Below are 126,061 nucleotides of genomic sequence, written 5' to 3'. Positions count from 1 at the left end.
TTGAAGATTTAACATTTTTACAAGTTTACAAAATAAAAAAAACCAAGTATAAACATTGATATACAATTAAATCTTAAATAAATAATAACCAAAATTTAACAAAAGAAAAATACTGAGAGAAAAAAAAAACACAACTAACCACTAATCTAACCTACAACTAACCAGAGTGTATAATTAAGTCTCTTACATTATTCAAATAAGAGAAAAAAAGCCCAACGGATAACACAGAAACTGGGTAGTGAGATACATGCTCGGAATGTATTAACATCAAATTGTAACAAAACTCGTATTCGTGCGGGATTCCTCTCCCAAGGGCCCCCAGACCAGCCAGGTTCGCCATCTCAATTAAATAAAAGCCCTTGTTAGGATAGCTGAAATATTTGTATTTATATACTTCAAGAAGGGCTGCCATATTTTATGAATAATTCGGCCTTTTGGTGCACCATATTTGTAAGGAAGTCAAGGGGAATACATTCCATGATTAATCTGTGCCAATGTGAAAGTTCAGGGGGGCCCTCAGCCATCCAGTTTACCAAAATATTTTTCCTTGCACAGAAAGAGAGAATAGAAAATAATCTCTTCCCGTGCATATTCAGGGAGGGTAAGTACGAAAAGCCCAAAAGGAGAGATACAGGGTCCACTCTAATTTCCGTTCCTAAGATTTCTGTCAGAGCACTTGCTACTTTAATCCGGTATCTACGGATCTTATGACAGGTCCATAGGCAATGTACAAGAGTGCCCACCTCTATTTTACATTTGGAACACATTGGAGATGCTCCTGCCTTAAATTTTGCCAAGCTATCCGGTGCTATATGGGCCCTATGAAGTACCTGCAGCTGGATTGCCTGAGTTCTGTTGCAGATGGTGATTCTTCTGGCATTTTCCCAAAAGTCATTCCACGTTTCTATAGAGATTTCTAGTCCCAAATCCTGGTCCCATGTTTTAAGCAGATTGTCCATAACTCCCGATACTTTATCATGTAGTAAATGATAAATAGTACTGACGGAAGATACCTCCATTGGCCATAGCACTCTACACTCTATCTGATTTATAAAGACTATCTAATAACGTAGTCTTCTTCTGTATGTAATCTCAAATTTGGAAGTATCGAAAGAGGTCTCCATTAGGTAATCCGAATTTCTGACGCAGCTGTTCAAAAGACATCAGGACCCCTTCTTTAAATAGATCCCCGAAACAAGAGATACCCCTGGATCTCCAGAGTTTGAAAGTGGCATATGTAAACCCCGGTTGAAATCCCCAAGCTCCCACTATCGGAGCACAGGGGGATGTTTTATGTGAGTTGCCCTCATTTTGCCGCATTATATTCCAAGCTTTAATTGTGTTTAGTATTATAGGGTTTTTACAGTGATCCGTAATGATTTTCCTCTTATCTGAAAATAAAAGGTTAATAAGTGGGCATTTTACTTGAGAAGCCTTGATGTCCAGCCAGATTGATTGCGGGTCAGATAAGACCCAATCAGCTATGTCACCTAATAGGAAACTTAACTGATATTTCCTAAAATCTGGGAAGTCCAATCCTCCCCTTGCCTGTGGAAGCTGTAGCTTCTTCAGCTTAATGAGGGGCCGTCTATGATTCCAGGTAAAGGAACCCAACCAGTCATATAATATACGTAGTGCCAGCCTCGGCAGCATCACCGGAAGCATTCTCAGAGGGTATAGGAGACAGGGCAGGACATTCATCTTAATTAGTGCTATTCTACCCAGCCAGGAAATTGGAAGGTCTCCCCATCGCTGGAGGTCCTGCCTTATCCTTTCTAGTAAATGCACAAAATTAGCCTTGTATAACTGACCAAATACTGGGGTAATAAAAATGCCTAAATATAAAAAACCCTCCAGGGACCACCGAAAGGGAAAGTGGGATCCATCCAATAAGTGGGGTATCATAGCAAGGCCACCCATTGGCATAGCCTCCGATTTTGAGAAATTAGTTTTGTAATCCGAAAATACACTAAATGTATTAATAACTTGGATTAAACAAGGCACAGACATCAGAGGATTACTGAGGAATAGAAGAACATCACCTGCATAAAGGGTAATTTTATGTTTACTTGTACCAATCCTCGGGGCTGTTATATTAGGGTCAGCCCGTATAGCTTCTGCTAGTGGCTCAATTATTAGTGTAAATAGCAATGGCGAGAGAGGATATCCCTGACGGCAGCTCCTATCCACACTGAAGTTATCCGAGCCTAATCCATTGGTAATCACAACTGCTTTGGGATCACTATACAATGTTGAGACCCATTTGGTAAACACCTTTCCATCGCCAAACCTTTCGAATGTGTAAAACAAATATGACCATTCAACCCTGTTGAATGCCTTTTCCGCATCTAATGAGACTACTACTCTTGGTATCTTTCCCTGATGGCAGGCTTGAATCACTTTCAAAACCCTTCTAACATTATTGGATGATCAACGGCCCTTAATAAACCCCGTCTGATCCTCCTTTATAATATGTGGCAGTATCCTTTCTAATCTCAGTGCTAATGTTTTAGAAAGGATTTTAAAATCTACAATTAGCAAGGATATTGGTCTGTATGATGCGCAATCTTCTGGGTCCTTTCCTTTTTTAAGGATAAGAGAGATATTTGCCTCTTTCAGCGAAGGCGGGAGACAGCCCTGACTGTATGAATAGTTATACATGTCCATAAGTGGAACAGCCAATATTCCTGTAAATTCTTTAAGAATTCAGCTTGAAAGCCATCTGGGCCAGGTGCCTTACCGCTCTGAAGTTGCCTGATTGCATCCAGTATTTCTTGGATTGTTAGGGGAGCATTCAAGACCGCTACCTGTTCCAGGGTTAGGTCCAGAAAGGTCAAGTTTTTAAAAAATGATTGCATCCTCCTAGTCCTGTCTTCACAATCCTGTGATTTATATAAATCAGAATAAAATTTTCTAAAGATTGCGTTAATCCGTTTACGATCATGTGTCAGAATACCCGTACTTTCCTTGATAGACGTGATAGTTTGAGGGGCCTTCTTTTTCTTTGCAAGAAATGCTAAGTATCGACCAGGTTTATCGCCAAATTCATATAACCTTAGTTTTGCAAATAATATTTCCCTCTTAGCCGTTTGGGTAAGCGTGGTGTTTAGAGCTGTCCTAAGGGCCGTAATCCTTTGCAATTTAATAATAGGTCTATCAGCGTATGCTGTTTCAGCTGCTTTTAAGCGAGCTTTGAGCAGACGCTGTTGTTCTCCCTTTAATTTTTTCTGGGTCGCTGAGTATGAGATGATCAAACCTCGCACGTAAGCTTTGATGGTCTCCCACATCATTGATGGGTTGCTAGCCGTACCTAAATTAATTTCTAAAAAAGTTTTAAATTCTTGAGAGAAGTACTTTGCAAATTTACTATCTTTCATTAGGAAGGGGTCCATACGTCAATGCTGGGGGAATGTCTCATTGTTCCTCGCCTTAATTTCCATATATACAGCAGCGTGATCGGAAATTGCTATACTGCCTATTTTACAGGATGATAGGGAATTTAAAAAAATCGAGGGGGCAAAAAACATATCGATTCTGGTATGGCATTTGTGTGGACTGGAGTAAAAAGAAAAATCTCTGCCCTGTGGATGAAGGCATCTCCATACATTTACTAACCCTAATTCTTTGTTCAAATCCACCAATTGTCTAGATCTGGGAGACACTCCTGCAGTACTCTTGGGAATCTTATCTATTTACGGATCCATAATACAATTAAAGTCTCTCCCTATAATTGTATGACGAGCACCGAGAGCCATCAATTTTGATAAGGCTTCCATTATAAATTTAAAAGGATGTGCCGGGGTGGGACGGGGGGGGGGGGGGGGCAATACAAATTTAAAATCCCATATTCCTCTCCATTTATAAGGGCTTTAATCAAAATGTATCATCCAGATTCATCTTTTATCTGATTTAAGATTTTGAAAGGGAAATTATTCCGAATAAGAATAACAACTCCCCTGCTTTTTGAGCTGAAAGAAAAAAAAAGGCCTGATCAAATCCACCCTGTCGTAATTTCAAGTGTTCGTTATCCAATAAATGTGTCTCCTGTAAGAGAGCTGTATCAACCTTTTCTTTCTTGAGGTTTGATAATATTTTCTTCCTTTTGACTGGCGAATTACTCCCCTTGACATTCCAGGTGCACCACTTAACCGACTGATCAACTATGATCGCCCGGGCAAATCTGAGGCCCCCCGGGAGGGGAAACCCTATCCAGAACATCCCGAGCATAGAACATATAAAATTCACAAAAATAAAGGCTGTCTAATACACTCACAACAGTACAATAAAAAACTATTTCTAAATAAAAAAAATATAAAACGTATTTAAATGGAGATTTTCCCCCTTGCTCCCAGGGAGTATCAGTTCCTTTCCAAAGGTCCATCGTATTCTCTCCCAACCAGTGTCCCACCCTTGACCCAGGTACTCCTCAATAGGATGAAGAAAATTCAAAAATACTACAGAGCTAGAGTTAGCAGTGAGCACCCTACCCCCACCGTCCCCCCTCCCCACCCACAACAACACCTGGATATATTTGGTAATGTTAATACCATGTATAAACATATATAACTATAAAATTACAACCTCAACAAGTAATAATTAAATATAATAATACAAAATAACAAGGGAAAACAACCCCGCTCCTAGAGACAGAGGTAAAATAGAATAAGGTAACCATCTCCCCCCATCAACATTAACTAGACCCCCCCGGCATATATATATATATTATATATATATAGAATTAAAAAACAAGGGGGGAGAAAATCATTAAGTAGAGAACAAATAAATAAATCCCTCTCCCCCCCCAAGATAATATTAAACAGTAAGGTAAAAACAAAGGGATTAATATATTTTTAAAAAAGGGGATGGGGGGATGTAAACCGGAGTGGGGGGAAAGCAAACCAACGTCAATTATCTCTTACAATTTATCTAAGAGAGTCCAAAAACTCCTTGGCCTTTTCCGGCAATCCGAAGTTATACATGGACCCTTCATGGTTAAAGTGTAGCGTCGCTGGGTAGCGCAAGGAGTACTGAATATTTAGTCCCTTAAACACTTCTTCGCCTCATCAAACGCCTTCCTCTTTTGGACCAGAGCTGGGAAAAAGTCCTGGAATAACATGATCTTGGATCCTTTATAGATCATAGCTTGGGGATCTTTTCCAAGATTTCTGGAGGCTTCTAAAAGTATCTGCCTCTCCTTGTAGCTCTGCAGCCAGAACAGGACCGGGCGGGGGCGCTGGTTTGAGCCGGGCCCACGTATTGCAACCCGGTAGGCTCATTCCACCCTCACCTGGCCTGATCCAGCCTCCAGATTTAAAAGCTGTGGAAGCCACTGTTCAAGGAACACTGCAAGCTGGCCTTCCTCTTCCCGTTCGGGAAGGCCCAGAAAACGAATATTTTTTCGACGACCTCGATCCACGGCCGATTATGCTGTAGTTTCAGATGTCACGGCCTTTAGCTCCGCCCCTCCGTCTCGACGCTCGATTTCCTTGATGTCTCGGTTGTGATTTTGCAGCCCGGCCGAGAGTGAGTCCCATCGGCTTTAGGATTCTTCAATAAAAGCGTCGATCTTCGCATCGAGTTTGGAGATTATTTCCGCGAGGCTCGCCACCGTAAGTAAGTCCCCCAGGGTGGCTGCAGACGCCTCTGCTGCAGCTGAGGAGGGTGGGGGAAGGGTTCCTGCTTGCTGAGAGCTGCGGGCTCCCTTCCCTTTAGTCATTTTTACTGGAGATTAAATTGTTTAAATTCAATGCTAAACAACTAATTACATTAAGTAAAAACTATTTTATATGATTTGGTGAGTGTGGTGGGGGTGGGTGACCCACTTAGCCCAAGTCTTGGGAGGAGCACTGTAGACTCAGACTCGCTGGGTCGCCGCCATCTTGGATCCCCCGGAACACCTTTCTTAATAGCACCAAGGATATAGCTACACAACATGGATTACAGAGGTTCAAGAAGCAACTCTACTTAAGAACGTAAGGAATACAATCAGGAGTAAGCCATCTGGCCCATTGACCCTGCTCTGCCATTCAGTAGGATCATGGCTAATCTTTTTGTGGACTCAGCTTCACTTACCTGCCCACTTACCATAACCTTTAAATCCAACTGTTCAAAAATCTATCCATCTTTGCCTTACAAACTATCTTCTCAAGTATAATTGGGAATGAATTGCAAATGATACTAAATCTTAAAAATGATGAAGAAATTACAAAAGTTAATCAGATGTGATGCAGCTGGAGAAACTACAAGTGTGGAATACAGACCTCTGAGGAAGTCGATTTGAGATAGCTGTGGGAGTTAGGTTAATGGGCTTAAAGTGAATATTTGTTGATAGTTTGTCACCACATTGCTATCCCCAGAAACTATGTCAGCTTTCACAGATATATTGGGCATTTCTTTCCTTGAGCAAAGTGTGAGGAAAATAAGGTAAAAAGTCAGAAATACGGCCCAAATCCATATTACAGTGGAATGTGAATCACCAAACATTTATATTCACATATTCAATTGGGCTAATAAACTGGATGGAGACACCTGGTGTACTGGGACTCTGCCTCCATTCCCTCTCACAGATCTTGGGATATGAACATTTTTCAGGAGAAACTGCACTATGAAATCTCAAAGTAGCAAAAGACCATTGATAAGGGTTTTTATACTCGCCTACTCGCAGAGCGCTTCAGAGAACATCTCTGGAACACCTGCACCAACCAACCCCACCACCCCGTGGCCAAACATTTCAACTCCCGTTCCCACTCTGCTGAGGACTTGCAGGTCTTGGGCCTCCTTCATCACCACTCCCTTACCACCCGATGCCTGGAGACAGAATGCCTCATCTTCTGCCTCGGGACCCTCCAACCCCATGGCATCAATGTGGATTTCACCAGTTTCCTCATTTCCCCTCCCCCCACCTTATCCCAGTTCCAACCTTCCAGCTCAACACCGTCCTCATGACCTGTCCCACCGTCCTCATGACCTGTCAATCTTCCTTCCCACCTATTCATTGCACCCTCCCCTCTGACCTATCACCCTTACTCCCACCTCCATCCACTTTATTGCACTCTCAGCTACCTTCCCCCCCAGCCCCATGTCCCTCCCATTCATCTCTCCACCCCCAAGGCTCCCAGCCTTATTCCTGATGAAGGGTTTTTGGCTGAAACATTGACTCTCCTGCTGCCTGACCTGCTGTGCTTTTCCAGCACCACACTCTAGACTCTAATCTCCAGCATCTGCAGTCCTCACTTTCTCCTAAGGGTTTCTGTACAGTCCAACAAAGCTGGAATGATGTCCTGATGATGGATATGCTGTGGGTTTGGATACTCAACTGCGAGGTTGGTTAAAGCACCAAATTTCTGTGTTACCTGGATTTGAGCAAAGGAAGGAAATTGAGTCTGGGCAATGGTGTGAATGGGATAAATTCAGTTTGCATTTGGACAAAGTTCATTTGATTGATGTCAGTTTGGCTTTCTGAGAAATCTGAGGTAATGTGTATCTGCACATGTAACACTGAAAGATAGCAGACTTGAATTATTAATTTCCTAATAGCTACTGATGACTGAAGTCAAAAATAAATATTTTATTTAAGTTGAGTATTTATGTACAGCAATGAAATCCTGGAATCAATGCGCATGAATAATAAATATTAGAATGTTCCCCCAGTCTTCTGTTGTCTTTTTCCCAGTCGGTCATACAGAGCTCAGTCTGTCACCCATTCTTTCCATGCGAGCACAGACAGTCAATCCACAAAATTTATGATTTTTTTTCCTACAGAATCTGGCTGCAACGATGACCATAGTTTGATGGAACAGTCACAATCAATGGTTGGAATTTCCAGTGGAAATGTTCCAAGGTGGGAGGGAAGCCCAGATCTAGGATGTGGCTTGGACATCCACAGATGAGTTAAAAAAAAACATCAATTTGGCTCTTCTTACAAAGGCAATTGAAAGAGCTGCAAGTGTCCTCTGGGGGAAATAAGACAGCCCTGAGCAACTACTCCTGCCTGATCTATTGGTTGGATGCATCGTCCTCACGTAGCCACTGAATCTCCCTTGTAATGGCTCTGTGAAATCAGTCATCCAATTAGGCTGAGGTTGACCCTTCATTCTGCTCATCTCCTTCACTTTGCCCTCTCGAAGAGAGCTTTATCCCTTTTCAGCTGGGATCATATGACCACATCCAGCTCTTCCAATTTCTGATTTCTTCCACAGATTTTTAATTATTATCCAGGTTTCTGGAGCATCCAGGAAATGGATAGGCAGCATCCGAGGATCAAGAGAGTCGATGTTTTGAGCTCTTCATCAGGAATATGCTCAAAATGTTGACTTTCCTGCTCCTCGGATGCTGCCTGACTGGCTGTGCTTTTCCAGTGCCACACTTTTTGACTCTGATTCTCACTTTCTCCCAGAAAAATGGGTAACCTGCTGGGTATTTGCGGCATTTACTGTTATTGCTGCCCAGTTTTCAGCTGATGCCAGCTGGTATCCAGGTCTGCCTGGCAAAATTGATAGTTTCCGCTGCCAGGGTGAGCATTGGAGGGCACAATCCTGGTGCATCAGCCTCAAGGGCAAGAAGTACCTCCTCATTTCGAGTGTAGTCCAAGACAGTGAGAACATTGAAGGCGTTATAGCTGAGAGCTATCCTAACCAGAGGATGGACATTTTGAAGAGGTCTTGTCACTGGAGTTGAAAGTGGGAAGTGGCTCTGCCTTGGTGGGTGGTAGGATCAGAGGTTGTTTTTCATTAGTGGAAGCCAAATAAATGCCCGGCCACCAACAAGACAGCCAGCGTTCAGTGGTCTGCGCAGTGCCCCTCAGGCTGTAACTGCAGGGAATGGGCATCCTGGAGGACAGATAGGTGGTATACAAAGACTCTGCAGCCTCCTGGTTGAGTGGTGAGGAGGCGGGGTTGGTGTGCAAGGGTGACCTGGGATGGTAAGTGGTGTACAGAGACTCTGCAGCCTCCCAGTTGAGTGGTGAGCAGGAGGGGTTGGTGTGCGAGCGTGACCTGGGATGCACAATTGCCGACCAAAGTAGTGCAGTCACCTCAGGGGTGACTGTTGTTGGCAGAGGGCACCTCTTTGGGCTTTAGTGTACTCATAAAGGAAAGTCACACCCCAGAACCCTGCTGGGAGGTGGCCAGGACTTATCTGGTAGTCTCCTATTGTGGTGGCAGGATCTCCTGGGAATGGGATCTGACCCTTAATTGGCAATTTAATAGGTCAATCTGCTAATACCCTTCACCCAGACAAGGCAACATGGCAGGGGGAAGGCAGGAAACTAGGAATAGGAATAGACCATTCAGCCCATCAATCATCATTCAATACCATTGTGGTTGATCAAAGAACTTCACTGCCTTTTACTCACCCTCTCCCCATAGCCCTATTCACCAATGGGAATCAGAAATCTACCATGAACATACTCAAAGACTGAACTTTCTCAGCCTTCAGTGGTGGAGAAGTCCATAAGTTCACAACCCTCTGAGCATAAATCATTTATCCCTATTACGGACTGAAATGACATTGTCCTTATTTTTAATTTGTGCCCCTGGTAGTGATTCCCAAACCAGGGGAAACATCTTACCAGTATGTAGCTTGCCTCTACCTGTCAGTCTTCTATAAGTTTCAATGATATCATGGGGCAGGTTTACCCAATCTTTCTTCATGGGACAGTCCCATCTGGCTCTGCCTACGATCATGTCATGATGTAGAGGTGCTGATGTTGGACTCGGGTGGATAAAGTTAAAAATCATACAACAAGAGGTTATAGTCCAACAGTTAAAAATCATTCAACATCAAGTTATAGTCTAACAGGTTTATTTGGAAGCACTAGCTTTTGAAGCCCTGCTCCTTCATCAGGTGGTTCTGAAGCAAGACCACAAAAACACAGAATTCACACCAAAAGATTACAGTCTCATGCAGTTGAAGTGATATATTATCAGACTCAAGATTGGGGTATAGACAGACTCTAACCTTGCATCTTTTAGGCATTGTCTGAGCTGAGATGTTACCTTTTGTTATAAATTTTTAATTATTTCGAGAATGTGACTTAAAAGAAGTTCTGGGATTTATATATTACAGAACCGAAACCAACAAATCCATTCTAAAAGATGAAACATTGAACAATCTAGGTATCACTGTAATCTTTTGCTATAAATTCTGTGTCTGATGATCCTGTTTCACAAACTCCTGATGAAGAAGCAGTACTTCAAAAGCTAGTGCTTTCAAATAAACCTGTTGGACTATAACCTGGTGTTATGTGATTTTTAACTTTGTCCACCCCAGTCCCAACATCTGCTCCTCCAGGTCATAGTCCTACAGATTTATTTTGAAGTACAAGCTTTCACAGTACTGCTCCTTCATCAGGTAGCCAGTGGTTCACCACTTCCTCTGGCAGCTCAATCCATTCACGCACAACCCTCTGCATGAAAAAGTTGCCCCTAAGGTCCCTTTTATATCTTTCCCCTCTCACCCTAAACCGATGCTCTCTCGTTCTGGACTCCCCCACCCCAGGGAAAAACTTTGCCTATTTATCCTATCCATGCCCCTCATGATTTTATAAACCTCAATAAGGTCACCCCCCCAGTCTCCAACACTCCAGGGAAAACAGCCTCAGCCTATTGAGCCACTCCCAATAGCTCAAACCCTTAAAACTTGGCAACATCCTTGTAAATCTTTTCTGAGTCCTTTCACATTTCACAACATTCTTCCGATAGGAGGGAGACCAAAATTGAATACAGTGTTCCAAAAATGGCCTAACCAATGTCCTGTGCAGTTGCAACATGACCTCCTAACTTTTATACCCAATGCTCTGACCGATAAAGGAAAGCATACCAAACGCCCTCTTCACTATCCAATCTACCTGTGACTCCATTTTCAAGGAATATGAACCTGGACTCCAAAGTCTCTTTGTTCAGCAACACTCCCTAGTGCCTTACCATTAAGTATATATGTCCTGCTCTGATTTGTCTTTCCAAAATGCAGCACCTCGCATTTATCTAAATTAAACTCCATCTGCTATTCATCAGCCCATTGGCTCATCTGATCAAGATCCTGTTGTACTCAGAGTTAACCTTCTTCACTGTCCACTACACCTCCAATTTTGGTGTCATCTGCAAACTTACTAACTATACTTCCTATGTTCGCATCCATATAATTTATGTAAATAATAAAAAGCAGTGGACCCAGAATCGGTCCTTGTGGCACTCCACTGGTCACAGGCCTCCAGTCTGAAAAACAACCCTCCACCACCACCCTCTGTCTTCTATCTTTGAGCCAGTTCTATATCCAAATGGCTAGTTCTCCCTGTATTCCATGAGATCTAACCTTGCTAATCAGTCTCCCATGGGGAACCTTGTTGAATGCCTTACTGAAGTCTATACTAATCACGTCTACTGTTCTGTCCTCATCAATCATCTTTGTTACTTCTTCAAAAACTCAATCAAGTTTGTGAGACATGATTTCCCACGCGGAGAAAGTGAGGTCTGCAGATGCTGGAGATCAGAGCTGAAAATGTGTTGCTGGAAAAGCTCAGCAGGTCAGGCATGGATGCTGCCTGAGCTGATAATGTGTTGCTGGAAAAGTGCAGCAGGTCAGGCAGCATCCAGGGAACAGGAGAATCGACGTTTCGGGCATAAGCCCTTCTTCAGGAATCAGTGATGGGTAAGTATCCATATGATGGGTAAGCATCCTCATGGATGCTGCCTGACCTGCTGCGATTTTCCAGCAACACATGATTTCCCACGCACAAAGCCATGCTGACTATCCCTAATCAGTCCTTGCCTTTCCAAATACATGTAAACCCTGTCTCCCCCAGGATTCCCTCCAACAACTTACCCATCACCGATATCTGGCTCACTGACCTAGTTCCCTGGCTTTTCCTTACCAGCTTTCTTAAATAGTGGCACCATGTTAGCCAGTCTTCCAGCACCTCACGTATGACTATTGATAATACAAATATCTCAGCAAGGGGCTCTGCAATCACTTCCCTCGTTTCCCACAGAATTCTAGGGTACACCTGATCAGGTCCTGGGGATTTATCTAGCTTTATGCGTTTTAAGGTGCCTAGCACCTCGTCCTCTGTAAAATGGGCATTTTTCAAGTCGTCACCATCTATTTCGCCACATTCTATATCTTCCATGTCCTTCTCCACAGTCCAGCTCGCTGACACCTTGTGTTGCAATGATGCTGCCAGCTCACTTTGTACAGGGTCAGGTACCAGTGGAGTATGCACCAGTGTGGGGTGCACCTCAGAGCTGTTCGATTGCTCCCTTAGTGCTCACTCATTCTGCGCCAATTTGGATGCTCATGGCATCTCTGTCTTGCCTTGCACCTTTTTGCTCCATTCAGCACTTAAAGGCCCACAGTCCTTTTGTCCTGCCTAGCACAAACACAAAGCCAGAGTTTGTCATGGTTGTGAGGAGTGAACAGTCAAGGGGTGGACAGGTTGCTGAATAACACTGTGCTATGTTAATGCCACATTTACTCTATATGTTAGCACCTTACATGACAAACGCATGTAGGTGCTCCAGCCAAATGGTTATGTTTCAAAATGTAAAGAGAGTAGCCCTCAGGCAAGTCAAGGGGCACTGTCTTCAGTCAGGGGGCTCTCGCTCCAGTCAGTCAAGGGCATCGATCAATCTCTGTCCTGGATCTTGGGCACAGTAAGTCTGCTGCTTGGCTGGGGCCCCAGTCAAAGTGAGAAGATCTGGATCATTTCAGTCTGAGGGCTGGGGTTATAATCATTCTTGCAGGTCGTCTGCAACCAGTCCGAGGGGTCATGGCAAGTGAGGGGCATGCTCAGAGATCATTCAAGGGTGCATTCACTCATTAGTTGGGGCTGTCCACCCAAGTCAGTCAGCGGAGTGTGTCACAGTCTGCTCATTGAAAAGCAAGGTGGGTTATCAGTGCCCAATGCTGTGGTTGGGATGTTGGGGAAGTCAGCTGTAGAGATTGGGGGCAGTCTGCTGGGCTGCTGTGTGAACAATAACTATGAAGGATGGGAGACAGTAGCACATTGGAGACTGTGAGTTACTGCCGGAGGAATGGGGTGGGGTGGGGGTGGCAGTCATCAACAGTCACAACCCCCCTATCCTGAAGGATGAGATTGACAGGGAGTGCAAGGAACAAAGGAACAGGAAGGGTTGCGGGGCCAATTTTAAACATCTATTTTAAACATTGATAGCTTATCCAAAACCTCCAGCTCGTCCATTTTAAACCCTGCCAGTGACAGAGCTTCCTCCTCTTTTCTCTCTCCTTTCTAATCCCTACTCCCTCTTTTACCACTCTCCCACATTTATATACCAATTCATAAAGGGATTCTCCTTTATGTTGCCTAACCATATCATATCTCTCCTTCCTCTCTTTTTATTAATGTCTCAAACTTTTGTATTCCTTTTGGTTCTCAATTGTATTTTCGATCTGATGACTATCATAAGCAAACAATTCATTTCTGTTAATTTCTACCTCCTGTTTCATCCGGGGATTCTGGATTTGTTTGCCCTTCCTTTCCCTTTTTCAGGGAATAGACCTTGAATGTACCTGAACCAGCTCCTCTTTAAAAGTAGCTCAATTTTCAGCTACAGCTTCTCCCATCACTCTTTTGTTCCAGTCTATTGGGCCCAGTTCCAGTCATGGCCCACTGAAGTCAACTCTGTCCAGGTTAAGTCTTCTTACTCCGGATGGATTATTATCTTTTACTATCGCCATCTTCAACTTCATCAAGTGATGATCACTGTCTCCTAATGTTCCCTAACTGACTCTTGATCTACTTGGCTCACCTTATTTCTAAGAACTAGTTTCAACAGTGCATCCTTTTTATTTATACTAGGCATATAATGCTGTGTGGACAATAACTATGAAGGATGGGAGACAGTAGCATATTGGAGACAGTGAGTTACTGCCAGAGAAATGGGGTGAGGGAGTGAGTGGGGGGCATCAACAGTCACAACCCCGCTATCCTGAAGGATGAGATTGACAGGGAGTGCAAGGAACAAAGGAACAGGAAGGATTGCGGGGCCAATTTTAAGCATCTATTTTAAGCATTGATAGCTTATCCAAAACTTCCAGCTTGCCCACTTTAAACCTTGCCAGTGACAGAGATTCCTCCTCTTTTCTCTCTCCTTTCTGATCCCTACTCCTCCTTTTACCATTCCCACATTTATATACCTATATTGAACTCTGAGATTCTCCGTTATGTTGCCCATCCACATCATATCTCTTGCGTGTAATACTCGGAGTCGGAAGATTTCCTGAACAAAATCTAGGAACATTTGCCCCTCTTGATCCTTAATGTTACTACTGTCCCAGTCTACATTTGGATAGTTAAAGTGCCCAATTATAACAGTTCTATTATGTTGGCATCTTTCTGTCATTTCCCTGCAGATTTATGACTCTATATCCTTCCCATTAGTTGCTGAACTACAGACTACATTTGTTTTGGTCCTATATTTGAACTTTCTGGCATGGTCTTCTTTCTACAGCACTGCTTTTTTCTCCTTAACTAAAATTGTTCTCCCCACCCTCTTTTTTTTAACATCCTTTCTAATCTTTTATGAACACCTTTTACTCAGGAACACTTAACAACTGGTCCTGCCTTTTCTTGAGTCAGGCGTCTGTTATTGCCATGACTCCATATTTCCACATGACGATTTGTACCTGAACTTGTCATTCTTATTGACTATACAATGTGCATCATACAGAAAGTCTCTCTAATTTAGACTCTGTTACTCTGTCTCTTCATCTATTGACGTTCCAATATCTACACTAATCTGTACTATCCATACTTATATCAGTCTAGACTAACTTATAATATCCACCTCTCTAAGTATTTTGTGCTATATTGTAGTTCTCCCTAATACACTCTCTTGCTTCTCACATCCCTGCTGAGTTAGTTTATAGGCTAGAAAAAACACCCCACAAGAAGCTCAGTTTCAGCTCTGCTCAGGTACAAGATGTACAGGTTCCATTTTCTCTACAGCCAGTCCCAGTATCCAAGAAACTTAAAGCCTTGCCTCCTACACCATTTTACCAGCCATACATTCATCTGCTTTATCGTTCTATTGTATTCATTGTACTCATTGTGATTGTCAATGGGAGACTCCCTCTGACTGCAGTGGGGAGCCATCCTGCTGTTGCAGCCTACTATTTCCCTGGTTCTCTGACCTCTGAACCCATCCAGTCTGCCAAAGAAGAGGCAATGGCATTGTGGTCTTATCATTAATTCCAAAAACCCAGGTAATGATTTTGGGACTTTGGTTCAAACCCTGTCATGGTAGACGATGGTGTTTAAATTCAATAGAAGTTGTGAATTAAGAATATTCATGAAGCTGTTTTGGGGGAAAATCCATGTAATCCCAGACCTACACCACAGGGGCTGACTCTTACCTGCCCTGTGAGCTATAAATGCTGGCCAATCTAGTGATGCCTACATCCCTTGGTTTTGTTTTTCAAAAACTTGCGTATAATACTCAAAGAATCCACTGATTACTATATTTGAGATTCTGCTTGCTAATTTTATACCTCATTCCCTAAATTCTGAGTGGAGGACCACATCTGCTTTCTTATCCAAAACATTGATACCAATTTTGGATGTTCACCCTTTGGCAGAGGAACGTGCTACATTCACTCTGTGACCTCTTTGACCCAAGCATCAGCGAGACAACATATCATCCTTGACTCATGTCTGTGCTCATACAAACGCCTGTCCTATCACTATAGAAGGAATACCCTATGACTATTGCGCCTCCTTTTTCTTCCTTCCCTCCTGTGTGGTCAAGCTGTACATGCTGCCACAAATATGTCTCTGACTGCACTCCTTGAGGAACCAGCTCCCACTCCAAATTTCAAAATGGAAAACTGATTTGTGAGTGGGATCCCAGGGGATTCCAGCATCACCTACATGTTTCTCATGTACTGCCTGGTGGCATCCAATCTGTTGCTGCATCCAGTCCCTTAAGTTTTGATATGACCATCTCTCTGAATGTATGTTATCCACATGACTTAACTTTGTAGATACTCTCAGTGACTCTAGCCACTGCTTGTGCTCTGAAACCCTGAGTTGACATTCCTGCAGTTGAAATCACTGCTTGCACTTGAGGCCATCCACTACACTGGTAGAGACAATGACTTCTTAAATATTACAGGCCACTTGACTGAGCTGGCCTGCCATATCTGAAAATTATTTCCTATATATTAACTTTACTCTGGATTACTTATTTTACTTTATTAAATTGGCCCTTCTTTCCCTTAATTCCTGATGATTCTCACTTAAATCCATGATTTGTTACTTCTTTAAAAATAACATGCTTTTTCTAATTTAAACAGAGTCACTAATCACAGTTTTGTACTAATGAATAACGTTACTGATTTGCTTTGATGTCATCTTTCAATATCAGGGTGGGCCAGTTCCCAGCAGCTGAATGGTTTGGATCTCCCTATTCCAGGTCAGTGGTGTAGGCCCTGGTGTAGCCTCCCACTCCAATCTGCTCCTTCACACTACTGATACATGTCCTTCTTACAGGAGTCATAGTGTCATACAGCATGGAAACAGACCCTTTGATTCAACTCTCCACACTGACCAGGTTTCCCAAACTGAATAAACCCTATGCAATTGGCCCATATCCCTCTAAACCTTTCCTATTCATGTACCTGACCAAATGTCTTTTTTAATGCTATAACTGTACCTACCTCTAACACTTCCTCTGGCAGTTCATTCCATATAGTGTTACAGACATCCAATTGTGCGTGATTTTTCAATAGACACCATGCTCCATGTGAAAAAATTGGCGTCAGGTCCCTTTTAAATCTTTCCACTCTCATCTTAAACCCATGCTCTCTAGTTTTGAAATCCCCTACCCCAGGGAAAAGACCTTGACTATTCAACTTATCTATGCTTTGTGATGTTATAAACCTCTGTAAGATCACCCCTCAGCCTACTACACTCCAGGGAAAAAAGTTCCAGCTCTCTTTATAACTTAAACCCTCCAATCCTGGCAATACCACACACAACAAGAACCCTTGGACTCTGTGCTAGAGGACTGGCATGCGACAGCAGTTGGGACTTGCCAATCCTAACGAATTATGGACTGGATTCTGCTGGCCTTTTGGAGATGGATTTAGAGGTCAGTGAACATGGGCAATAGTGGGCTGCAATGTCAGGATGGCTCTCCACTGCATTCAGGGGGACTCTCCCATTGACAGGATTGTTGTTCAGGTCAATAAAATGGAAAGTCAAGCTTAACCTCTACCTCCATATCCTACCTTCCCCATCTTTAACAGGTCAGTGAACATGGAGGCTGCAATTTAGGAGGCCCCCTCTCCCAGAAGATGGTGCTACTGGTCTCATTTTCAACAAGTGCAGCAGATGTATGTATCTGTTGAAAGGCACTTGATAAAGTGCTGCCCATGATGCTTATATAGAAGGTGGAAGCCCATGGAAGGGAGGGGAAAGTCATGGTATGGATACAAAATAAATGACAGAAAGCAAGTGTCAGGATTCCAAACCCACCTGCAGTCCCAATATACCTCTGGTCATTTTTAATTTGCAAATTTGTGCCTTTTATGATATACTGCCTTTCCACATTAATCAAACCAAACCAATCCACAGTTCTTCATACCCACATGTTTCTGTTTATTTGAACATTCTGTCAATCTCATCCTGAAGTTGTATAACTATCGTCAACATCGTTTACAAAATTCTCCAGTGTTGTATCATTAGTTAGTCAGTTCACCTGAGTCTTGGTCAATTAAAGAAATTTTTAAAAACAATGGACCCAAAATGGATCCTGGATCTGTGAACCCAACTGCGAATGACATTGGACTGAAAAACATTCGTCTTTAACAAATGCTTCCCTTTATAAAATTAATTTTGATTCCATACCAGCACTTTCCTTTAAGTCTGTGGGCTCTAACTTTCTTAATAGCCATCCATGTGGCACTTGATAAAATGACTTATCCAACTGATAATGGTTTCCAATGACTTACACAGCAGTCACATTAGGCCAACTGGCTTATAGTTTCTTGGTTTCTTCCTCTGTCCCTTATTAAACACTGAAATAGGATTAATAACTTATCCCACTCTTCAGTGCAGACTGAAATACTTGCTGTCTGAAAGCACCACTTTTCTGGTGCTGTTTCAGCTAGACCTTTTGATGATGTTGATTGACAATTTGGTTGTTAAGGGTAACAATAGACAACTTGGCCCTGTCAACAGAACATTGTGATTAAATAGTAATTCTATGCCCAAATCTTTTGACTGAGGCCCAAATCCATATTTCTGAGTCAGATCAGAGAAGAAATTGCCCACTTATCTATCAGGACTTTACCGGCTGGTCTTCCATTAGTAGCTCATTAGATCATGTGGACTTCTGGAGTGGATCATTACAAAAGACAGACCTTTTTGTACAGCAATAATTGCAGTATTCCAGAAAGGAAAATGTTTAAAGCTCCCAAAACCACTTTGGTAGCTATTGAGAGAAAGAAGGTAAGTGTATAAGTGAGGGGGTCGAGTGGTAGGTAGTTGGGGTTGATGTGGCTAGTGGGTGAAAGGGTAAGTTACAGACTGGGCAAGGTGTTGGGGTTCCAGAAAGGTTGGGGGAGTGGTAGGGAACCAGGGATAGAATGGCAAGTGGATGAGAAGGTACAGGTTCCCAGATGAGTGAGGAAAAGAGTAGGGTGAGTCAGGTGTTGAGGGAGATTGGGAAGTCCCATGGTTTTCAGGCTGGCCATCCGTGTTAGAACTGGTTGTTTACTTGATTGTATGTGGGGGCAGTCAGGTGTCGATGGTGGTAAGGGTGCTGTAGGAGGAGTCAGGTATCTGTGGGGGATGGTGGCTCAGTCAGGTTTCCATGAGAAGGAGGGAGATGGTTGGAAGTGGTGATGTCATGGGTCTGGAGGGGGTAGGGCCAGATATTTAGTCAGTCAGGAGTCAGCGCAGGTTTGAATCCTCTGATTTTCCCTTGCTAACTTGCACAGTGGTTTGGAACAGTCTGGAGTTCCTAACTGTAATGCAAAGTTAAGGATATGCTTGGATTATTTCAGAAACTGAGTAATTGTCCATCGGAGGTTCCAATTTCCCAGGTAATTCCCATGTGCACCTAGACGGTGGAGAAGTCCTGTCACGCATCTTTCAGCGTGGCGTGTCCATGTTCCCCACTGCCACTCAAACCATGTGGTCTGCTTTCCCAGGGTTTCTTATTTCTACTTTAGATTTCCAGCATTCGTGGTATTGTATTCTATGCTAGGTTTCTCTGTATCAGCAACTCAAATGTTAAAATGATGGTTACACTTCAGGGAAATTGAATAAAGTGAAATAAAGTGGATATTGATAGCAAGGAGGCAGATGTCATAAAGAAACTACATGTCTCATGTGGTATGCAATGTCCCAAAGTGATGCATTGGTTTGGCTGTTTATAAAAGGTGTAAAGACCATCCTGAGAGTGCAGATGGCTAGATATTATTGAAAGCATGCAGGCCAAAGAACCATGTAATTCTTTGTGAAATGGTGACTAATGAATATCAAAATATTATTGTGTACTCTTTACTGATCAATTATCAAGAGTGATGTATATCTTTCAAATCATGAAACATGCATTCTGTCAACATGTCAGCAAGTTGTTGCAATTTTTCTTGTCAAATAAGCACTAAGCTATATTAAGAGGCACAATTTTCAAGTTCAATTAACACAGACGTCTCTACAACACATGTATTGTATTAGATTCTTCAATGAGATAATAGTCTGCTCCCTGTGTGCCAAGATCGCAGGCAACTTTGAAATGCAATATTCTCACATAGGAGTTGAAGAAATGCATGGCCATTATTATTATCAAATAATGCATTCCATATGTGCATTTTGGTTAATAGTCAACCAACTAATATAATTGCTTTGTATGTTAGCATTTGTTGATTAATACGTTTTAAAGTGGAGTTAGACCTAAACATGGAGCAAATAGCTCCACTGCACAATCACAGGGTCTGAAACATAGCCCTGCTGATAAACAGTGTCTGTCCATTCCCATGAAACTTATCCCGGTGGCTTTAAATGAAAACATTTAAACAGATTTTCCTTTTGTCTCTTTTTCCAGGTATTGTGAATCTTCCAGCTCAGGATTTCCCTTCAGCTGAGGCCTGAACTGGACACAGCTCTGTTTCTCTCTTCACAGATGGTGTCAGATAGGTATTCTCTGATTTTGTTTTGGTGGCTCAGTGGTTAGCATTGTTGTCTCATACCATCAGGGTCCCAGGTTCAATTCTAGCCTTGGGTGACTGTCTGTGTGGAGTTTGTACATTCTCCCCATGGCTGTGTGGGTTTTCTCCCACAGGTCAGATAAATTGCCCATTGTGCTAGGTGCATCAGTCAGAGGGGAATGGGTCTGGGTGGGTTACTCTTCGGAGGGTCAGTGTGGACTGTTGGGCTGAAGGGCCTGTTTCCAGACGGTAGGGAATCTAATCTAATCATTTCCTGCAGCTGCAGTGTTTGCTTTTGGACACATCTCCCCTGAGTTGACAAGGCAAAGACTGGCTTGCAGCAGGAGCCAATATCGGAGAGCCATTCTAAATATGAGGGTTCCCACTTTAACCTTCTTTTTGATGGATAGAATCAGTTAGGTGGGGAATGAGTTCAGAGTGTTTTTTTTCTACCAACTCACAGCTAAGCCTTTAGGATCTCTTAATTTCCCACATAGCCTTTCCAACATACAATGTTGCTATGGTTATGACAGGGTGGAGATGTCAAGCTATTTAAATTTTAAAAACCAAAAAGCCTGTGTAATTCATCACAGGTTTCTGCTCTCCATAGGTGCTCTCTGAACTACTTTGTGTGTTTCCAGGAATTTCTGTTTTTAGTCCAGTTACCCAATGGTTTTGATGATGTGTCAATGATTGTACAGGATTAAGTTATTTGAATTTTTAAAAAAACTTTAACAGCAATGTTACTTTTGCAACAATAGCAACTTTAACAACAAACAGCTATTATCCCAGCCAAGAATTTGCTTAAAATGAGAATCTTTTAAAATAATGGGCTAAACCTTACATTTCTTGACTAAGGGTGCGAGTTTTTTTGGAGGGTGTTTTGCGGACTTCTCTTGCCATATCTCTCCAGATTTGCCACAATAATTCCCTGTGGCAACTCTCACATCCAATTTCCACCCCATCCAACTATGTGCCATTCCCAGAAAAACCTGACACTCAGCAAGTATCCACCAAAACCTGTTGCTCCTGTGCCATCTTGCAAAATCCATAAGGTGTTTAACAAGCTAGGGGGAGCTGCCACCCAGGAGGCTCCCATGTGGGCTTGTGCCAAGAAACAATCAATGCAGGGCTTTCATGGAATAAAGTTGAGAATAAACAGAAGTGACAGTGACATCACTGAGCCACAAGATGTTCCACCAAGTTAAATGCCACCTCATGTCTGAGAGATCCAAGTACTGCATAAAGGGAATCTCTCAATCATTGCTCATTGGATCTCAGGATTATTTAGTGCTTGGACTACAAAGTGTGTTCAAGTTATCAGACTGCCACTTAGGGGCTTTTTCCTGGATTGTGAGTGAGTTGACAGAGGCAGCTTTCATTGCCCATCCCTAGAGATCTGCGTTTGCCACTTTAATTAGGTTTCTCTATTCATTATTGGGGAACATTCTTGCGTCTGTCCACACGACGGACGATACCTGTTGTGCATCTTCCAGAGTATTGTGTCCAGTAGGCCATCAAAAACAAAGAGAAACAAGAGGGGCAATCACCTCAGGAACACTTCAGTCCCCACTTGAGCCACTGAGAGTAGGTCAGATATGAAGAAAGCCAATACTCAGCATTTGGGAGAGACAGGACAGCACTCACCCTCCTGGATCCACCAAGCAGCAGAGCAGCTCGAAGCTGCACATTCCTAAGCAGATTGATGCAGACCGCATCTGCAACTTCCTGCAACTGAACCTGCTACCGATGAGTGTAGGAGGGGGCACGCTGACCCACTGGATGTTAAAGCCCTGAGTTTTTTTTTATGTTAGCTGAGCTCTTTCAGACTGCTTCAGGGCACATTAATCAGATTTCCCCAGGCTGACATTCACCATTGCATTAGATGACCAACATATTCATTTCCTGCGGTTGTGCAGGAGTGTTTTGCAATAATTTTCAGGACAATGGTGTAGGGGTAGAGAACTGGAACTAAGTGAATAACTCTTTCCAAGAGTTGCCACAGGCACAGTAGCTCATTCAGTCTCACATAATCCCACATGATATTCTATCCAGGGTGAAATTGCAATAGTTCTGCACTTTGACAATCTCCCTGCTTTTCAATTCTGGGAGGATCATGACAGGATGATTCCTGAAGACCAGAGGCTTGATGGATAAAACTGAACAACCTAAACACACCCAGGCAGCACTGATACAATCAAAGTCACTTCCTGATCCTGCTTTGACAAGCATTCAAACTGTTCAGACCACCACCATATCTATGATATTCTAACAGTGTGAGAAATGCTCCACAGGCCAGAGTGCAAATGCAATGAATGCATTTAATTGATCGAAAAGCACAAAGATTACCTTCCATGCATTTCCCTCATGCCGTCTCTCCTAGGCCATCACTGCCATTGTTTCTGGGCTTTCACCAGTCTACCTTAAATAACATGATAGTTGCGTTCTTCTGCAACCTCGCGCTATGGAAAATTGCATAATAAAAATAACAGGGCTTATGGTTAAAATAAGATTTGGGGTGGACCATTGTTTGATTTTTTATCTGCACACTTAGAAGCTGGTACACCTCCTTATGTTCCTTTAGCTGGGATCTCACAGACTTGCTCGCACTCAGGCTTCTTCCAGCAATGCACCTTACTTTAATTTTTTCTGCATTGTTTCTAGTAGTGCTTAATATAAATGCCTTTATTCCTGTTGCATGAACAATATCACATGTTTTTTCATTACATTTAAAATACTTTATAACATTTAGCTTCCTTCAGGTGTTATGGCTCTCTTTTACATCCACCACCTGCAATTTTATCACCAGGATGCTTCTTGTAAACATTCTTGTCACTTTGTCCTCCCCTACTTATGGCTAACAAAGCAAAATTTACTTAGAAAAAACAAAAATTATGGATTACCTCTCAAAAAGCACTTAGATTAGAAACTGGCCCTTCGGCCCTAACCAGTCCACATCGACCCTCCGAAGAGTAACCCACCCAGACCCATTTCCCACTGACTGATGCACCTAACACTATGGACAATTTAGCATGGCCAGTTCACCTAACCTGCACATCTTTGGACTGTGGGAGGAAACCAGAGCACCCGGAGAAAACCCACACAGACACGGGGAGAAAGTGCAAACTCCACACAGACAGTTGCCCGAGGCTGGAATCAAATCTGGGACTCTGGTGCTGTGAGGCAGCAGTGCTAACCACTGAGCCACTATGCTGCCCCTTCACAACAAAGCACGCAAGTCAACTGAACATGTGATGTTGACACAGAGACTCTGTTGGCATAACCATTGTATTCGTCCACTTAAAGTGTTGGAGTTGGAATTGCGTAATAGCCAACACACGTATGCGAAAGTTTGTGTTTTACAAACACTGCTCACCTATTCATCAAGTGCATCTCGGCCAATTTGTGTTGATGAAAGACATGTAATAGCAGAAAGGACTGTATTATCGAACTCAAATAGAACCGCAAAGTCAGAGTTTGTGGGGGTGCAGTGAGAGACGGTTGCACCCAATCAAACTCTGCATCTTATTCATCCATTGGTGCTTCTTGCTGTTGAGAAGGTCTGAGAAAATGGCCGACACAGGTTGAAAAGTTACAAGGTGAGTGAAGATGCTCACTTAATGACTGAGAAGAATTAACGCAGAATTGGGCAACAGGTTGGAATCATCAGAATCCCTGTGGAACTCCATCAGTGTGGGAACAGGAACGGTGTCGGGAGTGTATTTGCAATGAGTGAGAGGTAGCTTAGTGTGTTCTTACAGTGAAAGATGTAAAAGATGTGACAAAGCAAAGGAGTAGTGAAGAGACAAAGAGCTGTGTCATCGAATGATGATGATGATGATACTAATCAGAAGAGACGGGACAATTTTTCTCCTATTGTAGTACTAAACTACTACACCTCCTTATAGAAGAGAAGATTCATCAGAATGGTACAGGAGTTTGGAGAGTTACGCTGCATAAACTTCTGTTGGATTTCCTTGAGTCTGACGGTGATCTGACCAAATTATGTAATATTTTGTAAGGTTTCAGGACCATAGGAACAGGAGGAGGCCATTCAGCCCCTCGAGTCTGTTCCTCTATGCAATGAGATTATGGCTGATCTATGTCCTAACTCCATAAACCTACCTTTGGCCCAAATCTGGATCTGGAGGAAACTGTTTCCTCTAATGGAGGACTTGAAAATGACAAAATCTTCAAATAAAATGAAACTATTAGAAGGGACATTGGGAAGCATTTTCACTCAAATGTGAGCAGAAATTGGGGATACTTTCCGATAGAAACTGCAGCAGGTGGTGCTTGCCAAACTGATAGATTCTTGTGAAACTGAGAAACAACTGATAGACTTACCCCTGCAGCCAACAATCTTCCAAAGGTGGCACATTCCTCTATAAGAAAAGCTGCAAAGTCAAGTTGGTATTGTGTGGATCATACAAGTGAACTGTGGAATCCAGCTCTGATCTCCAGTCATACGGGACTCAAAACATTAATGCCAATTCTCTCTCCACAAATGCTGCCAGACCTGTGGGTTTCTCCAGCTTTGTCTGTGTTTGTTTCAGATTTATAACATTTACAATATATTGCTTTCATTAAAATTCAATATCCAGTTCACACTTTATATATTGTACAATCCCGTTGGAAGCAGGCCATTCAGCCCACCAAGTACACACCAACCCGCTGAAGATATTTCACCCAGACCATCCGCCTACCCTATCCCTGTAACCCTGCATTTCCCAGGCTAATCCACCTAGTTTGCACATCCATGGATACTTTGGGTCAATTTAGCATGGCCAATCAACCTAACCTGCACACTTCTGACTGAATGAGAAAACCAGAGCAACCAGAGGAAGCCCATACAGACATGGGGGAGGATGTACAAACTCCACACAGTCACCCAGGGTCGAATCAAACCAGCCCCTGGTGCTGTGAGGCAGCAGTGCTAACCAGTCAACCACCAGTGTCACCCTATCATTTGTAGCTGAACAATTTCTGAACTCAGTAATGCCAAGTGACTGCAATTGCTACAGTCTGCTTGAAAAACAATGGCTATGGAAGGATTAGTAAGGAAATCAGTCATTAAGTAGTTTCACTAATCTTTGTAGTGCTATTGCTAATTGGCACTATGGAGGTTCAGTATAAAGTATTGGTGCATTATGCTGAGCTGTAGCACAGGTTGCTTGTGTATGGTATTCCTCCAATTCCTCACACAGAAAGGTACCTTTCACCGGTTATGTAAAATGTGTGATAGCGAGTTAGCAGCCCATTTTACATCTCCCAAAATTATAGCTCCATCAATTTTGTGATCTACCTCAGTAGGTTGTTGATTTGAACTGCACTAACTGGAGAGGCACAAGACCACAGGAGCAACGGAAGTGAGAATCACTCAGAGAAATCTTTACTATAGTAATTGCCCAACAATGGGATGGAGGGCAGCAACAGAAAGTACTGGAGAAGAGCAGTACTGGTTTTGGCCCAAAGGCCTGTAACTGATAGGCATAACCCTCCATTTAGTAAATGGAATTGACAATAATTTGCAAGCATTGAAAAAACTGGCAAAGGAACTGTCAGAAACCAGTTTCAGTGAATGTAACCAGGACAGCATTTACTTGGGTTGCTATTAACACTGTAATGTATAAGCACGAGTCAAACTGTCTGATACAGAAAGCAGTTTGTGATCCATGCAGTGATTGTTCCCTGTTGAGTGTGCTAACCAAGTGGTGCTTTTCTTAGAAATTATTTGGAACAGGTGAATGTCAAAATTAATTGTGAGTGAGTAGAAGTGGAATGGTTTTGTGGTCAGGTAATGTTCCTACAATGTTGATCAGATGATATGAGGAGATGTAGTTTCAGCAGTAGCACATATGCTAGTTATAAACCACAATGTCTAACACATTGCTGGCCAAGCTACGTACCTGGCATCAAGCATAACACAAAACCAGACATCGAGTTAACACATCAATTGCATATTCCTGAGGTATTGAGAAACGTATTAAGCATTAAAGTGTCATGTGGGAATTTTTTTCCGGAATTTTCTCCCCTACTGTATTTTCTGTACTCACTAGATTATACCAAGCCATATTGAAAGCATCAGTAAACAGAAGGTTTTAGTATCTCTTTGTATTGCTGTGTTGACTTTGTTCAAAGTGTTCAATTAAAACCATTTGAGAATGATTATTTAGCTTTTTATCAAGACTTCTAATCAGACTTCATGGAAAAACATGGTGTGGATAATGTGGCAGTGCTCAGTCACCATAGATACACATCATTTTCACCTCTATTACCTTGGACTGAAGCTGTTAGTCATCTGATAGGATAATATGCCGTTTGAGCACAATCAAACAAATGTTTCTGGTGTTTTGAATCATTACTAGCTGACTCCGGTCAGTAAAATAATAAATGAGCTTCTTTTGAAAGCTGATTAAATGATAGAATTCTCTTGCCACAGATGTCAAGAGTTGTATTGAAGTGAGTCCAGGATTCAGATTGGGTTAAGTGCTGACAGAGCTAATGTTACACGGTTCGTGGTAAACAAGCCTCTATTGGTCTCTCTGCCATGGTTTGGTGGTGGAGGGAAATAAGTTAGGGTTCATGTGCCTAATCACTGTCCAATTGTTCTTGTTACAAATGAGTTTGTGCAAAGAAAATAATTTCTCTCCCTGTTCTTGCTAAAGACGTACGTAAACATATACACACACTATGTTATTTGGGTGATATACTAAAATGCTGCCCAACATTAAATATAACTTTCAGTCGAGATAAAGGGGAAAATTTAAAAATAAAAGACAATTGTTAACTTACAAAGTTTGCCATTAATTAATTTGTAATGTTTTCATTTTGGTTTTAATTTTTGATATATTTAGACTCAAACCTCTCACCTTCATGTTGCTCCTCAGTGATATCAATGGTACCCCTTAAAAGTTCAGTCATGACAAACAAAACAAAAGCCAATCTTTACACACTTATAAGGATTGATTTAGAGTGATACATTTTACAAGAGTGCACTCATTAAACTCAAACACCACTTCAAATCTGTTCCCTTTTATCTCTCTTTTAGTCTAACCAAAGATTGCCAACAGCAAGGAGATATATACACCATCAACTCTTTTACTATTCTGGATTATCAGACTATCCACCTAACATTCAGGACTCCATCAACAGAAATTTCCTCCTGCTCACTGTTGGAAGGACCAAAGTCATGGTCTTTTGACTTCCACCAGAGTCTGATCCTTCTAGCCATTAACTCCATCCCTCTCTCTGGCAACTGAACCAGATTATTCATAACCTTAAAATTGTACTTACATAGAACATAGAAGAATACAGCGCAGTACAGGCCCTTCGGCCCTCGATGTTGCGCCGATCCAAGCCCACCTATCCTACACTAGCCCACTATCCTCCATATGCCTATCCAATGCCCGCTTAAATGCCCATAATGAGGGAGAGTCCATCACTGCTACTGGCAGGGCATTCCATGAACTCACGACTCGCTGAGTAAAGAACCTACCCCTAACATCTGTCCTATACCTACCCCCCCCTTAATTTAAAGCTATGCCCCCTTGTAATAGCTGACTCCATACATGGAAAAAGATTCTCACTGTCGACCCTATCTAAACCCCTAATCATCTTATACACCTCTATCAAGTCACCCCTAAACCTTCTTTTCTCCAATGAAAACAACCCCAAGTGCCTCAGCCTTTCCTCATACGATCTTTCTGCCATACCAGGCAACATCCTGGTAAACCTCCTCTGCACCCGTTCCAGTGCCTCCACATCCTTCCTATAGTATGGTGACCAAAACTGCACACAATACTCCAGATGCGGCCGCACCAGAGTCTTATACAACTGCAACATGACCTCAGTACTCCGGAACTCAATTCCTCTACCAATAAAAGCCAGTACGCCATATGCCTTCTTCACCGCACTATTTACCTGGGTGGCAACTTTCAAAGATTTGTGTACATGGACACCAAGATCCCTCTGCTCATCCACACTACCAAGTATCCGACCGTTAGCCCAGTACCCCATCTTTTTATTACTCTTACCAAAGTGAATCACCTCACACTTAGCTACATTGAACTCCATTTGCCACCTTTCTGCCCAGTTCTGCAGCTTATCTATATCCCGCTGTAACCTGCCACATCCTTCCTCACTGTCTACAACTCCTCCGACTTTCGTATCATCCACAAACTTGCTCACCCAACCTTCTAACCCCTCCTCCAGGTCATTTATAAAAATGACAAACAGCAATGGTCCCAAAACAGATCCTTGCGGAACACCGCTAGTGACGGCACTCCAAGATGAACCTTTGCCATCAACTACTACCCTCTGTCTTCTTCCAGCCAGCCACCTCCTAATCCAAACCTCCAACTCACCCTCAATGCCATACCTCCGTATTTTTTGCAGTAGTCTACCATGGGGAACCTTATCAAACGCCTTACTAAAATCCATATACACCACATCTACTGCTTTCCCCTCGTCCACCTCCTTAGTCACCTTCTCAAAGAATTCAACAAGGTTTGTGAGGCACGACCTGCCCTTCACAAAACCATGCTGACTATCCTTGATCACATTATTCCTATCCAGATGTTCATAAATCCTATCCCTTACAATTCTCTCTAAGATTTTGCCCACAAGAGAAGTGAGACTCACCGGCCTATAGTTACCAGGGTTATCCCTACTCCCCTTCTTGAACAAGGGAACCACATTTGCCAGCCTCCAATCTTCTGGCACTACTCCTGTAGACAACGAGGACATAAAAATCAAGGCCAATGGCTCTGCAATCTCCTCCCTTGCTTCCCAGAGAATCCTAGGATAAATGCCATCAGGCCCAGGGGACTTATCTATTTTCACCCTTTCCAGAATTTCCAACACCTCTTCTCTACATACCTCAAAGCCATCCATTCTACTTAATTGTGACTCAGTACTCACATTGACAACAATGTCCTGTTCCTGATTGAATACTGACGAAAAGTATTCATTCAGTGTCTCCCCAATCTCTTCAGCCTCCACACGCAACTTCCCACTACTATCCTTGACTGGACCTATTCCTACCCTAGTCATTCTTTTGTTCCTGACATACCTATAGAAAGCCTTAGGGTTTTCCCTAATCCTACCAACTAAGGACCTTTCATGTCCCCTCCTTGCTGCTCTTAGCTCTCTCTTCAGGTCCTTCCTGGCTACCTTATAACTCTCAATCGCCCCAATTGAACCTTCACGCCTCATCGTTACATAGGCCGCCCTCTTCCATTTAACTTGATGCAGAGTTGAACTTCTTGCCTTACAGATGCCAGCCACTCCATTTTCCACCATTGTAACATGGCCCACTTTGCCCCTGCCTTAGGCCATCTGCTACTGAAATGCTCATCCATGTTATTGTTATCTCTAGACTTGATTATTCCAACACATTTCTGGTAGGTCTTCCACATCTATATTCCATTAATTTTAAGTCATACAAAACTCTGCTGCCTGTGTCTTAACTTACAACATGTTTATCCTGATTATCCATCTTGCATTTCCTCACTGACCATCAACATCTTGGGGGTTACTATTAGCCAGAAACACAGCAGCCTTATGAGTATAATGGCTACAAGAGCAGGTCAGAGGATAGGAATCCTTCAGCAAGTAACTCACCTCCTGACTCTCCAAAGCCTGTCCATCATCAGCAAGGCAGAAATCAGGAATGTTTTGGAATATTGTCCATGGGATAAGTGCAGATCCAAGCACATTCAAAAAGCTTGACACCACCAAGGACATATTGTCCGGCTTGATTGACAAGATCCATCATCTTCAACGCCCATTATCTTCACCACCACTGTGTCTACCATCTATAAAGTGCATTATAGCAACTCATTCAGGCTTCTTTGATATCACTTTATAAGCGTATGGTCTTTACCACCTGGAAGGACATGGGCTGCAGGCGCATGGGAACATTGTTCTTCTTCAAGTCATTCACCATCCTGACTTGGAACTAGACTGCTGTTCCTCACTGCAATTTCCTTTTCATAGCATTGTCGGAGTAATTGATCACCACCATCTCCCAAAGGGAAATTCGGAATTGGCAATAAATGCTGATCCAGTCAGGGATGCCCACATTCATTGATTAGATTTTTAAAAACTACCACTAAAAGTGCGCTTCTGCAAATTTCCTGCACTTGGCCAATATCCTTGAATATTATGACTTTTGAAATACTCATCCAATTTTTTTTAAAAGTTGTGAATTTTCCAACGCCCATGATCTTCCCAGGCAGTACATCCCCCAAATTCCCACCACCCACTGAGTGAAAAAGTGTTTTCCTTACCCTAAAACTATGCTCTCTCATGATAGACCCCTTAACCAAGGGGGACAACTGCTCTCTATTCTTCCTGTTCGTACTCCTTATAATCTTATACACCTAAACTGCCAATATGAACTCTTCAAATAGTGTTGAAGTGAGACCTTTCTTCTGAAGAGCCAGGTTGTATTGGATGAGATCAGTGGGTGTCAAGTGAATACTAGAGCAGTTACAAATGGAAAATAGAAGTTCAGGATCCTAAAGTACATATGTTACTGACAGTTTTGGACAATGTCAACACATACCACTGCCTCCCTCCACTGTCAGTACAGGTCATGGTACATTGTCTGTTTATTGTCTGCTATATTATGGTTTCTGTTGGCCGAGTGGCTTCTGAAAATTAACTGTTTTACAGGCAATGTCCTTAGATGGTAAACTCAGAATGAATGCAACCCAAATGTGATTCAGAAGCACGAGTACAACATGTAAACATTGCTATGTCTTAAACGGCATTTATTAGAATTATTTGAAAGTCATTCATACATTACTTACATATTAATAGTAACACTGTAAAAACAACAAACAGTACACCACTGAACCTTTTCATTCACATCAGGATAAATTCAATGATCCCGTTCTTGCAGTGCAGAGACTCCTGAATGGAATTATGGTTACAGGGAAGGTAGCATGTAGCAATGAATCACCAACAATCCCATTCTGTCCAGAAATATTTTACACTGGGAGCTGTGGATCATTCAGTTTAATCCAGTAAACAATCTCTGACAACAAATGCAAATATCAATTTATCAAACAGCTATGCCAGTGTAGTTGGAAAGCTTGGTAGTCAAGTACAGTTTCACACATGCACACCACACAGGTTTGTAATATACATAATGCCATGAGACAACAAGAAACTATGACTTCGATCAGAATAATTCCTCCAAGATTGCCAAATTTTCAGGGTTTTCATGCGTATTTAACAAGTAGAGGTTTTTGCAGTCTGTTGAGATATCTGACACCTTCTGAAAGGAAACACAATTACAAGGAGGACATTATTCACAAGGTATTGAAATCAATGCTTCCCTTGTTAGGGAGCAGGTATTTGTACTGGAGTTGTTTTGCTGTTGATGAGCTAATTGAATATTTGTTCCAATTTGACTTAACGTACTCTTCAAAATGTTGAATTGCAGATCAGCAGTTCAGTCTGACTAGGAGCAGGGCAACCTTGCTGGCAGCAGATACTTATAGCTTTACTCATCAGAATTTTAAACTATCGAGTCAATTTCAGTCCTTGGGTGAATGAATACAAAGACGCTGCCATTTAAACAGTGAGATTTTACTTATATTCTGCAGAACGGACAGCTGTCTGAATCTGGTATTGGGATAAAGAGCAGATATGGAGAAAATAATGAGGATGACAGTTGGCAGTAGATCCTAAGGGAATGGCAGTGAAGATAAAGTTAGGATTGGCGAGTGGGCAGTCCATAGACAATCAGAGGAGGGAGAGAGACAAGCTCAGGGCAGGCATAAACACAACCGTTCAGACCCACAAAGAAGCTAAATGGTTTTTTTTGAACGACTTTGCTGGTTCCCCTTATTGTGAAATACCAGGGACCACGTCACTCAGAGTGAGAGTTAATAATACAGTGGAATCCATATGGTACCATTGGGACCTGATCTGATTCTTCAAAGGATTTAGTTGGTGCCCTTGGTGCTTGCAATTTAAAATTACCGTTGGCAGAAGCAGAAGGGAGGCTAATAACTAAATGAAAATCTCTATCTCAACTGGCTTCCTGGTAGTGAGGCAGAGTTAACATTCTTCTCCACGGTATAATCACATTGTCCACCCAGCAACTCCCAACAAAACTAAAGGTACAATAGTGGAATAGGTACATCGCACAAACAGTTTGTTTCTTTCATCAATCAAAGATCCGTAGCAACAATGTGCCATGAATCAAACAATTCTTGTATGTGTCACAGGTTTGAAGCGTGTGCGTTTATGACAGTGGAGGAATCCAATATATATTAAGATGATGGATAGATATTTCAATCACATAGCACCACTTCTAATGGGGGGACCTATAGACTTCTGCCAATATATGAACTGTCCGCACAGCATTCTTCATTGAAGAATACCAGAGAGTTCTTGCAAGAAGGACTACCTACCTAAGTAAAATAAGGTTCAGTTGCAAATTATTTTCTTTCCCAATAACTTTCTGCAAAAAGGACAATGCATAGAATCACTACAGCATGGAAGCAGGCCATTCGGTCTATACTAACACTCCAAAAATCATCTCATCCAACTACCTTATCACTGCAACCCCACATTTCCCATGGGTCATCCACTAGCCTGCAGATCCTTGGGCCAACTAGAAATCATACCTGAGGCTTGAAAAACAGCCAGTGTAAGGTCCCTATTCAAAAAGGAAAAGTAGCCAAAAGCAGGTAACTATAGGCCAACAATCCTAACATTTATTGTTGGAAATATGTTGGAACCAATTATAATGGAGGCAATTACAGAACATTTGGAAAATTTACAATCTAATCAACCAGTGTCATGATGGCTTCATGAAAAGGAAATTATGTCTGACTAACGTATTTGTGTTTTTTGAGGAAGTCTCAACCAGAGTTGATACAGGGGAACCAGTAGATGTGTTGTATTTGGATGTCCAGAAGGCATTCAACAAGATACATTGCAAAAGGTTAAGTCATAGGTAAGAGCCGACAGAGTTGGAGGTAGTATATTGCCAAGGATAGAGAATTGGCTAATGGGTAGGAATATAGTGAGTAGGAATAGGGTGTTTTTTTTTCTCTGTTTGGCAATCTGTGACAAGTGGAGTCCCACAAGGATTAGTGCTTGGACTGCAACTGTTTACAATATATATCAATAAATTGGAGAAAGGAAGGAAAGATACTGTAGCCAAATTTGCAGGCAACACAAAATATGCAGAATGGCAAATTGCTAAATAATACAAACAGAGAGTTTATACAGAGATATAGACAGATTAAGTAGGTGGGCGAAATGTTGGCAAATGGAGTAGAATGTGGGAAAATATGAAGTGGTTCATTTTGGAAAGGTGATCAAGAGAACAGAGCATTACTTAAATAGAGAAATATTGCAACACAAAAGGATTTGGGGTTACTTTTGCACAAAATAAAGATAGCTAGCACACAGGCACAGCAGGTAATCAGGAAGGAAATGGAGTGTTGGCCCTTATTTCAGAGTATAAGAGTTGGAAAGTCTTATTGCAACTGCATATGGTGAGACCATATCTGGAGTACTGGGAGCAGTTCCAGTCTTCTTATTGAAGTAAATATATCATTTCACTGGAGTCAGTTCAGAGGAGGTTCATTTAGATGATCCTGGTATGGAGGGGTTATTTTATGAGCAAAGGCTAAACAGATTGGAACTCTAACCACTAGGATTTAGGAGAAGAAGAGGTGATCTCATTGAAACATACAGGATTCCTAAGGGGCTTGACAGGGAAAATGCTGAGAGGATGCTTTCATCATGGGAGTCTGGGACCAGAAGGCTTAGTGTCAAAATAAAGGGAGCCAATTTAAGACTGAGATGAGGTGAAACTTCTCTCAGAGTGTTGTGGATCTTACCACAGAGAACTATGGAGGTAAAATCCTTGTATGATGGATTGATTCTTGATCAGTAGGGGATTCAACGACAATGGGAATGGGCAGAAAATTGATTTAGGGAAGGTAAGGTCAGCCATAATCTTATTGAATCATCAAATCCCTTTGGTGTGGAAGCAGGCCATTCAGCTCATTGGGTCCACACCGACCCTCTGGAAAACACCCCACACAGCCACAATCCCTATCCCCATAATCCTGCATTTCCCATAGACAATCCACCTCACCTGCACATCTTGGACTGTGGGAGGAAACCAAAGCACCCAGAGGACACAGGGAGAATGTGCACACTACACACAGTCACCCAAGGCTGGAATCAAAACCTGGGTCCCTGGCGCTCTGAGGCAGCAGTGCTGAATGCTGAGCTACAGTGCCACCTTTGAATGGCAGAGCAGGCTCAATGGGCCAAACTGTCTAATTCTTTTTCTTTATTTTATTGTCTTATGGTGACAGATGGTTAAATTTGAAATGAATGAGAAACTGGTCTAATGGTGGTAAATGTAAGTGGGAGAGGGGAATAATCCAAGGAGGAGGACCATCCACGTCTGATCCCATTTCAGTATGAATTCTACTGAGAACAGAGATGCATGCAAGTTCACTGTCAGTGAACCCAAACTCCTTAGCTTGGCTTGACTCGCCCAACCCCAAACCCACCCCCTTCCTTGGTCAACTTGGACCTAAGTCCCTCTCTCTTTAGCCCTGTTCATTAACTGAGGTGGAAAAATAAAAGATTGTATTAGTTATTTCTGATGCTTGGCACTTTCTAAAGTGGTCTTTTTTATTAATTGTTCATAAATCATCAACTAATTACTTCGGAACTGCTTTTTTCAAAAATCACGCTTAATGTTATGAAAAACCTCACCTTTCTGTAATGTGCTCAGTGGCAGCCCTCTCATCCTGCAAAATGCACACCCACCCACCCCTCCCCCGCCTCCCCCACCTCCCCCCAACCTACCCTCACCAAGTGAGAGGCTAATTGAAATGTGGCCTCCATGCAAAATTTTGGAAAAGCCTGTTGCAGATCTTTCATCCTTATCTCATTAAAGCCCTCAATCATCAGAAAGCACCTCATAAAAAAAATTGCAAACTGAATCATCAGTCGTTACTTTAAATAAGTATAGCTATGTTGTAATAGTGGCCAACATTCACTAAAGGAACCATTTATGGGAGGGAACGGTCTAATGGGTATTATCATAGGGCTATTCATCCACAGACCTAGCTCATGTACTCGGGACCTGAGTTTGAATGATACTACAGCAGATGGTGGTATGTGAAAACATAACTCTGGAATTAAAAGTCTAATGATGACCATGAATCCATCAGTCATTGTCAGAAAATAAAAATCTGGTTCACTAATGTCCTTTAAGGAAGGAAACTGCCATCTTTACTTCCTCTGGCCTACATGTTACTTTCCCACAGCAATGTGGTTAACTTTTAACTGCCTGCTGGGCAAATAGGGCTGGGTAATAAATGTTGGCCTAGCCAGCGATGCCCTCTTCCCGTGAATGAATTTTTTAAAAATCGATTTACTCAGGGAATGCATCTTTACAGATTTAATGTGCTTCCAGCAGACTAGCCAATATTTATTCCAGAGACAGATCATCTGTCATGGAGAAAAGGTTTTGAATGGCCTGCCTTTTGAATCATAGGAACTCTCAACCTTCTATTTTCCAGTAATAAAATCCTTCCATCCCCTCAATCATTGAGATTCCCCTCTTCTGTATCTTATCAACAGCCAGCCCCATTAGCTGATTACTCTCATGATCAATGAGGTGCTGGATTGCTGTCATAGTCAGGTAACTTTATCAAGTAACTCACCCCATCTCTCAAGTGCCTGTCCACCATCCAAAAGGTATAAGTCAGGAATACAGTGATGAAATACTATCCACTTGGCCTGGATCAGTGCAGCTCCAAAATCTGCAGGAAACTTGACACTATGCAAAACAAACTACCTATTTGATTGTCACCCCAAATGCCACCTTCAACATTTATTTCCCTCAGCACCAACAGACTGTCATTGTTGTGTATCACCTACATGCCACATTGTCGTAATTCACCAAGGCTCCTCCTATGACACCTTTCAAACCTGTGATCCTTACCGTATAGCACGATGAAGGCAGCAGCTACACAGGAACAACACTTGCTGCAAGTTCCCTGCCAAGCCACACAGCACCCTGCTTTGGAATCATGCCACTATCATTCATTTTTACTGGGTTAAAATGCTGGCGTTCCCTCCCAAACAGCACTCAACTGCCTCCTTACCCCAAAGACTGTAGCAGTTCAAGATGGCAGCTCAACACCAACTTGAACAAAGCAATTAGGGAGGGGCCCAGCCAGCAACACCCACATGCCATGAGAAAATAAAGAACAGTGGCAATATCCTTTTACACTACATTTATTGGAACTATACATAGCATTTTAGGTGTAGTAGCATCAAAACCTTTTTTACAGTGACAGAACTATTTCACTGTTTAAGCTCACTATTAACCTTTTAACACACCCAAATAATTTGTTAATCTAAGTGCTACTTTTGGCATTTTCCCAGATGACCACCACCTTGACTAAATCAGTACTTCATATAATGCTCTGTCACTATCCATACCCTCATAATGCTCAATCACTGCTCCTTACCCATCTGTTATATCAAAACAACAATAGAGATCAGGCACTAACTGCTGCTCACTAACTGCTGCTACCTGAGTCACTATCTGGAGTGTGGCCCAAAGTGTAGGGTTGAAGTGAGGGGAGAGGGGACTGTTGTATGGGGTTAAAGGCCCAGAATTCTTCTTGTGGAGGGAGTTAGCCTCATTACAGCAGGCATCCACAGAAGCTCCACTCAAGTTGTTTTCCCAGGGTGCAGTTCTTGTCAGTGCATGGCAAGCAACATGTGAATACTGTTCAGACAAAGCACCAATGTTACTCGATGTTTGGCTCAGTATTGAGCTCACAAATCCTGGATTTGGTATCATCAGAGCATCTCTTCTCATTTCAGCTGGAATTTTAGAAGGAAGAAAGTGGTATTGTGCTGATGACAGTGACATGGCGTTGTTACCTGCAGTAGCCCTCGGTTTCCTAGCTCACTGACTGGGATGTGACATGATGTGATCCTTACTCACGTGCTATTAGTGAGCATCAAACTCAGTGCCTACCAATCCAATGGTATCTCATCTCACATTTGATATAACCAGCACCACCTCCCCCCATAAAAACAAAGATGGCAGCCCACGTCCAAACTATTTTTGAGGTAAAGTGATTCAGTCATGTTTATTTAATTGCAATTCTAACTTGACTCTGATTGATAGAAAAAGCTTCCTAACTGAGGCTGACCTAATCAAAGCTAATAGGAATTGTATTTCCATGGGCGACACATAAATCTGATGCCGAAATACTTTTAAACCAGCATTCCAATGAGAAAGGAGAGTCCATATTGTTTCACCCATACAACGGCCTCATTCCAATTTTCACTTTAGACAGAATAGCCTTTTCAGGCTACAGGCTGGCAATGGATCCTCACCTTGTCTTGCATAAGATGACAATAACGACAACTCCAATGATGACTGTGACTCCACAGACATAAACAATGGCACATATCATTATACCTGAGGAAAAGAGACAGTTTTGTATTCCATTCATGGTAAAATACAAGATATACAGGGATTCGTTTATAGATATCAGATATTTTCATTGATTGTCATTACCTTTTGAGACAGTGCTCTTACTAAAATATTCTACCCTCTGATGCTAACAGAGGCTCTTACATGGATCCAAATAAGCATCATTAGTGAAATAAGGACTCAATTTAAAAACTGAAAGAACTGCGGATGCTGGAAATCAGAAATAAAAACAAAACTGAAATTACTGGAAGGCTCAGCAGGTCTAGCAGCATCTGTGGAGAGAAATCAGAGCCAATATTTCAGAGTTAGTGACCCTTCATCAAAAACATATCGATTTATATTGTGTAGCATTTCACACTGCCGATGAAATACCAACGACTTACCTTTCATTCTTTGAGACTAATTTCAGCAATGACTTTTGGAAATATCATTTAGACTTCAACATGTGAGATACCATTCATTGCATTCATATAAAGAGTTTTTAATTTTCATTATGAGGCCGAGATGATAAAGTTAGCATTAATTCAAGGAAACATATTCTCATCCAGTAATGTGAAGGCTGCCTGTGCTCAATGGCCTCTCAGCCCCTTGGTCTGGCAGTAATGAAGGCTGTGGAACTGTCTGTTACTTCTGCATTCTGAATAGGTATTATATGCTGCCACCTCTTGACCTTTTTCCAGTTACCTTCAGGCAACACAATCCACTTAAAGCAAGCGTGCTTTATAAAGATAATAAATTGTCAGAAAAATAATGATCTAAATGGTAGTAAAACTGAAAGGAAGATGGAACAATATTAGCTTCAAAGTAAAAAGCACTTTGATTTATCTTGGGCATGTTTTAATTCTGTATATTTAAGACTGCTGTCTTTAACAAAGACTCCCTTCTCTTATGTGATAGAGATTGGGCAGCATGCCATTGAGTCAGTTTATTTCATAGTTTGCAGACTTGTGCGAAAATAACAAACACCTGGTTTAACTTTTTCTAACCCCCTCACAAGAGCGTCTGATGGGCTTTCTTTTTCATTATAGCTTTTCATTACACTTCCATATGCAGTTAATAATCAAATGCTAATTAAAGGGATGATGGCTGCAACAAACTGAGGTCAATTCTGTAAAAAAAGTGTACCCTCGGTTTGCAACAAAATAGATCTCAGATGCAAACAGCCAAGTTTTGTGTCGAAAGCATTTTTCTCGTTTAGGGATGAAGGGAAAATGTTTAAACTGATATAATCAACTGAATACAAACTATTATCATAGTATGTCCCTACTTTTATTTTCAACAAGCTTTAAGGAACGTTTCCAGAAATTGGAGCATGTCGTTTTCATTGAAAAGCATACTGTGGTAAGTATTTAATTGTCACTACACTGTGGTAATATTTAAACATTGAAACTTCAAGTCACTTCAAATGACTTCCATTTATTTTAACTTTGTTTGACTAAACTGATAAACACAGCGCTACCCTGTGGAGAAAGCTAATTTAAAAAACATTCTCTCCTGGGATGTGTGTGTCATTGGTAAGGCTGGCATTCATTACCCATCTGTCATTATCCCTGAATCGAGTAACTTGCTGGGACATTTGAGAGAGTACTTTAGAGCAAACTTACATAACTGTGGGCCTGGAGTCAAGTGTAAGGACAGATTTTGTTCCCTAAAGACATTTGTGAACCAGACAAGTTTTGAATGTCAATCGATGATAGTTTCAAGGTCACTATTCAATTACAGATTTCTTTATTAATTTGGTTAATTTAGTAATTAAATTTCATATCAACCAGTTGCCATTGTAGGACACGCATCCAAACAAATGCTCTTGACGTGTGTAATGCTAGTCCACTGATATAACCACATATCACTATCTCCCCTTGACATTTGCTTTGCTTTCATATCAATGTTTGTTTTCAAGGGATATTGATTGATAAATAACATTATTATTTCCTTGTGTGGTTGTAAGGGCTGGGTAAGTTTAAGAAAAAATACTTGATCTTGGCAGTCGCTAGTGCACAGAAATACATTATGTAAGCCTTAAGGCTAAGAGATGTCGTGTACTTGGTTTTAGATTAAACAGCCCAGTCTTGTAACTGAGTGATCTGGGAATGTGTCAGAATGTTGGCTTTAAAATAGAGGTTCACTGTTCTCTGAAATCTCATTCTGAACATTTTCTTTAAAAGTCATTCACAGATTTGATCATGCGTACAACTTTCTTCGGTATTGAAGAGTTGACATTTACAGCACTGACCTTTCAGATTAGAGATGAAAGCAGATTCCTGTCTGCCCACTCTGGTGGATGTGCTAGCTTTTACAGCACATTTTGAAAATGAGCAGCAGAGCTACCCTGGTATCCTGTCCAATATTTATCCCTTCAACTAACATTGCTAAAACACATTGCCCAGTCATAGAAATGCATTTCCTACATTACTGCTTGTAGGACTCTGCCGCCTAAAAATTAAATGTCAAGTTCCCTCTTCATAACTATGTTTACATTGCAACATAAACATTGCAACAATAGTCACTGTTTGTGAACTGCTTTGGTCTGAAACACAATACCTGAAAGCAAACTCTTTTCTTTCTCTCATTCTGTTTCATGCCTTCACTCTCACCATTCCTCTTTGAATGACTCGGAATATTGAACTGCAGCTTCTATTGGTTTGTGTGTTCCACGCAGTGCAGGGGCTTCAAGAAAGTGGAGTTAAGGCCACAATCCAATCAGCTATAATCTTGTGCAATGGCAGAGCTGGCACAAATGGCTTACTCCTGCTTCACATCTGCATGTTTTTACGTAGTCATGAAAGCTTGGTAGCTTTCCTACTGCTACAAGTAGCAGGAGAATTGACGTTTTGGGCATAAGCCCTTCATCCTGACTTGCTGTGCTTTTCCAGCACTACACTCTCAACTCTGATCTCCAGCACCTGCAGACCTCACTTCCTCCCAGTTGATTGAGATTTGAGACACAAGGATACCATGGTGGCTCAGTGGTTAGTACTGCTGCCTAACTACAGCAAGGAGCTGGGTTTGAACCTAGTCTCAGGTGACTGTCTGTGTGGAGTTTTCATGTTTTGCTGGAGTTTCCTTCCACAATTTAAAGATGTGCAGGTTAGGTGGATTAGCCATGAGAAATGTAGGGTGACAGGGATAGGGTAGTGGGTGTAGTGATCTTCAGAGGATTGATGTGGACCCAATGGCCCGGATGGCCTGTTTCCACGCTGGACGAATTCATTGATTTATTGAATGGTAGGGGAATACAACAATGAGCACTTAGGCTTATGTGATACTTTCAAAGTAATAAAACATCTGAGCCACATAAGATGGTATTAGGTCAGGTGACCTCAAGCTTGGTCAATGAGTCAGATTGTAAGAAGTGTCTTCAAGGAGGATAGTGAGGTACAAAGCTACGAGGTTGTCTCAGAACAACGAGTAAACAGCAGCAGAAAAGACAGCAAGATAAAGTCCTTTGCTTTGTATGGATTTGAACTGAAATGAATGCTAAAGCAAGATCGGCCTCTGGCTCCATATTTATCCACCACCCAAGACCTGCCAGGCAGGACTGTACTATCCTAAGAGACTTTTGAAACTGTCTTAATCTGACCAGTTATCTTTCTTGCTGTTTTGTTCCACCAGAAATTGCATGTAATGGTAAGGCTGTAACTAACAGGAATATTGAGAACAGGCTTCATTGTACGGTTAGCACATTGCAACTGGCTGCAAGTGATATGGTTTTCTGCAATAAGCTGTTACAGACAGAGAAGAGAACTTTAAAATGCCTCATTATTGTTCAACAGCTAAGCTGATTTTTCCTTCTACATTTAAACTTGGCTCAAGTTATCCCTTGGGTACATGTGTGCATTCTGTTGTTCAAGGAATACAGGATATAGAAATACTAGGATTTGGTTTCAGGTCTTTGGCTTTGAATTTTGCTTCAGATGTGGTCTGGGTGGTCAGATTCAAATGCTTCATGTTTCTGATTTTAATGATCTGAAATTTTGGCTTTGGAGAGTTGAACCAATTTACAAAACATGGTTAGGATTAGAAATTGGCTTTAGACTGTACAAAATGGCCCGAAGCTGCTCATCTGTAATTAGGGGTGACGAATGAGAGGATGGCCATTCTGTTTAGAAAAGCATTAGCAATAGATTCCATTCACACAGGCCATCTTTAGGATTGAAGGAAAAAAATAACTGTTTTGTAGAAGCCATATGGAAAACAAACAGCAAGAAAAATGAGAGATTATGTGATGTGCTAAGTCAAGGTGAGGGAATTCTTGACTGACTGTGAACTTAAGGATGGTGAAGAGATAGGGAAAAGTGAAAAGAAAGAAGGATTTGAATACAAAGATGAGTATTTTAAAACTGAGAAGTTGAGCAGGAAACAGAGTAATAAAACGTGGGTGGAAGAAGACAATGTTAATATTGTTTCTAAAGAATTATTCCTGAGTTGTGGGTGTCACTGGCTTGGCCAGCATTTATTGCCCAGAGGACAGTTCAGAGTTAATCACATTGCTGTGGATCTAGAGTTACATGTAGGCCAGACCAGATAAGGTCAGCCGATGATTCCCTGAAGGACGTTAGTGGCCCAGATGGGTTTTTCCTAACAATTGACAATAGTCTCATGGTGAGCATTAGACTCTTCATTCCAGGTTTTTATCAAATTCAAATTCTACCTTTTAAAAATTCTTTCATGGAATTCATGGCCAGCATTTATCACCCATCCCTAATTATCCAGAGAGCATTTAAGAGTCAACCACATTGCTGGGAGTCTGGATTCACATATAATTCAGACAGGGGCAGCTTTCTTCCCTATAGGCATTGGTGAACGAGATGGCTTTTTTCCCAAAAATTGACAATGGTTAGATGATCACCATTAGACTCTTGATTCCAGATTTTTACTGAATTTGAATTCCACCATCTGCCATGGTAGGATTCAACCCCAACTCTCTCGAATGTTACCTGGGTCTCTGGATTAATAGTCTACTCACAGTACCACGAAGCCATTGATTGGAAACTAGGTGTTGCAATCAAATCCAGTTTAGCGGTGCAAATAAAATTAGTCCTAATGAAACACAATTTGCCGTCATAACATTCCAACCAACCATGTATCATTATTAAGTTCCATCCACCATTTTGCATTTTAAATGAGTTCACTCACTCGAAGCACCAACCTTCAGCTGCCACTATTAAGCTTAAGGAAGGCACTAAAGGCGACAAAGCAAACCAAACTCTATGACTTAGACAGTCACTCAATTATTCTTCTGATTATTGTTTGTGTAAAAGGAAAGCATTTCTCCATGATTTAATGTGATTCAAATTGGCCAAGAAGATTCAAATGTTGCAATCTCTAAATTGTAACATGTTGATAACATTCTAGCCTTCCAGTAAAGATTTATCTTCAGAAAACAATGTCCATCAGAAAACAATGTCAGTACATATCCAACTGCTGATTACAGGACGGTATGTTGAATTGCCTTTACTCTTCATGCTAACTGTGTTGGTTCTTCGCAGATTCTATGAAATTCAATTCTTCAGTGTTTTCTCCCTGTCCCTTTTCCCTCACGTGAACTGTGTGGGTTTGAGATTTCTGGTCACTTCTTCCATCAATGAAGCATTTGAAACAAAAATAACGTTGCAATTTTTCAGCTCAGTAATGTTCTGTGACATGTAAAAATAACCTGTTCCTCATTTGCCGCATTGGCACAACCTGATCTCGCCGCAGAAATAAACAGTGTTGCCATTGCCAGAATGTTTCCCCAGTCTGAGATTCTCCTCCAGCAAATGTCAGCTTGTTTTCGGGCCCGTAGGGAAGTTTCCTTAGCCTCACTGGTCTCTCTCTAACACATGGCCACCAAATGTTTTCAGGCTAACAATTCAGATTTCTTAGCATCATTGCTTGCTATGAGGTGACATAAATGTGTCAAAATATTTGACAAAAGTATTCAAAATTATGAAAAGATGGGGTAACATGCCTGAGGAGAAGCTATTTCTAGTAGCCCAAAGATCTAGACTGAGCGACTACAGATACAAGCTTAAATGTAAGAGATTCAGTACAAGGGAAATGTCTTTTCACACTTCTGTAAGCTGTAAAATTCACTTCCAAATTTGTTAATGATGTAAGAAACCATGACAAAGTTCACAATGGGACTGATCACTATGTAACTCCGTTTTCATTAAAGGCTGTTACATTTTTTTAAACACCTTTCCTTGATTTGAGTTCCTTTGACAGCCTGAAATTTGATGATTTGCTTCAGCAACTGAAGTAAAGTTTAGAAATAGTGAAGAAGGCATTTGGTATTCTTTCCTTTATTGGTCAGAGTAGTGAGTACAGGAATTGGGGGGTCATGTTGCTGCTGTACAGAACATTGGTTACAGGGGAAAGATATAAAAGAGACCAAAGGGGCAACTTTTTCACGCAGAGGGTGGTGCGTGTGTGAAATGGGCTGCTAGAGGAAGTGGCAGAGGCTAGTACAATTGCAACATTTAAAACACATCTGGATGGGTATATGGATAGGAAGGGATTGGAGGGATATGGGCTGGGTGCTGGCAGGTGGGACTAGATTGGGTTGGGATATCTGGTCGGCATGGACGGGTTGGACCGTAGGGTCTGTTCCCATGCTATACATCTCTATGACTGTATGATTCTAAATAATGTGTGGAAACTTACTGAGATGTTGGGGGTCTACTCAGAGCAGCTGGAGAGACTTGGTGCTGACTCTTTAACCCAAAGCTTGCTGACTGGGGTCAGATGTTCTACTCAGTGAGAGCTGCCACTCAGTCAGACAGAGACCGGCAGCTCTCACAATCAGCCAGAGGAATAGGAGAGGTCATGGCTACTGTCAGAAGGATCTCCAGAATCAGAGAGGACCAAGGTGACATTTATATGGGTGGGGCAGTGGGGGTCATTTCTGGAGTTTGGGATTGCAGGGAGAGGGTCGAGAGTGTAGTACTGGAAAAGCACTGCAGGTCAGGCAACATCTGAGGAGCAGGAGAATCGACGTTTCAATGGCTTTTGCCCGAAATGTCGATTCTCCTGCTCCTCAGATGCTGCCTGACCTGTTGTGCTTTTCCAGCATCACACTTACAACTCTAATTTCCAGCATCTGTAGTCCTCACTTTCTCCATTGCAGGAAGAGGGGTCAGGCGAGGAGAGAGACGAGGTCAAGTGGATGACTATCATGGGCAAGCCCCTGCCATATTTCCAGTCTTTTGACTGGGAATACATCCCAACTCCCCCCACCCACAGGTCTGCTGCATGGCAACAAACTCACCTGCACCTGGGTTAATGCCAGAGGCCGTGAGCTCAGGCCTTCACAATGGTCCTTGAAGCCACTTAAAAGCCTGAATTAGTGGTGAGGCAGGAGACTGACTGTGGACCTTTCTGCACATTTGATTTGAATTCCAGTGGAGGCAGGGTGGTGCTGGAGTTTAGGAACACCACCCCATCCCACCCAATTAATTGGCCACTCCACCTCCAAATCTCAAATTCCTGAAACCACATGTTGATTTCTTCTCTTCACTTCCCCAGGTGAGCACTGAGCGCTTTTTGGGTGGAACCATTTTTCTTTGACTTTTGTTCCTCACATCTTCTCCAAACCCGGGAAGTGTTGCGGAGTTTTTTTAATTTCAGTTTGAATGCATTCACAGCACTGATCCTATGTGCTACATCTCCCTGCAGTTCAAAGTTCAGTTCATTCAGTTTTGATATTATGTCTGTTAGGATTTTGAAATTGAGCGAACTTCAATTGTCTGACAGCTCAGTGCGCACTTCATTCCTCAATTCGTGAAAAGTGACGATTTCAGGCTTCTAGAAATCTTTGCAGGATCTTCCCTCTACTTAACCACCTCACATTATCATGGAGGATTAGTTCAATGAGTTGCCAAGGAAGGATTTAAGGGCTCTTGATCAAATCAAGTTTACAATCTTAACAATAACTTCCATTGCATGAGAAAAGTTCATGGCCTTACTTGCTACTGCTTACTGGTGGATCACACAATGGTCAATGGCAAAATTGAAAAGAGAATCATTTCTGAAAAATGCAGCAAAGTCTTTATTTGCATTAAGCATAGCCAGTGGACCATCAGTGAAATGGAAACAAGTCTCTTGATTGGAATGCTTATCTCAGGCATGTACCTTTTCAAGTTGTTCAGGATATCCTCACCTTTTGCACCATCTTTAAGAGGCATAAGGGTCACAAAGTCCTCTTTAGTTGTTATGTCTTGAAAAACCATAAGCACAATGGCCTGGGCTATGTTGGTCATGTTGAAGGCTTCATCAAATCGTAATGAGAAGCTTTCACAGTCCTCAAGTCCTGCTGTAGTTGCTGAAAGACATCTTTGGGTAAAACTTCCATTTGTCTTGCTACTGTGGAAACACCAAGTGACACGCTCTGGTTGCTGTTATTATTTCTCCTTTGTTACTTCATAGTTTTGACATCTGTAAAAGGCCTACCTCTTCTTTTGAAACTGGTTTTCGTCTCCCCTCTATCACACAGCACTCCTGATGTAATCCAGGGCATGCATTCTTCCTGCTTTTGTCCTGCCGAGCCCTGTAAGAATTCTATGTTTCAATAAGATCACCTCTCATTCTTTTAAACTTTAGTGAACACAGGCCCATTTTCCTCAATGTCTCCTCTCTCGACAAGCTGTCATCCCAAGAGTCTGTTTGATGAACCTTTGTTGCATTCCCTCGATGACAAGCACAACCTCCCTTAGGTACGACACTACTGTGAATGCAGCCTGACTATGATTCGATACAGTTGCATTGACAATTTCATTGTCCTGAAAGATGAATTCTGTTTCTCTCTCCACTGATGCTGTCAGATCCATTGTGACTTTCCATTGGTTTCTGTATATTCACAGTATTTCACTTGCACGCCAATGAATATCATCTGCTTACAGTATTGTTGGTGTTCTTACTCAGTGGGAGAGAGAGATAGCTTCTGATTCTATTTAAACAGCAAAAATGCTGTTTGGGATTTGGAGACAATTTAATTGTGGTTTACACCCTCCCACTTAAACTTCCATGTCCAAGGTACTCACAAGCTTTGACTTGAAGCTTCAATTTCAAGTGGTAAGTGACATCTAAAGTGCATGGCTGTCATCTTGATGAACTCTAATGATAGGTATCAGTAGTTTTCATTTGGCATTGCATGTGCATTATTTCCAAAGCTGAGAATCTGGATAAAATTGTTAAATAATAAAATAGTGCATGCGAGGTACAATGTGATTCTTGACAATTTTGTTTGGCAATTGTATCTTGTCTCTGAGCATTCCTTGGAGCATCAGACCATTTGCAGTTGAAATTGTGTGAAATTGGCCTGGAATTGTGTGTTTATGGTTCTCTGTGAGCTGTAATTTTGTACAATGAACACTGAGCATATTATTTCACAATTGCTGATTAAACTTTCAGTGATTACAGGCCAAATTTTAAATTTAGTGATGGTGGCAAACTTCACCTCAATGGCATTTGAAGTTGTCTGGTGTGTAAGGCAGGTGGTTAATCCACCACCAACCAAAGGAAAAGACCAAAGTCTCAAGGCCGAATCTTACTGTATGGTTAAGTGTCATTTTTGTTGCATTTTGTGGAGGGTTTTTCTCTGTCCAGCCCAGGGGGTCTTCACGAGCAATCATGCCAATCTCACCTCAGTAACTGTGTCCCATTGGCACCCCACTTGTCCTATCTCCCATTCACTGTGGGTGGAAGGTCCTGCCAGAATATCCCAGGATTCCTGGTACTGGCTCTCAAAATGGCAGCAGAGTCGGATGCTTTGGTTGGAGCTCCTCTGCTCGGCAGTCCCATTCTCTTTTCCTTCTGTTTTTCTCCTGTTCATAGCTTTTCTTCAAACTCCCCCCACTCTGCCATACCTGGAGCGTGGAGTCAAGGAGTGGGGTGAGCAGGATGTGTCCCGTGGCAGAGCAGAGTGAGCACAGACTGAGTACAACAGTAGAGTCAGCACGGGCTGAGTTCTGCAGGGGAATAGAGTGAGCACAGACTGAGTCCTGCAGGGGAACAAAGTGAGCAGGGGCTGAGTCCCATGGCAGAGCGAACATGGGCAGAGTTCTGCCGGGAACAGCAATTCTCTGAGTGGTGGCAGAGCGAGTCCTAGATGTAGGCTGGCATGTGGAAGCAACATAGCTTCATGCTCTGGAGCCTGTGGGCACAGACCGGAACTGAAGCGCTTACAGTCACTTATCATCTGGACTTCTTCACTGTTTCATGCTAACCTATATTCTTTCTTATTCTGTAACAACACTTTTTTTTATACTCTGCAAGATTTCTGCCTAAATACCTTACACAAAATGGCACCATTAAAGGCAGCCATTGTAAAAACCTTTCACTGTACTCCTGTATTTCTCTACTGGAGTACATGTGACAATAAAAGAATATTCTATGATTGAATCCCAGCCCCACATTAACCAAAAAAGACAGCATTTCACATAAGAGCAGAGTGCAGAATTCTTACTGGTCAGGGTGAGAGGGAATTAACTCAATGCCCATATGCAGCTTCTGAGGCCCTGGATTAACTTTGTATCTTGTGGGCCATAGTTGCTACTTTTTAGGTCACCTGGATTATTTCTGCTTCACTGAGATGTCCATCTTCAACCTGCAATGAGCAGTGACATGGCCAAGAGTGCTCGTGAGCAGCATTTGCTCCCCACACAGTTGGACCCTGCATACATTTCCCATGCACCATGCTGTGATTACAGATGACTCCGATGTGCTGTGAAAATGTCTGATTGATGCGATTGCTCCTTTTCGGGCCTCCAGTTCCTCACAGATGGAGCCTGTGTGTGTTGGGACAGGAATGAGTCACTGCCTCCCGCCGCTCTGGGTGTGGTCTCTGTTTTCCATTGACAGTTTGCATTTTGGGGTCGAGTGAATCTGGAAGGCAACACTTGGCAGCGTGAGTCCCAGGCTCAGCCTGCTCATCAGGGGCCCCCGAATTGCTATGTCCCTTTCTTCCTGGCACTCCCTGTACCGCCCATCAGTACCGATCCTCCACAAGTTCTCACACTTCATCTGGAATTATAGCTGCAACGTTGATCCCTACCCCTGAGCCCCCTCCCTACAGTTTAGTCCTTCCCAGCATCATGCTGCAAACTCTTCCCCTGCCCCACTCCTCGCCCCCCACCCCTGTCACTGAGGCTGTGGTGGTGCTGTCCACTGATAACACTGCCTCCCACAGTATTCCTCCAATATACTAGTGTCTTTGTCCATTACATTTCCAAAGTCCCCCTTCACCATCCTTATCCCTGTGCATCCCAAGTTGCTGCCTCTAATTGCAGCATTGAATTTCCCCACTTCCCTATCATAGCAGTGTCCCCCGATAAACCCTCTTGACATTCCCTCTGCTAATCACCTGACTGGCTGTGGCCCAGTCCCTGAACTGTAGTGAGATGGAGCCCCTGACCCTAACAGCTCCAAGTGGTGGACTGATCCTGCCAAAGCTCCTGCTCTGAGATTACACAATGCCCTTGACTATCTGTACCAGGACACCCTGCCTGATGACAGGCCCCCCTCAATTTGTCTGAGGACCCCCCCCCCCCCCTTCAACTTTGAGACATGGCCATTTGGCTGATGCACAAGCACTGTGCTTGCGGGGCATATGTAGGTGTCTGGTGAAGGTGTGAGATTGATTCATCACGGCATCATACAGTAACGTCCATCTCTTGACTGATGGTAACTGCTGTGCCTGAGCTAACAGCACACTGAGACATAAGTACTGTGAGCCTTTAAAGAGTCGCTGAGGAGAGGGGGATGGGCCAAAAGACAAGACAAGGCAGGGCAGGGATACTGTGAATATCAAAAGAGATCCATAGTGAGTGAGTACGCAGTCCCGACATGCTACCTTGTCCAATTGATGAGATTGGTGCCCATTCTGCACCCAAAGTACCCTAGCAGCAGCACAGTGATGAAAGGCACTTGTGTGCCTAAAGTGTAGTGTGGCAATGCAGAACCTTAGTGTAGGTGGATCTGAGGTGTGCCATGACATTGCAGTGATCTGGTAGATGTCAGATGTCAAGGTCTGTGGATAATGGTGCACGTAGGTGCTGCCGATGGAGCATGCCTGAAGATGTTAGTGTTGTGTATTCAAGATGGAAGTCTGGATGAGCAACTAGTAAGCTGGAGTCTCCAAATAACTCTCATGTCAGTAATTGTCACCATTTAGTTTCTATCCAGCAGGTGGGGAATGGGAAAGAGTATAGTAATGAGATGACATTAAACGATAAGGAGATGTTAATGCATGCTAATGCCTTCAGATAGGCATCATGCTGGTGACTATCAAGAAAGTTGAAACTTTATTGCTGGAACAGCACAGTAGGTCAGGCAGCATCCAGGGAACAGGAGATTCGACATTTCGGGCACAGGCCCTTCTTCAGGAATGAGCAGAGAGTGTTCAGCAGGAGAAGATAAAAGGTAGGGAGGAGGGACTTGGAGGAGGGGAGTTGGAAATGTGATAGGTGGAAAGAGGTCAAGGTGAGGGTGATAGGTCGGAGTAGGGTGGAGGCGGAGAGGTCAAGAAGAAGACTGCAGGTCAGGAAGGCGGTGCCGGGCTGGAAGGATCCGGCTGAGACAAGGTGGGGGGAGGGGGGATGAAGAAACTGGTGAAGTCCAAGTTCATCCCCTGCGGTTGGAGGGTTCCCAGTCGGAAGATAAGACGCTCCTCCTCCGACCGTCGGGTTGTTGTGGTTTGGCGGTGGATGAGTCCAATGACCTGCATATCCTCGGTGGAGTGGGAGGGGGAGTTGAAATGCTGTGCCACAGGTTGGTTGGGTTGGTTCGTCCGGGTGGCCCAGAGGTGCTCTCTGAATCGCTCCGCAAGTAGGCGGCCTGTCTCCCCAATATATCAAGAAACTCATCTCACTGTTCAACACTTGGTGCCAAATGGTACTTTTTGTTTTTGACACACCTGATTTCTCCAGTTATGGCCCATGTCGTTCAAGAGCTGGGAAGATTCTGCCTTCAGACTAATGACATGATGTTGATCAAGAAGAGATAACTGAAGGTATGGTTAGAGAAATATGTTTTAAGAATATGAATATCAGTAAAGATCGTGGGAGGTAGGTCTTGTCTTGAAATTCAGGACTACTGAGGATTTTGTCCCAGTTACACAAGTGGTGTCACAAAAAAAAAGTGTAAACTGGATTTCAGGTTAGAAGAGGCTGCAAATGAGGTATTGAAAGGGAAACAGGTTGGTCTTGCTCGTGATATGTTACAAGAACCCTCTGTTCTGTCTGTTGATTGATGCTGCACAGCAGTCAAGATCAAAAGTATCGGTGTCATAGTGGCAAAGAAAGTGGGCTGAATATCTCCGGGCCCTGCTGTCGTGGCTTTGTGGGGACCATGATCAGGCCAGTTCCCCAATGCATTCCCATTGCCAGGACATATTCCAGAGAAACAGATCGAATATTCCAGTCCTGCAGGGTTGCAGCTAATGTAAGTAACTTAGGCCCCAACTGGGGATGATTTAACAGCTGCCAGTGTGCCCCCTGGCTGTGTATGGAAGCTGCCAGCTCAGTAAAAAGCTCAGTGGCAGGTTGAGGTCTAATGTTTTTAGCTGGATCCTTTGACCAGGACAATTTCAATACTCTGATTAGAGCAGAAACGAGATGCAAAGTGATAGAGTAAGAGAGCTAGGTTGGAAGCAATCCCACAACTTAGATCATGGCCAGTATGGATTCTGGTCGAGTATATTCTGCTTGTGTCTGACGAGGCAGGATTATGCAGGATTGGTGCACAGTCACACATGTTTACGATCTGTAGGGTTGGGAGATCCGGTCACTTCCCCAGAGGCTGCTTATCAGTGCAGGAAGAATGACGAACAACAAGCTCAGACACAAAGAAAAATCAACACAACACATTGTGGGGGTGGAAGTGGAGTTAATTAAGGTGATGTTTGAGTGGCAAGCAGCAGCAATCTGAGCATCACCAATCTTAGTGATGTCCCTGTATACTACCTGCCCCACTGGGTGATCAGGCATCCTCTTGTATTGCTTTAGATGTGATACTATCACATTTCTAATTCAACATGGTCAATGTCCTCAGAGTGGAAAATACTGGAGATCATGTCATGGTTGGAAATGAAACCAGCATTTAGTGTATGAAATCTCAGCAGATTTGAATGGGAGAGTTGCAAATTATCAAGGGAGCTGTTGGCAATGTCAGTTAACCATCAGCCATGGTAAAACATTTACCAAGTTAGTCATTGGGTTTTGAGTAGACTCAGGACTAAGGTGGGTTTCATGACAAAGATAAACTAAGTGTTGTTGTAGAGGGTGGAAGCTTGAACACATGCATCAACAGGTTGAAGAATAACTTCTTCCCTACCCTTAGTAGACTAATAAATAGACTCTCTGACTTCAAATAATGTTGATCTTGTTAATGTTGATCTTGCTTCATCCACCTCTTTGCAGTGTAACCTGTATGTCTCACTGGCTAAGCATGCATGCTATGATCTGTACGTTCTTGTATGCAAAGATCTGCCTGTCCTGTTTGCAAACAAAGCTTTTCTCTGTACTTAGGTACACGTGGCTACAATAAATCAAATCAAATCAAATCAAATCGTGGATTGAGTAGTCAGGAGGAGACCAGCTTGATTAAAGGAAGCAAAGTTATTGTTAATCTATGCATGTTAGGGGAATAATGGATCCAACAAGATGGGACATACAGAATGCTAGCTGTTGCAATGCTCACTATTTTATCACTGAAACTGACTGATATAAAATGGACTGATTTTCATAATCCAGTACATATCCATCACATTTTAGCTGTTGCGCCATCAACTGCCACAGTTTGTGTCAATCTTTTCATGTGGAATTCTTCTGATCTGTTGCCTGAATCTTTCAAGCAGTTTCAATGACCCCTAAACCACCCCCAGAGTTTGCCAGAGTTTGCTAACGGATCCGATTATCTGGATCTGTTTACTCAGATCATTTCCTCACTAGGAGACTTGAGCAGGACCTTAAGGGGATAAGACAGATTAGCAACTAATATCACAACCTGTATTCCAGACCCCAGGCTATTTGTGAGAGCCACATGGAAACAGCTACATTTTTTAAAAAAGAAATCTGGAGCGATTTCTGAGTTGTAATCTCCCTGAGGAGGTTCAAGTTAACAGATATAAATTTCTCTAGTGGTTTATGACATGATTCGAACCTCACAATGAGATTACAATCATGTAATCATTTCCATATAACCATTATTCTATGTCCACTGCAAATGTAAGATAGCAAATTGCTAACTATCACTCTGCTTATAAATGTATTAAATCAATGAGACAAGACAACTGTTAATGGCATTATAGATTGCTGCAATGGTTCTGCAAATGGCCTTATAACTTAATAAAAATAAAGACTCAAATACATTTATTTATTGCCAATGTATTTTAAATTATTTGTGTGCAATATAATGTTTCCTATTTTAATCTGACTTTCATGTTTTTGTCTAACGGTCAGTCAATACTGGGGAAATCGTACTGTGACACTAGCATTCCCTCTTCTAAAATGGAACATTGGCCCAGAAATTCAGTTGTAAAGTTGTTCTGCAGGAGTGAACAGCATTTTATGTTCCTCAATATGGCAATTAAAAAAAAGTACATCTACACTTGGGGCTGTGTCCCCTGCCACATTGATAGAGGAGGCTGTGCTGCACTCTGACATTTACTTATTTTGTAGATCTTCATGCTCTTGCTTTGCACTTGTTTAGTGTCCACCTGCTGACCTCACACTGTGCCTTAACCAGCACTTTGACCCCTCACCAAACTATGTAATGTAAGTGGGCTGCTTTTTATTTTAATTTGAGGTCACTGTTTGATTTCTAGAATTTTTTTGTGGTATTCCCGCAAAATTCGCTTGGTTGCACAGTGAGAAAGAATTTTGTTTTTAAATGCACCTGCACTGTTGCTCTTTAGCCTGGCTTCAGGAAAAAGTGATCTCATCAGCTTGCCCTTTCAGCCTGGAGAAAGAAGGGGACCATGGAGAAAGACACCACAAACTAAAGAAGCTGTCAGTGGAGCGTGAAGAACACAGAGATCACAGAAATGCAAAGGAAGAGTGAATGTTTAGAAGGCATTTTCCCGCATTCAGTGTCATTGAGGAAGCTGTACATGAGGTGTTTTTACTTCAAACAGAATACTACCACCAAGTTGTTCCACTTGCTGCATGTACCCCCCAAGCTTCACACCATAGCAGGTACAGCATTGTCTGTCCCTGTCAAGGTCACCAATTCTGTATGATTCTACCACCAGCTTCCTGTTGTTCCAGGATATGATTTGGGCATCATGCAAGTTCATCCTTGCTATCCGAGTCCCAGTCATTATTCTGCCATTCGGCACTGATCTCCATCTAATGCTTATCCCAGCTGGACTTGCTATTGGTGACAAAGGCCTTTGCCTTCAAGTACATCTCATGTCACCTAGCAGGAGCCTACATCTAGCAGCCGAGCTGCTCTCCAATGGGATCCTTACTGTCACTATGAACATTGTTGAGCAAGTAGTCGGCATTTTTAACCAAAATTTACACTTGTTACAATGCAGAGTTCGACCCCCTCTACTAATTAAAACTATCATCCATAAAAGCTCACCTCACCTTGTAATCTGCTAAATGTGAGTGAGTGAAAGAAGATCCTTGATTTCTTTGGTTTAAAGGAAAAAAATAATTTATTTTCCTAAGTCTAACAGTGAACACTAACCAAAAACTATTTTAAAAATCCAAGCCCCCTTTTCGTAACTAATCACTATCTGACCCCAACTCTATTAAAGTGCTGCTCCAATAACACCCTTATTAAATATTAAGTCAACTTAATCTCTCAGAGTCCAGACACTCTCTTATGCTGTCTTCTCCCTAGATCTTCTTCCTACTTTTTACTGCAAGTATCTTTGTGTACCTTTGATAGATTATGCCTTCTTGTTTCTGTGGCTAATGTGTAATTTGCGGTAAAATGTCATGGATAAAACCTTACAACTACAATGGTCAGCACAGTTAATTTTAATAATGAAGCAGCTTGTTCAAATTCGTTAGATGGAAATACATTTTGCTGGATCCACACACCACTTAGCATCAATGGTGACCTTGTTACAGTGAGCTCCTCTTCCACTTGTCTCTTTTGACAGCCCCTTGCAGATGACACGTGCTCTCTGGTTCAGTGGGAGGTTAGCTCTGACTAATCTTCAAAATGTTCTTTGTTTTTAAATTCCCAAGACTTGTACACTCTCATTCGTCCGCACAATCAAAATTCAAATTCAATTGGATTTTGGTATTTTGGGCGTAATTTAAATTAATTGGTCAAATTCAAAATATGGTTGCCTTAAAATCAAAACACAACACCAAGCTGATTGTTACATATTATCGATTCTCAGCTCTCCCTGCACTTGTCATCCAGTCACAGACACATGTGCTGTCACAATTTTTCAGAAAAGGTATCTCTCTCTCTTAAAGTGACCTTGTAACAGGCAGTACATTCCATCCTCTAACTACACCCTGTGTGATAAAGTTTATTCTTACATCACATTTGCTTCTTTGAACCTTTCAACCTTGTAACACCCTGCCTCAGGTGTCAGGTCTCTCTTGTATAATGTACAACGTCATCATTTTGAGGTAAGCGACTTCAAACCATCTGAGTAATACCTAGTGCAGGAGGAGAACATCTACCAAACTGATCTCTCAGACAGCAACTCTTGGATCTGAGCTTCAACCAAATCAGCTAACTATTTTCCTTCCCTAACTGCCCTAACTCACCTAACATTTCTAAATGATTCCCTTTCTTCAGTCAATTCTCAGAGACTACTTATGTCACTACAAAGACAAGTACCAACACAAAATTCAGAACATAAACTAAATTTATAAAACAATATTTTGACATTTAGAAATAAATTGCTAAATCACCTTTTCCAAAAACCCTTAATATCTGTCTTGTGTGATCATTTCTCCATCCCAGTATGCTTATGAATCATTTCTCCAGTGCTTATGACTTGGGAGGTTGATGATTGCAGAGTTCCCACATTGGTCTCCTCCATGCTGCATGACATTATGTGCAAACTTACTTGCAGATTCCAACAATTCCCATTGTGTCTAGCAGCCTTCTTCAGCAGCCTGGGATGTCAAGTCCTCTGCATCAGAAGTAGCGCATGATGTATCTTTTTATCTTAACAACTCTAGTTAAACTATTGATACTCTTCTGGAATTGCAGCCATGGTCATCTTACCAGGTTCCTAACTTGAGCTTCTTAGCAGCTACGTGAAGGGTTTTATGCTCATCGGGAGGTAAAAGATATTCTTCCTCAGTTTGATGACCAGTAATGCAGTATTAGAGAACCTCAGTGCCCACACTCACTCTCCTTTCCAGCCACTTACTCAGCACATCTATGTATCACCTTTAAATATACAGATTCTATTTACCTTTCAGTGGAATCAAATGATTTTCTGGTGGGCAGTGTGTGAGAACAGGGGAGGACGAGACAGTTTACAAGAATGGTACTAGCACTGAGAAACATCAGTTATGAAGATCGATTGGAGAAGTTGCAGTTGTTTCCTTTTGAGAGGAGGCCATGAGGACATCTGACAGAGAAATTTTCAAAATCACTAGAACTCTGAACAGAGCTTACAGGGAGAAACTGTTCCTGCTCATGAAAGGGCCAAGAATAAGAGGGCACACATTTAAAGTGATTTGCAAAGAAGCAAATGTGATGTGAGAATAAACATTATCACACAGGGTGTTGTTAGAGGATGGAATGTATTGCCTGAACATATGATGGAGTAATGTTCAATTGAGGCTTTTAAGAAGGCATTGGATGACTGTTTAAATAGAAACAATGAGCGATGGTATGGAGAAAAGGCAGGAGAATGACACTAAGTCATGATAATCCTTGGGTGAGCCTGTGCAGAAACGATGGGCTCAATGGTCTCTTCCAGCACTGTAACAATTCTGTGATTTTGTGAAAGGCAGTGGAGTGGAATTCACAAGCAAGTGATTAGGATTAGTAGGGAGCAAGAAAATTCCCTATTTTCTGCAGTAGCTTCACTTGGTGTACCCTAACTACTCATTTCCAGCCGTGATCTGGTTCCTGCATTATCGATGGGCATTTTGTTTCTGTGGCTAATGTGTAATTTGCGGTAAAATGTCATGGATAAAACGTTACAGCTACAATGGTCAACACAGTTCATTTTAATAATGAAACAGCTTGTTCAAATCCGTTAGATGGAAATACATTTTGTTGGATCCACATACCACTTAGCATCAATGGTGACCTTGTTACAGTGAGCTCCTCTTCCACTCGTCTCTCGTCTGCTTCACTAGCTTGATGTGAAACCTGAGCTGCAGTGAAAAGATAAAGGTGCAAGTTACAGGACAAGTGCTAGCAATCAAATAAACATTTGCTTCTATTATCATTGAAATTTGTTTCTCATAGGCCCATGATGACACATATTTTCCCAGACTAAAATAATAAAAGCTGCAATTATGTTTGAGTCATCAAAGATGCCTTGTTGCACAACATTTTAATAGCACATTTTAAAAGATGATATGTTGACTATTGCATTGTATTATTTTATGATTCAAATACTCCCCCAACCCTTACCCTATTTACAGTTCTGTAAAAATTATTGCTAACTAAGCAGACTGGTTTTGTATGTTTTCACCTCATATAGTGGAAAGAATGGATAGGAATTCTAGATTTTAAAAATCTTTAACAGGACTAGGTTTATTCCTGTACTATTAACAAAATGTGAAAGCACTTGGGTTCTGCTTTTATACCTTGACTTTTACTTTGCTTTCTCAAACAAATAAATGTGTTACTACACATTCAAACATTTACGTGATATTGAGCCTGATTTTGCTTTTACAAAGTAAAGACACCTAAATGGCCCATGATGTTGTCTTTGATGTGAACTTCAGGCTGATAAAGTGTAGTCTAGAGCAGATAATCTAGGAATTGCAAATTGCCATAAATTGGCAATTTGCGCCATTCCCCCATTAGCTTCATAGAGAAAAAAACGGCTTCTTGTGGCTAACCTTCCAAGGTTAAAGTGTGGCGCTGGAAAAGCACAGCAGGTCAGGCAGCCTCTATTAACATTGTTCACAAAAACAATTTAAAGCCTAACAATGAAGGAACAGGTTTAACCACACAGCATGCTGCAAGATGACCATACCAGAAAGAGCCTGTGGGCTGAATCTTAACAGAAATTGGCTGAGTGACAGTTTCATTGAGTTTCCTGGAGGGTTCCTCTCTGCAAGGCCTCTCAAATTTCCTTGCGCTGTTGTCCCCATTTCATCTCATTAACTCAGTACAACATCATTAGAGTGTCCCTCTTATCTGATGCTCACCCGATCTTCCAACTCCATCATATATAGAAGTACATCATTGGTCACGCAGAATTTTGGGTTGCCTCAGAATCGTGGTGGGTGCTATCCACAGGCAAGTTTTTTTTAGTTTACTTTAAAAGCTCAAGACTAATGCACAATTTCTTGTTTATCTCACCTCCTATCTTCCTCTTTTCAAACTCGTTTTGTCCTATCCTGGAATTTGACCCTTGAGTTAGGTTTCTCAATTCATTACAAGCACAATTCTACTTCAGGTACCAGTGGCAACAACAATTAAGTACCTACAAATTTTTTCATTAAATTCAAATTTTAGCAGCTTCCATGAAGGGATCTGAACACATGATCCCAAAGGATTGACCTGCATCTCTAATGATGATACAACTACACCACCATGTTTCCTAAAGAATAAATGAGTTGATGGCTGGGAGTTAAACCCCGACATTTCCATGATCAGTAGATAATGATATTTATAACAAGGCCTCCAAAACATTTTGTTCAAAATTTGCAAAGAACAATACAGCAAAGGAACAGGCCCTTCGGCCTTCGAAGTCTGCACCGATACATTTTTGCCCTTCTGTACTAAAACTTACAGGATCCATATCCCTCTATTCCCTTCCTAATAGTGTATTTGTCCAGATGTTTCTTGAATGCTGCTATTGTGTTGACTTCTATCACCTCCTCTGGCAACACATTACAGGCATTCTCCACCCTTTGTGTGACAAACTTTCTTCACACATCTCTTTTCAACTCCCCCCTCACACCTTGAACCCACGTCCTCTAGTAGTTGACCCCTCCACCCTGGGAAAAAGCCTCAAACTTTCCACTCTATCCATGCCATTCACAATATTAGAAACATCTGTCAGGTCACCCCTCAACCTCCTGCATTCCAGTGAAAATAAACCAGTTTATCTAACCTTTCTTCATAGTAAAAATTCCTTATACCAGGCAACATCCTGGTAAACTTTTTGTATACCCCCTCTAAAGCATCCACATCCTTCTGGTAGTGTGGTGACCAGAACTGTCCGCAATATTCTAAGTGTTGCCTAACTAAAGTTCTATAAAGCTGCAGCATAACTTGCCTATCCTTATACTCAATGCCCATTCCAATGAAGGCAAGCTTGCCATAGGTCTTTGTTACTACCTTATCTACCTGCACTGCCACCTTTAGTGATCTGTGGAACTGCACTCCCAGATTCCTCCATATATCAATACGCCTAAGGGTTCTGCCAATCATTGTATAATAACCACGAGTACATGACTTTCCAAAATGCATCAACTCACATTTGTCTGGGTTAAACTCCATCTGCCATTTTTCCGCCCAAGTTGATCTATATCCAATTGATCTATATCCTGCTGTATCCTCTGACAATTCTCCTCACTAACCGCAACTCCATCAATGTTTGTATCATCTGCAAACTTACTAATTAGACTAGCTATGTTTTCCTCCAAATCCTTTATGGAGAAAGTGAGGTCTGCAGATGCTGGAGATCAGAGCTGGAAATGTGTTGCTGGAAAAGCGCAGCAGGTCAGGCAGCATCCAGGGAACAGGAGAATCGACGTTCGGGCATAAGCCCTTCCTGTTCCCTGGATACTGCTTGACCTGCTGCGCTTTTCCAGCAACACATTTCCAGCTCCAAATCCTTTATGTAGATTATGAACAGCAGTGGTCCCAGCACTAATCCCTGTGGAACACCACTAGTCACAACCCTCCATTCAGAAAAGCATCCTTCCACCGCTACCCTCTGTCTCCTATGACTAAGCTAATGATTTCAGATTCCCTTCTTCAAACTCAGTTTTTCTACATTTGTATATGTGTGTGCTTGTCTTTAAAATGTAAGAAGAAATGTTCTAAGGAAAGAAGTGACTTGCATTTGTAAAGCATCTTTCACACCTCTGGATGGACCTGAGTGCTTTAGACATAAATTAGGATATTTGAGGTGGTGACTGTTGTGATGTATGAAGTACAGGAGTCAATTTGGACACACCTAAAAAGTTTCCACAAGAAGAGATAATAACCAATTTTAGTTATTAGTTGCTGGCTAAATATTTGCCAGAACACTGAGAACTTCCATGGTCTAATTTAAACAGTTGTGATTAAAGGTTAATTTATATCTACCAATAAGGACTGATGGGACTTCAGTTTGACAGTGAATATCCTTGGTACCGTACTGACCTGTCAACCAAGATTAGAGTGGGACTCAGACTTCATCACTCTTTCCTACTAACATTGACAATTACATTTGTGACAATTCTCTAGGCTTTCCATAGTTTCTGTACCCAAGTTGCAGCAGACAACAGCAGGAATTCTTGGGGAAACTTATCATTAGATCACTTTTGAGAAAATTACAGAAAATATTAAATAAGGTTAAGATATTCATGTACAGGGAATAGAGCAGAGAGTTCTGATGTCAGGCTAGCATCTGTACTATCAGGTGAATGTCCTTTGTCTGTGCTAAAATTCTTATGATCCTTTACATTTTAGATACTGTAAAGATACCTGAAAGTTACAGACTTTTATCCATATTTTTCTGTGATAGCAGAAAAACAGAAATAAATTGAAGATTTCTTTTCGAGTTTGTATGAGAAACATATGGATGTATGACAATTTTGTAACTATGCTATTTACAAATCTATCAAGTTTCAATAACATTTTATTTAAAAGCTTCAGAGTCATGTCACTAAATGAACAAACTAAAGTGCTATCACATTGAATTAAGCTGCTTACAGAGGCTTAATCCTTGATTATGTGAGTGCATAATTGTTAGGTCGAATTTCATCACTTCCTTAGAATAGGGTCTATGTTAATAACAGGTCTTGAAATGAGTCAAACACAATATCTGATGTAAAGTAATAACATGTTATTTTGATAAAGATACACCAAAATAGCTTTTTTGTCTGTTTAGTACTGAAACTTGGCAAACTATGACTTCGGAGCTTTGATATAAAAATATACAATCATGAAGAAATGTTACAAGGACTGAATTGTTTTTTGTTCATTCGCGGGACATGGGCATTGCTGGCTGGCCAACATTTACTGTCTGTCCCAAGTTACTCTTGAGCAGCCCAAACAATCATAAATTAACACAAAAAGGGCAATCAGCCCATCTTGCAACTTCTTTCTATATAACATATTTCCGGTCACGTAAATCCATTCTCCTTTTACAAGTTACAGTTGAAGACTTTCTCCATCCTTTCAGGTAATGCATTTCAGATCATAAACTCACCACATTTGAAAATAAAAATCGTTTAATTTCTCCAGAGAATCCTTTGCCAATTGCATGAACTAGTCTTTTGGTTTTAACTATCCTACCAATGGAAACTGTTCCTCATTATTCATTCCGTTAATTCTCTTAACTTTCAACACCCCGACTAAATCTTCGTGTAACTTTCTCTGCTCTTAAATAGAAAGCTCCCTGCTACTTTCATCTCTTTGTAACTGAACTCTTTCAGTCCTAAAACAAACACAGAAATTGCTGGAGAAACTCAGCAGCTCTGGCAGCATCTTGGAGAAAGAAACAAAGTTAATGCTTCAAGTCCAGTATGATTCTTCTTTAGAACCCTAAACACTGATCTCAGTCCTGCTGCAGCTCCAATAAATCTTCTCAGCACTCTTTTTAGGACACTGACATCCTCTCTGATTAGAATGAACACAGTGGTTGAGCTTAGCTGGTTTGCAATGTGATGCTAATAGCATGGGTTCAATTCCTACAGCAGCTGAGGTGACTATGCAGAATTCTCCTTCTCAAACATTCCTCATATGTTAAGCTTTTCATTCATTCTGTTTTGCTTTTATGCTATCCCTAACTTCCCTAGTAAACCACGGTTGCCTCATCCTCCCTGTACCATGCTTCTTTTTCCTTGGGATGAATCCCTGCTGTGTCTCCTGAATTACTCCCAGAAACTCCTGCCATTGCTGTTCCACTGTCTTTCCTGCTAGGCTCCTCTCCCAGTCAGTTCTACCCAGCTCCTTCCTCATGCCTCTGTAATTGCCTTTATTCGGCAGTAATACCGTTATCTCTGATTCTATCTTCTCCCTCTCAAACTGCAGAGTAAATTCAATCATATTATGACCACTACCCCCTAAGGCTTCCTTCACCTTAAGCTTCCCTTATCAAGTCTGCCTCATTACACAGCACTAAATCCAGTATTGCCTGTTCCCTAGTGGCTCCACCACAAGCTGCTCCAAAAAGCCGTCTCATAGACATTCCACAAATTCCTTTCCTTGCAATCCACTACCAACCTGATTTTTCCAGTTCACCTGCATATTGAAATCCCCATGATCACTGTAACATTGCCTTTCCTACACATCTTTTCTATCTCCTGGTGTAAGATTAACTGTACAAAATACCCACTGTTCTTTGGTAATTGCTATTGTCCTTTCAATCTTTGTCCACTGTGAGAAAGCTAATTGTTTGGAGGAATGAAATAGCTGTATTGATGTAACATGAGATGCTCATTTATGTTAAGCCTTATCCTTGAGTCTGGCCTAACCAAGCTGTAACAGGCCTGGGATGTTTCATACACCAACAGAGTACAAATGTTTATTAATCTGCACAATCAACCTCTTGACTGAATCACACAAGGATGAGGATGGATATTTTTGTTTTGTGAATTGGAAAAATGTTATAATCATCCTAGAGCTTGTAATTTTAGACAACTTCTCTTTTAGGTACATATATAAATATCATACTGAAATTAGATTTTAGATTAGATTAGATTACTTTACAGTGTGGAAACAGGCCCTTCGGCCCAACAAGTCCACACTGACCCGCCGAAGCGTAACCCACCCATACCCCTACATTTACCCCTTACCTAACACTACGGGCAATTTAGCATGGCCAATTCACCTGACCTACACATCTTTGGACTGTGGGAGGAAACCGGAGCACCCGGAGGAAACCCACGCAGACACGGGGAGAACGTGCAAACTCCACACAGTCAGTCGCCTGAGGCGGGAATTGAACCCGGGTCTCTGGCGCTGCGAGGCAGCAGTGCTAACCACTGTGCCACCGTGCCGCCCATAAATCCCACACAAATTAAATTCTATATATCCCATTAGTCCTAGAGAAAAATTAGAGCTGTTTCTTCAGTCTTTGCTGATTTTATTCATTTTTAGGGTGTGGGTATTGTTGGCTAGTTTATCACTTACTGCCCATCTCTAATTGCCTCTGCACTGGCATGGAGTCATATGTAGCTCTGACGAGATAACAATACCTGATTTCCATCTATAAAGGGCATTGGTGAACCAAATGGGTATTTACAAACAGGTCACCATTAGGCTAGCTTTTAATTTCAGCTTTATTTTTTATCGAATTCCAAATTCACCATTTGCCATAATGGGATTCAAATCTGTATTTCCACATTAGCCTGAAGGTCTGGGTTAATCATCCAGTGATGTTGCCACAAGACCAACACCTCCCCCCAATCCCCTGTTACTCCAGAATTACCTAAGCCATTGTAGGTTTGATTCTTTGTGGATATTATTATTTTGGACTTTTAAATTTTAAAGTATCAGCTTTTCAGTGATAATACTCTACTCTCTGTAGTGTATTCATCCAAGATCCATGTCAGTAACTGGCTGAATGTCAGAATAGAAGTTAGTAGGGATAAAAGGGACCTTTTTACAGGATGGCAGTCAGTAAGTCGTGGAGTTTTGCAGGGGTCAGTGTTGGGACTATAAGTATTCATTGTTATACATTAATGATCTGCTCGAAGGAACTGAGGGCATTGTTGTTATGTTTGCAGATGACACGAAGCTAGGTGGAGGGACAGGTAGTTTTGAAGAAGTTGGGAGGGTGCAGAAGGACTTGGACCGACAAGGAGAGTGAGTAAAGAAGTAGCAGATGGAATACAATGTGGAAAGTATGAGGTTATGCTCTTTGTTAGGACAAAGAGAGGCACAGGCTATTTTCTAAATGGGGAAAGGTTTCAGAAATTTGAAGCACCAAAGGACTTGGGAATTGAAATTCAGGTTTCTTTTAAGGTTAACATGCAGGCTCAATTGGCAGCTAGGAAGGCAAATACAATGTTATCATTCATTTTGAGAGGGCTAGAGTACAGGAGCAGAGATGTACTGCTGATGCTGTGTAATACTCTGGTCAGAGCTGAAAATTTGTTCCTGGAAAAACGCAGCAGGTCAGGCAGCATCCAAGGAGCAGGAGAATCGACCTTTCGGGCATGAGCCCTTCTTCAGCATCCTTGGATGCTGCCTGACCTGCTGCGCTTTTCCAGCAACACATTTTCAGCTCTGATCTCCAGCATCTGCAGCCCTCACTTTCTCCTAATACTCTGGTCAGACCACATTTGAAATATTTTGGGCACTGTATCTAAGGAAGGATGCACTGGCATTGGAGGGGGTCCAGAGGAAGTTTACAACAATGATCCCAGGAATGAAGAGTTTGTCATATGAAGAGCTGTTGAGGGCTCTGAGTCTATATTCAATAGATCTCATTGAAGGTTACAGAATACTGAGAGCCCTGGATGGAGTTGATGTGGAAAAGATGTTTCCACGAGTAGGAGAGATTAGTTCCTGAGCATACATCCTCAGAGTGGAGGGATGGCCCTTTAGAACTGAGATGAAGAGGAAATTCATCAGCCAGATGGTATTTAATCTGTGGAATTCATTGCCACAGAAGGCCATGGAAGCAAAGGCATTAAATGTTTTTCAGACAGAGATACGTAGGTCCATGATTAGTAAGGGGATCAAAGATTACAAGAAGAAGGCTGGAGATTAGGGTTAAAAAACATATCAGCCATGATTGAATGGTGGAACAAACTCGATGGACCAAATGGCCTAACCCTACTCCTATATTTTATGGTCTTATTCATCTTAACATTTAAAAGTATGTTCTCCTCAATTAAAGGCACTGGCAACAGTAATACTCAATAAAATGAATCATTCATTTAATTTCTGCTTATGGGATGTTGTGTACAAATTGTCTGTCATCTTTCTCTACAGTGCAACAGTAAGTATACTTTGACAAATATTTAATTGATTGAAGCACTTTAGTGCTATATAAATGCTCATCCTATAACCAGGAGAAGAAGCTCATCTGAATCTTGAGCGAAAGTCACCAGTAAATTGAACCTGTTATTTTAAAATGTCACCTCTGACCCCTCACTTGCCACCCCCACTTCACCATTACCTTCTATCCACGTTTAATCAGGTGTGAACATTAACATGCCCCCTACTGGCACAGGTAACAAGAGAAACCTTTGCTAGGAAGTAGTATAATGCTGGGCAAGTAACATTCACTCCACGCAAGTATTGGGCAATGACCATCCTCAGTAAATGAGAATCTAACCATCGTTCCTTGAATTACATTGCTGGATCCCCCAATTAGAACATTATGGGGGTTACCATTGACCAGCAGGCAAGACATCCCAAGGGATCTGATGAAGAGACTCAAAAATATTAACATAAGCAAAATAAAAGGAATGAAGAAAACAATGGCATTAAAATGTAACAAAAGTCCAACATGAAATGGTTTCCATCCCAGGGATATAAGGGATGTGGGTGACAGCATTAAATACTCTGATTATAATCTTCAAAAGATACTGTGATGCAGGAAGTATTCCTTTCGATGAGAAAATTGCATTGTCACATTGCTATTTAAGAAAAATGAGAGAAAATAAAACTTTGGAATTACAGACCACTTAGCCAAACATCTGCTGTGTGGAATACAAGAGTCTATAATTAAGGCAAGATGATGAAACATTTGGTCATTTTCAACCAATCAGACAGAAGTTGCATGGATTTCTAAAAAGTGGAGACAAACAAAAAGTGCAAGAAACTGAAAGCAAAATCTTGTCCTGGTTCGGAAACTGGCAAAACAGCAGGCAGTATAAATGGTATTCTAATTGACAGAAGATACCTAGTTATGTTCTGCAAGCATCTGTGTTGGGCTGTCAACTGTTCACCTCATTTATTAACAACTCAGAATGAAGAGCCACTTATCCAAGTCTGTCGTCAATACAAAGTTAGGCAGCTTTGTAAGGAAGAAAGATGGAAGCAAAAAAATCAAAAAGCAATATTGATTGATATAAAATTGTGGCAAATTGGTTTAACTGTGAGCACATCCACTTTAAGCCTAAATACATAAGCCTAAAAACACCTTCTCAATGATGAAAAGCTGGAAATACTCGAGGTCTAAAGAGACTTGGTACATGGATTACGAAAAAGTCATGTGCAGTTACAGAAAATACTGTAACGTTGAGAGTACTCCATATCAAGCAGACTGGAATTGAAAGGGTAGAAATTATGCTTCAGCTATACATAGGTCTGCTTAGATCATGCCTGACAGCAGCTCTTGGCACTATATCTCAGGAAGGATTCATTAACCTGAAAGGGTCAGTGTGCATTTACCCACAAAGTACCTGGGAGTCTGGGAGGGCTTACACAATCAGTTTGCATTCTGCAGAATTTTGAAAGTTGAGAGCTGATTTGTATGATTTTCTTTTGTAATATTAAGGCTAATAAATTACTTAGATAGAGATAAACTGTTTCCTCTGGTTGGACGAGAGGGCATTTTCTAAAAATTGGAGCTGGACATTGCAGATGTGAAATTTAGAAAACTCTAACAAACAGCAATTAATAGTAAATTATACATAAACTGTAAATTTGTGTTTGATTGCTTCATGTAAATTAAAGCTACAATAGGATATGAAGTAAAGAAACATATATGAAGTTAGGCCTTGATCTTATTGAATGTCTGATCAAGCTTGAGGGAATAAAGGGCCTAATCCTGTTCTTATTTTCCTACTGGTATAATTTTAAAAAAAGATAAACCATGTCCCAGCAGTTTTTCATTTCCTAGTTCATTAATGCCACTAACATATATTGGGAAATGCACCCATTCTCTATTGCACATAAATCTCTATTCATCAACTTTGTTAGATAAAAGATCGAGGGTAGTAGGCCTGCAATTTCCTGATCTATGCTAAATACAGCCTGATTTCTAAGATTTACATGAAGCTCCTCAATGAGGCATCAGAAAATTGCCCTATAATGTATATGGTGTGGTCTTGAATTGTTCTACATATGCATACATGTCAAGTTCAATAGCTGACTCATTCTCTGTTAGGAGAAAGTGAGGTCTGCAGATGCTGGAGATCAGAGCTGGAAATATGTTGCTGGAAAAGCGCAGCAGGTCAGGCAGCATCCAGGGAACAGGAGAATCGACGTTTCGGGCATAAGCCCTTCTTCAGGATTCCTGAAGAAGGGCTTATCCCCGAAACGTCGATTCTCCTGTTCCCTGGATGCTGCCTGACCTGCTGCGCTTTTCCAGCAACATATTTCCAGCTCATTCTCTGTTAGCTCAATGCAGCCTTTTACAGAACTGTGTGTATATTACAGATATTCAACGACCATAGCACTGGGATGAAAATTGTGCTTCCATGGGAAATATTGTGCCAGTATTCACTGCCTTGATTTAAACAGGAAGGTTTACCATTCAAGTGAGGCACAAGACAGAAGGAACGTAGAAACAGGAATGGATCATATAGGCCCTTGAGCCTGTTCCATTATTCAATTAAATAATGGATAATTTGTATCATAATTCCACTTGCTCACCTTGTTTCCCTAACCCTTGCCTCACAAAAATCAGTTTTAAAACATTGAATTTTGAAATGTTCAGCCTAACCTTGAAAGGAAATTAAGAAAGCTGTGAAAGGTCCTAGTTAGATCAAACGTAATTTCCCCAACTTCTTTGCATATTTGAAGTTGGTAGACATCAGATCCTAGTGATTTATTTATCTTTAGTCACATGATTTTCTCTATTACCATTTTATTATTTATGTTAAATCTTGTAAGCTCCTGTCTCAATTTATTTGTATTTTCTTGTATCACGGTTTCTTTATCCTTATGGTCTGTTATAAAGTCTGATACTAAGTATACTGTTAGCAATTCCATCATTTCCTGACATCCACATCTAATGTCACTTGAACCTGTCTTTAAGAGGCTCCATTACTTCTCACCACCCTCTTTCTCTGAATTTACTTACAATATCCTTAGTGTCTTACTTGATAGTTGTCACAAGGTTTTTCACATATTCTGCCTATGTAGCTCAAATTACTTCCTTGTATTTCTTTGCTGTTCTCTCCTAGCTTGCAAGATCTCTACTGGTCTTTAAATTCATTCAGAACCTTTTTCTTTGTCATTTATACTATTGCTCACATTTCTTGCTGCTCTACTGTGATTTTTAAAAATTGCTCATGGGACCTGGTTGTCACCAGCTAAGGTTTTGTGGTCTAGAGTCACATGTAGGTTGGCAGATTTCCTTCCTTATGGGACATTATTGAAAGAGATTAGTTTTTACATTTGACAGTGGTAAGCTATTAGACTAGATTTTCATTTCAGATCTTTATTGAATTCAAATTGTAACCATCTGTCACGGTGAGATTTGAATCCTACCTGCCAGAGGTGCAGATTACTAGCTCAGTGACATTATCATTGTGCTATCACCTCCCCTAGAAGCTTTTCTTTAAGCTAACAAATGGTCAACATTACTGATATAGCCACCTACCATGAAGTTATTGATTAACTTGATTCATAACTCATTCCTAGGTCTAATACAGCTCGCTGTTTTGTTTTAGTCTTACGCTTCTTAAATATTCTGAAGAAATTAAAAGGCTTTGGAACTCACTTGTTCTGGTCCTACCAGTCCTATGTGGAAATTAAAGCTCCTAATCGTTATTATGATGTTCTTGCTACAAACCTCTGCATTCATGTATCCTACCACTTTACCCCTGCCAATTGTCAATCCCGATCAAAATCTGACCTCTTATTCTATACTTGAATCTGTTGAAGAAATTTTCTATAGCCAACTCACACTTATTTGCAACTTTTCTTCTTAATGCTGTTTTAGCGTGCTTTACCAATATTGTCACTCCTCCATTTTATTTCCAATTTCTCAAATCCTTTCTAAAGAGATTATAATCATGGTACATTGTAATTTACCAGTTATGTACCACAGACCAAATGTTTTTGTTACATGAAACTCTTATTTGGACATTGGACTCTACAATTTTGCCTCAAACAGTTTTTCTCAGATTTGGCATACTCCTTGTTTGTCATTTTTTTTTAATAAGGTGGTGCCTGGCTAATTATTCCCCTTCAAGACCCAAGCACTTTCAGTGGGAGTAGAAGGAACAGTAGCAGGGAATGTCAGAAAGTAAATTATCACATGACTTACTGAAACACACTTGATAATTTAACATGTGCTGGAATTGTTCACAAAGGAGTTGATCATCTTTTGTAATACCACTGCACGTGCATTCGACCTGCAGAAGTGTGCCACGTGTACTGATGTATGCTGCCATACACTCTGCATTGGGTGTGCAGCTCCAATCATTCCATGTGAGTCCTGAGAGGCAGTCTTTTTCATAGCCTTGCTGACATACTCTTGTCATGTGGCCCCAACATTTTGCTTGAAACAATTCATATCTTGACCTGAAAGCACAAATATTACATTGCTTTAATGTTATAAGATTGTAATAAAATCTGTACCGCTTCTAGCTTTTGGCTCATTAAGCAGTGAACCCCTGAAATGTTGGACCTATTTTAATGAATGTAGCACTTTGGTCAAGATCAAGCACTAGAAAACCATGCGGCCGAACTCAGAAATTTCTTGTGTCAGCTCCTTGTTTACATGACATTGTTGCCATGATAAGCCCTTGGGGGAAAGAGTCTGGAAGTCTTCCCCAGGAAGATTCAAGCTTGGAATAACTTTATTGGCCATGGAGGAGGAATGGACCACCTCGAAACTCCGTGAGATAGTCTTTATCATACCTGCTATTCAATAGGTAATTTGTTTGTTAATTAATATCGAGTTTACTTTGATTCTAAACCAGAAGTTGCAACAAGGGAAATCTTGGCTGGTAAATTTCTTCATTGGGGCTCTTTGGCAAGTGGTGCTCTTCTGGTTTAGAGACTGGCACAGTGATAACAAAATCCAATAATGTAGAATTGGGGCTGTTTGACTGGGGAAGACTTGAGCAGAGACTTGACGTTTCGCACAACATACTAACCTGCATATGTCTTCATTGAAGCATTTTTCTTTCAAATGAAGACACGTTGGCTTTGTGTCCATGTGATTGGCACAGGAATTGTTGTGGAGGGTTTCCTTTGCCTGTAGACAAAGCTCATCGGACGGGCGACATCCACAGAACACTAACATCTCAGCAAGATCCGGTGAGATCTTTCCATAAAAGGATCGAATTGCACTGTGACAATTGTTGAGGTTGCAATGTTTACGAGTTTGAGGACAAGCCTTCTTCTGAGGAGTTAGATGTCGGTTGCACACATTTTGATCCTTTATGCATTGCTCAGTGACTTTCAAACAAGACATGGAATGCTTATGATCTGTAAGCAGACAGAATGCTGTCATTATGTACAACACTGTTCAATCTTTTATGCTAATAAAGCCGCAACATCCCAAGACTGTGTGTTGAAACTTACAAGTGTGTTTATGTGAACAGCATTCTTTTGCATAGGAATAGGAGATAGCCTCACAACCACTTGAGCCTTTTCCACCATTTAATGAGCCAGTCTGATTCCACTTACCTGCCTTGGCACCATAACCCTTAATACCTTCCCCTATCAATATCCTGGGGGCTGCCATTGACCAAAAGCACAAAAAGCAAACATTCAAACTCACTGGGTAATAGGGATGGAAAAGGGAATGTTGGCTTTTATTTTAAAGGCAATCAAGTATAAAAGTAGAGAGATTTTTCGGAAACTATATAAACCACTAATCAAATATGTCAGACCAAGGAGCCCCATACCCCATGACAGATCTACAGGCAGGAAAGGCACAACTGATTCCTCCAGAGGGTGAGCTTTATACATGAGTATATGGCAGAGAAGGAAGAGGAAAGGAGGAGCAATAGTGGTAAAGGATTCATTAGTTAAGTGAACAGTCAGGTATTTCTCTCCCCTTGGATACGACACCAGGATGGTGTCTTGCCTCCCTGGAGACAGGGTCTAGGTATCGCAGAGTCAGTGCAGTGTACTCTTCCAGGAGAAAGTGAACAACTCATAAATCGTGGTCCATATTGGTGCCAAAGACTTGGGTAGGAAGGAAGATGTGGTCCTACAATTGGAATTCAGGGGGCTGATTTGTGGTTTTGGTTTCTAACCTCAGGATTACTCCCAAATACCACGTGTAAGTGAGTAGGTAAGACAGCTGGGTAGGACAGCTGAATGAGTGACTAGTAAGATGATGCAGGTAGGAGGGGTTTTGATTCCTGAAACATGGGGACTGTCTGTGGAGAAGATGGCACCTATATAAACAGGACAGGTTGTACCTGAACAGAGCTGGGACTGAGTTCCTTGTGGGGCAATCCAATTGTGCTATTGAGAGGATAGGAGTGTATTGCAGGGGAATACCAGAGCATACAAAATACTTATAGACACAGATAACTCTAGTGTAAAGAATAGGCAGTCCATGGATGAAGTTAGAGTAAGAGAAAAAGTAATGAAGTCTAAATCAGAGTGAATGTGATGTGTGTGAATATGCAGAGTATAGTCAATAAGATTGACAAGTTAGGGCACAGATTGTCATGCAGAAGTTGTGGTGATAACAGATAATTGACCCAAGGAAGACCAGGACCAAGTGTTGAATATTCATGAGTAAAAGCTGTTCAGTAAAAATAGGAAAGGCTGGAAAGGAGTGGTGGGGGGGGGTAACAATATTGTTTAAGCAGGCCATGATGGTGTTGGAGAAAGAGGATATCCCAGAGTGTTCAATTAGCTAGAGCTAAGAAACAGGAAGTATGCACTTATATTGCTCAGTGTAGCCTATACATTACCAACTAATGGGAAGGATGGAATGGAACAAATCTGTAGGAAAATTACAATACAATCCCAATGTTATAGTCTGCTCACAACTGGAGACTTTAACTTTCTAAATGTAGACTGGCAAAGTGTTAGCCTTAAAGGCAGAGAGGAGTAAACATTCCTAGACAATGTTTGGAAAAATTTCCCACAGCATTAAGCATCAAATCCAACAAAAAATGATAAGTATTGGACATAGTTGTTAGAATGAGGTGGGCTAAGAGGATTACGTGAGAGTGGGGAACATTTAGGAGATTTCAATGATTGTATTGTCAGGTTTAGGATGATATTCGTAAAGGACAACTATTCATCCAGATTAAGAATATTTAATTGGGAGAGAGCCACCTTCAATGTAGCGTAAATGGAGCTGGAATGGGTAGACAGGAACAAAGGTTTTCAGGAAAAGCTGTCACTGAACAATGGGCTGATCGTGAAAGAGGAGATGGTTCAAATCTAGTCAAAGCATATTTCCTCAAAGCAGAAAGGGAAGGCAAAGAAATTCATAATTCCCTGGACGAAAAAGAAGATATAAGTTAAGATAAAGAAGACAAAGAGTCTTTATGAGAGGTGTCAGGTAGAAAATACAATTGAGAGCCAAGAAGAATATAGAAGATTCAGAAAGGAGGTAAAAAGCATATTGGAGGCGCAAGTTGGAATTACGAGAAAAAACTGGCAAACTCCATATTACTTACATTGCCAAGGCAAACAGGGTTATGAGTCAAGTGCTGGAAAATGGGATTAGAATGGTTAGGTTGTTGTTTTTGACTGGCACAATCTTGATGGGCTGAAGATCCTTTTTCTGTGCTGTAGATCTCTGTTACACTGTGACTGTATGGAAGTGAATACCAAAGTATCCTGTAAATAACAAAAAGGTGGCAAGAAGGAGGAGTTGGGCTGATTAGGGATCAAAAAGGGACCTAAATGTCAAAGTAAAGGGAACGGCCGAGGTACAAAATGAATCTGTCTTTATTAAAAAGGGTAGACGCCAGTCAGACTATCATAACAGAGTTAGATTCAAAATTGGTGAAGAAGAATTATTGGATACGATACCAATATTGAGGTTGACAAGAAACCAGGGCTGAAAATGTGTTGCTGGAAAAGCGCAGCAGGTCAGGCAGCATCCAAGGAGCAGGAGAATCGACGTTTCGGGCATGAGCCCTTCTTCAGGAATGAGGAGAGTGTGCCAAGCAGGCTAAGATAAAAGGTAGGGAGGACGAACTTGGGGGAGGGGCGTTGGAAATGCGATAGGTGGAAGGAGGTTAAGGTGAGGGTGATAGGTCGGAGAGGGGGTTGGGGGCGGAGAGGTCAGGAAGAAGATTGCAGGTTAGGAAGGTGGTGCTGAGTTTGAGGGTTGGGACTGAGACAAGGTGGGGGGAGGGGAAATGAGGAAAGTGGAGAAATCTGAGTTCATCCCTTGTGGTTGGAGGGTTCCTAGGCGGAAGATGAGGCGCTCTTCCTCCAGCCGTCATGTTGCTATGGTCTGGCGATGGAGGAGTCCAAGGACCTGCATGTCTTTGGTGGAGTGGGAGGGGTAGTTGAAGTGTTGAGCCACTGGGTGGTTGGGTTGGTTGGTCCGGGTGTCCCAGAGGTGTTCTCTGAAACGTTCCGCAATTAGGCGGCCTGTCTCCCCAATATAGAGGAGACCACATCAGGTGCAGCGGATGCAGTAAATGATGTGGAACCAGGACCAGATGAGATTTATCCAAGGATATTGAAGGATGTGAAAGTGATAATCTTTCAACCTTCTCTCGACTCAGGGGAGGTCACAGAGGAGAATTGCAAATATTGCACTCTTGGTCAACAAAAGATTGCAACAATAATCCCAGCAAGTTTAATTTCAGTGGTAGAGAAGCTTCTTGAAAGAATTATTTACAATAGAATTACCAGTCACATGGAAAGATGGGTTGATGAGAAAGTGCTAGTATGGATTTCTAACGGGGAAATTATGTTGAACTAAAGTACTGAGTTTTGTTTTGAAGTGATCAATATCTTTTTCAGAAGGAGGAAGATCTGTAGTGAAGTTCCCCAGTGATTGATATTTGAATTTTGCTTTCCCCGATTTATATTAATGATAAAATATTGACAGACAGAGGACAATTTCAAACTTTGTGGATGATATAAAACTTGGAAGGATTGGGAGGAGAACAGGGTAGGAATCTAAAAGAAGAGGCAAATGGGTGGAAGAGGCAGGAAGCTAGCAGATGAGGTTAAATGTCGGGAAGTGATGTAGTTTGATAGGAAGAACAGAGAAAAACAATACAACTTAAAGATGTACCATACTTAAGAGGGTACAGGAGCAGAGTGATCCACAAGCATAAATCATTGAAGGTGGCAGGACACATGGAGACAACAGTTTATAAAGCATACAGGTTCCTTGGGCCTCATTTAGAGAGGCATAGAGTACAACAGCAAGGAGATAATGCTAAACTTAAAGAAGACACTTTTTAGAAGGACTTCTGTGCACATTTCTGGGTGTTGCATTACATGCATTGGAGCAAATGTAAAAGGGATTTGCAAGAATGATTTTAGAGATGAGAAGCTTACAGCTATATGGATAAATTGGAGAGGTTTAGATTATTCTGGTCGGACACAGGATAGCTATGAGGAGATCTGATGAAAGTTGTGAAAATCATGAGAGGTCTGGATAGTGTAGACAATGGGAAATTGCTCCACACATAAAAAGACTGAGAATGAGATGGCACTGATCTAAAATGATTTGCAAAGCTAGCAAACATTATGTGAGAAAAGACTTTTCTACTCAATGAATTATTCGGGTCTGGAAGTGTGATGGAGGCAGTTAAATTAAGGTATTCAAGAAGACACTGGATGATTATTTAATTATAAAGAAAAAGTACAAAGCTATGGGGTTAGAAGCAGGCAAATGGTATGTGCCCATTGAAGAGCCACATACATATTGGGCTGAATGATCTCCTGGGATTCTGTGAACTATAACTTTAGTGAACATCTGAATAAATAACATTTATGGACATTCTTTTGTTCACGTTTGTCCCTATTTTAAGTTGCAGTTTCACTGAGGAGAAAATGTACTGCATCTGCACCAGATCAATCTATCCTTTTGAGCTGCTATGACTAAAACTGAACACAAATCTCAGCAGAGTCCAACTAAGGCTCTTTATGACAAAATAAAACTCCCTCCCTCTCGTATTGTAACCCATATATGATAAATGCTGACATTCCAATAACTCCTTCAATTACTTTTTGTGTCTTTGTTCTAGCTTTGTAATTTTTGTGCCTGTAAATTAGATTATCTTTGTCCTTCTGCAAGCAAAGGGTTAACAGACTGGCTAAGACCTCAGAGCAGTATTTGTTATGTAGAAATGGGTTGGTGCCAATACTCGCTAATGTTGTTGGCACTTGACAATTGCAGTGATACAGCTGAATTAAATAGAATAACTTAAATACAACTATTAAATGCAGCAATAAAAAACATATGAAGAATCATCTCTGAGTTGAAATGTGACTTTGGTTTCTGTCTCCACGGATGCTATACAAAACCCTGGTTAGACCCTACTTGGAGCACTGTAAGCAGATCTACACCTACACCTTCAGAACAATATATTGTCCTTGTAGGGAGTACAGTGTAGGCTGACAAGAATGATCCTGGACTTCAACAGTTAAGTTATGAGAGATTACAAATTATAATCATTATCATCATTATAATTATGACCATTCTGTAAAAGGGTCACTGGTATCAAAATGTTTGTCTCCACAGATGCTGCCAAATCTGTTGAGAATTTTTCCATCAATTTCTATTTTTGTTTATACAAATTGGGCCTATTTTCTCTAGAATTTGAAAGATTCAGGAGTTATCTGATCACAGTCTTCAAGGTATTAAGAGAAAAAGGCACGGGAGATATAAATAAACTATTGCCAATGACTGGAGATTCTTAGGGGGCATAGTCTTCGAGTTAGGGCCAGACCATTCAGAAGAGATGTTAGGAAGAGATGTTAGGAAGCACAATGGGTAGTAGATGTTTGGAACTCTTATCTACAAATAGCAGTGGATGTTAGATCAATTGTTAAATTTAAATTTGAGATAGAAAATGCTTTGCTCAGCAAAAGTATATGGGCCAAGAGGTAAGTTCGACCACAGATCTGCCATGATCCTGTTGAATGGTGAAACAAGTTCAAGGGGCTGAATGGTCTACTCCTGTTCCAATGTTGCTGAACCTACTGAGTTTCACCACACTTTTGGTTTTTATTTCCCATTTCCAGTATCCCCAGAATTTTGATTTTGTTAAATGTAGCAAACTGATTGAAACCAGATGGTGAATCACAGTGGGAAGGGAAAAAGTCAAACAGATGACAATTTGGTAATATGTGAACAACAAAGCAATACCCAACTAACCAATCAGAGTCCAGTAATGATTGAGCATGAGCTCTTTCAAAATTATATTTGTTTTAAAAATCCCAGCACGGAAACAGATCCTTCTGTCTAATCAGTCCACACTGAACATAATTCCCAAACTAAACTAGTCCCACCTGCCTGCTCCTGGCCCATATCCCTCCAAATCTTTCCTATTTATATATCCATCTAAATGCCTTTTAAATGTTGTAATTGTACCCACATCCACCAATTCCTCAAGAAGTTCATTTCACATGCAAACCACCCTCTGTGCAAAAAAGTTTGCTTATGTGTTTTTTAAATCTCTCTGCTCTCAACTTAAATTATGCCCCTAGTCTTGAAATTCCCCATCTTATGGAAAAGACAACTACCATTAACTCAATCTATACCTCTCATTATTTTATAAACTTCTATCAGGTCACCTCTCAACCTCCTATGCGGCAGTGAAAAAGGTCCCAGCCTAACCAACATTTCTTTATAACTCAAACCTGGTAAATCCCTTCTGAACCCCCTCCAGCTTGATAATATGCTTTCTACAACTGGATGACAGAACTGGCCACAATATCCCAGAAGAGGCCTCACCAAAGTCCTGTACAATCTCAACTTAATGTCCCAATTCCTACACTCAAAGGACTGAGCAATGAAGGCACGTGTGCCAACCACCTCTTTAACCATCCTGCCTATATGTGATGCAAACTTTAAAGAATTAAATGCCTATACCCCTAGGTCCCTCTGTTCTACAGTACTACCGAAAACCCCGTCACTAGTTGTATAAGCTGTACCCTTACTTGTATGACTTGAAGAAAAATAGCTGGAAATGAAGGCTGGAAAAAAAACCTTTTAAGACTTTGATTATATGACTGAAGAAAAAGAACAGTCAAAACAAGAGGGAAAAAAATTTCACAAAAATATAGAATCAAACCCTAAAGTGCCAATAGACTGGAGAGGAAAATACATGATCAGAACACTTCAACAGTAAGAAGAAATATCCAACTACTTGTTCAAGTTAATCAGGAATGAGCCTGGAGGGACAGCAGCTCCTGTAGAGATCTTACATCACCTCGACCACTTGGTAACGTGGAAGGTTCGCATCTAGGGCAAAAACAGGACCTGAAACTTGTGTGACAAATAAATTCCAAGGACACTGTATCCAAGAACTTGGCATCACAAAATGGATCCAAAGAAGGCAAGAACTATCAATACCATATTTCTCTGGTATGATAACTCAAGTGGGAAAGTTGACCTCCAAATTAGGCAGTATTATATAACATATGGAATTCCCTACCTCAGAGTGTAGTGGCTATCAGGACGCTGAGTAAATTTAAGGAGGAAATGGACAGACTTTTAAATAACAACTTGAAGGGTTATGGGGAGCAGGAAAGCATAGTTCAGGCTGAGATAAGATCAGCCATGATCATGTCAAATAATGGAGTAGGCTTGAAGGGCCTGAATGGCCTACTCCAACTGCTTGTTCTTATTTTCAATTGTTGCACACATCCAGAAAAGCATCCATATTCTTCTTTATCTCTAGTTCTAAATTGGTAGCATTGAAAGGCCAGTTCCAGACTGTTTCCCACAAACTGGGCATACTTCAGCTGGACCGCTGTATGATTCCAGAGATGTTTAGGAAGATAGGAGCTGGGAGTAATCTATTAAGCCCTTGAACCTACTTCACCAGTCAGCTAGATCATGGCTGAAATCCCAGTTCAATATCACTTTTCTGCACCATCCCCATGTCCCTTAAGGTCTTTAATATATAGAAGTATATCAATCTCTGACTTCTACATACTCAATGACTGAGCCTCTGCAACCCTGTGGCGTAGAGAATTCCAAAGAGTTGCTACACTCTGAGTAAGCAAATTCCTCCTCCGCTCTGTCTTAAATGGTCTATTCCTTACTCTGAGATAGGGTTCCCTGATTCAAGACACAGACCCCCACCCTGCCAGGGGACACATCCTTTCTGTACCTACCCTATTAAGCCCTGTAAAAAGTTGATGTGTTTAGATGAAACCATTACTCATTCTTGTAAACTCTAGCGATTACAGGATCTCCAATTCATCCTGATGGGCCAATCCCATCATCAGGCATCATAAGGAAACCATCTGGTCCATTACACATACACCTTCCTTTTTAAAAATTACTCAAATAGTCCCCACTCCTCAGCCCTTGCCACATATTCCTACATATTTTCTCAATTAGAGCCAAGAAGGCTTTCTTCCAGCAAAACGCAAGTTTAGCATCAGTGTAAAACGGTTTTTGCTGTGTACCAATGTACAACTGGCCATGTAAATCTGGAGTCAGGGTCAATCTGACTCTGAAGAGCATCCCAGTGAAGCACCCTGGAGAGAGCCTGCATGGAGTATAAATTCAGTGCAGTGTAAAACCTGGCGTACAAAATGCTAATGGGGTCTATGGGTCCATTTCCACTTTCTGAGCATTTAAAATTTTAATGCCTCTAAGAGTGGACTCTGCACTGTCCTTTATCTCAACAGCACACAACTTTCTCCTGGGCAAAATAGTTAAAGTTACAGCCAGCCAGCAGCTGGGCAACATAAACACAGTTCTGCCTGGCTGGAGCCTGAACTATAGCCTCACAGTTTCGAGCAGTAATTGCAGTGTCCATTTACTCGATGGGCGCACTGTAACAAGGATCAGATGCACCTTCAAACCTGCCATGCTGGAAATTGAACGTAAAATACCAATGCATAAAATAAAAATTAATCACTTGTAGAAATCTGCAAGTCCAGAAGTGATAATATGGCTACATTCATCCTGCTTTTTCAAACAACTTGCTAGACAAGCCCTCTGTGTCTCTCAGTTTTGTATGCCAGGTTTAATCTCCAATGTTATGTGTGTGAAGGGTTTACTTGTTTACTGTCACCAGGATTACCAGAGGATTTGTAACATTTAACCACTGTGGAAAACAATTTCTCATATTCAATACACATGAAGCTACTTGCACGCTTTTCTAGTTATTCGGTCATTTTTTTTCAATTGGTGTTCTAAGTGATGCTGTATTAAACAGTTTCCATCTTTGATTAATGAAAGTATCACTCAAAAAGGACAAATTTTGGAGCTCATTATACTGAAATGTTTTTTAAAACCCTGTAGGATTGCTACATTGAGCTTTAGCTATCGCTGCACCAATGTATAATGAACTCAGAAAGGTTATTTTGAGATTTTCAGTTTGTGCCAAGATTTTCAGGTTCAGGGGTAAACTCCAGAAGCCAAAGATGAGCGATTTGGGGTTGTGTTAACTGACTTCTATTTAATGCAAGAACAGCATGGAATAAAGTGGATGTGTTGAATCAACCTTTAACAAATAATATTCTATCATTGATTGAATCCATCATTATACATTCCAAACTCTTGAGTCAGGGTGCAGATGGGATTTATTTTCTGTCAGAGTGGTGATTTCTGAGGGGAGCTGGCCAGATAGGAGCAGTAGTTGGGTTTGGGATATAGTTAGTTTGGGTGAAGGGGTTGTCAAGGGTTTGGGGATGTAGTCAGATGGTTAAGAGGGGTGGTTGGGAATCAGAGGGATGTCATTGGGCAATCAGTGGGTGTCACTGAGAGGGTCAGTTTTGCAGTCATCCAGGACATAGATTAGGTTTTACTCTGTCCGAGGGTTCTTGAGTAGCTATTCAGAATAGTTCTGTAGCAGTAAGTCAAGTCTCTGACTCATATCTCAGAAGTGGAGACCTTCTAGGAAGCTCAGCAGTACCAGGGGATTGGTCCATTGGAAGTTTAAACATTCCAGGCAACCCTCATGTAGGTGAGTACAGCAAGACTTCCAATGGGACAATATTCCCACCTTGCTCTCCAATGATCTGGAGACCAGAAAATTTGGCCCATAGTTTTTTGGATACAATGCTATTCTAACCTTGTTGAATTTACTTTGCGAACATGTAGGATCATTGAAGAATTATTTGATTAGATATTATTGGGTGTTAAAAATATCCTTTGTTTCGGGGAGTAAATGGAATACACTGGTGGAGAAAATCAATCGCTGGCTAAACTGAATGTTATTTACTGATTTGTAACTGTAGTTTTGGAAGCAAATCGAGTTAAAACATTGAATTTTAACTTGGTAGGCAGTTTGACATTTTGACCACATTAAAGTTAAAAGGTGAGCTCCTGACTCTCAGAGGGGTAGTCTCATACCAGTTGGGTTTTAAGCCAAATGCTCAATGACTGCAATCTAGTTTGAAGCCAAGTTTAAAAGGTTCCCAGGCAGTCCACTGATCCATCTGGGAACACTTTAACCCTAATCGTCTGTGCTTTTAATGTTAGCAGAGTGCACTCAGTCCTTCAACTTGCTCTTAATGTTAGAATTTTCCACTGACAGTTGGAAGCTGGTGAACAGAACACTGTATGAAGGTTAAAGTGTGGCGAGGGAGCCAATGATACAATTCTGGGATAGCAGCTGTGTATTGAGTAACGGCTGTCTAACTGGTCCCTAAAGTTCAGCTGCAAAACAAATGTCTGGAAAAAGATAGCTACATCAGGCAGATTCAGAAACGTAAGCACTTTTGATTCCTGTCACCACAAGCAAAGTAAAATTGTAACTAGTGAGATTTTCCTCTATTCATTATGCCATATGCAATATTGTATGCTTCATCGACAATTTCCCGATGTCTGCTCCTGATGAGCTAAGTTCTTTTATTTCTTACTTTTGGTATCATATCTGGCAAAAGCAGTAGATTCTGTTGGTGATTTTCTGCTCTCTGTGATGTCACCTGTACCTACAACAGAAACAACAGTGTAAACACTATGTACATAAACATGGTCCAGAAATCAATAGCACATTCAAAACATAACAACATCCAAGTTCAAACTGTTTGAATGTCAACGTACTGTCCTCAACAGAATTACTTTCTTTCCTTCCTTCATCACTGCTTGTATTCAGATTTGTATATGCAATTTGCACGCAAGCGTTGTTAAAAAGGCTGGTCCGTATTCTTAGACATTTTAGTCTTTCCTGTCTTGAGCAGGTGCAGTTAGAGAGTTTTGTCTGCTGCAATGCTTGCCACGCAGTCAAACATTCTTGTGCCACAGATGCCATGTTGCAGTTGCCCTTTTTGTTCTTGCACATTTTCTTAAACCTTGCATACGCTGGACTGCAACTTGTGGATTTTAGACATTGATTCCTGACTACTGAACAATCATTGTCCTTCTTCAAACGGTTATTAATACTTGTCAGTCTTGAACGATGACTCCAGCTATGGTGTGTTGATGGATTGACAGGAGCTGCTCTGGTGAGCTCTGCATGAAAAGGAGAATAAATACTCAAATGTCAAACACGCTTGAGAAAGTTAACTAAAATATGTTAATGGTATCTTTGTTACACCTATTTAAGGCCATAGCCATAAAGACTGGAAAGTTTAACTTTGATTTTTTTTTATTGTTTAAAAGCCACACTCTCGGTCACATTTTTGTGGGATTCTAGGAATTTTGAGGAACAGGAAAAGGACATTTGGTCTGATAAGATAGTCTGTTTTTAGTTAATCTCACCATATACTTTCTCTAAAACAGTTGTCTCCTTTACTGTCTACAATGACCTTTCCTAATAATTTGTTCCATATGTTTATTCATTACTTTTTCTGTGAAACAGTCTTCAGTGAATTCTCTACTTACTCCTAATTTGCAGAGTTTTAAACTGGAGGCTAGATTTTGACCACAGTTACATCTTATATGAAACATTTGACATGCTTTCACTACGTCTCTATATAATTTTTAAGCAAGTGTTATGGTGAGAAAGTCTTACACCTTACATTTCCATTGGTAGTCATTAAAAATGATAGATCATTAGTTGCTTGTAAATTCATTGATACCACCTCATTATACAGCTCCAGGTATTGCATTACCTCCTTGGTTGGTGCACTGGCTTCGGAGAGGTCTCAGAAAGTCACATGATTTGTCTTCAGGGCAATTGCACTCCTTAAATGCAGGGTAACTGTCAGTGAGGTATTGGATGGTTAGATTACAACTGCTGAGATCCTTTATTGTGCAAGCTTCACCTGCAACAAATTAAAAGAATATTATATTTGAATGTATTTGTTGGGATTTGCCAGGGTACAGATGATTTAGTACTGTCTGAATTATCCAAGGAACCATGGTTTAAATTACAGCGATTGGAAATGAAACAAGCTGGCCCATGTTTTCAATTTTTATCATTTCTGTGAAGTTGCCTTCAGAAGAGTCTTCCCATTGAAGCCTCCCTTTGTGGGAAAGGTTCTATGCCTTTCTTATTTTATTGTTTCCTTACTTTTCCATTTATAAACCAAGAACAAACAGCACAGAAGACTTTGCATTTACCTACGAGGAGAAAGTGAGGACTGCAGATGCTGAAGATCAGAGCTGAAAATGTGTTGCTGGAAAAGCGCAGCAGGTCAGGCAGCATCCAAGGAACAGGAGAATCGACGTTTCGGCCATAAAGGGGAGTTAAAGTGTTGGGCTACGGGGTGGTTGGGACGGTTGGTCCGGGTGTCCCAGAGGTGTTCTCTGAAACGTTCCGCAAATAGGCGGCCTGTCTCCCCAATATAGAGGAGGCCACATCAGGTGCAGCGGATGCAATAGATAATGTGTGTGGAGGTGCAGGTGAATTTGTGGCGGATATGGAAGTGTCCCTTGGGGCTTTGGAGGGAAGTAAGGGGGGAGGTATGGGCGCAGGTTTTGCATTTCTTGCGGTTGCAGGGGAAGGTGCCAGGAGTGGAGGTTGGGTTGATGGGGGGTGTGGACTTGACGAGGGAGTCATGGAGGGAATGGTCTTTTCGGAACGCTGTTAGGGGAGGGGAGGGGAATATATCCCTGGTGGTGGGGTCCGTTTGGAGGTGGCGGAAATGACGGCAGATGATATGCTGTACATGGAGGTTGGTGGGGTGGTAGATGAGGACCAGTGGGGTTCTGTCCTGGCTCAACACTTCAACTCCCCTTCCCACTCCACCAAGGACATGCAGGTCCTTGGACTCCTCCATCGCCAGACCATGGCAACACGACGGTTGGAGGAAGAGCGCCTCATCTTCCGCCTAGGAACCCTCCAACCACAAGGGATGAACTCAGATTTCTCCAGTTTCCTCATTTCCCCTCCCCCTCACCTTGTCTCAGTCAAATCCCTCGAACTCAGCACCGCCTTCCTAACCTGTAATCTTCTTCCTGACCTCTCCGCCCCCACCCCACTCTGGCCTATCACCCTCACCTTGACCTCCCTCTACCTATCGCATTTCCAACGCCCCTCCCCCAAGTCCCTCCTCCCTATCTTTTATCTTAGCCTGCTGGACACACTTTCCTCATTCCTGAAGAAGGTCTGACAGCAGCTCGTGACCGGACAAAGCATTAACTCTGATTTCTCTTCACAGACGCTGCCAGACCTGCTGAGCTTTTCCAGCAAATTCTGTTTTGGTTTCTGGTTTACGGCATCCGCAGTTCTTTTGGTTTTAATTGCGTATTCTACCAGTAACTTAACTCCAGAGAAATCTCATTCTGACAAATTCCAAGACACTGTAAATCTAATTCCCCTTTATAGTAACTCATTTCAGTAATATCTAAGGTTCTCCATCTATTGTTACAGAATTTTGGCTGGAGTGGGATTGTAATTATCAAGTTTGCTTGATTGAATTGCATGCCTCTTCACATACAGTCAGAGACTATGCAGCACAAATAGAGAGAAGAGATGGTGGTACTAGAGGCAATATCAGTGGACTAGTAATCCAAAGTACAAGACTACTTCTTTACCGACACTGGTTCATATCCTATCATGACAACTGGTGGGATTAAAATTCCACTTAGGGTAGCATAGTGGCTCAATGGTTAGCACTGCTACCTCACAGCGCCCCAGACTCTAGTTTGATTCCAGCCTTGGGTGACTGTCTGTGTGGAGTTTGCCTGTTTTACCTGTGGGTTTCCTCCAGGTACTCCAGTTTCCCCCCACAGTGCAAAGATGTGTAGGTGAGGTGTATTGGCCATGCTGAAATTGCCCTGTGGTGTCCAGAAATGTACAGTGTGGGTGGATTAGCCATGGTAAATGTGGGGTTACAGGACTAGGAAAGGGAACTGGGCAGGATGCTCCATGGAGGGTTATTGTCATCTCAATGGTCTGAATAGCTTCTTTCTAAGGTATTCTATTCACAGTGGTGTTCTTTATAATTAATGGATTGACACATCCATTCCTCTCCCATCCTTGATTATTTTATTCCACTTTCAATCTTCTACATTTCACAAGGTTGCCCAGTTGACCAAATTGTTCTTCCTGGCAATTCTATAGATCTGCTGCTTCTTTTTGGGAACTTATTTGCTCTTGTGGGTTGCTTGGCCAGTGCATGTGTAACGCTGTGGCAAAGAGCAGTGTGATTGAGGGGGGGTCCCTTACTGAGGAATGGCTGGAAGTCTATATCTTCCCATTCTTCTTGGCTGGTGTATTGAATTATCCAAAGACCCTCTCGATACAAATTAGACAGCAACAATACCCGAGGCAAAAGTCAGAGCAGTTCCAGCTCACCCCTTGCTCCTCCAGATGGCCAGCGCTAACATGTCAAGGCACATTCCACAGGGAGTGATTGCATGCACTCCTTGTCCACAGACATTGGCATCTGTAATGTGCCAGACTCGCTGCATCCTCATGTCACACTTACAAAGCCATGTTCCACCTCATCAGACTCTCTTTGGAGAGCTCCAGCACTTTTCAGAGTGATGTTACTGCAAGGACACTGTCCCTGCAAGACAGAGATGCCCAACACATGGATTGGAAGAGGGAGCTCATTTGTTGTCTTTGCGCCTACATGGATGTGACTAGTAGGTCCACCCAATCGTTTTGTACATTACTCCCTCAGTCAGAGTTTAAAGGTGACCAGTACCTCTCTCTTGGTTTGTATTTTAGTGCAGATGCAAAACCAAGCAGCTTGTCATGGTTATTGACCATGAGCAGTTAAAGGACTGGATTTATGTGCAGCAGTGTGCTACATCAATCTCACACCTTCACCATATGCCAGCAGTGTATGTGGCTAATACAGTGCATGTGCAGGAAGCAAATAACCATGTCTCTAAGGGGAGTAGTCTTTAGTCAGGGTCAAAAGGGACAGTCTTTACCCAAAGGGTCCCACTTCCACTATCAGTCCAGGGACTTGGGTACAGTCAGTTAATTGTTTGGGGCAGTCATGGTCAGAATTATCTCCTTGTAAAGGATGAGGAGCCACATTTTGGACACCCACCGCCCACCTTATCTCTTTTACCCCAATTGCGGGCCTTTTCCTCTTGGAATGAGACAATGAGAATGTTTGACAGTGGCTGGAAGTGGCTGGCATTAGTGATGGTGCAGTTGGGGAATGTGGTTTTGAGTGAGTGAGTAGACAGTGCAAAGACTGTCAAGAGTGTGGCACTGGAAAAGCACAGCAGGTCAGGCAGCATCCGAGGATCAGGAGAATCGACATTTCGGGCATATGCCCTTCATCAGGAATGAGGCTTGTGGGCCACGAGCTGAGAGATAAAAGGGATGGGGTGGGGGTGGGGTTGGGGGGAAGGTAGATGGGAAAGCGATAGGTGGATGAAGGTGTGAGGGAGAAGGTGATAGGTCAGAGTGGGGAGTGATGTACAGGTCAGGATGGTGGTGCTGAGTTGGAGGGTTAGTGCAGGCTGTGCAGGGTTAGTGGTACAAGGAGCGAGTGAGGGAAGATGTTGCATGCAGTACTGAGAGAAGTAGACCATGATCTTTGGTAGGAAATGTGTGGAGCAGGACAGATAGGGTGAGTGTGAGGGAGTAGTGAGAAGATGGTGCCATTAATCCTGATGGAATGAAGAAGGTCATTGTTCAGTCTCCTACATTGCTAGGTGTTCTTCCAGATCGTGGATCTTGCAAAGACCCTGTGGCAACCTCCATCCAGGCTGGCAAGGCTGATATAGTGGTCTCTTCAGTCTTGTGGGAAGAAGATAGCCTTCCATTAGACCACCCTGTGCAGCAGTAACTCCAGGCCCTGTTTGGAAAGCAGGCTACCAATTTCCCTTTGTCAGGCATGACTGGGAAAATGAAATGAACCATGCAGGGCAGCTTCAGAATGATAGTGTTTGATTTAGTGCATAATTGTGTTTAAAATATGTCAGCAATGCCAGGAATTCTGGGAGTTGCTGACAGAAGTGAGTATCACCATGAGATGTGGTGCATTGGTAAAGAGGCGAGTTTGGAACAGCATAAGAAATTTCACTAGACCTCACAAAGACTCAACACAAGCTGCCAAAATTGATCTGGAGTGATTTCCAGTCAAATTCAGCCAATGGTCTTTATTTTGTTAATTAATTTATTGTTAGTCTGTCCCTCTATTTCTAACCATCTTTCTTAACAATCTTTTCCTCTGCACATCTCCATGATCAATGATCATTTCCTGCATTTGAAGGCTGAAATTAATCTTTGAGGAATTTATTGATGGCAATGTCCATCCATTAAAAGGTGTAAATAAATACAGTTTCCTTTCCTTCTTATTTACATGTTGGGATTATTGCAGGATGCACAAAGTAGAATGAGGGGGACAAAGATGGAAAACAGAGGCACAGAATGTGATGCAGGTAATGCACCAGCATAGATGTGTGTTACTGTCCTCATTATTGCAAGGTTCATTCAGATACCCAGAGGGTAGTCATAGAATAACAAGAACAACACAACAATGAGGTTGTTATCATTGTTACAGGTTACGAGCCTCTCAATGCCACTTATATAAAGAAATCTCAGAAACAACCAATCAGTCTATTCAAAACCCACTTTGGTCCACCCTCATTCAGGTCTTCCCATTCTTCAAACAACCAGCAAACACGAATGTGAAAGTGAGGAAATTACTGCAAAATATATTGATTTACTGTGATCACAGCTACAAAACAAGCTCATTTTTTCAGCCCTAAAGGTAATGTTTTGCACATATTCAGCACAGAAGGTAATCTGCTTTTGTCACATTGACATGCTTTATCCACACTAATAGTTATTGTAGTTTAGCCACACCATCATAAAAGAGTAGTCAGCTTCAATTTCTCACCACAGCTGTGAGTGCCGAAGTTATCCATCCATACTTTATAACTGGCACAATTATTACACAGACAATATGGGACTACATTGCAAAGATGAACAAGAATTTCAGATGCAACTACACACAGCAGCCTTCACATAGTGAGTGACAAAATGACGACCAGCCACATCCATGCTGGTCAGAAGTGGGTACTGCAGATGCTGGAGATTAGAGTCAAGATTAGAGTGGTGCTCGGAAAAGCAGGTCAGGTAGCACCCGAGGAGCAGGAAAATCGACGTTTCGGGCAAAAGCCCTTCATCAGCAATGGCCTGACCTGCCGTGCTTTTCCAGCACCACTCTAATCTTGACACCCATGCTGGTGGTTCAATTTTTATTTTCAGTCTGCAAGTCGAGCACTGTCCTTGCAGAGATTTTTCAAAGACGTGGTGGTCAACTTATACATCATTAGCTATGGCACATATTTCAAGTACTGAACAGAAATACAACAACATAACCATGCCAAAAACACCCACATGCATCCCTTTGTACAACAATACCATTGTTCTTTTGCTTCACTGTGGTGCAGCCCCTTTGGCTTCAGCAGGCATACAAACAGGCTGCTCGCATCTCTGCTCTGGCCAATGGGATGTTCTTTAGATTAGATTAGATTCCTTACAGTGTGGAAACAGGCCCTTCGGCCCAACAAGTCCACACCGACCCTCCGAAGAGCAACCCACCCTGACGCATTCCCTTACATTTACCCCTTCACCTAACACTATGGGCAATTTAGCGTGGCCAATTCACCTAACCTGCACATCTTTGGACTGTGGGAGGATACCGGAGCACCCGGAGGAAACCCACATAGACACGGGGAGAATGTGTAAACTCCACACAGACAGTTGCCCGAGGAAAGAATTGAACCCGGGTCTCAGGTGCTGTGAGGCAGCAGTGCTAACCACTGGTTGACATCTCCTGTGCCTGGAGTAGGCTAAGTCCTCACCAAAGCCTGCTCCACTTATCCTTGTGCAGGAGAGGTCGCATGTTGGCTACGAATGGACTAAGATGAAGATGGTAACAGCTGAAAGAACAGAATACCTACTTTCAAGTCCCCTCCCCCACATCACCCCCTGATGATCCAGCTGACCTCCTATTGCTCGTGCTATGCTGGAGAAACATTTGCTGAAGTGGGGCCTGAAGTATCAAGGCGAGGCTACCATACACAGTAGTCATGGTAGTCCCCATGTGCAAGCTGCTGCCAAAGGTCCAATGGCTCTCGCTCAATTGCAGCAGTTGATTGTCAATGCCGGTGGTCACTCTATCAGCTCAGGAGATCACCACAATGGCCAGTAACTTTTTTCCACCCATGATTCCAGGGGGGTTCTTCTGGTTTCACTGCAAGAGTGAACAGTGAACTAGGAATACTTGTGGAGTGAGGACTGATGTGTTGCAATAGGCTTGAGAAGACAAAGAGAGGGTGTCAAGTCATATACATATCAGGGAGTAGAGCAATGCTCCCATTTCTCCTGTCATGCTTCGTAAGATCATGGAAATACTTCCTGCATTGGATTCAGGAGTGTGTGCCAACGTGTTTCTACTGCTAATTGCTCCAACCAAGAGTTTCTTTATGTCAGCAGCTGTTACTGGGAAACATTCTCTCCCAACAGGACCACATAGCACTTAGCTGTACATCCAAAGAGATGTTGGAGAAAGGAGCTTGGCCTTTACCCATGATGACTCCAGTCCAGTTATTTCACTGTTCATGACAATGCTAAGTGCTTCACTGCAATTATTTTAAATACTGGTTTTGAGATCTCACCGGGTGGTCATTGTCATGCTCACTGATGTTGATTGGACAGGAAACTTGGAAATTAAATTTGAAAGGATGGTTAAAATGTAGTCTGTCTGCAGTGACAGTCTACATGCTCTATAATCAGTCATTAATCAAAAAAGAGGTGCGTTATTCCATATCCTTCTCTTGTCATATTCTAATCAGCAACCTAAACATTGACATCAAACAGACCTCTCGGTAACAGGCAGCCTGAGATCACCAAACTGCAACCATTTGGTTTGGAGATTTATCCTAAAATTTATTAATCCATGGTTCCTCATCACAATTTATTGTAGAGAAACAAAAACACATATATCAATTATCCACTATATAAATGTGAAATTAGGTCAGAAATATTCCAGTGTATTATTCTTCATTAACTCACTCATCCACATTATGCCCATTGACATAACACTCTGCACAACAGCTGAAATTACATCCAATGATGTGATACCATCAAATGTAATACCCACTGACTACACTGACCAATATTACACCCACTGATGGTACACACACCAAAGTAATTGCCAACATTCCTTCACCAACATCATACTTACATTCACTGCCATCACACCCATTGATGTCACTCTCAGACACACTGACCCTGAGATTCACTACACTCACCGACATTGGTGTTAATGCTGTAACATCTGTTTATACCAATCTGCCAGAAGACACATCTCCAGCAGCAGCGAGGACCCCAGGCATCAGCATCCATCAGTAAGGATGTGCACATAAGGTGTCATGTAACTGCAAGTCTGCCTGTTAAGTAAACCTCTGTGAAATTTTCAAGTAAATTGAACCTATGCTTCTTACCAGTGCTGTGTGAGAGTAGCAATTCTGTGTTCAGAAGATTACAACATGGTGATTAACCATGATTTTTCCTCAAATAAACAAGGCAGTGATGCAAACTTGAAAACTACAGAAAAAGAAAACTCAGACAAAATGTGAAGCAGTGGGAAAGTTACATTTCCATGAGGAAAACTCCAGGAAAACAAAATCCCTGCATAAACCGTGCTGGTTAATTCATGAGGATTGTGCTGATCAGATTGGTGATCTGTGTTAATGATTCCAAGTGTAACCCTCCAAGCAGCTGCAGGGTTGTTGAGACAATAATATGTGCCATTCCACACAAAAAAATCAAGTACACAAAACATGAGGCACAGTCAAGAGCAGTACACAAAGAATAAAAAGGCTAAAGAAGCACAACTGAAACATTGCTGAATCTCCACATGGCTTAACCATATGATGTTGCTACAACAAAACCTCTACACATTATAAAAGATAGGGAGTATTAGCAAGATGATGACCAAGGCACTGTAACAACTGCCCTTTGACCACTTGGTCTTCCTTTATGAAATGAGCCGACTTGGCTGAACACTGATCTGCTTTAGTGGATCAAGGGAGGAAGTCAGGTTGAGAGGAGGGGGGTGTGTGGGGGTCATAGAGTCATAGAGATGTACAGCATGGAAACAGACCCTATGGTCCAACCCGTCCACATCGACCAGATATCCCAACCCAATCTAGTCCCACCTGCCAGCACCCGGCCCATATCCCTCCAAACCCTTCCTATTCATATACCCATCCAAAAGCCTCTTAAATGTTGCAATTATACCAGCCTCCACCACTTCCTCTGACAGCTCATTCCATACATGTACCACCCTCTGAGTGAAAAAGTTGTCCCTTAGGTCCCTTTTATATCTTCCCCCTCTCACCCTAAACCTGTGCTCTCTAATTCAGGACTTCCCGACCCCAGGGAAAAGACTTTGTCTATTTATCCTATCCATCCCCCTCATAATTTTGTAAACCTCTATAAGGTTACCCCTCAGCCTCCAACCCTCCAGGGAAAACAGCCCCAGCCTGTTCAGCCTCTCCCCATAGCTCAAATCCTCCAACCCAGGCAACATCCTTGTAAATCTTTTCTGAACCCTTTCAAGTTTCACAACATCGTTCTGATAGGAAGAAGACCAGAATTGCACACAATACTCCAACAGTGGCCTAACCAATGTCCTGTACAGCTGCTACATGACCTCCCAACTCATGTACTCAATACTCTGACCAATAAAAGAAAGCATACCAAACACCTTCTTCACTATTCTACCTGCGACTCCACTTTCAAGGAGTTATAAACCTGCACTCCAAGGTCTCTTGGTTCAGCAACACTCTCTAGGACCTTACCATTAAGTGTATAAGTCCTGCTAAGATTTGCTTTCCCAAAATGCAGCACCTTGCATTTATCTGAATTAAACTCCATCTGCCGCTTCTCGGCCCATTGGCCCATCTGGTCAAGATATTGTTGTAATCTGAGATAACCTTCTTTGCTGTCCACTACACCTCCAATTTTGGTGTCATCTGCAAACTTACTAACTGGACCTCTTATGCTCGCATCCAAATCATTTATGTAAATGACAAAACGTAGAGGGCTCAGCACCGATCCTTGTGGCACTCCAATGGTCATAGGCCTCCAGTCTGAATAAACAACCCTCCACCACCACCCTCTGTCTTCTACCTTTGAGCCAGTTCTGTATCCAAATGGCTAGTTCTCCCTGTATTCCGTGAGATCTAACCTTGCTATCCAGTCTCCCCTGGGGAACCTTGTCGATCGCCTTACTGAAGTCCATATAGATCACATCCACCACTCTGCCCTCATCAGTCCTCTTTGTTACTTCTTCAAAAAACTCAATCAAGTTTGTGAGACATGGTTTCCCATGCCTATCCCTAAAGCCATGTTGCCTATCCCTAATCAGTCCTTGACTTTCCAAATACATTTACATCCTGTCCCTCAGGATTCCCTCCAACAACTTGCCCACCAGCGATGTCAGGCTCACCGGTCTATAGTTCCCTGGCTTGTCCTTACTACCCTACTTAAAGAGTGTCACCACGTTAGCCAACCTCCAGTCTTCCGGCACCTCACCTGTGACTATCGATGATACAAATATCTCAGCAGGAGGCCCAGCAATCACTTCTCTAGCTTCCCACAGAGTTCTAGGGTACACCTCATAGAGTCATAGAGATGTACAGCATTGAAACAGATCCTTCGGTCCAACCTGTCCATGCCAACCAGATATCCCAACTCAATCTAGTCCCACTTGCCAGCACCCGGCCCATATCCCTCCAAACCCTTCCTATTCATATACTCGTCCAAATGCCTCTTAAATGTTGCAATTGTACCAGCCTCCACCACTTCCTCTGGCAGCTCATTCCATACACGTACCACCCTCTGCGTGAAAAAGTTGCCCCTTAGGTCTCTATACCTTTCCCCTCTCACCCTAAACCTATGCCCTCTAGTTCTGGACTCCCCGATCCCAGGGAATAGACTTTGTCTATTTATCCTATCCATGCCCCTCATAATTTTGTAAACTTCTATAAGATCACCCCTCAGCCTCCGACGTTTCAGGGAAAACAGCCCCAGCCTGTTCAGCCTCTCCTTATAGCTCAAATCCTTCAACCCTAGCAACATCCTAGTAAATCTTTTCTGAACCCTTTCAAGTTTCACAACATCTTTCCTATAGGAAGGAGACCAGAATTGCATACAATATTCCAACAGTGGCCTAACCAATGTCCTGTACAGCCGCAACATGACCTCCCAACTCCTGTATTCAATACTCTGACCAATAAAAGAAAGCATGCCAAACGCCTTCTTCACTATCCTATCTACCTGTGACTCCACTTTCAGGGAGGGTTATGAACCTGTACTCCAAGGTCTCTTTGTTCAGCAACAAGCCCTAGGACCTTACCATTTAGTGTAGAAATCCTGCTAAGATTTGCTTTCCCAAAATGCAGCATTTATCTGAATCAAACTCCATCTGCCACTTCTCAGCCCATTGGCCTATCTGGTCCAGATCCTATTGTAATCTGAGGTAACCCTCTTTGCTGTCCACTACATCTCCAATTTTGGTGTCATCTGCAAACTTACTAACTGTACCTCTTATGCTCGCATCCAAATCATTTATGTAAATGACAAAAAGTAGAGGGCCCAGCACCGATCCTTGTGGCACTCCACTGGTCATAGGCCTCCAGTCTGAAAAACAACCCTCCACCACCACCCTCTGTCTTCTACCTTTCAGCCAGTTCTGTATCCAAATGGCTAGTTCTCCCCGTATTCCATGAGATCTAACCTTGCTAATCAGTCTCCTATGTGGAACCTTGTCAAACGCCTTACTGAAGTCCATATAGATCACATCTACTGCTCTGCCCTCATCAAATGTCTTTGTTACTTTTTCAAAAAACTCAATCAAGTTTGTGAGACATGACTTCCCATACACAAAGCCATGTTGAATATCCCTAATCAGTCCTTGCCTTTCCAAATATATGTACATCCTGTCCCTCAGGATTTCCTCCAACAACTTGCCCACCACCGACATCAGGCTCACTGGTCTATAGTTCCCTGGCTTGTCTTTATCGCCCTTCTTAAACAGTGGCACCACGTTTGCCAACCTCCAGTCTGATCAGGTCCTGGGGATTTATCCGCCTTTATGCATTTCAAGACATCCAGCACTTCCTCCTCTTGTAATTTGGACATTTCGCAAGGTGTCACCATCTGTTTTGCTACTTTCTATATCTTCCATATCCTTTTTCACAATAAATACTAATGCAAAATACTTGTTTGGTATCTGCGGCTCCACACAAAGGCTGCCTTGCTGATCTTTGAGGGGCCCTATTCTCTCCCTAGTTACCCTTTTGTCCTTAGTGTATTTGTAAAAACCCTTTGGATTCTCCTTAATTCTATTTGCTAAAGCTATTTCATGTCCCCTTTTTGCCCTCCTGATTTAAGTATACTCCTTAAGTATGCTCCTACTGCCTTTATACTCTTCTAAGGATTCTCTCAATCTATCCTGTCTATACCTTACATATGCTTCCTTCATTTTCTTAACAAAACCCTCAATTTCTTTAGTCTTCCAGCATTCTCTATACCTACCAGCCTTTCCTTTCACCCTTACAGGAATATACTTTCTCTGGATTCGCATTATCTCATTTCTGAAGGCTTCCCATTTTCCAGCCGTCCCTTTACCTGTGAACATCTGCCCCCAATCAGCTTTTGAAAGTTCTTGCCTAATACCGTCAAAATTGGCCTTTCTCCAATTTAGAACTTCAACTTTTAGATCTGGTCTACCCTTTTCGATGATTATTTTAAATCTAACAGAATTATGGTCGCTGGCCCCAAAGTGCTCCCCCACTGACACCTCAGTCACCGGCCCTGCCTTATTTCCCAAGAGTAGGTCAAGTTTTGCACCTTCTCTAGTTAGTACATCCTCATACTGAATCAGAAAATTTTCTTGTACACACTTAACAAATTCCTCTCCACCTAAATCCTTAACACTATGGCAGTCCCAGTCTATGTTTGGAAAGTTAGAATCCCCTACCATAACCACCCATTCACTTTCAGCTGACATCACATTACTTCAGCTATCTGCTTCACTCTCTTGTTCAGCTCCAATGTGATTATGGGTGGAATATTCATGGCATCTCTTCCTTTAGTCAAGATGCCTGCTTGTATGTCATAATTCTTCTCCACATTATTGCAGTAAGAGCTTTGTTTTCGTCAGTTAGTCACAGGACAACCCAGCACACTGTTGTGCCTGCTGCTTTTAGGTGGTTAGCTTACAGGTGGTCCTGAGTCTTAGGTTTGTACATCATTCTAAGGTATGTCCATTACACTGCTCATCATCCATCCAAGAATTCAATTCAAAGAGCAGTTATTATGCTGGACCACAATGTTCCATATTGTGGTCATGTACAAGTGTGATGCTGTTAGGAGCTCACAAAATCTCATGGATTTATACCTTTAAGGAGCCAGGTCTGTACTTTATCAGTTGCATTGAGCACAGTAATGTGGCACATTACAGAGTCCAGAATGTCCTCACAGTGGAGAGCAGGTTTTGCGATCAAAAGTACTGAGTGGTAGTCACTGCCATTATAAACATCGACAGATGTGTCCATGATAAGGAGCTTGGTGAAGGATGAAGTCAAATTGTGTATTATTACATATTGTTCCCCTTTCCATCTGGTTGATACATCCTTCAGTACATGAACAAGTTTGAGATCCGTTTAAAATATAAACCCACAGATTAGCAAGCAGTGATGAATGGAGTTTGGCTATTTCACCACAAGGCCCAATACTGTTGAGGCTGGTACTTTTTTCCCACCCACATCACATTACAACCCTAAGTGTTATAGAACATAAAGCGTTACAGTGCAGAACAGGCCCTTCGGCCCTCGATGTTGCGCCGACCTGTGAAATTAATCTGATGCCCATCTAACCTACACCATTCCATTATTATCCGTATGTATGTCCAATGCCCATTTAAATGCCCTTAACGTCGGCGAGTCACACTACTGCTGCAGGCAGGCTGTTCCAAACGCTCCTACTACTCTCTGAGTAAAGAAACTACCCCTGATATCTGTCCTAAATCTATCACCCTTCAATTTAAAGGAATGTCCCCTCGTGTTAGCCTTCACCATCCGAGGTAAAAGGCTCTTACTGTCCACCCTGTCTAACCCTCTGATTATCGTTCTTTATGTTCTTTAGACAGAAACCAGCAAACACAAGGCAGACTGCGGAGCAATCCTGGAAATACTTAGATTGCATCTCAGGAAACATTCACCAGCTTCTGCATAACCACGGAAGGGGTAACCCAGCCCAACACAACAACATAGAAATTAGGAACAGGAGTAGACCATTCAGCCCTTTCTGACTGTTCTGGCATTCAATATGATCGTGGCTGATCCTCTATCTCAATACCTTATTCCTGTGTCTCTCCATACCTGCTGATGCCTTCAAAATCTAAAAGCTGATTTGCCTCCTTCTCAAATACACTGTGCTTTCACCTCCGCAGCCTTTTGTGGTACAGAATTCCACAGATTCACTATCCTTTTAGTGACGAAACTGCTACAAATCAGGTATCTGCTGAAAAAATGCTAAAGTTTCAATAGGAAGCAAAAGAAATCCTGAGGAAATTTATAGCACATGCTGCAGTTTGTCACTGGGTGATACATTAACCCACTGAACCATGGAGGAAAGCTGTCAGTTTGTATTACAGAGAGAATGGTGCTAGTACTGAGCCCAGCTCAGGTCATTTCACCAGAGTATTCAAGAATCGTTAGTCAGAGGTGACACCATGAACTCTCCTTTCTTGACTGGATATAAAAAGAACAGTGTGCTTCTTCCCCTCATTCTCAATTTGATTTTGGATCAGATCTGAAGCTTGCCATTATACACTTTTGGTCTCCAATCAGCCAATAAAAGGGGTAGGTGGAAATATTTACAGTCCTGGGTTACAGCACCAAGTGCTAATTTAAGCCTTGATAAAGAGAAGTTTTGTTACAGGTCAATGAGTCAGTACCTCGAGGACATCAATTTAGGAACATCACTAAAAGATCAATGGACAAGTGGAGGCAATTTTCTTTAAGTAGGTAGCTGCTGTAAAGTAGAATTAATCTGTCAAAAATTACAATGGAATATGTAAGCTCTCTTAAAGGGGAAGTAAAATAAATTTAGATAGAAAAAAGGATGAAAGGGCATTATGTCAAGGCCGAGGAATGGGGTTAAGTAAACAACTAAACTAAAAATGTTACTATTGGAATACAGAATGATAATTTCTTCTCTGTCTTAAGGTTCCACTGAATGATTTGTAAATTAAACTCATGATATTTTTAATACTCAAGGGTATGGCAATAACTGTTGGCCTATCCAGTGATACCACATCCCTTGAATGAATTTAGAAAGAGCTTTGTAATCTAATTGTATTTCACATTTTAAAGATCGGAAGATGCTCTGGTTCTAATGCCTATGATTCTCCTGATAATTATTAAACCTTGGGCATTGAATTCCATAACTTCCAAAGCCTAATTCCAGTAATAAGTTTGATCATTTGAAAATAAAAGTCAGCTTTTTGATTTTTGTGTAAATTGATATAATAATGAAAGTTGAAGAGAAGTTGCAGGTTTTTGGAAGAAAGGAAATTGCAATCAGCAGCAATCACAGGCTTTGTAATATAACCCCAACATTAAAAAGACATCTTTAAAACAATATGAGACGGTTTATATCGGAATTTGAGACAAACATGTTGTTCATGCAGCTTTCATTTTGTAATTACCTGTCATTTTACAGACATCTTCAATTAAGTCCCATACATTTTTACAGCCAGTTGTGTCAGAGATGCACCAAGCCTTCACCTGGAGACAATCAGTGGTCTTGGTACATGTACTAATGGTGATTTGACCCATTAAAATTGCTGCAAGAGAAAATCATGTGAAGGTGTTATTACCAGTTCGAGCTGATTCCAATCAATTCATAACAACTATTTTCACAAATAATAATTTGCCTTACTGATAAGAATACTGGTATTGACTGGATCTGCTTTTGCCTGAAGCGTCGATTTTCCTGCTCCTCAGATGCTGCCTGATCTGCTGTGCTTTTCCAGCACCACTCTAATCTCGACTCTGGATCTGCATCATGGCATATTAGGCTGTTTTCTCCCTTTCTACAAAGCTGTCATGTTACAAAGGATTCCTGTCAGCAGGGGTGGAAGCCAGAGACCAATGCAGCAACAAAGCGATGGATAATGGTTAAAAGAGCTGTGACAGAGTTGCAGTTGGAGATTTTGTTGGCCTCAGACAATGGAAGAGTAGGTACCGTGTCACCGTGGGCGACACGGTGGCACAGTGGTTAGCACTGCTGCCTCACAGCGCCAGAGACCCGGGTTCAACTCCCGCCTCAGGCGACTGACTGTGTGGAGTTTGCACGTTCTCCCAGTGTCTGCGTGGGTTTCCTCTGGGTGCTCCAGTTTCCTCCCACAATCCAAAGATGTGCAGGTCAGGTGAATTGGCCATACTAAATTGCCCGTAGTGTTAGGTAAGGGGTAAATGTAGGGGTATGGGTGGGTTGCGCTTCGGCGGGTCGGTGTGGACTTGTTGGGCTGAAGGGTCTGTTTGCACACTGTAATGTAATGTAAAAAAAAATGGTAAAAGAACAGGCGAGTTGTGAGAACAGCACCTTCGGCCTGGCCCTTTCCAATGGAAGGCTTTTGTATTCTTTACCACTGCTACTCCAGACCTCGTGCCGTTTTTGAACATTAGGTCCTAGGATGTGGACAGTTTCAAGAGGCAACAAGTTCGAATGAAAAACCAAACATTACCCACCCTCACCAAAACACCTCCAATAAAATGTGAAATACCATCTCCTCCAGGCCTCAAAAACAACATGATGCCTGGCACCCAGTGAAATAATTTATTTATGGGACTGCTGCATTTAACACTTACCAGCCCAAATGGCTGAGGGAATGAGGGAGGTCTCCCTCACAGAGAGACCACCCAGATCTCCACTGCTGGAAGGTAGGATATTACGCAGGGTGTATCCCGGCAGCAGATGAAGGTGAGGAAGTGAAGGGTGTGCAGCAGCTGCCCAGACCAGAAATCCCTCCACACTGTTTGAAATGACAATTTCTTCGAAACAATTCAGTTTTGTATTATGCAGGATCCCAAGGGAGAGTTTGATCTCCAGGACAAACATCAGTTCATCTGGGAACAGAGCCCATGCTAAGCCTCCTCAATAATAAAAACAAGACATGGGAATAATGAAGAAAATTCATCATTAGATTATTGAAGTGGTTAAAATAAACAACAGAGCTAAAGAATCTTGAGACCCATCACATACCGATTGATTGCAGAGTTTTGTTTAAATTTGATCCAAAACAAATTTCAATGACAAAGAGTGATGGAACTCAAATCTTAATAATAGCAACCAGTTGGAAATTGGAATAATCCAATGCAGCATTGGTGGAAAGTGAATACAGAGTGACCGAGAATGTCCAGGGAGCTTGGAGTCAGAGGAAGTTGCAAATGAACTAATATTGTTTCTGGTGCAATCCCATCACTGACTGGAAACAGTAAACCTGTGCATGTGGTTAAGGTGGAATCAATAGTGTTGTTGAAGAATTTCCAATCATACATCAAATATTCTAAATATGTTTGTTAACTATTCCATAGCACTGGTGCAAATGGGAGAGTGGAGTCCAGTAAACTCCAATTGCTTCATCTATTTGCAGGGAAAATGAAGAATGACCCTGCCCTCATGATGTGTGTGGAAGTCATCATGACTAGTAGCTTCACTTTGGATGAGGAATTCTCTCCTCTCACTCCCTTCCCTCCCCACTGCACAACTTATGAAATGAAACTCAAATGTCAGAATATTGTATGTCTAGAAAGTGTTGCAGCACACTAGTTAAAGGCAATTTCAGCATGCGGAAACCAGTTACTTATAATGAAATGTTTTCCTTCACATTCCAGTTTGGACTAGGATATTTTGGAGGTGAAGTTGAACAGGCGCTGCTAATAACTGCCAAGTTAACCTGCAGCCAATCAAAGTGATGCATACCTTTGTCCTATCTGGTAATTATGGATTAAAGGTGTGCAGTTATGCTAAACACACTGCTGAGCAACCTCACAACGTAACACATTCATGAGTGCTAGCCCTCACACTGAAGTAGCCTTCACTACCTTAAGCCAGCCTGCACCTCCAGATGCATTCAGACTGTGGCGAGACCCAGTTAAAGGAAAAACTAACAGAAGAAATGGGAGCTGGAGTAGGCTCTTCAGGACATCAAACCAAGTCCAATATCCACTTCTCCATTCAATAGGACCAGGATTGATGTTTTATCCTGACTCCACCTTCATATCTGTCTCCCTTCATTCTCACTGCACACCAAAATCTATAGACCAGTGTCTCAAATACACTTAATGACTGAGCATTCACAGGTCTTTGAAAATTCCAATGATTCACAACATTTTGGTGAAGGAATTTACTTTCATTTCAAGCCTGAAGGCCCAACTTCGTATTCTCAATATGACCCCTGATTCTGGACCTCTCAGTAAGGCTCTTATGAATTTTCTATATTTGACTCAGATCAACTTTAAATCAGTAAAATAAATATACAATTCTTGCTTTTCTCCCAGTCCTCCCCTTGCACCAGTCCTGCCCTTGGGTATTGATGCTTTCAGACAGCCACTACTGGTTGACCAGCCACTGGGACATTGAGGTTGAGGAACAATCAGAAGAAGATGAAACATAAAGACTGGATCTGACACAAGCAGCCACTGTCTCAAATATTGGCACCATGAATATTTCAGAGGGTCACAAAGTGACCAGTTGTAAAAGGAATTGATCATAGGTACTGCATATGGGGCAGAGGGATGGGGGCAGCATAGAAGCCAATATCCTGGATTGCTGGGTCATGCATGTTACAGAGGGATGAGGATTTTGGTGGGGCAGCCAACATGCAAGTGGGTGATGGTCATGCACACTGAGATGTATGGTGCATTGGCACAACTGCCAAAAGAAACATATGGTTGCCTCCAAGCTGCAGCATGGCAGATGGCTTCCCTCAGAGCTTGGAGATTAACCATTCCCGATTGGGAGTCATGACCAACTCCTCAGTAGCACTGGCAGCACTAACCATGATGCACGGGCTGATGGCTGATGTCTCAAACCTACATTGCAGAACAAGCAGGAGCCACCTAATGTCTGAGTGTTGCAGTGGGTGGTCAGACCAAGGCCATGAAATCTCAGCCTGTTGCTGCTGCTGCTGCAGCTATCAGGGCTGAATGAGTGTATCAGAGGCATTCAGGAATATGTACTCCAACACTTTACTAGCTGTTGCCCTCAATGGTTCCATTGAGCATAAACCAACTCTGCATCTTATATTGCTGAATCTGTTTTCTCTCAGGATGATACGCGCATCCCTCCACCACTGACACTTCACCAGTGTCCCTGTTGTGTTTTTTGCCCACCAGTCAGCCCAGACTGTTGAAGTGCAGCAGTCAAAAGCCACTGCCCAGAGCCAGGTAAAGGCATTGATAATCTTGGTTTGTGAGAATGAGTAATGTTCCACTAACCATATTGCAACCCTTGGAGGATGCCACATCAGAGGGTGGACAGACAAGATCAGCACTAAGGAAAAGCAAAAGGTCCTGAATTGAGTTTTGCATGGATTATTGGATGCTTTGAAGTTGGTTTTAGCAACAGCTTTTCTTCCAGGAGGACAGGGAAGGTCTGTAAATGGGGATGGTAAGATGTGATTCTGTTGGACAGTGAACTTTTGGGATTGTATTCATGTAAAATCAACGAAATATGTACCAACATGCCCAGAACATGGATGCGGCAGCTGTCTTCCTCCTCATTTTCCTGCTCCTGAGGCCATTGATGAATTGATGGTGGTGATTGATTGTGTTTTCATGATGGACAATGGTGTAGAATGTAGCAAATCAAGACAACATTCTGGGAATACTAAAGGGGTCTCCTCTAGACTAGTAAAACCAGCAGACACTTTGCTACAGCAACATAACCACTTGTTCAATGTTTCTGTCAAGATAACATGGCTCCCATTAAAGTGCCTGCTCATGAGGTTGGAGAAGATTCCATGGAATGGAATGGAGAGCCATCTTCTGGTTTGACATGGCCTACTTCCACACTGTAGTGGTTCTATGATTCTGTGAGAAATAGGATCAGGTGTGGACTATTCAGCCCCTTGAGCCTGCAACATGAAAGGTTGCATGAACAATGAGCTAGTGCAGGATGAATGTATCCGAACTGCTGCCAAGATAATGGGCATTCAGCAACATAAGATGCAGAGTGTGGTCTCCTGTCTATCAGCACGCTGAGCAAGTGGGAACCTTTCCAGTCATGGTACATCTCAGCTTTGAGAGCAATAATGGTATCCACGTAGTCATGTGAGTATTGTAATATTGAGAGGCCCTTTATCAGAGGAAGGCAATGTGTCACTGCCTGTCTCAGTACAGAGAAAAACCCCATCTCTTGCACCTAGAACCTTGTCACCTCCTTGAAGCAGTAATTTACAGTGTATATCTTCGCCATGTGCAACATTACTCCCTGCAGTCTTATCCAATTATAATCACCCTCCAGTGCTTCTAAAGACTCACATAGAAAATAACAGGCAATAATTTGTGCAGGTTGGGTCTTGCCTATATGTAGTGCTGATGGGACCATACTATTGAATGCAGGGTCAGTCATGTATATTTCAGAGAAGATATTAACTGGAGTAGTAAGGTGGCAGGTCATGTGTCAAAACAGTTGCAGACATAGACAGATGTTATGGATCGGTTAATATTCTATGTTTCTGGTACATATACATAAACCACCCATTCACACTGTCACCAAGGTCAGCATCAGATGTGCCTGATGTGCATGGAAGAGACACAGACGCTGTTTTGCAATGAACTGACAACCACAAAATATTTTTTATTTGTCACTGGAATCGAAGTTTGTTGAAAATAATTAAATATAACCTTCATGCTCACCTTTTCTCAACTACTGTCCCACCTTCTACTTTAATTTCCCAATCTACTTCGGCCATGCCTTTGTAATTGACTTTAGTTTTGAAGTTACGAACATCACAGGATTAATGTCAAATTTTATAAGATCATAGTCACACTTACACAGAGGGTCCCTTACTATGAGATATGTGATGATACATATCTTTGATTTGTAAAGATATAAACAGTCTCCACTTTGTCACCCAAGACTTCATCCCCTTCCTATGACAACTCCCTATGTAATCACACACGGCATAATATTTACTGTTATATCCCCTCCCTCCTAACCTATTAAAGCCTCAAGCACACTTTCTGGGTGAAGCAAAAATGTAATAGTGCAATATACTACATCTTGTTAACTTCAAGAAGCTCTTCAAGTTTAGACCAGGCAGTGGTTCTTCCTTGACCATACCACACCATGCAGGCCCTGTGTATTATACTTGAATGGTGACAGTAACCTTTATCATAAGTAGAAGCCTATGCAGCGGAGTGAGCTGGCCTACCTACACAATAATTTCCATTCGAAAATTTGAAAGGCATTAGGTGAGAAGATTACAGGTGCCCTTAACAATGAAATTCCAATGTTATCATGAGTCAGAAGCTATTATGGAATTGGAAAATAGTACATTTTAAATGAGAAAATTAAAGACTGGTTAGTCTTACATCTGTTGTCTGGAAATTACTAGGGTCTATAATTAAGGTTAGGGTGACTGAGCACTTTGAATATTTTCAGTTGATCAGAAAAAAAGACCATGGATTTGTAAAGAATTCGTATTGCCAGATGAATCAAATGTATTTTTTTGAAGAGCTGACTAAAGATGAATACATCTTGTTGGATGTTATTAACATGCATATCCAGAAAGCAGTTGAAATAGTCTCTCAAAAGAGACTGTTAGCTAAAGGTAAAGTGCACAGAATTGGAAACAAATTATCAACCAGGTATAAATGGACTGAGTGACAGGAGATAGACTGTTGGTGGCCCAATAATCTGTGTTGCTGCCTCAACCATTCAATGCATTTATCAATGACTTAGATGATTAGAATAAGAAGTCACATGTTATCCAACTTGGCTAACAAAAAAGGAGTAGCCACGTATTCAGTGCAGATGGAAGAGTGACGTGGCAAGGAATTATTTAAAATTAAATGCATGGGACAAAACTGCAACTTCTTTTTCCTACATTAAAATCAAAGGTGATCAACTTCAGACCTATAAGGGGATAAAACAGGGTCCCTTCCAAATTGCAAAAAAGCTAGAAACAGTCAAAGACAATTGATGGTCAACATACAGATTCATAAAATAACATGAATTGGTACAGAAAGCAAAGTTATTGGGGTTGGAACCCTCACTTTTCTTTCAATATTTTTAATTTTATTCTTTATCAATTTTAATTTGGAGCTGTGAACTGTGAGCTGGAAATGACTATTGGACTGTGAGCAGCATCTTGTGTGAAAAGAAACAAGCTAGTGTTTGTGACCTGGAAGTTAATTGCATGACAGTTTTTGATCAAAAGATTCCACAAAATTTTAGTCACTGGGGCAAAGCAATATGTTTAACCACATAGAACCTGTCTGGCCATAAAATAAAGCCAGTACTTGGGTTTTAATGCCAGCAAGTCTGGGAGTGAACTTGATGATCAAACAGAGGGAAGGGCTGAAAGGTTTGAACTGGGTTTTGCACAATGTTTCTGAGAACAGGAGTTTGGCTATTGTTGCTGCAGCGTGAAGATTTGAAACTGCTTGCCTAACCTCCCATTATTAGCCATTGAAAGTTCAGAGAGTAGAAACTAAGTTGTAAGGTACTGAATTTTCCTCAGAGTAAAGTGAAAAGGTGGCCTTGTTCAACATCTTCAGGAAATCACAAAGGAATAGCCATATATGCTTTTGGAAGAATGCATCACAAAAACCACTTAGTGGGCAGCACGGTGGCACTGTGGTTAGCACTGCTGCCTCACAGTGCCAGAGACCCGGGTTCAATTCCCGCCTCAGGTGACTGACAGTGTGGAGTTTGCACATTCTCCCCATGTCTGCGTGGGTTTGCTCCAGTTTCCTCCCACAGTCCAAAAATGTTCAGGCTAGGTGAATTGGCTATGCTAAATTGCCTGTAGTGTTAGGTGTAGGGGAATGGGTCTGGGTGGGTTGGAGGGTCGGTGTGGACTTGTTGGGCCGAAGGGCCTGTTTCCACACTGTAAGTAATCTAATCTAGTCAGATTTATTGTCATAGAGGTATGCAATACAGAAACAGACCTTTCGCTCCATATCTTAAATAAATCTATTCCCATTTGTCAGCATTTGCTCCATATCTCTCTAAACTCTTCCTTTTCATATACCCATCCAGATGCCTTTTAAATGTTGCAATTGTACCAGCCTCCACCACTTCCATTGGCAGCTCATTCCCTCTGCGTGAAAAAATTGTTCCTTAGGTCCCTTTCAAATCTTTCCCCTTAAACCGATGATGAAGGGCTTATGCCCGAAACATTGATTCGGCTGCTCCTCTGATGCTGCCTGGCCTGCCATGCTTTTCCAGTAACACACTCTCGACCCTTAAACCTATGGACTCTAGATTTGAACTCACCCACCCTGGAGAAAAAGACCTTATCTGTTTACCTTATCCATGCCCCTCATGATTTTATAAACCTCTATAAGGTCACCCCTCAGCCTCCAATGTTCCAGGGAAAGTAGGTTCAGCCTATTCAGCCTCTCCCTATAGCTCAAACTCTTCAATCCTAGCAACATACTTGTAAATCTTTTCTGAACCCTTTCAAGTTTCACAACATCCCTCCTTTAGCAGGGAAACTAGAATTGGACACAGTTTTCCAATGCTGGCCTTATCAGTGTCCTGTACAGTTGCAACATAACCTCCCAACTCCTATTCTAAATGCACTGACCAATAAAGGCAAGCATACCAAACACTGTCTTTACTATCTTGTTGACGTGGGACTCCACTTTCAAGGAATTATGAACCTGCATTCTAAGGTCACTTTGTTCAGCAACACTTAATAGGACCTTACCATTAAGTGTATAGGTCCTGCCCTGATTTGCTTTTCCAATAATGCAACACCTCACATTTAACTAAATTAAACTCCATTTGCCGTTCCTTGGCCCACTGGCCCATCTGATCAAGATCCCGTTGTACTTTCTTCACACCTGCAAACTTACTAACCATTCTTCCTATGTTCACATCCAAATCATTTAAAGAAATGACAAAAAACAGTGGACCCAGCACCGATCCTTGTGGCACACTGCTGGTCACAGGCCTCTAGTCTGACAAGGAACCCTCCACCAATACCCTCTGTCTTCTACCTTTGAGTCAGTTCTGTATCCAAATGGCTAGTTCTCCCTGTATTTCATGTGATCTAACATTGCTAACCAGTCTACTATGAGGAAACTTGTCAAACAGCTTACTGAGTATTCTGTTACAAAATGCAATGAGAAGTGATAGATAGTGTTGCCAGTCTCCAGCACCATCTTAAAACACAGAACAATAAGCCAAAATGTAGAATATAAAGGCAGAAGAATAAAGAAATAAAGAAAAATTGAAAATGTGTTCAACTTTACGGTCCTTCTGATTAAGTACACTGCCTTGGGCCTAATGGCCAGACATTGGTCCCCTTTGCCACACTGCCACCGCTGGAATGCAAGTTGCCATTCTTTGGCACCATCTCATACTTAATTTGCTTGTTGTCTGTCTTTTGTGCGCATGGGGTGGAAAACAAAAGTCATTAGGTTTAAATCATTACCATTAATTAGGTTACATTTGGTCTGGTGAAGTTACCGATTTATTAATAAGTAGTGAAGTCTTTTGTTTGAGTAACAAAGCCAGTGTCTAGAACTGATTATTCACAGAGTCTGGGATTGTTATTCAAAACATCTGGTTAGAATTAGAATTAGCTTTATTGTCAAATGTCCTCAGATGAGTACAGCAAAAAGTTTACAAGTCACCACTTGTGGCATCACCTAGGAACAAAGGTACCTAGGTACAGATTCTTGAGTACCAATTTTTAAGAAAAAAATTAGAAAAGTAAAGAAATGAAAAGTCCAGTGTTACAGACTTTTGCACCATCTTAAGTACAAAAGTACAAACTCATAGGAATAAAGTAGAAAAATAAAGGACTAAAATGTTCAGAATAACAGGTCCTTCCAACCTGGTCCACACTGACACCTTGCCTCCAGACTGCACCAGGCTGTAGTTTGATGTTTGAGGCCGGGTGTGTGCTCTGGATTTACCTCAGCACTGAAAGTCTGCACTGAGGCCAAGAGTCTATGCTGGCTTCACCTCCACGCTCTTGAGCCCAGAGGTCCACTCTGTGGCCAGGAGACCCCGCTGAGGCCGGGAACCGTTGGTTTTAAGTTTGAGAGTCTTTGAAGGTTTGAATTTTACTTTGTTATGAATACTTGGGCGGGAAAGCTGATTTGATTTTGCTGTCTATCTTTCTCTCTTAACAGTAGAATGCTGTTCTTTTTTGCCTATAGGACTGGAATGCAAGGAGCAGAACACATGCTTCAGCTTTATACCCTATTAATTCTACTGTATCTCGAAAACTATTAAAGATTCTGAACACCACATTTTAGGAAAATATATTGGCCTGAGAGAATGAATTTACCAGAATAATACCTGCACTCCAAGGGTTAAATTGCATAGAGCGATTATACAAATAAGGGTAGTAATCACTGAAATTTAGAAGGTTAGATAGTAACATGATTGAGATTTTAAACATATTACAGGATGCAAATGGGTTAGATAGAGAAAAAACTATTTCCAGTGACCTAGGATTTGAGGGCATAGCCTGAACATTGGTGCCTGATCATTCAAGCACAACATTCAGAAACAAATTGACACATTACACATAAGAAGCAGAACATTACATCTTCCGTGAGACATGTTTGGAGGTTGGATTGACGGCATGTACTCAGAGTAGAGGATGTGGGGTTATCATATTTCTTCTTGGTGGTTCTTTGCTGTGGATTGATGGTTTTCTTTCGCCCTGTCAAGCTGACATTGATGCTCTGTGTGTGTGGTTGCAAAGAATGATTGTATTCAATTAGTTTCTGCTGGTGTTGGAGTGGTACCATCTACACCAACGGAAGCCTCAAAGGTCTGGAATTTGTATTGAAGCTCAAAGTTCTCTTTTTTACATGACTGAAGATTGAGCCTAAGCCTGATTCTGAGGTCACTTTGATGGTTGTAGAAATCTTTGAAGCTTCACTTGCTTTACCTAGTAATTAAACTAGAGGAAAGTCACTTTCGCAGTCAGGAGGCTTTTTACTTTGGGAGGAATGACTTTAGTTGACTGTGAGTGCAGTTCTAATTGCCATTTCTCCTTGGTATGTTCTGTTCAAGTAGATAGCTTTACGTTTGGTTTATCTTCATTAGGGGACTGATTCTTCTCAAACACAAAGAAAAGTAGTATCACCTGGACTCCAAAGCGCAGGAAGGTCTGGAGTTTCAGATTCCAATAAATACCTTTACCTATCTGGCATGATCGTCTTATCCCTGGGAATGTAAGTGAGATGGCTGAAAGAGAAAATAATGGGGATGTTTGCCCTGAAGAGCAACCTATTGTTTTGTCATCACCTCACTAAGTTCTGGACAAGATGTTACATGGGCAACTCTGCCATACCACCTGCACAAGACCCTTAAATGGCCAATTAATGGCCACTTAAGATTGTAAACACACCACTTCCCCAATTACCTGCCTCCCCACTGGAGGGAGAAAGGCAGTTTCTCATCTGGGAAACCAGGGCAATCTGCTTGTGATTTGCAGAGGTCTGGGAGGAGCTCCAAATGCTCCATTATGGTGGTAACTGAGGCTTGGATGGGGACTGACTGCCTGAAATTTGCTCTTTGTCCTTGCTACCTCTCCTCTCAAACCCCACCCTGAGAGAAGACTATAAAAAGACCTACCTTCCCACTGCTGGATCCCCTGAGGAGTAGGCCTCAACTAATGAACATTAGGATTCAAAGTCTGCTGGTTTCCAATTGGTTGGCAGCTTCTGATGACAAGCAATACCAGTGTCAAGGCCTGTGATTTGCCATGAAACCCACATAAGCTTAACAAGGTGTTTAGTGGGTGTGAAGGTGAATTTCCTCAGAGGTGGGCTGGAGTGTGAGTCACCATCTCACATGCTCACTTATTTAAAAAATAAATTCCAGCCAATTTGAAAGAGCAAACCACTTTAAAATGGCATCTTGCGGCCGCCCATCACCTTCTTTTATGCCTCATTTTTCTATCATTTCCAGTTTCTTTTAATATGCATTAGTCAGAGGGAAATGGGTCTCAGTGGGTGACTCTTCGGAGGATCAGTGTGGACTTGTTGGGCCAGATGGCCTGTTTCCCCACTGTAGAGAATCTAAACAAAGAAGAAATGGAATCTCTACCCTACTCTTCTGCAATAGTAACTGAAGGATGCCCAGACAATCTCTGCTTGTTGAAGAATCACAATGATGAGGAATAAAAATAAGGTCTCTAATCATTGCAGAGTTCTGTCAAAATCGTTTAGTCTCTTACCCCAAATCTCGTAGTATCTGAGCACAAATGTTTACATGAGGCTGGTCTGAAGATTCATTACCTCAACTATGCAGCAGCATTTAAACCAACTAATACATCAGCTCTAGTATCCAATTTGAAACTAGCTTCCTTGCCACTTAAGTCTCTGCTTCATTTCATCCTCCAGGTCTCAACCATCAAGGGAGCCAAATTCCTGCTGTGGGCCTGCCAGATTCACCAGGCCGAGTTCATCCCATCCCTCTGTCACCCCTTTATTAGCACTCCCACAGACTGTTGTAATCTGTATTCATTTTCCTATGTGTCACTGCAGATGTCCCCTAGTCTTTCTCTTCGCACTTACGACCTTCCATAAATCTGCCAGAGTTGGGATCCTTCATGGCTCAGGCTGTGCTCCGTCGTTTGTACTTCCCATCAATGTATTTCCAGATTGCTTGTTTCTTCTGTAACACTTCACTCACTGTGACCTTTTGATTACTTACTATTACCTACACTGCCTTGGGACTTCCTGCATACTGCCATCAACCTCTTCCTGGGCTTTCCCATTGTCCAGTGTATTGGTTAGATACACCAACTAACCCCTACAACCAAGAGGATTTACTTTGGGTATTTCTCCCACATTGGGTTTCATTTGCTGGGCACCCTGATGGGTTCCAGTTACTGGGATATACTTCAGGCTCTTAGCGTCTGCCTCTAATACAATTGGTGTCAGCACCATTACCATCATTAAAATTTATTTTTCGAACCCATATAGTTGAAGCAAGCCATTCAGCCCACCAAGTCCACACTGGACTCTAAAGAGCATCCCATTCCCCTTTCGGCGGTAGGTAGGTTCTTAATTGTAAAGGAGAACAAGGGTTACGGGGAGAAAGTGAGAGAATACAGTGAGAAACCTATCAGCCATGATTGAATGGCAGAGCAGATTTGATGGGCTGAATGGCCTAATTTCTGCTCCTATGTCTTATGGTCTTATCCTATCTCTGTAACCCCACATTTCCCACGGCTAATCCATCTAACCTGCATATTCCTACACACTACAGACAATTTAGCATGGCCAATCCACCTAACCTGCACATTTTTGGATTACGGGAGGAAACTGGAGCACCTGGCAGAAGCTCACAGACACAGAGAGAAGATGAAAACTCCACACAGACAGTCGCCTGAGGGTGGGATCGAACCGGGTGCCTGGTACTGTAAGGGAGCAGTGCTAACCACTGAGCCCCCATGCTGCCTTCCCGCTGCCTCCCCCACCCTCCAACAACCCCGCATTAACTCAAGACATTTACATGCACTCTTGTCAGTGGCCAGCAACAGGCTTTATTAAAATCAACTGCTGTGTGCAACCAATTATTCTTTCTTTCAACCGCTGCCTAGCCAGCAATTCCTGCATCTGACATCCCCTTCTAGCTTCCTCGTGGCCTGGAGTCTTCACTGATCCTGTGCCTCTGGTTGACACAGTCCTGAGAGAAACCACAACTCCCCATGGTGCTGTCAGCAATGGAGAACTATCAACCACTGTTTAGCTATAATCCCTCTGGGTGGATGGGGTGAAAGGTGGGTTATTTCTACTCCAGGCATCCTAATTGGCATTTATTTGGTGTGCTCCCCAATGGAACATCATGGGGCTCTCTTTCACCTCTCCATCCAGTGACCAAGATCCCTATTTCTTAGAATAATTCCACCAAAAAGTGTCAAAGTTGTGAACTCTTTGACAAATGACAATTAATGTAAGCACTGCTCCATATCCATTCTGTGTTTTTGCCAGTGTTCAGGCCGATGCTGTAAATTTAGAAATGTAAACCAGAATCAGGAAGAGATAGGAAGCATGGATTACACACTAACCGGTTCCTGTGAAGGTCTCCATACCATCAGTAGCATGAGGAACAATGAACTCATTCAGAATTTATCTTTGCCAGTCTAGCTGGTTCTCTACCCAAATTGCATCCTGCTCCTTAACATCAGAGCTTTCATCTTTTATTTTATAAAAATCAAAATATAGTATTGCTCTTATTACGTTAATCCAGCAAGTTGATTATATCCTCAAAAGATCTTCATAAAACTTTTAAATACAGGCTGTCATTCAATTCTGTAGGATTTGCTTAATTGCCTTGGATCTCTCAAGATGGCTCTTAATTGCTTTCTTCATAGGAGACGCCAATATGTTTGCCACTATTATGACCAGGCTAACTAGTCTATAATCATTCTAGTGATCTGTTTTGAAGATTGCAATCATATTAGCTGCTCTCCATCTCTATTTCCACTAAAGCTGCTTTCTTTCCTGCCTTCACTTATTTTAATTTTCGTAACTGCACATTATTCAATCTCAATGTTTCACTCCCTCTAATCTCTTCTCGACAATTGTATGGCATCATTTTCATTAACATCTCTGATATATTTACACGGTCTGGTAATAAGGTTGGAAATACTGCATCTTACAAATGCACACTACTGAGAAGAGGTAAAATAAAAATTCTTCTTTTCTGCCTTTAAGTTAGGAGAGATTATATTCATTCTTTAATATTTTCCAATAGATATGCTCACATAATTTTGTATGTTCATGGATCTCCATTGCAAGTAGTTATTTGAATTGTTTCGCTGCATATAAGGTGAAAATTTCTTTTCTTCACTATTAGTTAGTTACATCTTATATGTGGCATGTAGGATTGAGCAAAAATCACTATCATTCAAAATACTCGACCAAAACCGCAGACTTCTCAAAACTTTTAAAAGTAAAAGGGCAGCTGGGCTTTGGTCTGGGAAAAATACACAGACACAGAGACAGTAGCCCGGAACTATTATTCAGCCCAAAAATCCAATTGGCACCTTGACAATAAAAAAACAACCAATTTGACCTAACCCTCTATAGACTTAAGCTAACTCTTACCCTTCGGGCTACCCCAACCCAGACACTATGGGCCCTATACAGATACCAAGACATTCAACTTCAATCAATATTCATTCAAAGAGATATTGGGCATTCAACCTCAATCAAAATACATTCATACATATCTTTAACAGTCAGGAAGCCAATTCACCTCAAAGGAAACATCAGGAACATAATGGCAAGTGTAGATTTGGTGTGAAGATAAGAGACTCACAATTAGTATACAGAATGACTGCGATTATCTGACTGAGACAGGCGGGGAATATTTTGTTCGGATAACTGATTGTTCGGATTACCGAGGTTGTTCTGTAATTGCATGCCCCAGTTTCACCTGAATAGCATGATTCTCCCCGAGAACGATCTGCACTGCTATCCCAGAAGAGCAGTTCACAACAGCAATTCCGGAACCTACTGGCACAGGCTTGTTCCATACCAGGGATCTCAGCGGTGACTAACCACGATCAGTGGACCTGACAACCAGCAATCTCTGAAACACACTAACCAGACCACAAGGTCTCAGACACATCCTGTGCTGGGAACTGGCACACAAAACTCATGAGAAAGTAAAGGAACCAAGTACTCACCCGATAAATCCAAAACCTGCCCTACTACATCAGAAGGCCCAGACTGAAGGCTTACACCGTCTAAAGTCTTCATTGAGGCAGCGCGCATGGCAGGTGGAGACAATGACCTGCATTTTAAAATTGCATGTATCCCCAGTGGTAAGCTAAAACTCCCGTGACTCCAAAATTTTCAACCTAGCTAGAATGAAACAGAAGGTGAGTGGTGATGGTGCAGGGATCCCACAGATAGGAAACCCACCTAAAGTTTCTGAGATTAAAACTGTATTTAACTTCTAATATTGTTTAACCCTGGTGTTCAATTTAATTACAGCATTCGGTGTAGTTAATTGCATTAATTTCACTGTTTATTACATTTGCCTTTATTTCTTGTATTATATTCACCTTGTGTATTTATAAATGCAGAAATTCTTTTGTCCTGAAATACCTGTCTACTGCCTTCTTCATTTTACATTCCTAAATAAGTCCAGTGTCACAATCAGGGATCTGGGGTGATTTGAACCACCTAAAAGTCAGCAAATTACTGAACGCAAACCAGAATCTGTACAGGCAAGAGGATTTTCTTTGGTTGCTACGTCCTCAAAACTAGCTCACATTGTACCCATTTTGCAGGCATGAAATAAATCTCTAAATGGTCCCAAATATAGCTGGTCATAGCTCTTCTTGCCTGAAACTAATGTCATACCCATTGTTTATTAAAACTTCCTCCAATTCCACATAAGGACGCTAAGCCTTTGAAGCAGAGGTCTACTGAGTATTTTCAGCAATGAGGACCAATTACCCTGCAGTGATTGTAATGAGATCAGCTAGCTGGACCTCATAGAATATGAGGCTGTTAACCTGGTCCAATCAGGGAGCCTTTACTGACAGTTATAAACAAGTGTGTCAGGTATTTTTCTCATTCAGAACTGGTTCTGAGGAAACCAGATGAGCATCAAAGATGTTCCACATGTAAATAAAGGGTGACTTAGTGATGGGATACTGGCCTCTGTTGAGTTATTTCATAACTGAGGAGATTAGAGAAACTGAAATTGCTTGCAAGAAGGTCAGGGTGAAATTTAAAAGAGATATTTAGAATAAGGAATGATTTAGTTAGAAATAGGAAGGAAGTCATTTTCAGTTCAAATTCACTCAGATTAACAGCATGTTTGCAAATTGTTGGGCTCCCACTAAAATCAGTTTGGTAATTGTCCATTCAGTCCCTTGTTAGCATAAGTCCTTTATCACAGGTGTATTTTCCAATCACCTTATTTTTGTGTCTATTCTGTAAGACAGTAAGATATAGGTGCAGAATTAGGCCATTTAGCCCATCAAGTCTATTCCACCATTCAGCTATGGCTGATATGTTTTTCAACCCCATTCTCATGCCTTCTCCCCAAAACCATTGATCCCCTTACCAATCAAGAACCTAACTAACTCTGCTTTAATACACTCAATAACATGGCCCCCCAAAGCCTCTGTGGCAATGAGTTCTACAGGTTAGCCGCATCCTGGCTGAAGAAATTCCTTCTCATCTCAGTTCTAAAGGGTCCTCTCTTCACTGTGAGGTTGTGACCTCAAGTCCTAGTTTCATTCATTTTCACACTTCCTGCAATATAAGTCAGTTCCTCTATCAAAATACTTCAGGATTTCAAACAGTTCAATTTTCTCATCCCTTAACTTGCTATGTTTTAAAGGAGAAACATTGGAGCTTTCTCTGTCCTCGCCAGTATATTGTTCCCTGCCCTTGGTATTACGTGAGTAACTCCCCTGCAGAGGCTTGACATCTTCCTAAAGGTGTGATGACCAGAGTGGAGGCAATTTGCATATGCCATTGGAGGCAAATGATTTGTATTAATATTGCACCTCAGGCATTTATCAAGAAATCATCTTAGCAGCCCAACATTATTAATGTTATTCGAGAGAAATTACCCAAGTCATAATTGAGATGAATGATTAGAAACTAAAAATTGTGTGGCATGTTAAAAGAGGCACCTGACCTAACCACTTCACTTTTCTTCCTGGCTGCTTCAGCTAAAGCTATCCTCAATCTCAATAACTTGTTGAAAGGGCTCCATAGTTTGCCCTATATCAGACCATAGCTCTTCCATAATATTCACTTGTCATCCTCAGTGATGAACATTCCTCTTTTGAGAAATACGCTAATAATTAAGCCTCAAATTGTGTCTAGCAATGCTGCACCTATTGCAGTTTTGATGTCCCTGTTCTGAACAATAAAATTAGTTTATATGGAATTCAATCAAAGAAATTGCCAAGCGCATTATGTAGCTGTCCAAAATTAAGCCATCAATAGATAACAAAATTGTGGATAAGAAAAGCAGGCTTTCTCACACCAGATGAACAGTGAGATGTATGAAAGCTCAATCGGTACTGCATATCAATATCTGAGTATAATTGGATCCCAAAGCAAGAATTTCATTAATTGGTAATCTCACGAAATAGTTTTTGCTGAAATTGTCTGTTACTCAGCCTTCATGGAACAATTAGTTATACAACATTCTTAATTCCAAACCAAGGTATTATGTGAGCTAAACATCGAAACAATGTGAAAACAAGTTCTTGCCCGAGACTTCAACTTTGTATATGCATTTTAGGATTACATAATTGGAGAGTTTCTTCCATACTTCTCTTTATCTGACCTCTCAATATGATTTACCGTATAAAGTCTTCTGTTTTGAACATAGGTGCTATGAAAATATTGGGCATCAAAATTTTATGGATGACATAAGTATGTCCTTTAATAATAAAATGTTTCAGAAGCTAATCTGCGATTCCCAAACGGTGATTCTCAGATACATCTTAATTTCCTTTTATTTTGCTTGCCACAATCCTTTTCAGGATAACAGGCCAAGCAGATATATCTTTTCTGTAGTTGCCTTCAATGCCACTTAAGAAGTTGGCAGGAGGTCTGACTGAAGTGGAAAAAGAACTTGGCAGGCCAAGAACTTTAGATTCTCTCACAATGGTCCATTTAAATGCAAGTGAAACTTGCACACATCCTTGAGAATTGAACCAGCAGCCTTTTAATTAGCCTCTTGATCAATAATGTTGTTTAACTGCATTGAATAATTATTATAAAGTATCCAACCGTTGCTGTGATGATCACCACAATGGCATGTCTCTTGACCATGGCAAAAATGCCAGAGGAAGCTGGGAATCTCAAGTTGAGGTCCTAAATGTGTCATTTCCAATTCTTGTGGAGAAATGATGAGCGCACACATTATGTTTCCCAGAGACAGCTGGCCATTTCAATCATCAACTGGCTCCACCAAAGTTAGAACTTGGAAGCCCTAGAATATAGACTTCAGACTGTGAAGATTAGACCAGGAAAGAACAGGTCCAATCCCCCAAATGCATTTCTTTTAGATAGCCAGGGTATCCCTTTGGATCAGGCCAATTTTGGGAGATGTAATCTACCCTAGATGAAGGCAAGACACTCTTTGTGGGAGGTAAGGCATAATGTGAATGCAAAGTATGCATTCTTCTATATAAAAAGTGTATTAACTTATCAGGATTGTTCAAATTGTAAAGGACCATTCAAAAAAAGTGGAATTTGAAAAATACACTATGATGGGTATTTCAGAGTGCCTATTCACACAAAACCATTATAGATCAAAATACAAATTGCTAGAAAACTCAGCAGTTCTGGCAGCATTCATGAAGAGACATCCAATGGCTAATTTTTAGAGCTATTATAGGATTTTTGTGACGGAGTTCTGAAACTAAACTGTTCGCAATGACGTACCTATTAACTCAACATTTTGATGGACAGCTCCAATTGCTTGTGCAATAGCATATTTGATCTCATAAAGGATTAATTAAAAGAATTTGAATGATACAAAAAAACATTTGACTCAAGGAGCTGATGTCATTAATAGACATAACTTTATTTTCTATCAGCCTATCCCTGACATTTACTCAAAGTGGATATTAGATGAGTGGACACAGAGAAGGAAGGGCCAAAGGTGGCAAATGCGGGTATCAGAGCTTAAAAATGTGTTGCTGGAAAAGCGCAGCAGGTCAGGCAGCATCAAAGGAGCAAATGAATCGACGTTTCGGGCATAAGCCCTCCTTCAGGAATCATTCCTGAAGAAGGGCTTATGCCCGAAACGTCGATTCACCTGCTCCTTTGATGCTGCCTGACCTGCTGCGCTTTTCCAGCAACACATTTTTAAGCTCTGATCTCCAGCATCTGCAGTTCTCACTTTCTCCTAAATGTGGGTATCAGTTGACATGAGTTGGCACAAATGTTGTAGAGTGACATGGAGATGGACAAATGATTATTGGGGCTCAGCTACTAGAGTATCAGTATCTTTACAATTTCCTTTTTATCTGTTAGCTGGGATCCCAGACTGGACCAGATTAACAGTCTCAATCAGTCTCAAACCACTTAAGTATGGTGGATATTTTTGCTTGAAAAGCGCAGCAGGTCAGGCAGCATTCAAGAAGCAGGAGAATCGACGTTTCGGGCATGAGCCCTTCTTCAGGAATGAGGAGGGTGTGCCAAGCAGGCTACGACAAAAGGGAGGAGGGACTTGGGGAGGGGCGTTGGAATTGTGATAGGTGGAAGGAGGTTAAGGTGAGGGTGATAAGGTGAGGGTGATAGGCCGGAGTGGGGGTGGGGGCGGAGAGGTCAGGAAGAAGATTGCAGGTTAGGAAGGTGGTGCTGAGTTCGAGGGTTGGGACTGAGACAAGGTGGGGGGAGGGGAAATGAGGAAACTGGAGAAATCTGAGTTCATCCCTTGTGGTTGGAGGGTTCCTAGGCGGAAGATGAGGCGCTCTTCCTCCAGCCGTCGTGTTACTATGGTCTGGCGATGGAGAAGTCCAAGGACCTGCATGTCCTTGGTGGAGCGGGAGGGGGAGTTGAAGTGTTGAGCCACGGAGTGGTTGAGCTGGTTGGTCCGGGTGTCCCAGAGGTGTTCTCTGAAACGTTCCACAAGTAGGCGGCCTGTCTCCCCAATATAGAGGAGACCATATCGGGTGCAACGGATGCAGTAAATGATGTGTGTGGAGGTGCAGGTGAATTTGTGGCGATATGGAAGGATCCCTTGAGGCCTTGGAGGGAAGTAAGGGGGGAGGTGTGGGCGCAAGTTTTGCATTTTTTGCGGTTGCAGGGGAAGGTGCCCGGGGTGGAGGTTGGGTTGGTGGGGGGTGTGAACCTGACGAGGGAGTCACAGAGGGAGTGGTCTTTTCGGAATGCTGATAGGGGAGGGGAGGGAAATATATCCCTGGTGGTGGGGTCCGTTTGGAGGTGGCGGAAATGACGGCAGATGATACGTTGTACATGGAGGTTGGTGGGGTGGTAGGTGAGGACCAGTGGGGTTCTGTCCTGGTGGCGATTGGAGGGGCGGGGCTCAAGGGCAGAGGAGCGGGAAGTGGAGGAGATGCGGTGGAGAGCATCGTAGATCACATCTGGGGGGAAATTGCAGTCTTTGAAGAAGGAGGCCATCTGGGTTGTTCTGTGTTGGAACTGGTCCTCCTGGGAGCAGATACGGTGGAGACGAAGGAATTGGGAGAATGGGATGGCGTTTTTACAGGGGGCAGGGTGGAAGGAGGTGTAGTCGAGGTAGCTGTGGGAGTCGGTCGGTTTATAGTAAATGTCCATGTTGATTCGGTGGCCAGAGATAGAAATGGAGAGGTCTAGGAAGGGGAGGGAGGAGTCTGAGATGGTCCAGGTAAATTTGAGGTTGGGGTGGAAGGTGTTTTAGATTAGATTACATTACAGTGTGGAAACAGGCCCTTCAGCCCAACAAGTCCACACCGACCCGCCGAAGCAAAACCCACCCATACCCCTACATTTACCCCTTACCTAACACTACGGGCAATTTAGCATGGCCAATTCACCTGGCTCTGCACATCTTTGGACTGTGGGAGGAAACTGGAGCACCCGGAGGAAACCCACGCAGACACGGGGAGAACGTGCAAACTCCACACAGTCAGTCGCCTGAGGTGGGAATTGAACCTGGGTCTCAGGCGCTGTGAGGCAGCAGTGCTAACCACTGTGCCACCGTGCCGCCCAAGTAAAATGGATGAACTGTTCAACCTCCTCGTGGGAACACGAGGCAGCACCGATACAGTCATCGATGTAACGGAGGAAAAGGTGGGGGGGTGGTGCCAGTTAGTTGTGAAAGATGGACTGTTCCACATATCCTACGAAGAGGCAGGCATAGCTGGGGCCCATGCGGGTGCCCATGGCTGCTCCTTTGGTTTAGAGGAAGTGGGAGGATTGGAAAGAGAAGTTGTTCAGAGTGAGGACCAGTTCAGTCAGTCGAAAGCGGGTGTCAGTGGAAGGGTACTGGTTGGTAGGGTGGGAAAGGAAGAAGCGGAGGGCTTTGAGTCCTTCGTGATGGGGGATGGAGGTGTACAGGAACTGGATGTTCATGGTGAAGATAAGACGTTGGGGACCGGGGAAGCGAAAATCATGGTGGAGGTGGAGGGCGTGGGTGGTGTCCCAAATGTAGGTGCGGAGTTCTTGGACTAAGGGGGACAGGACCGTGTCGAGGTATACAGAGATGAGTTCAGTGGGGCAGGAGCAGGCTGAGACAATGGGTCAGCCAGGGCAGTCAGGTTTGTGGATTTTGGGCAGGAGATAGAAACAGGCGGTGCCAGGTTGTGGCACTATGAGGTTGAAGGCGGTGGATGGGAGATCCCCTGAGGTGATGAGGTTATGGATGGTCTGGGAGATGATGGTTTGGTGGTGAGAGGTGGGGTCATGGTCAAAGGGGCAGTAGGAGGAGGTGTCCGTGAGTTGGTGTTTAGCCTCAGCAGTGTAAAGTTCGGTGCACCAAACTATTACTGCGCCTCCCTTTTCTGCCGGTTTGATAGTGAGGTTGGGGTTGGAACGGAGGGAGTGGAGGGCTGCACGTTCCGAGGGTGAGAGGTTGGAGTGGGTGAGAGGGGTGGGGGAGTTCAGGTGGCGGTTAATATCGCGGCGGCAGTTGGCTATGAAGAGGTCGAGGGCAGGTAGGAGGCCAGCACGGGGTGTCCAGGTGGATGGGGTGTGTTGGAGGCATGAGAAGGGGTCGTCAGAGGGTGGGCGAGAGTCTTGGTGGAAGAAGTAGGCACGGAGGCGAAGGCGGCGGAAGAATTGTTTGATGTCACGCCGTGTGTTGAACTCATTCATCCGAGAGCGTAGGGGAATGAAGGTGAGGCCTCTGCTGAGGACTGATCTTTCATCCTCAGAGAGGGGTAGGTCTGGAGGGATGGTGAAAACACGGCAGGGCTGGGAATTAGGGCCTGGTGTGGGGCTGGAGCTGGGAGTGGGGAGGGGTTAGGCATGGGGGCGGGAATCGGGGCAGGGACGGAGATCGGGGCGGGGGTGGGGTTCGGCATGGGGACGGAGATTGGCGTGGGGGTGGGGTTAGGCGTGCAAATGGAGATTGGCGTGGGGGCAGGGTTAGGCATGGTAACGGAGTTCGGCGTAGGGGAAGAGATGCATGCGGCGTGGGGGCGGAGACGCATGTGGCGTGGTCGTTGTGCAGGTGAGTGATGTCACTGGGGGCGGAAGTGGCTGCGGCGATGGCAACCCAGGGGGCGGAAGTGGCTGTGGCGACGGCAGAAACAGTGTTGTTCCCGATAGCCGTGGACCGCGCGGAGGCCGCGAATCTGTCGGCGATGGTCTTCCTGGCAATCGTGGAGGCGGTTGTCTGGGCGGTGATGGCGGAGGCTGCAAGGTCGGTGGGGTCGGAAGTGACGTCATGGTTCGTGGTGGCAGTTGCTCATCTTCCGCCTAGGAACTCTCCAACCACAAGGGATGAACTCAGATTTCTCCAGTTTCCTCATTTCCCCTCCCCCCACCTTGTCTCAGTCCCAACCCTCGAACTCAGCACCACCTTCCTAACCTGCAATCTTCTTCCTGACCTCTCCGCCCCCATCCCCACTCCAGCCTATCACCCTCACCTTAACCCCCTTCCACCTATCGCATTTCCAACACCCCTCCCCCAAGTCCCTCCTCCCTACCTTTTATCTTAGCCTGCTTGGCACACTTTCCTCACACTGCAGATGCTGGAAACCAGATTCTGGATCAGTGGTGCTGGAATAGCACAGCAATTCAGGCAGCATCCGACGAGCAACAAAATCGACGTTTCGGGCAAAAGCCCTTCTCCTAGGGTATTTTCGCTAACCAATACGAGACTATATTTGACAAATGTGGTCATATTTAACTTATGTTCTTCATCTGCGATGTTAATGTTGAAATGGGATTCAATGCTTACTCCTGATATTTTCAGTTTTCTGAAGAATAATCCTTGTCGTGTGATGATTTGAACTGAGTAGTGATTATTGATCCTTTTGTGTCACCCACTACAAATGATTCAATATTGAATTCACCTCCAGCATGACCATCACATTTCACAAGCATTTTATCTCTTAGCTTTAGTGACATACCTCTGAATTTGATGTTAGTGATGAATTTAGCTTCACTTCAATTATTTAATTCTTAATTACATTCATGTATGTATTGATTATAAATGTGGCCAGATAGCACAAGAGCAATGTGATAGTGAGAGAGATCTACAGTAGAGAAAAGGGTCCTTTGACCCATTGAGTCTGGGCTGGTCAAAAACAATTACCCAACTATTCTAATCTTATTTTCCAGCACCTGGCCCATTACCTTGTATACCTTGGCCTTGTAAATGGACATATAAGTACCCTGTCCTTCTTCAATGTTATGAGGGTTTCTGCCTCTACTACCTTTGCAGGCAATGGGTTCTAGACTCCCACTACCCTCTGAATGAAAATGCGTTTTCTCAAAGCCCCTCTAAACATTCTACCCCTTATCTCAAAGTTATGCCCACACTCACTGATTGTTTTGCTTTTTTGCTTTCAGTTGCAGCTGTACATACTTTTTCCAAGAAATGTTTACATTTTGACTTTTGTGATAGCTCTTGGCCAATGGGTGTGAATATTTGATGATTAAAACCTCCAACTTACTGAATACATCATTGCTGACTGTGGGCCTATTATCACCTCACAGACATTTGAAGGTTTCCAAACAAGGCAACCATCTGGTCCAGCTTTAGGAAGACTGTTTTTGTTAAAGTCGATGTAAGTATTTCTACACTGGGAATCTAGTTGTATTCAGCGACAAATAAGTAAGTGCTCACCACTTTGCAAAGATCTCCACTAAAAAGCAATGCTAACCTCAAACCATAATCCTAGAGCTAGTTCAGGCATAGTGAATGGAGCTTTTAAAATGTGACATTGTGGTTCCTTGAGATGACAAAGACTGATTATGTGTTCAGCTATCTGGTCAATTCCTGGGACACATACCTTTTCCCTTAGTTTTGACAAGTCCCTGGGTAGCCTTCATGTGCTGTTGACAGCAGGTTCTCACAATGATTATGCTGCATATACAAAAACATTATGAATACCTTGGAGTATTAATGATTTGGTTTGTAGACACATTTCTGATCATTTGTTTCCAGTTTGTGATTCCATAGCTTTCATGCACAGTTAGAATAACTCATCTTATTTCACTTCTGCTTTGATTATCAGCTAGTTTTACTAACTTTTGCGCCACATTTAGGCTTACATAATTAATATGTTGTTTAACAATCTTTTCCTCAAGATTAATAGGATTGTTGACAAAGCATGCCACAACAGTTAGTCAGCTGTGTTTAACTTATCTGACAGAGGCTCAGCATGGAACTTGTACCTTTGTGGCTTGACTATCCAACACCAGATTTGAGTAGGCGATATGCTACGTAAATTATTGAACAAACTCACTAACAATCTATAATTTCTACCTCACTTCCAAATGAGTAGAGTTGAGAATGTAAAGTCCTGCTTGTAAAATACTTTTATCTGTTTTTTAGCTATGAGTGTTAGCAATTGGTGGATAGTGATGAATAGGAGGACTTTTGGTGCAATGGTAGTGTCCCTATCTCTCAGCCAGGAGATCCAGGATCAGGTCCTACCTACTCCAGAGATGTGTAATAACAAAACTGAACAAAGTTGATTTGAAAATGTGAAAATTCATGGGTTCCCTGCCTTGCCTTTTTACACCGTAGTTTCAGGTCAGTCAACTGATCTTGCATTATACCTAGTAGGGTGGTTCTCTCAGGGTTGAAATAGGCACTGATGCAAGTTTCTATCAACTGTTGACTGATCTGATACATAAACTGATTGCGTAATGATGAAGTCCCACCCCATTTGATAACTTGCTTAATTCTGTAGGGGGAGGGGGCAGATAGTATATTGAGGTCAGGAGTGAAGTAATTGCAATCCATAAAGAATCCTTAAGACTTGGTGCACATTGATAAAAACATTTTTAAGACTTCATCTTTCCAAGGATAAGGTGATATTCCTTCATCTCTGGACTTTTGACCAAAGAATTTGGGTTGGCTCTCATTGAATAAGTGTATTAATCATGGTGAGAAACTATGTTCTCGGCAAAACTGGAGAACATTTCCAGCATGACCCATGTGTGAGTCTGCCTTCCCTCATGTTCAGCACGCCTTCAATCCTTGAAGTGCAAATTGAATTATACTCAATTTGTGAATTGACTCCAAAGTTAAGCCTCATATCAATGAATGTTTGGTGTGACTCAACAGACTGTGAGATAGCTCCACTCTTTTGAAGCTTCAATTTGCTGGCATCCCACATTGAAGTCAAATTAATTGAAATGATTTGAACCATTCATTTTCTCAATGATATCATCAGTATCTAATGTTTTTCTTGTTTTAAGACTTGGTTGGTGGTCACATATCAATACAAATTATAATCTGATTCTCATTCTTAGCTTTCCAGACAATTTGTATGAGTGAGTCCAAAGGGGAGGTTCATCTCTAACCTTCTTAATTATGTCAAGATGGAGTAGGTGCTGATGTTCCTTCTCAGTCTACTTCCTGATGTTAAACAATCTTCATCATTGTTAATGCATCATAGGGTATAAATAGAAGGCAATATGCAATTTGCACATTTCAATTTGCAAAGACCAATAAAACAACCAGCATATGATTTAAGAATGCTGTTGTTTATGATCAGGAATCATGTATGTGACAGCGATTATGTGCAGATTTATTGCTGTGTCAAAACTGATGAGTGTGTTGCATTTAGGACATAAAAGATGGTCTTTCTTCTGATGTTTTGAATGAACGTGATGCTGCTTAACTTATAAAGCAAGGTCTTTGCAATTTTTGGTTTGCAGAGAGTTGGATGGTCCTGATTTTTGCTGAATGTTTTTTCTCCCATGACACTGACAATCCAGAAGACCATCCACATGAGCAGCCAATGGTCACTGAATTGTGGCTGCTTCCTGAATTTGAAATATACAAGTCTGTCCAGGGTCATCCTCCTCAACTTTGCTGGAATTGTCTTGTCATTTATCTATGGAATGCATACATGGCCCACTTCTGCTGGTGACGGTGGGAGACAGCCAACAATCTTCTGAGCTTTGATTTCCCTTTTGACCTGCTCTGCATCGTTAGTGCTGCATGTAGCTGCTTGTTGCTTTTACTGCATACAATATTTCTCAACCATCTAGTTCACCTCTTGTTTTGACCATCTGATGATGATGACTCATAGACTATTTTTCTTTGGTGAGAAATAGGACATTAGTGCCTTACAACTGAATCATCTTCATTTTGCTTGGTTACAACTCGTTCCAACAATGTCTCCCAACTCCACACTCATTGCCATTTTGTCTTTTTCCTTTGGTGGCAAAACATTTCATAATATCTTCACAACACCTGCAGCCACCTTTGCCAAAGTGGGAATACAGATAGCAATTCTAAACATATTGCAAGAAGTGGCATAGACAAAGCTAAATTGTGCAGTGGTATTCTGCGGTTGGGAAGTTAGGGCAAGTGGAACAGTGCATGTTATGTTGGCCTTGCTGGTCCAGTTTGTGTATGAGCTTAATCCTCATCTACCAGCAACAGCTCCAGAGCACTAGAGCCAATGTATGCTTAATGTGATGCTAAGGTATTTTGGCTTTGGGTCATGGGTGTCCACCACTCTGGAAGTGCTCTTCTGACTAGCTCAAAATTCAAGACTTCAAACTCAAAATTAAATAATAATGAAACTTATATAAATCACACATCTTAAATCATAGGATATTGTGGCAAGCCGTGTCAATGATTACAGACGGATCAAGAAAGGCAGGGTGCGAAAGTTAACTGTTGCCATAGTTACATGGGATGTTACCTGTTTTGGTACAATGGCAGATTCAAGTAGTTCTGCCAAAAACATGTCTTTCCTTAACACGAATTGGCGTAATGTGGTCGTATGAATAGGGAATGCTGTTTCTAAGTCACAAACGTTTGAAGTGTTTGTTGGTGTAATGTGATTACATCGCCAACACTTTAGTGTATTTGTATTGGATGGTTTTTGTATAGCGCGCGGTCGCATAGGAATGCACTATTGTGTCCTGGAAGAAATACTGGTATTGGTGTTGTTTTTTGCTCTGATCTGAACCAGAAAACTTTCATTGACATTGGTTTGAATTTCCACCATTCCCTCACCTTCAGGTAATTTGACTCTTCCCTTCCCTCTTTGATTCTTGGTCTTCATTTCTGGGGATAGGCTGTCACGCAGTAACCTCTGTAAAATCAGATTCTCTCAGCTCTCATTTGCATTCACAATGGCCATGCAACATGAAACATTTTTCTCATTTAATCTGTCCTCCCCTCCGCCACAACCCTTCCTACCTTTTTCCTTTTGCTTACTCAAAATTTTAACTTTCCTCAGCTCTGATGAAAGGATATGAGCTGAAACTCATATCTTTACAGATTCCACCAGACTTGCTGTTCATTTCCAAAATTTACTGTTATATTCTGGATTTATGGATTTCCTGCATCCATGGCTCCATCAGCTTTTGAATATTGATGTTTGGTGAGCTCTGGTATGATGTTTACAATAACAACATAACACTCAGAGCCCCTTTGCTTGAAAGTTATTGACATTGCTTAATCTATTTGTGGCTGTATGTTTGCTCTCTGAAAACACGATTTGAATAGATCCAGGAAACATTGATTTGTTGCTTTCAGGGATAAAAATAAACCATTGAAGTGTAGGGTGCATTGAGGACTTGAGAGGAAACAAGGAGAGATCCAGCTATTAATGCTGTGGGAATATGATTTTAAGGTGATTTTACTTTCTTAGGGTAGCAGTAGGGAATCCTGAGTTTAACATTCCCAATCCTAGAATGAAGCTAAAGTGTTTCACCTTCAGGACAATAGTAATTGGGCTCTTTAGAGGGATGCCATTGAAATTTATACAAGCTTTAACTACTTGCAATTAGTAATAGCTCTTGAAGATCCCATCTTGAATTGAAGATTCAGTGAGCTTGCATGACATATTTAGATGAAGCACTTCTAATAAAATAAACAGCCCCAAGGGTTTTGGGAGGAGCAATGCAAAAGAAAATTTAACACTGATTCACATAAGGGCTTCTCCTTCTTATCAGAACGATGTTGTGAAACTTGAAAGAATTCAGAAAAGATTTACAAGGAAGTTGCCAGGATTGTAGGATTTGAGCTATAGAGATAGGTTGAATAGGCTGTTTTCCCTGGAGCATCGGAGGCTGAGGGGTGACCTTATAGAGGTTCCTAAAATCATGAGGGGCATGGATAGGAGAAGTAAACAAAGTCTTATCTCTGAGGTTAGGGAACTAGAGGGCATAGGTTTAGGGTGAGAGGGAAAGATATATAAGAGACCTAAGTGGCAACTTTTTCACTCAGAGGGTGGTACATGTATGGAATGAGCTGCCAGAGGATGTGGTAGAGGCTAATACAATTGCAACATTTAAAAGGCACCTGGATGGGT

The 126,061-nt window shown here is 42.0% G+C and overlaps 1 protein-coding gene across 1 annotated transcript; it reads right to left on the bottom strand.

Annotated features, from left to right (window-relative positions):
* Positions 1–30,942: 30,942 nt before the first annotated feature.
* gfral (GDNF family receptor alpha like) lies at positions 30,943–89,627 on the bottom strand. Its single transcript, XM_087975818.1, has 9 exons — positions 89,555–89,627; positions 82,055–82,207; positions 81,045–81,452; positions 80,861–80,932; positions 70,015–70,348; positions 69,180–69,436; positions 56,896–56,982; positions 37,591–37,675; positions 30,943–31,456 (listed from the first exon to the last, which is right to left on the bottom strand). Exons 1-9 carry the CDS (start codon positions 89,625–89,627, stop codon positions 31,411–31,413), a joined length of 1,515 nt encoding a protein of 504 aa, XP_087831944.1. The 3' UTR covers positions 30,943–31,410.
* Positions 89,628–126,061: the final 36,434 nt, after the last annotated feature.

This window comes from Chiloscyllium plagiosum, unplaced genomic scaffold (genome assembly GCF_037043375.1).
Source record: "Chiloscyllium plagiosum isolate Xiang-an unplaced genomic scaffold, Cpla_swu_hap1 HiC_scaffold_3, whole genome shotgun sequence".
Lineage (NCBI taxonomy): Eukaryota > Metazoa > Chordata > Chondrichthyes > Orectolobiformes > Hemiscylliidae > Chiloscyllium > Chiloscyllium plagiosum.
Note: the sequence above shows the minus strand (reverse complement) of the source record. Positions and strands in the feature narration are given on the sequence as shown.

What these genes read in the sequence shown, in the direction of transcription:
- gfral (XM_087975818.1), bottom strand. Translation starts at nt 89,627, where the DNA reads ATGTCGGTGAGTGTAGTGAATCTCAGGGTCAGTGTGTCTGAGAGTGAC. An exon ending in TGGGTGTGATGGCAGTGAAT is followed by an intron (nt 82,208 to 89,554) that starts GTAAGTATGATG and finishes AATTTGTTGCAG; the next exon opens with GTGAAGCTTGCACAATAAAG. An exon ending in CCAGTGCACCAACCAAGGAG is followed by an intron (nt 81,453 to 82,054) that starts GTAATGCAATAC and finishes CTTTTCATGCAG; the next exon opens with AGCTCACCAGAGCAGCTCCT.